Here is a 141345-nt window from a genome sequence, read left to right as displayed (position 1 = left end):
AATTCGATCCTTAAAATGTGTTTGATAATGATTTTGAGAAGTGCTTTTGGTCTTTTTAACATTTGAAAATTTTTATTTTTTAAATATTAGAAATACTTCTAAAAATCATTATCAAATGCACTCTTAAAGTGTGTTTGATAGTGATTATATGAAGTGTTTTTAGTATTTTCAATATGAAAAATTTTATCTTTTAAGTATTACAAAAATTATAAATGTTTTCTAAAATTGTTGTCAAACAAACACTTAAAATGTGTTTGATAGTGATTATAAAAAACACTTTTAACCATTTAAACACTTGAATAATAAAAAATTTCAAATATTAAAAATATTAAAAGTGTTTCCAAAAATCACTATCAAACAGGTTTTTACTCTTTTTTTTTTTTTAATCGTTCCAAATGATTATGATACTAAATAGTTTTTAAAACAAAGTTTCAAAAAATACTATTAAACTAACTCATATTTTTTTTCTATTTTTAAAAATTGATTAAAATAATTGTTACTTGTTATTTAAAAACTGTTCCCTATTTTCACTTTGTTTTTAAAAAATTATTCTTAAAAAATAATCACCGAATAATGTTAAAAAAATTTAAAAATAATTTTCTATTTCTAAAAATATAAAACTATTTTTAATTCACACTATCAAACAAGCTGTTATATTCAATTCAATGATAAACAAATTTAATTATAATAATGAATAAATGGATTTTTAAAAAGAACAGATGTCTTTCAAAGCAGAGCCACAGGGCGGAAACGCTGAAAAAGCACAAGATTTGTCAAAGCAGTACGGTAAACAAAAGAAGACAGCACCTCGGCCAAACACGTGATTTCGTTGCAAAAAATAAAAATAAAAATAAATAAATAAATCTAATTCCAGATCTTCTGCGGCCTTTTCAACGTACTTTGTCGTTTCTTGAATCCTTCCAAAAATCTAGACTTATCCTCCAGTTTTATGTAAAATTAAGCTTAATTTTTTAATAATATATATTATAGTTGATTTCAATTTAAAAACTTTTCAGTATTAATTTCAAGGTTAATGTCTATGTCACAGTAATTTACATATTTTAATATGAAGTTAGAAGCATGTTTGACAGTGATTTCAAAAAGCACTTTTAATCTAAAAAACGTTTTTGTAAAAAGAAATGATGTTTAATAAAATTAATAAAATATTTTAAAAAATCTGAAAATTTATTTATAGTGTTAAAAAAATTATTTATAATTTTTTTTAAAGAACTAATAGATGATACTTTTAAAAGTATGTTAAAAGAAAACACTTTCATTAAAAATATTTCAAATAAAAAGGTCGATAGATGTATCTTAACTTAATAAAGGAAAAAAAAAGAAAAAAAAAGAGAAATAACAATGGGTTCAAACCTAACTGAGTTTGATAGATGATATAAACTCAGTTCTTCGTAGCTTAAATATTTAGATGAATTTATTAATATGATATTAAAATCTTATTTACTATCATCTCTTAGATGAGCTTGAAAAGCTATATGTTTTTTTTTTAAATGCGTGGTAATTACCTTGTTTCTATTTTTCACAATATATAAATTAGTTATGTAAGAGAATTTGGATTTTTTGATCTTTCTCTTTCCTGCCTTGTACTCTTCTCATGATCCAAATCTATTATTAGACTTCACTTAAATCACAAAATGCACTAAGAAAAAGAAAAAAAAGAGAAAAAAAAAATCTAGATTCAATTTTTTTTATTTGATTTATCATCTCATATTGTATAAAAGAAAATCAGATGCAATAGTAATTAATTAAAAAATCATATATTTTCAAATTATTTATTCTGAGCCTAAGAAGAAAAAGGAAAAAAAATATATTTGAGAAAGCATATGAGAGAAAATTATTAATTAGTGGTAACTATTTTTTAAAACAGTTCTTTTTTTTTTTTGTTTTCCAAAAAAAAAAAAAAGGAAAACTTATTGGATAATCAAGAAATAAAAACAACATTTTATTCTTACAAACAATAAGTAGAGTATTATCATATAATATTTTTTTTAGTTGTTTTTATTTAGTTTTTTAAGGTTGTTTTAATTTATGATTAAAAACAAAGCATTTTGTATAAAAATTATTTTTGAAACATATTTTAAAATATATGAAACATGTCAAAAATATTTTCGGATTTCAATAAACTTTTGTTCTATAAAAAAAATTTTAAAAAAAATTTAAATTTATTTTCAAAAACTATTGTTTAAAAGTATTTTGGAAAACATTTTTTAAGACCAAGGATGAAAATATCGATAATCACGAATATATCTGCACTTGAATTTTACAAATATATTGGGGAATATCGACGGATATTTTGACATAAAATATTGATAAACCAAAAATTGATTAAAACTTATGAAAATATAAGAAAGATTCTTAAAAATGAAATTAAAAGTATAATATATATTTTAAAGTTGTTTTATTGAAGAAATTGATATATGTATGATATGATTTGTAATATTAAATTTAATTATATAGTGTCAATTGATAAGAAATGTGAATTTTATATATGTACATTCATTATGAAGTTAAATTATTATAAATATACTAATTATGTGATTCAAATATATTATTATATTAAGTTAATTAAATTATTACAAATATACTAATTATGTGACTAAAATATATTACTATGTTAAGTTAATTTACTTACCACAATTGAAAATATATTAATTAATTATAAAAATATACTAATTTAAATTCTATGCTATACTAATTTAAAAATGTATTAAGTTAATTTATTCTCAATATACTATTATTACATTTGAATATCAAAATAAAATAAAATTATTAATTTAAAACTAAATTATTGCAAATGTACTGTGATTTAAATATATTTATGATTTTTATTTAAAAATATTGGTACATTTTAATATAAAATAATTTTATTTAAAAATATAGATAATTTTATTTATGATTTTATATTCGTTTTATATTTAATTAGTGTACAAAATAAATTATAAGATAAATAAAATTAACTTATTTATAATAATTTAATTTTTTAACGATTTTTCACCAATATATTTCCGAAATTTATTTTTTCTCATTTAGGGTGATATTTTATTTGTATCATCGATATATTCGTGATTACCTATATATCATTGATATTTATCAATATTTCTATCAAACGATACATCTTACTTGTATATCATATCTACTTTCTTCGATACATGATATGTTTAGATATTTTCGTCTTTGTCCAAGACATAGTTGTACTTTACTCTAGTTTTTAGTTTTATTTTATTTTTCTTAGTACGTTCCTTCTCACCTACTTTCCCTCGAAATCCTTGAAGATCTAAACCAGCTTCAATGTTTTCTTGTCAAAGAAGAAATATACAAATGTTATAGCTAGATTTGGAGCAGTTTTAGAGAAAAGAGGAAAAAGAGTTCAATTATTTAATGACAAGTCACAAGCCATCCAGAGCATCCACAAAAATAAAAAACTTGGGTAACTGAGAAACCAAAACAGTTGTACTTGGATGCTTGGAATGCAAGAATCACTTCAATTATTTAAGCAACAATTTCTACAATAACGTCCATGTCATGCTTCCCACATGTTATACATACATCATCTTCTTCAAGCTCCAGCTCCAGCTCCAACTCCATCTCCTCTCCTTCACTGCCAAACAAACTTTTCCTTGTATTCTGCCTCTGACAGCAGTCTCCTCCAGAATGCTACAGTATCTTCCTCTTCCTCTTTTCCTTGTTTTCGCTCTGAAGCTGATCCCATTCTCTCAGCATCCATGGCTGAGCTCTGAGTCCTATGCTTCACTGGTACTGAATTTTTGTTTGTCTCTGATGCTATCTTCTTGCTCAAGTAAGATTTCCAGTAGTTCTTTATTTCATTTGGTGTTCTCCCTGGAATCCTTCCTGCAATCATACTCCATCTGTTCAACAGTACCCAACAACCTGTTAGAATCTTTTCACCCTATATATACCATCCCATGCAGAAGTGTATATATATATATATATATACACACACAAAAAATCTTCACAAGAAAATAAGACTTAAAAGTTGGGGAAAAAATTTTCTAATACAAAACTTCAGAAGAAAATAAGACCTACAAGTTGGGGAAAAAAATTTCTAATGCAAGTCATAACTCTATGGAAATTAAGCTCGCTTCAAGGGAACTTACAAGAAGATTAAGATATGTTGTTAACTTGTTCGCACTTATTGTTTTGTTTGTTTTTTTCCTTTAACAAATGAAAAAAAAAATAGTGAAAAAAACCAAGAACTCCAAAGCTATGGTTATGTCTTTCTCTTAGTTCTCGAAATATCAAACCCTATCTCCATTCAAAGGATTGAAAATTGTTATAGGAAAGATGAGAAATTATCAAAAATTTTATTTAGCTAATTTTTATCTCTGAATTAAACAACACCAACTGTAAAAACCATTGTTCTGGTGTCCATTCTTCTTGTCGAATTAAGCTAAAAAAATCTCAAGAAAACTTATAAGATGATTAGGATCATGTCATTATTTCACCCAAAAACAAAATTCAAGAAAGCTTGAAAATTTGTAGAAACCCTAACTTGCTCACCCTCAAGAAAGATTTTTGCTCTTCTTTAAACCAAAGATAATAAGAAAGCTTGAAAGTATGTCAAGATCTCTGTGTTAACCTGCCAGCAAACTTGGAACCTCATGAAGATATATCTCTATTTTAACTAACATGATTACCCTAAAGCACTTGGATATCTTTCATGCATGATGTTGTAGTCTAAGTTTTTACACTTCATTTTTATAGTTTGATATCATATGTTAAATCCTTTTATTACATCCTTATAAGTATTTAGCTAGAAGATAAATTTGATTAAACATATGTACAAGATTTGGATGAAAAATAAAACAATTAAGGTAGCTAGAGGAAAAAAAAAAAAAAAATCTTTTGGTGTAAAAGATTTCATTTGATCAATCTTTGCCTTTGGTCTTACTATCTATCAAGGCTATGGCTTCAAAATTGACTCTCATGTTCTTGCTTTCTTTTCAATATAATATTAGGGTTTGAGATGGATATCCTCCAAACTGCTACACCAAAACTCAGAGAAGATCATGGAAGAAGGGAGATGCTTGATCAATCTACATGCCTGTTGCCCAAGAGTCGATGTAGTCTCATGATCAGATCATCCTCATCAGCCCCAAAGTTGCCGCGCTTGATATTAGGTCGAAGATAATTCAACCATCTTAACCTGCAACTCTTGCGACACCGGCGAAGCCCTACCCAAATCAAAGGCAGTATTCATGTTGTAATATGAGAAAAAGGAGAGAAACCCTGATGATCATAATTAATGAATATTGGAAAGCCAAGATTTATAACATGTGGGTAACAATATTAACATGCCTGATTTTGCAGCGATGTGCTTCCAGTTCTCTTCTCCAAACTCCTTAACATATTTCCTGAGTAAGCTGTCTTCTTCTTGTGTCCAACACCCCTTTCTAAGTGCAGTTGGACAACCCATCGTCTTCCTTTAGGGCCTGCTCTCTCTCTCTCCCTCTCTCTCTCTCTGATCTTCAATCACAAAACAATACGGGTATCCATTACCACTACCATATATTTACAAATGCTGACTGTGACAGAGATATTTGTTTTCTTGATTGGGTGAATGTCCGGGTATTTCTCCATTGACTCTCCTCTCAGTCCCCACACTGTGAATTCGAAAAAGAAAAAGAATATATATATATATATATTAAAACAAAGCTAGAAAAAGTTAGTTGAGGAATCGAGAAATTAGCATGCAAGGACAATGCAAATCAACGGTGGGAAAGCCTCAGTTTCAGGATCTCGCAGCTATCATCATCTCTACTGTGCTCTTACCAGCAAGTCTTACCACCCAAGTCCAAATCATATTCTCCCACAATTCATCACCCTTTGACCCTATATACATATAAAATGAGAAATTAATTATTCTTTTTGCATTTTAATGCATATAATATGATTAAAAAATATTTATCGTTTTATATATGTACTTTTAATCTAAGATAATAATCCAACATATATTATCTTGTAATTTACACCATACTACTTTTAACACGATAGTATATACAATTTTAATTATCTATAAGGGATTTATGTATATTTTTTATTTTTTTAAACCCATCCACCAACATATATGTATATATATTTTTTCTCTTACCTTCTGAAGTTATAATTATCTGAAGTTATAATTATGATCAGTTTCTGTTAAGCTACAAAATGGTATATAAAATCTTAAAATCTTTTAAATGATTTAATTTTTTTATTTGACAAGAAAAAAGATTTTAATTTCAGTAGGCAAAGTTTCAAAATGGCTAGTCCACCATGTCAGGATTAAATCTCCTCCCAAAGATGCAGCAGAATCAGCAGATGACGATAGACATGGCCAGACCGGACGGCCCGGCACGGTCCGGCACGACTTTCATTATCGATCCCACGGTTCCCGCTGGCCATGTGCTACATGTGCCCTTTTTTTTTATTATCATTATTAATATTATATTTATTTTCTGTGGTATGAAGCCCACTGACTCAGAACGTACGGTGCCCGTGATGAGCCAATAGCGACACTTGAATCGGCCTTTTCAGACTCACCCTGTTCCATGCATGTGTTTTGTATTACTTTCTAGTTTCTACATTGAAAGAAACAGGGCATGTACGTGTAATTAAAACTGTTAATTTTATATAAAAATCATACTATTATAAACCGAATGTCATTATAGTCGGTTAACTATTGGTTTTCTCGTGTTTGATTTTATAATAAAAATTATCAAAACAAAATCAAATATTATTAAAATTAGATAAAAATTTATATAATTTAAAATTATTTATTTTTTAAAAATAATTTATTTATTTTAAATCTGTTTTTTATTTTCTTTATCTTAAATAAAATATCTCAAGTAAATATGGAGAGAAAACAAAACAAAAATATGGTAAAGAATAAGTGTCATGTACTGTTCTATGTTAGAAAATAACAGCTTCTATATTAATGCAGTGGTGTTACCCTTATGGTAGTACAATGAAAATGTGAAGTAAGGATAGGCCTCAAGATGGTCAGTGAAATTCTCAGAAATACCATGGAAAACAACAATAAATGATGGAGTGAGGATGAACCTACACATGGGGGGACGTTATATAAGTATGTACTTTTTTTAACCTTATAAATGTATTTTAAAGCTGTGAGGATTCCTTTGAGTAAAAAACGAACAATATCTATACGATTAGAAGTGAGTCGTTATAATTGATATCAAAACCGATCTTTGATCTCGGTGTGGGAGTTTGTTTGGTCCCGTAGGGGTGTTCGTCTGTTTGGCCTCACAATCCTATGGGACACAACGTCCTCATTGTATCTGCATGAGGATGTTTGTGACATACCCCATATTGAATAGGAAGGAAAGTTCCTGACGCTCTATAAGTATAAACTTCTCTTAATCCTGTAAACTCATTTTAAGGCCGCGAGGGTCCCTTTGGATCTAAAACGAACAATATTTATATGATTGAGAGCAAGTCGTTACATGACCATTTTGTCATTAGAGCTAGACCCACATTTTAAAAATATTAAAAACGTTCATTGAAATTACAAATGAATAATTAAATGATAAAGGGTCAAATTTATTAATTATTTTTTCCTTTTCTTAGCATTTTTTAAAACTATAATGTTAATTTTATTTGAATCATGGAAAGTTGAAGAGAAGCTATGAGAAAAAAACATTTTAAAAATTTTTAAAGAAAATTAAAACATCACTACTTAATGAAAATTTTCATACATGATTTTTCTTAATTATTTTCTTATTTCCCATTTTACAGAAAAAATAGTTAAGTATTATCATTCTTCTTATATTTGCTTCTTCTTCCCATCCCTATAATAGAATCTAATGTTTAATTTTTTATTAAATAGAAAAAAAATCAAAATATTTTATATTTTTTATTTAATTAAAAATAATTTATTGATATTAATCAATATAACTAAATTAAATCTATTGATATTGATAACAAGTTCACTTTACTTATATAAATTAATATCAATAAATTATTTTTATCCCAATAAAAAAACTAAATATTTTTATTCTTTTTATTTATTTTAAAAAACAAACTTTTTTTTTATCATTTTCCTTCCCATATAACCCTTTAACGATCAAACCTATGCTTTAGGTGACATTCTCTTTCTTTTCCCTTTTTAAGTTTCTTTAATTTTTTTATTAAATCGTATACCTCACTCTATTTCAAATCCGAATATAAAGTGATGATTCCAACTTTCAAGTTTCAACTAAGAATAAAAGTTGTAAATTAAAATTTAAAATTTTTTATTGAGATAAATATCACAAAAAAAAAAAAAAAAACCAAGATCGTACCAAAGAAAAAAATAATCATGTTCCCAATTTCCCAGGCCTAGTCTTAAAAAGGAAAGAATAATAGGAAAGAACAATAAAGAAAGAGCATACAAGGATACAACTCACACGGCAGGCCGAAGCATCCACAGACAGCACAGAATTCAAACCATTGAAAGTTTGGTGGCATCCAACTCAACACCGTTGCATTCCATTTCCCAACATTTATTATTATTATTATTATTATTGGTGTCACCATTAAAGAAATCCAGCGGATAATTTAATAATTATAATGACAATAAATATTGAACCAAAAGATAACTTTTTAAATTTTTTGTAATTTCCGACAAAGTTCATGGCCATTATTTTTTATTTTTTTATTTTACATATGGCATGGTTTAAAGCCACCAATAATGTGAATGTGTCTCTTGTTGATGGGTGATTGGACTACTCATGACGTGATGAAAAATACTAAAATATTAAATATCAACTCATATATCCCATCAAACGACGATAATTTATATATATATTAAAAATATAGCGTCGTTTGTTGTTGGACTTCTCAAGTTGCTGGTTCCAGTCTTCCAGGAAGCTTTATGGGATACTCAGGATCCTGAATGATTCATACGCCCTATTTTAAATAACAATTTTTTATTTTTCAAAACAAAAATCGAAAACATATGTTTGATCAGAAAACTTTTTTTTTTCAAAAAATAAAAATAGAGTTTTTAATTTTTTTTTAAAATTATTTTTATTTGTTTTTTAAGAATTATTTTTAAAAATAATACAAATATAAAAAATGATTTAAAATAAAATACTACCCATAAAAAATATATTTTAAAGATTAAAAATATTTTAGATTCTCCAAATAACTTTTGTTTTATAAAATAATAGAAAATAATTTTTAAAATTTGTTCTTAAAAACTGTTTTAATAAGCCATTATTAAACAAATCTTAAAATTTTTCTATTTCTCCTTGTTCTTTAAAATATTTTAAACTGATTACTGTACCTAACTGTTTTAGCTAGCATTTAATTTTCAACAATACTTCCATTTTCTTTTCTTTTAAAGCTAAATTAGATGTTAATAAAAGAATTAAGATTTTATTTAGCAACCCTTTTTTAATTAGGTTTTCTCTCTTGAGAATGAATTTTTTTTCTAATTTTAAAATCGATTTGATAATTTTGCAATAAAAATTAATTTTTTGAAAATTTATTCAGAAAATGTTTTTTTATATTATTATTTGTAGTCTTTCAAACAATAACTAAAAATATTTTTTATTATTATTCGTGTAAGCCCATAAAATTATTTTGTATATTTTATGAGGGACACTGCAGCCACATGCGTCTCGAAGTCAACAGCAGTTTTTGTCGGTGTGACACCACCGTCATTGATCACATGCAAAACCCTTGAGTTGAAGACCTCTGTCTCTTCTAAGTTCTAACTAACAAATCCAAAACCAAATTTAATAGAACTCACTCTTCGTTGATGTGACTTCTACCTAAAAAGACGAATAATAGAAAATATTAAAAATAATATTTATAATAACAATATGTACAAATGGTGAGACTTACATTAAAAAACTATCCTTGATTTGTTTCTCTTTCTGATATATGGATCGAACGTTCTCCCATCAATGATATGCAGAAGTTAGGGTTGTACTATATTATTATAATGAAGGTTAACAACTTATTTCTTGTTGGCCAATACAACTGATAATTAAAGTTTTGAAATTATTTTAATTAATTAAAAAAGTAAAATTTATTTACATAACAAATAAATTATATGATAGCCTAATAAGTGTTTATATATATACATGGAGAAAGTTTGGTGGCCACCAGCTAAGTGAATAAAGGTTGTTGCAGTTCGATACTTATCTTTTCAACATGGAAAAGAAATAAAGAATAGATCCAGCAATGGACATTTTTGAGTACCCCAAAAATTCAGGTGCTAGGCCCCCAGGGCTGCTACTAAAGCCAAGGGAAAGAGAAGCTTTTTTTTTTGGTAAATCTTTTGTGATTTCCCCGTCTTGGGAGAAGCAAAATAAATTTTGTCGTGAATCAAGAAAAGAGTCAACATATTGCAGACTAAGTTGAGATCTTGGCATTGAATATTTAAATTTAATGAAGGAGAATAATTTTTTTAAAAAAAGAAATAATTAAACTAATAAAAAGTGCACGAATTATATATACAAAGTGAAAAGCAAATGGAAGGAAAAGATAGAAAGTAAAGTTAAAGAAGACAAAAAAAACACGTACATACACACATGGGCCATAATATCAATCCTAGGTTTACTACTATTAATTTTGTAAAACTCCAAAAACTATTAGGAATTGATTAGGTTGCTTCTAATTCTGTTGATATCCTTCCTCAACCATCAATCATGTGAAAATTACTTTTCATTTTTTATACAAGTTTTTTTTTGCTTGTGAATTGGAGTTTATTTGATAATAATTTTAGAAAATAGTTTTAATTTTTCTAAGATTTGAAAACAACTCTCAATATAAATTTTCAAGTACTACAAATATTAGAAGTGTTTTTTAAGACCACTACAAAACAAATTCTTAATCATGTAATATAGTTAATATTTGACATCAAATCATGACTTAGTAACTATAATTATAATATGAAAAATATTAAGTTACAACGATAGTATCTATTAAAAATATAGAAGTATAAGCAAATGAGATTATGATATAAATTATGAACTTGAAAATGTATATATGATATCACTTAATTGGTAGTATTTTTTATAATATATGATATTAATTGGTAGTATCTTTTTTAAACCTACAAAAAAAAGAAAAAGTACCATTCAGAACCATAAATGAACCCTTGTACCATTCATTTATTAACACAATCACACACAATGAAAAAAAAGAAAAAATAGTAAGTTTTAATCAATATGATTTCTATGTCTGCAAAACTAACCAATACATAAGAATCTATTAATCAAACAAAAATAGAAAGGTTATAATGACTAAGGTTTATTTTCTCTCGTCAATTGCAGTCATACACTAAGATTGATTCACTTCAAATCCACCATCATTTTCATTTTTTCACAACCATTCATTGCATACATTTAAGCATGATCTCATCACATCAATGAGGCATATTCACCTTATTACAAGGTAGTATTTCGATATATTACATATGATGTCTTATACACCAAGTACATTTTTTTTTTGTTAAAACTTTTTTTTTTCTAATTTATTATTCACTTAAGCAATGAAGTATAGTAGAACACTTGAACCTTCATATATTGATAACCTTGATTAAATAACATTTTTTACCGGTCTTGGCTTAAGACTCCGTTCTTCATCAATTGTGTGTCTAGTGTTGCTTATTTAAACAATGCAATATTGTACTTCTACAAAAATAAATACTTTTTTTTAAAAAAAAAGAAAGGTAGATTAATAAATTTTACTTATTTATTTAAAATATATGAAAAATAATCACTTCGTAAAATGAAATATTTTGAAGTTACTTAATTATAATAAAACAATATTAGACACTATTTTTTTTTATAAAAAGAATGAAGAATATCTTAGTAAATTAATAGTTTATTAATTGCTCGATAAATTGTGAATTCATCGATTAAGTAATTTTCACTTAACTACTAGATTTTTCTTGTTCCAAGACCATTACTTTGACTGTAATTTATAATTTGTTTTGGAGGTCGACCTCCACTACCTGCACTGCTTAAGATTAAAATGGAGGCAAAGATGAATATTGGGTTCCACAAATTGGAAGATTTGGAATACAAAAAGAAGAAAAAGAGTTGAATTATTTGTCCAAAACTATCCAAAATGTCCAGATACCTGGTCAACTGAGGATGGATTCCCCCCTTAGACGTGGTAGAGAAAGCTCCCGCTCCGGTACTGGAATCTGGGCCTTATGCTTCCCTACTCAAATATGTCCGGACGGGGTGTCCGAACACACCCTCCAAAGCCTAAGTCAGACGTTAAGAAGAATGGAAATCTTTGAGGAGAGAGAGAGAGATAGAGAGTGGGTCTGAGAACTTACAGTGTCCCCAAATGTTTTCATTCTTCTTAATGTTTGACTTAGGCTTCGGAGAGTGTGTTCGGATAACCTGTTAGAACATCTTTGTACAGGGAATCATAAAGCCCAAATTCCAATACCGGAGTGGAAGCTTTCTCTGTCATGTCTAAGGGAGGAATCTATCCTCGGTTGACAAATATCAACAATCATCATCATCATCATCATCTTCAACCAGCAATATCTCCTCTCTATGGCTCTACCTTCCCCCTCTCCAGATCATGTTTTTGTTCTGAAGACAGCTCAAAGTAGTTGATCACCTCCCCATGTGTCAAAGCCATGTCTTGAAAATACACCCTCATTTTGTTGTTTGTTTAGTTGGTGTGTGATGTGCATTTTTTATTTTATTTTATGATCATACTATGATCTATGCCGACTATTCATTATTTATTTATTTTTATTAATTTCTTTAAGTCATTTTATATGGTCTTTTTGATTTAATTAATTATACAAAAATAAACTCAATGCTCCATTCGGGTTCCCTGTAAAGATAGGTTGAAGGTTACGTGAGCTTTCTATATGCATACATAGGCTGAAATTTTGGTGGCAACGAACTGAATGAGGAAAGATTGTTGCAGTCCAGTTCCTAGCTTTCCAATCATGGAAAGGAACCAATCATAACAGACTTGTTCTCTTTACCCCAACAATTTTTTTTTTTACACTTACTCAAAATAATAATGGATTCTGAAGAAAGAATTCAAAAGAAGATGAGGTGTACGTATCAGAAAATAAAAGAGATTCATACGGGTGTGAGAACTGCATGTATGGTATATATGGTAATGGAACCATGCGTCCACTGCTGATAAATTGATAATTATGAGTTTCAATTTACATATTTTCTCAAGTTAATTATTTACATCCATGCTTATATTCGTACTTTAAATTATATAATAATTCGTATGTAATATGCAATTTGCATGCAGCATTTGTTTGGTCAACTTGCATGATTTAGAAACATGTTTTATGATTCATATAATTTAGAAATATATATATATTACATTTTTTTGGTATGAAAATTATTGAAATTATTGATTTTTTTAAAAAAAAAAAATTCCTGCTTACATTTCTGTTTTTTTTTTTTTTTTTTATAAAAAAAATCCCATTTTTGAGGTCTCCAAGTTGGAGGACTTGGGAGTACAAAAGAAGAAAAGCAAGGGAATTATTCAAGCAAAAACCATTCAAAATGTCCATATCAAGATCCAAATCATCCAGCCCTTGAATCATCTCCAACCTGCTGCAGTATCTTTTTGTTCTCCGCTCTCACACTACTTTCCCAATATTCTGCCTCTGACAAAAGTCTCCGATTCTATATCTTCATCTTCCTCATCTCCTCCTCCTCTCCTTCTCATCATTATTATTTGGTTGAACAAGAAGCTTGCACCCAACACAACCATTGGTGAAAGGGTGTTCAAAAGTATTTAAGTCTTTCTAGATCATTATTGTATGTCCAAATTGTGCAGGAGAGGAAAATTACCCAAAAGGACTATTTTGAGCTTTTTACTTTAGCTATAGTAAGAAATTCTAGTTCAATGATCTTCAAACTGTGGATGATTATTCTGATTGATATTTCTTTGCCTTCTGAGATTGTTCAATCTGATTCATACTTTTTTGCAACTCAAATAAGTGAGTGAAATCAATCCTTAATTTAGATAAACTTGCAATATTAATAGATAATAGATTTTAAGCATATATATATATATATATATATGATAAAATATCTTCATTATTGGCAATATGCATCAACAGGTCTAATATGTATCCATATGTTAATTGAGAAATTTTTTACGGGAAAAAATTCAATCAATAATGAAATTATTAGGAAATTATACATGTAGCAATAATTCAAAAATAGAGTAAAAATAAAACATTAAGTAAAAATAGTTACATGGTAAAAGCCTCAGAATTACGAGGAAACCTTTATGAAATAAGATTGAAAAATTGTCCATTATAAAGATAAAATTGCAACTTTTCTTTTGATTAGAAAGAGAAAATATAAAAAAATTCCAAAAAAATAGAAGACCTTTTAGAATGAATAGTGTAGGTGTAGGGGTAGGGCTTCATTTTATAACATAAGAAAGTTCTCCTTTTGTTTCATTGTGATGTGGGATGATTTCAACCTTAATATATGCTTATTAAGTATCAAGATCCCTATTATATTTGGATAGTGGGTATATATATATATTTTACCTTGAAAATTGATTGGAGAAAATGAAAAAAGTGAAAACACTTATTTAATATTTTCAGATTTTTAGTGAATCATTTCTAAAAAGTTGAAAATAAAGAAATGAGTAAAATCATATAAAAAACCTTGTGAAACCTATGAGAAGGAATATGAACATTATAAATATAGATCAAATATTATTTTAGAATTATAATATAAGAATTATAAATTATTACAAATGGATATAGTTATATCATATGTTAATTGATTTTAGTGGATTTATTATAAGTATATTATAATATTTTATTACATGATTTTAAAATAAAAAAAATGTAATATAAATGTAATATAACAATAACAATGTGGCATAATGTGTATAATATATAGATGTAAGCTTTCTATATACATAGGCAGAAAGGTTGGTGGCAACAAACTATATATATATATATATATATATATATAGATGTAAGCTTTCTTATACATAGGTAGAAAGGTTGGTGGCAACAAACTAATGAATAGATAACGTCGTGCAGTCCTATTTCCAACTTTCCAATCATGGAAAGGAACAATTAATAACAGACTTGTTTTCTTCACGTCAATCATCTTCAACCTGCTGAATTACTCTGCCTCTGACAGAAGTCTCAGAATGTTCATAATTTTCACATGCAGTTGTGAAGTGTAACTATTTCAAACTTGTATAATTGATATTTTTCTTTGTACTTCAGTTTTTTTCTTTGTGTGTATGTTAGTATTATTATTATTAAATAAGTTTAGGGTGTAAAATGTTATATTTTAATAAATTTAAAGAGGAAAGATTAAGTTTTGAATGTGAGAGAATAAAATGTAAAACCCGTCAAAGGTTTAATAAGTTTAAGATGTAAAGTGTTATATTTTAACAAATTTAAAGAGTAAAGTATTAAGTTTTGAATGTGAGAAAGTAAAGGGTAAAACACGTCAAAGGTTAAAAGGGTAAAATATATCTGATCCTTCTTCTTCTTCTTTTTCTGTTACTTTACTCTTGCTGCCATTTTGCTTGAAAACCAATTGTATTTGATTTAAAGAAAATTTTTAGGTTTTCGGGAATAAAAATATGCATTCTATTTTTATTTTAAATACTCTTTTTGATATGAGGGTATGATATAAACCTAAAATGGAAGATGCTTTCCATTATTTTGAAATTAAAAAATGAAAACATATTTAATAAATATTAGATTTTAAATTATTGTTTTCTTTTCAAAATTTCGTCCAAAAGTCCAGGAAGAAATTGGGTTTATAAAGTGAAATAAAAGAAATTAGACCAGAAAGAAAAAATAAAAGAAATGAATTATTTAAGCAAAGCAATCTAAAATGTCCACATCATGAAGCAAATCATCCAGCCCCTGAAACAAGTCGTCATCATCTTCTTCTTCGTGTTCAACCTGCAATATCTCTTTGTTTTTCACTCTCAAATCAAGTTCCCTATATTCTCCCTCTAACAAAAGTCTCCTCCAGAATGATACTGTATCTTCTTCTTCCTCATCTCCTTGTTTTTGTTCTGAGCAGGTCTCAAACTCACTTCCCAATGTCTCAGAATGCACGGCTGAAGTACAGGTGTTATGTTTCACCAAGCCTGCACTTTTGTCGGCTTCTGATTGAATCTTCTTGCTCAAGTAAGTGTTCCAATAGTTTTTAATGTCATTGGATGTTCTTCCTGGAATCCTTCCTGCAATTAGAGTCCATCTGAACCCCAACAACCCATTCACAACCTGTTAGAAACATCCCTCTTCCCATCCTTTTATATATATAACTTTCTCTTTCTAAAAACATAAAATATATTATTTTCTTTAGAAAAGGTGATGATTACTATTTTTTACATGTAAACTAGGGTCAAGGTTCTCTTAGGAATGACAACGGGACGGATCGTCACATTCCAACCCCCTGTTTAGTTTTTTTTTTTTTTTAAATTACTTTTAAATTTTTAATTACATTAAAATAAATATAATTTATAAATAATAAAATTATTATATTTTTTATAACTTATTTTATTAAATTTTATTATTATTATCTATATATTAAAAATAGTAAAATAAAATTTTAAATTAAGTTAATTTTAAATTTTAAATTAAATTTAATTTTAAAGTTAATTTTATATATAATCGGGGTGAGGTGGGGCAATACCCGAACCTGCCCTAGGTTTAAAAAAAAAAACCTGATACCCGTCCCAAATCCATTTATTAAATTTAAACTTAGTCCCATTAGGGGTGGGGCGAGGCGGGTACCTGAAAAAACCCGTCCTGTTGTCATTCCTAATTAACCTCATTAAGTTTATGGGTGTATCATCTAACGATTTCAATTTTTTTTCTACTTGAAAACAAGGGTTAATGCTCTTATGTTATTAGTGAAATAATCAATCGAAATTTTTTGGATATCTTGCGAAGTATAAATGATGTACTAATCTCATGATATTTATGAGCATATAACTAATCTAAGGATTAAAATTTTTTTGTTGCTTTAAGAAATATATTTGAAATGGTCGATTTAAAGTGTAGAAACACTTTCCTATACCACACAAAAAATTTCACTCAATTGACATAAACTAATAGTGTGTTTAGAAGCGATTTTAAAAAACGTTTATAGTATTTTTAATATTTAAATAATAAAATTTTAAAGTATTAAAAATATTAAAAACGTTTTTTAAAATCTCTATCGAGTTCTAAGTTAACAAAATATATAAAGTGACATAATGACATTATATGACTAAAGAATTAATAAGAGAACAAAAACAGTATACATATAGGATGATTACGTGCAACATAACAAGTGCAACATAACAAATAACTCAAGTTTGCTATATGATGTATCAGTACAAGGGTTGCATTTGAAATTAAAATCATTTGAGGTTGTTTCTTTAACTCTAATGTCTAAGTCTTTTTCTATAAGTTTGGAGGCTAAAACTAGAAGCAAACTTTGCCTTAGAAATAATAATAGAATGTGGTGTTTACTGGTTTACATGCCTGTTGCCCAAGAGTCTATGGAGTCTGATAATCAGATCATCCTCATCAACTCCAAAGCTGCCGCGCTTGATGTCTGGTCGAAGATAGTTCAACCATCTTAACCTGCAACTCTTCCGGCAACGGCGAAGCCCTGCCATTATCAAGTTCAAGTCTCGTAGCTTTCTTGGTAGGATAAAATCATAAAAGCAAAAGAAAGGAAGAAAAGAAAACCCAGATGATGATGAAGGTGACCACATACCTGTTTTGGAAGTGATGTGCTTCCAGTTGCCTTGACCATACTTGTCTACATATTCTCTGAGCAAGCGATCCTCTTCTTCACTCCAAGTGCCCTTTCTAAGTGCAGTATTGCTATGGTGATGATCTTCTCTCTCTCTTCTCTTCATTGATGATTCAGTGGCACAGACAGACACTGGCGTATATTGCTAATGTATGGAGAAGGAATTAATCAAAGTTGAACGGGTATGAGACCCTGATCAATGTGTGATACATCAATTACGAGAGTTGTAAAGAGACAGGGGCATTCATTTCTTAAATAGTATTTCTGAAGATCACAGACTTGTCCCCATCAGGGAGGCAATGATTTGGGGATTTTTATTTTATTTTTAATTTTTCACGTTGAGGTTGGACAAAATAAATAATGCAACAAGCCAACAACCCTTCCGCCCGCCCTATGCCAGAAGTTGCCACCCATTCTAACCCTGGTTTGACCAACTTTAGAATAATTTTTTTCTCTCTCTTCAATTTATTCATTAATTATGTCCATCTGTCTGGCTTTGGTCAAGCTTTAATCAGGGATTTGATCATCAAAATACTATGGTAGGGATCGGACACCACACCAAATTTACAATTGAGGTCATTCAAATATATATGATTAAATCTGGATTAATAATGAATAAAGATATCAAGAAATAATACTTAAACCAAAAAAATAATACCAAGAACTGGGATTTAAGTAGCTTTTGGTCATATGGGAATTTGTGATTAGAGGGCATTTCTTGGTAGGGCACCTAGAATTATTCTTTTGATATTATGGAAAGTCTAACATTCACATCTCCCTTTTTTCTTTTTTGTTCCTTTTTTGATATAGATATGTAAGTGAAAAAAACTTATTAGAAAGAGATTTGTTTGCATTCGGTTATTAAACTCTTTAAAGAAATTATAACTTATTGAATAGTAATTTTAATTTACTCAAAATAAATAAATAAATAAAGGTTTTATTTAATAACTGTTTTTTAAAACAGTTTTTAAGAATAATTTTTGAAAATATTGTTTGACATTTTATAAAACAAAAATTTGTTTGAGAATTTGAAATATTTTTAATTTGGATTTAATATGTTTTAAAAATAATTTTTATATTTAATACTTTATTTTTAATCATTCTACGTGTTTGTATAATTATTTTTTAAATTAGCTCTCAAAAAATAAATAAAAGTAATTAAAAACAATTAAAGGATGTTATATGAAAGCAACCTATTTGCTATTTTAAAAACAAAAAATTAAAAAAATAATTTTCTAATGGTTAAACATCTTTTTACGATTTTTTATTCTAAAAAATAGAAAACTATTCTTAAAAACAATTGTCAAACAAAACCAAATAATAATATTGTTAACTTAATCACTTTTTAATTAGAAACAAAAACTCTCGTAGGCTTAATGCCTTTTCCTCGTATAGAAAAGGTGAAAATATCATAATCTTTTTTTTTCCTCGTAAATCTAAATATACAATATTTCCTATAGCAAACTATATCCACTTTCATTCTTATTCCTTTTTACATGCTCTCTCTTATGTTACATGCTCTCTCTTATGTTTTTTTTTTTGGGGCTTTGATTAAGCTTTTAAATAATCAAAGTTGATATGGGGAATGGGACCATGTCATGCATGCAGGCGGAAAGGTAAGTTTCATTGTTATAAGCTCCTGTGCCCTATCAGGCTGTCACAGCCATTGACCTCGCTTTGTTGTTATTCCTCCAAATTGGTCTAACAAAGGTGCATCTCATACTGTTGTCTAGCTATATATCTCTCCCTCTCTCACATATATCACTAAGTAGTGGCAGGAGTGGCTCCCATTTCAAAATGACTCCCTATACTTCACTAGGGATCTCAAGCAGTTAAATGTTTAGTTGTATTTAGGGTGACTAGAGACATTTATCACTACAAGCTCAATTTGTCTATCAACGTAAAAAAATTTAAAAAGAAAGAAAAAATTCTTAAGAATTACATCTCAAGAGAACCTTCACAGGTGACTCAAGATATGATAAAACTCCTATAAAATAATACTTTTGGAATCAAGAGAAATTATTATTTTAATAGAATTATTAATTTATTGATAAATTAATAGTTATTTATTAATTTAGAAAGAGTATTATTTTTCTATTGTATAATACTTGTACATATATGACTTATAAGTACTTGTACATGAATGACTTATAAATTAAAAAATAATGGAATTAGTCCCAATTTAATATATAAAAGTTTCATACACTTTAAAAATAAATAAATAATCATTAATTATAGAAGATAGAAAAACTTCTAAATAAAAGAGATATGACATATGATGTTAAACTTAACGCTATTAAAGATAAAGAAGTTTTAAGTATGTAACTATTCAAAGAAAAAGAGTTGAATTAAGAAAAAATATATAAAAGTTGTAAAAAGCTACTTAGTACTCTATTATGAATTTTTGTTTGCTATTTTTTGTGAACCACCAATTATTAATTTATATTTCCTTGGACCCTTAATTATTTCTAAAATATTTATTATCTTGTATATTTAGTGAGATTATTAATTTAATACCCTAAGTAGAAATAAAAAATTAATTAATTATTTAATTGAGATTATTAATGTATCAAATATTTGTGTATGGAGATTTTGCTAAATATAAAGTTATGGATTTTTCTTCCTTTATTGTAGTGGAATATATTAATTAATGCATGATCTGATGATACTTTTTGCAATGAAACACTCTTAAAATTATGAGACAAATGCTTACTTAAAAGGAGTCGACCTTTTTGCATGCTCGTAATAAATATTAAAACAATATTTATTTTTTAAAATGTTTTGACGATTATGTACTTAATCATGTGATTAGAAAAAAAAATAATGCATCGACATCTATTATTATAAAAGAAAAAGAGGAATTTTATGGTACTAAACCAGTTTCATACCCCCCCTCAAAATTTAAACCTTATGAAGTGTAAAAACACGAGATTCAAATATAAATAAATAAGAAAAAAAATACAAAGAAATGGAACATAAATACAAAATAATAACATCATTATGAAAATGCAAAATAAAGAATTTTTTATTTATCATATGGCACCTTGTAATGGGATGTCACTTTCCCATATCATTGGTTTACATAAAAAGGGCTAAAACATTGATTCCCGTTAGAGCTAGATTGATAAGTTGTCAGTAGAAATGTCAATATGGCTAGACAATATTGTACAACTATAACTTCTGGTAGTACAAAGGTGCATGTATTACTTCTAATGTCTGCTTTCTAGACATAACAATCCCATTGAGAATGTACAGCAGGCCAAGGAAATTGGGGAACAAATTGTTTCCGATTGAGGGTTAGATCACAAGAGATTCGGCTTTCAGTACCTGGCTAAATTACCATTCAGAGTCAAGTGAACAACAGCATGCGCAGATGCCCTCCAGACAGAATTTTGTATTTACTCTGCATGCATATGCCAACCAAATATTCCGATGCTTCCTGCTTTAATATAATTGTATGAAGCTTCTATAGCTAAAGTCCAAATAAATTCGATTTGAATTATACTTTCATTGTTTGATGAATCGACACACCTCTTCCTCTATTTTCTTGACCATGACCTAGTCCACAATTATTATGACTTCTTTTATTATCGAGGTTATCTATGTTTTCCTTTAATTTAAATTTTGTTTGAAGAATAACTTTCTTGTTTAATGCAATGTAATCACTTTTAATTTTTCACGTAAGTTGTTTGGATTTACTTGAAGCAATTTTGCTTCAAAGAGGACAAGCACCTCTCTCTCTCTCTCTCTCTCTCTCTCTCTCTCTCTCTCTCTCTCTCTCTCTCTCTCTCTCTCTCTCTCTCTCTCTCTCTCTCTCTCTCTCTCTCTCTCTCTCTCTCTCTCGTATTAATATTTAAGAATCTACTAATCAACTCTCCTCTCAATTGGGGTTATAAAAAGATTATTTGCTTCAAAGAGGACAAGCACCTCTCTCTCTCTCTCTCTCTCTCTCTCTCTCTCTCTCTCTCTCTCTCTCTCTCTCTCTCTCTCTCTCTCTCTCTCTCTCTCCTCTCTCTCTCTCTCTCTCTCTCGTATTAATATTTAAGAATCTACTAATCAACTCTCCTCTCAATTGGGGTTATAAAAAGATTAAATACATAATGAGAATGATTTTATCATTTATCAAATAAAAACAAAAATTAGGGTATTGTATCTTTAAACCCTCGAGCTTAATAGGGAGTTCATTCTCAACATCTCTTGCAAAGTACAATAAAATTGATTCAGATTTCACAATTTAACAACAAATAAATTGGTCTTTTTCTTATATTTCATGTTATTAAATTAAATAGAAGAAAATCATATCAAGAGTTTCCACTCTTCCACAAATGGAATGAACAAAAACAGGCAAAACAGACAGACAGATCAGAGAGACAAATCTGTCATGCAAGGACAAGTAAAATTTTGGAGAGCTAGCCTTACTTCCAACCCTAGAGGCTTGAGCTATAGCCTCACCATTTTCTTACCAGTGAATAAGTCATAGCCATGCAATTCCAAATCTCACATGCTTAGTCTCCTCTCTGCATTCTATCTTGTTCTTGACTGAACGATTTCCAAAATAACTTCTGCCCACCGTGGCTTTGCTAGCCTGGTACAGCTGTCTTATTGATTCTTCATGCATGCACTGCCCTTCAAGATGATGCACCACCAGTGGGGGGGACGGATCGATCTCAGTGGAATCAGCTGACCGGCCAGTTCGACTAAGTGCATCGTTCCTCTCGTCCTATTCCCGAGTTTGGTCTAAAACCAAAGAAGAAAATTGACCTCTTTCTTTATTAAAAAAAAAAAAAAAAAATCTAATTTAGATGCTTTTGAAAAGTAAAAATAAAAAAATCTCCAAATGAGTTATCCTTCTTTACGTATTCACTTATATAAAATTTTTTAAAACATTTTATGTCACTCTTTCGGAATTGGTTTTCCTCTCCTTAATGCATAGGAAAAAAGCTTTAAGTTATATCATCTTATTTTGGTGGATTTCATGGGATTGACTAGAGACTTATGTTTGAAAAATAAGGGAGGAAATAGAAAATTTTCCTATCTTATATAATTTATTTTTGATTTAAAATATTGATTAACACTAATTAAGAGGAATATTTATACTTCCATGCTGACTAATTGCCTTGGGATGGACTTTATCTTGAGGGCTACTACTTTGCTTTCATTCACAATACTTTTGGTTTAGCCTGGACTTGTACCAATGCCAAAATGTACTTTTCTGAACAACTTTCCTTTCTTTTGTAGGATTTTGTTTGGTAATTTTTTTCTATTTTTAAAAATAAAAAATAAGAAGGTAACTTTTGAGGACTAGCTTTAAAAATGATGAGAAAGCTCTTGAACCAAGTTCTGACAAGATAACACAAACTGGCAAGCAGTGATCTTCCAAGGATCCAACCGTTGTTCAAACTACTAGAGAAGCAAGCCAAGAAGTTTAGTTATAGGTTATTATTATACAGAACCTTCCAGGACCCTAGCAGAGAGACACCAACAACTTTGCCACTTGCTATGGGGCACAGAATCCATCTTCACCATTCCCAAATCCTGTGGTTCCAGATGATGACCATCTAGAATTGACCCTTCAAAACTGTTTGGTTGTTGAGAAAAATTACAGGAAAGACAATGTTACTAAAAGCACAGCAGCTTCTTTCAGATCTCTAAGTCGAGTCCGAAGCCTACCCAAAATTTAATAAGTTGGGATCAAGCTGAGAATCTTTTACATGGCCCAACCCACAGCCCAAACCAAGTTTCCCCTGCCTCGCCCACAAATCATGTTTTTAAAATCTCCTTATAACCATCGTCTTATATTTTACCTCATATACATCATAATGATGTATATGCATATACAATTTTGATGTAATTATGTGATTAAATACATTTTTATTGTTATAATTTAATTTCATGTGTATGGTTTAATATGCTATTTCATATGTATGATTAAGAAAAAAGTATTATAATTCCAATTTCTAATGAAATTAATGAGGTGTTTTAGATAATTAGACATTGAAGGTAGAGTGAAGAAAGGAATAAATAATTAGAAGTTTGAAAGAATTCAAGCTTTAATTAGATAAATTCAATTTATAATGCTTACAAGCTTTCTAGTGTAAGGGAACTCTTTACACCTTGATGTTCCACAAACCTAGGATTCTTTCCGGACTACAATATACAAACTAGGTACAAAACTTCTCAAAAAGTCTTTAGAGTGTCTTCTACGATAACTCTATAGAATTCTCTTTTAAGATCTTCCACAAGAATACTTAAGAATTTTCCACATTTCTCACAAATCTTCCATTCATTCTACAAAGATGTGTAGCTTTCTCTAAGTTTCTCCACACTCAAAAAAAAAAAAAAATTCCATTCATTTGTGGAGATATGTAGGTGTCTCTAGGTTTCTCTTATAAGTTTTTTTTTTCTCCTACAAAATCAAGTGAGGGATTATTTGAGCAATAATAGACTTACTTTGGATACTCTAATTTCTTCACGAGAACAACACCGAGGCATAACCGACCATGAGGCAACAAGTACACACAACAAGGCAAACTAGTATAGTCCATCCCACTCTGCAACCACATTCTTAATTGAAACACTTATATATACGGAGCTAAAATTACCATGACTATATCAACACCTTGAATCTTATCCTATGGATCAATATATATTTTATTGGTGTCAATATATATATATATATATATATATAACTACTTTACCATGGCTATATCAACTTATATATATGCTCTCCTAGTTATGACCTCATCCTCCTCCAAAGATGGTTCTTAAGTGATCATTCTCATTCCCCATGTAATGACCATCCTCATGGATAGCTTCTTGATGATTTGTTATGTCTTTCATCCTTAGAGCTCCGATAATGGGATGATTGGATCTTTCCAAAATGGTGATAATGTTGGTGTGGTTGGTGTTGTTAGCACTATTCTTTCTTATTTTTGCTTCCAATGACCACAGCATTCCAAATTATGATGATGGATTATAGACATTGTCAATTACAATAAAAAGAATGAATGAAAGGAACCATCCATCCTATGATATAGAGACAAATATAGAAACAATATTGGAGAAATAGGATGAGCATCTTATATTAGTTGATGCTAATAATAGTTTATTTTAACTAATTCTTTAAATTAATTGAGTTTATAATTAGCAATAACTTTTAAAGTAATTCACTTTACACAAGCGGATAAAACCAATCATTTTACAAATTTTTTAATATAATTAACTTTGTAAAACTTCATCCTTAATTTTACTATTTTTCTATTGGTGTTATATATTACTTTTAAGTTATGGTTGGTTCATGGAAAGTAACGAGGAAAGAAAAAAAATACTATTGAAAATAAATTTCTCTTATTTGATTGTACGATAGAAAATACAATATATATATATATATATATATGTATTTCAAATTATTTATTAGCGCATAGGTTCTTCTAATCAAAATTTGATAATTCTAGAACATTGTTAAATTAATTAATGACGTAAATCAAGTGAAAATTTGTGATATCCCACATCGAATAAGAGAGAAAGTTTCTGGTGTTATATAAGTATGAATTCCTTTTAACCATGTAGACACGTTTTAAAGTCGCGAGAGGCCATCGAGACCAAAACAAACAATATCTACATGGTTGGAAATGAGTCGTTACAAATGTTATCAATTCGTGAGGGGTGTTTATTTGTTTGATAATGTAATTCCTTGGAATACAATGAGGAATGCATGGGATGAGAGGGTGTTTGTTTGTTTGATGTGTTTATTTGTTTGATCATGTAATTTTTTGGAATACAACCAGGACTACATGATATGAGAGAGTGTTTGTTTGTTTGTTTGAGCCTACAATTTCTTGGAACACAACAAGGACTCGAGGGGTGTTGTTCAATATAAATATAAACTCCTCCAAACCATGTAAACAGATTAATTTTTTCTTTCACTTTTTCTCTCTATTTTCTTTCCTTGTTATTTTCCAAAATATAGCCTTAAACAAAAGGGGAAACAAAAGTTAGATTTTTTTGGTCCTTTGTTTCATATTATTCCTCAACAAGACTCAAACTTTAACATGTTTTTCACAAGTTTGTGTTAAGTAGAATTAGGTTTGAATTAAATTCATGTTAACCTATATATTTCATTTAATAAATAGATAGTTCTTGGATTATTCTGTTAGGTATTATATTTTTAACGCAATGAACATAATTTCCATTCTATTCCCAAGATTAGACAAGTGCAAATTTTCGGACATTCAAGAAAACATATGAATCAGTTGTAATAGTCCAGTAATACCTCTTCATATATAGCATTACAAGAAGCCATTTCAGCAGATTGCCAAAATCTACTGTGACATATTCCAGTTGTTCCAACGATGGTCACAATTGCTAAGATTCTCAAAAGAAATGGGGCGGTAATTGAGAAAAGTAGGAAGACATTTCCTTCTGATATAAGTCTTCATATGTCTTTTTGACAGAGATGGATTGCATATCTAATAGAAAAGTTCAAAAGTTTTCAACAGAGTTTGAAGTAGGCTTGAAGCAATTGAAACGGCGTCGTTCTAATGCAAATAAGAGTTGAACTGTTGAACCTCCCTCCCAAGTTTCTCAATTCAGTTTCTGAGGAGGAAAAGAAAAGAAAAGAAAATGCCAGTGGCGAAACCCGAATCGTCGGATGCGAGGATCATCGCTCACATCGACATGGACTGCTTCTATGTTCAAGGTTCACTCTCTTCTCTCTCCTCTCACTCCCTGTGTTCTGTTTATATAAGAATATTTCAGTAATTATCCCCTTTTGGGATAATTTTTTGGCTTGACAGACTGAATGATTTTTGCCCTAATTTAATTGTTAATCTGCATCCCAATTAAGCTATCACAACATGGAATTAGGGGAATCCGATTTCCATGGCGGGATAACACAAGCTATCGATGGTTAGGTTCTTTCTTAAACGCATTTGCTCTCTGTCATTGTAGTGGAGCAACGGAAGCAACCCGATTTGAGGGGTTTGCCTACCGCAGTGGTGCAGTACAACTCCTGGAAAGGCGGGGGCTTGATCGCTGTCAGCTATGAGGCGCGTAAATTTGGCGTCAAGCGGTAATATTGGAATTTATTTTATTTTTATTTTTATTTTTATTTTTGGGTAGGGGGCTTTTTTTAGCATAATTTGGTAATGCAGTTCAATGCGAGGTGATGAGGCAAAGCAAGTATGCCCGCAAATTCAGCTGGTTCAGGTCCCAGTTGCCCGTGGTAAAGCGGACTTGAACGTATACCGCAATGCCGGTTCAGAGGTTTATGGAATTCAAGTTATTGAATCTGAGTGGTTTTATATTTGGGTGCTCCTGTTGAAGGTGGAAGTTGTTTTGGATTTTGATTGAACTTGCAGGTGGTTTCTATTCTTGCAAGGAAGGGGCGATGTGAGCGGGCTTCAATTGATGAAGTGTATCTTGATCTTACTGATGCGGCAGAAGCAATGCTAGCAGAAATGCCTCCTGAGAGCTTGGAAGCAATTGATGAAGAAGCTCTTAAGTCACATGTTTTGGGGCTTAATGAGGTAGAGACAATGCTCTATTGGTTTTCAGTTTCTATAACTATTTACAGTTTTAATAATGGTAATGAAATAAATGACGATAATATGACAAGATGTGAACTTTTAGTATGTAAGAGTGTTGTCATTCTTATGTTGGAGATTATAGGGAAAGCTACAGAAGTTAAGGATATAGGAAGCTCTATATTGTGTTTCATCCAAGATTCTCTAAACCAAGTCCCTTGACATAGGTCATCATCAGCGATGTCAATTCTTTTCATTTTGTGTTTCCTCTCAGATAATTTTGGATTTTGGGTGGGATAATTTTCAAAGACAAACTGGATTTGGAATTTTAGGAGGAGGTTCCTTTGTTCCTGTTGCTTACACTTTGGTAGGAACATCATAGAAGATCTTTTGAAGTAGGAGATTGTTTGGATCTCTCATTTTCTATCTTTTACATTGGTCTTGTCATCATCTTCAAGTTGGTCATTCTTGATCTGTTGGGTTGTAAATAGTGGATGAGTGTCCATTGGTGTTGTTTTTTGCTTCCTCATATGCACCCTATGTACGTTGACTGCATCCCCTTTTCCTATTGAGCTATTTTTGCTTTAATCCTTTCCTTGCCTATCAAAAGAAAAGTTTTGGAGGCTTTGTTACTTTTTATTTTTATTAGAAACGCACTCATTGAAATGAATTAAAAAGTCCCCCCCTATATAAGACCTCAACTAGCTGGTTCCTTGATCAGCTAAGCGACATGATTTGCTAAGCAAGAAGTTTGAGAGAAAGAGCAATCCAAGTATTCAGCAATATCTACTGTTATTTTTTTAAGGTACCAATTTGACCTAAAAGCTGAGTTTTTAGATAGTGGACTATGTATACTATGCCAACATACATGGGTTAAAACCCTAGCACCTCGCCTCATGGGCAGTCTTCTTTTACACATGGGCTCAATAATGAGAAAAATAACCAGTGGGCTTTTCTTAGTGGCCCAAGACTCCTATGTTCTTCCATTGTGATTCTCTGGAATCTTGGCATATATGTATTATCTAGTAATTACCATATCTAGGAGTTATATTTATTAAGATCTACCAACCCAAAAGCTCTCAGCTCTATCACCATATTAAATAACCATTTTCTCTTAAAGCTTAAAGTTTCAGGATAACTGGTAACTTTAACATGGTATTAGAGCTGTAATTCCTAGAGATCTCTAGTTCAAACCTCTCTCTTTGTTCATTAATCTATGACTGGTTTTCTACCCCTCTAACACACAAATTGGAGGTACAAAGCTTGTTAGCCTGATATACATTATTGGCTCATTCTCTAACACGTTAAGCTTTTAGAGTAACTAATTATTTAACAATATTTGCTGCTATAAACTTTGAGTTCTAAGGGAGCTGAATCAGTGTCAGTTCCCAATTTGCATTTTACACAGCAATAACCATTAATATTTGATTTGTATTGGTTTAGGGTGGAAATGATATCAAAGAAAGTGTGAGGGTGTGGCTCTGCAGGAGTCAAGCAGATCACCGTGACAAGTTGTTAGCTTGTGGGGCCCTTATTGTTGCAGAACTTAGGATGCAAGTTTTTAGGGAGACTGAATTTACATGTTCTGCTGGCATTGCCCATAATAAGGTAGGAAGTATTTATTTTCTTTATTTCTATTTTTAGTTTTTTACTAGCATCACCTTACGAAAAGGTGCCCTTGAAAACTTGGTCATTGTATCATGAGCTCATTATATGACTTTGTTAGCAGATGTTGGCCAAATTGGCAAGTGCCATGAATAAACCTGCTCAACAAACCATTGTGCCCCTCTCATGTGTAAGAGGATTGCTTGGTTCTTTGCCTATAAAGAAAATGTAAGTTTTGGTTTTAGATAAGGTATTATGCTCATTTTGAAAATTTTAGTCTTGTGTTGAAATGCTATGACAGTTAAGATTCATGTGATTTCTCAAACTTACTTTTTATTCATTTATCATCTTGTACTTTGTGGTGGTGCATTTGTTCACCTGAGTACACTTGTACAATGGAATACAATGGAATGCATTTGTTTAATACGCTCTGAAGCAAAATATTCCAGGAAACAGCTTGGAGGAAAGCTTGGGAGTTCCTTACAAAGTGATCTTGGTGTGAACACCGTTGGAGATCTCTTGCAGTTCTCAGAGGAGAAGCTTCAAGAATGTTATGGCATAAATACTGGGTCATTCTCTATCATTGAACAAAATTCTCTTGATGTTTAACTTTTTTGGATTACAGACAATATTTTTTTTTTTATTAAGTGTATGTAATACAATTTTTTTCCAATATATTATGAAAGTTCAGAGTTTACCCATCCCTAAAATTTCCCTATAATTTCAAATTGCATAGCTTCAATTGCCTTGCTTATTTATTTATCTCACTGTTTGTCAAATTATTGCCAAATTCATGCCAACTATTGTTGTCACCCCCCTTTCTCTTAGACATTATCTTCCCAGTTTTTTTCTGGATCCTCGTGTATTTTAAGAACTAGAATTATTCTCCATCTTTTGTGCTATAGGATGTTTGTGTGACCTCTCTCCATAGTTGTAATACTTTCACACAATCTAATTGTCTCAAATTTTAAGATATTTTTAAAAAGTTTAGTGAATTATTATTTGAGTGAAGCATGTTGGGAAAGGGCTTCTAGCATCATTTGTTTCAGTGCATTTTCCATTTGCATTGTCATTCGACAATTGTCTAGATGTATTCTGATTCCTACTCTTATTTTGCACTCCAGTACTTGGTTATGGAATATTGCTAGAGGGATCAGTGGGGAAGAAGTTGAGAGTCGTCTGCTTTCTAAGAGCCATGGTTCTGGGAAGACATTTCCTGGCCCCAAGGCTCTGAAAACAATTGCTTCTGTAAGAATTTTTCTTACACTATGATGAATCTCCTAAAGAATTACATGTTGAAAGTGCTAGTGTTTTTGTATGTGTGTGTGTGTGTGTGTTAAGCAAGGATTCAGTCACAAAGGATATTTGGTAAAAGATGGAAGCTTTATTTGCTTTGCAATTTAAGTTCCTAGATGAATTTGGCCATAATAGATGTGCTTCTAAACTCTGACTTTGTGAGGGTTTTCTCATTGGGAATTGATTTATTTATATCTGGGGATCTGTCTGTGTTTTATCCCTACAAAATGCTTTGAAGTACTTATATTCCACTAACAAGGAAGTTTATGTCATTATTTGTCCCTTGCACCTGGTCTGTGGTTCTTCTTCCAGGTTGAAAACTGGCTCAATGAACTTTGTGAAGAACTGGATGAACGACTCCGTTCTGACTTGGAGCAAAACAAGAGGATTGCACACACCCTCACGTTGCATGCTAGAGCATACAAGGTCCCTATTTTTCTTCTGCACTGCTTTTGTGACTCTCTTATCTTAGGTATATTTCTTTCACCAAGCAATCTGGGTCTCTGCAGATCTTTCCATTTCTGATTATGTGTTAATGCTGCAGTCCAATGACTCGGATTCACATAAAAAATTCCCTTCTAAGTCATGTCCATTGAGGTATGGGATTGCCAAGATTCAAGAAGATGCCTTGAATTTATTTCAAGCTGGATTGCGTGAATATTTGGGATCGTGCAAAGTAAAGACTCGAGCAAATCAGTGCAGTGGATGGAGCATAACAGCTCTTTCTGTTTCTGCAAGTAAAATAGTTGCCATCCCAACTGTAAGTTTGAAGTTACTTGGTTTCTATTATTCTATTGCTGTGCAATGTTTTTGGATTCTATTGTTAATACTTCTTTAGTCTTTCTTGTCCTAGTTTAGCCTATGTGCGAGGCTAGGATGAGGATTTTATGACTATTCCCAAGCCTACACCCTACCGGCTTTCACCTGCTGGCTAAGTGAAAGATCCATTCAGGGCTTAATTGAATATTTGATTATATGCTGCCTTCACTTATTTCTTTTTGTACTGAAAAATATACTTTAGCATAGCCTTGTACTCCTTTATTAGTTATGCTGCATTAACTTGGCCAGGCTAGTGTAGTTCTCAATGTAGAAATGTGGCATGGATACATTGTGAAATAAAGTAGCTGCTACTGTAAAAGAGGCTCAGCAACATCTGTTTTTATGGTTTTGATAATATAGTTTTGAAATAACATCTTTAATGCCCTAGAGAAATTCTGTTACATCTGAGTGCATATTTGGAAAAATTCTTTTGCTAGGGAACATGTTCAATCATGAAATACTTCCATGGCCAAGACCTGTCATCCTCTTCATTAAAGCAACCACAGGACAGGTCCACTGAAGAAGCTGCATCATTATCACATTCAGGTAGTTTCCAGTCATAGCAGCTGTCACCTCTCCTTGTTATTCTTAGATTATCCATCTTCTCTTTCACAATTTAATCAGACTGGGGTGTTTATTCAGGAAGTGAGAGCTATCTGGGATTGAATCCCAGAGAAACACAAAAGCAGTTTCCTGGTGAAGAAACTAGGATAAATTATGATATGCCTAACCTGGATCAGCAGGAAAAGAAAAGAAAAATGTGGGAAGACCAGGTTTGGTACAAATTTAATTTATTTTCCCTTCAGTGATTAATTGCTTTCATGGATATTAGTATGTTACTTAAAGAATGTTTAGGCAGTTAGATATTTGCACTACCGGATTTACTACATACGGTAGATGATGGGATTTTAGGAAGTAAGTGTATATATGGAGTTTGGATCTCTTAATTGAATCCGTGTTCCAATAGAGAATGAGTTGGACAAAACTTTGTCCTTTTTCAGATGCATTCTGGTTCAATAAATGGACCAAGATGCACCTATCCTTTTAACCCACTTACATGGACATGAATTTGGGAAGGTACAGACATGCTGACCCAGAAAATTCCAAAAAAAGAAAAAAAAGAAAAAAAAAAGGGACAGGGGCCATGATGAGGACTTGGAAACAAGTACTTCTAAAAGTAATCTTGCGTAGTTTGGAATTGGCAAGAAATTTGGAAAAAATTGAACTTTTTAGATTAGTTAGCTTATTGTTTAGACAAAGGTTGCATAATTTGATGGATATTTGACTAGGCCAAATGAATCACATTTTGTAGAACAATCGCTATCCTAGGTTGGGTCATGATTTCATAAATGTGGACTCCATAAGATGCACCCTTTAGCTGATTAAGAAATGCGTACAAAAATGCTATGCAACAGTAATGCCCCTTCTACTCAATCTGCCCTCTCTAGATCATAATTGTGGCTTTTAGATTCCTGTCTTAGCTTGTTTCTCCATCTGCTGTGGCAGGGAACACCGTCAATCTTGAGATTCTTTAAGAGGCACAATCCCACTTCCTCTTTGTCTGAGCAAGAGCAAGTTGAACCCATCCAAGATACCAAAGTGTCATCATCCTCAGGTAACATCCAGAAGACCACCCCAACTTCTGGTTCCAGGACCTATCTCCCTTAAACCTTTCTACTCACCCAGGAGTCGATGCTTGGTTGCAGGTTTGTGGACTACAAGTGAGAGCTGTTCAGAAACAGGTCAAATTCAGCTGCCAAAAGAAATGATGGTTGCTGAAACTGAGTCCAATGCTAGACGCGATAGTTCAGCCGCCAAAAGAAATGATGGTTACAAGATTGATGACATCGACTGCTCTGTGATGGATGAGCTACCGCCAGAAATTCAAGAAGAAGTCCAAGCTCGGAGCTCAGAAGATCTAAATCAAGTTCAGCTGCCAAAAGAAATGATGGTTGCTGAAACTGAGTCCAATGCTAGACGCGATAGTTCAGCTGCCAAAAGAAATGATGGTTACAAGATTGATGACATCGACTGCTCTGTGATGGATGAGCTATCGCCAGAAATTCAAGAAGAAGTCCAAGCTTGGAGCTCAGAAGAACTAAATCAAGTTCAGCTGCCAAAAGAGACGATGGCTGCTGAGACTGGGCCTAACGATAGAAGGTGTAGTTTAGGCGGGGGTGCAGAAAGAAGGGAAACATGGAGTTACAAGATCGATGAGATTGACCCTTCTGTGATGGATGAGCTACCCCCAGAAATCCGAGCCGAAGTCCAAGCTTGGCTCCGGCCTCAGAAGCCGGCCAAGACAGGAAAACGAGGTTCTAGCATTGCCCACTATTTCTCACCTATGAAAAACAAATAGAAAACCCCAAGTAATCTCATCATCTACATAGTTGGTTATGCTGTATGATAATGGAGCCAGTCTTACAAAACCTAAAAATCTCTTGTTTTTCAGGTGATATCTAAACAAAATCTGTGTATGTGTACATAATATTTGTTTCACCCATGAATGTCATAACGGTTTAACTATTATGCTGTTTATGTGATTGTTATTGTTATTGTATGTTTGGTAGGAATGAATAGGAAGGGATGTTAAAAAAAAAAAAAATGATTTTCTCTTATTTGATTTTATTACGAAAAAAAAAGTTAAATATAATTAAAATTAATAAGAAATTTATATATTTTTATATAGAAGTGTTATATAATTAAAATAAGTTAAGAGTAGGATATAAAAATAATTTATTAATTTTAAATATATTTATTTATTTTTTTAAAAAAAGATTTCTTATATTCCCGACAAACATAGTTTTAATTATCATTACATGGAAATGTTGAAATTTTGATTCTTTTAATAAGATATTCTTGCTCCATTTTTCTTCTTATACGTGTCACGCACCCTTGATGTACGTCTTTCATCTCATATCAATGTTGGCCTTCTATTTATAAAAATTTGCTACAAGCATTTGTTTTGCAGTATAATAATTTATTCAAAAATAGAAAATATAATTAGTACATGCATTATCTATTTTTATATTTGATTTCTAAAATAAAATTTTATTTGAAAGCTATTTTTTAAAAATGCTTAATAAAAAATTAGGCATAATTGTAAAAGTATCTTTTGGGGAGTATGCCGTAAGTTCATAATCCAAGGACAAAAGAATCACTTTATTTGAACCCGGTGGGCGCCCCTAATTTTTAATGAGGAACCTCGGAACACGAGATTGACTCCCACAACCACAGTTTTGGAGTCTGGAGTCTGGACCCCACGACGTCGTTTTACATGTGGAGTTTAATCTCCACGCACAACCAACTGCGCGTGAGTGCACGTACTTTCTGTGTACTCCTATAAATCCAATTCCACGGGCAAACTTCCGCGGTTTTTCTGATACGTGGTTTTCGGTTCTTTTTATTTGCATTCATACCCTTACCTTTTCTCCTATTTACCCGGATTTTCCGTCTCTAAATATTTATTTTTAAATTTTTCTCTAAATATTTTTAATTTTTTTAATGATAAATTAGATAAATTTAGTATGTGTTTTAAATCAACTATTAAAAAAAATTAGTTTTTAAAATTATTGTTTAAAACAATTTTTTTGTTTATTTAAAACAACTTTTACTTATTTTTAGGAATAAAATTTTATTTGAATACTTAAATATCAAATTAGTTTTTTCAACTTATTTATTTTTCATTTTTATTATTACTTTAAAACAATCTTAAAAGTTAATTAAAAAATGCTTAAACTTTGTTTTCAATTTTATAGTTATCAAAATCCAAGTTAATTATTAAGGAACTTGGAGGACGAAAAAACAAAAAAAAAAAAAAGGAAAAATTATAGTTTGTTTGTGAAATACTTTTCTTATTTCTCTTTTATACAATATTTTCAGAAATTAAAAATATATAAAGTTTTAAGTAATTTTTGTGTTTTTTTTATCAATTTTCAATGACATGTCAAATAAAAAATTTAATATATTTTTTGTACAATATTTTTCGTGATGGAATGAAAATTATGAAAGGTTGGATAATGTGATATTATATAAAATTGTGGGGACTAGCGAAAAAAAAGACAAGATCCTCGAAATAAATACTTGGAGAAGACGTCTCGTCTGAGTGAATATATATGACACGAGATGGGGTCCAATTCCAAACCCACGAATGTGCTGCTGAAGCTAGCTCCAAAGTTGGCGATTTCCTCCGATTAAAATCGGATTTCTATCAATTTCAGCTTCCGGGTATGCTCATAAACACCTTTTTCTTTATGGGTCTTTGCTTTTTTTTTTTTTTATCTCTTCTTGTGTGCTTATTTCTGCAAAACCTGCATTTCTGCCTCCCTGTACCTACTGCTTTTCCCCTCTCTGATGCTGGTGCATTCACTTGGTTTCTGTTTTAATGCTTTGAATCTGAATTTCACATGTTTTTTTGAGAGTATATGTGTAAGTTTTAAGGGGGTTTTCTGGCTGAAAATTGATTATTTTCATAAGTGGAATGAAGTATCTACATTGTGCTGGCTTGTACTGAAATTTGAATCAAAGAGCTTAATCTCTTTCCTTTTTGAGGCACTGATAACTCTTTGACAGTTGTATATGTACACAACCCATGCCTGTTTCTTGATAATTTGGAATGAATTAAATTTGATGTTGAAAATGAATCCGATGGAGAGGTTTCTGGGTTGAAGGATTGGAGGTGTTGATGGTTGGTACGGGTTCATTGATTTACAGAATTGGGAATCTGGGCCAATAGGAATTGGATTGGGAAAAATCTGGAAATTGCTTATTTGTTGGATCAAGACACTTGGGGTTTCAAATCTCAATCTAGGAATGTAGTGTTGGAAAGGTGTATTTTGGTCTATAATTTGATGGTTTAGTTGCATGGTCTTGCAACATTTCGGGGTTAAAGAAGAATGCTTTCAAGGAGGGAATTAGGGTCGGCTACAGGCACATCAAGGAAATAGATATCAGTACCCGAAAGAGAGAATTAGAAAGGCTTTGTTTGAGAGATTCAAATCATCTGACAGATGAGAGTGAAGCATTTGTATTCTTTTGTTCAATTCAATAATCCATAAACACACAGAATGTCTTTTTTTCTTTTGAATAATTAATCCCTCTCGACAGTGAGATGAATTAATGCATATATACCTAAAAGATAATTAAGTTATCTCATGAGAGATGCTTGAGATATGAGAATTCAGATGTGATAGTTCAAGGGTTGCAGTATCTGAAAGAGATGCTTTGTGCATATTCTGCATCTAAAACTATTTTGAAGTGGGTGTTTTCTAATGCTTTATCTGTTAATCTTGTCTGAGATATGGATTCAACTTCAAGAAAGTCACCACCTTTATGACAAGGAAACATCATGAGGCCTAATGTTTCTTTTCTCTTAAAACACTTCTTTGAGGTTTAACATATTTCTTCCGAGAACTTGTCACTTGTAAACCATCATTGGTAATAACATGCACAACTAAGGAAAACATTCCTATATCTCTCCAAACTGTTCTTGCCTGAGATTATATATTGAACTTCACAGAGCAGGCTTCATGAGACAGACATGACTGGGTTATCTTTTCTAGATCTATCATCTGATTCCTCTTTTTTTCTTCCTTCTATATGCAAATAAGTTCCTCTTATGTCATAGTACTTTTGAAGGTTTCTGACCTTTTTCTTAATCACCACTAGTAGATGTGTGTACTGGCTCAAGTCCCTTGAGCAACATAGCAGATGTTTTACAGATTGTAATGATAGGACGACTAGTTATTATTGGACTTCATCTTATTCAGAAGTGAAATCCCCGTATCAATTCAACTCAATCAAGTCATTTTCCTTGACAACAGAAGGTGTTTCTCTTCTGTTGTTTTGTCAGGAAAAGCTGCTGTCTCATCTTTTGCTTGTAGATTGTTAATAAAACCGTCGATCTGATTGCCTTTTTTTATTGAACTATTTGACTGGTAATAACTCCTCTTTGTTGCTTGTTATGTCATCTTGGGTCAATTCTTATTTTCTATGAAGCTTCTGTTCTTCCCTTTTTCTAGGGTTAAAGTGTTGTCTCTTGATCAGTTTAAGCCACATTGTTGATCAACTTGAGCCATATGAACTAGTTAAGTCAGAACACTACCATTCTGCCATTTTCAGATTAGGATTACTATTTTTTTTTTTGCCAGTAGAGTATGTCTTAATTGTATTTTATCTTCTGGTTCAGCGTCACTTGTTCCAATGTGCTTGGTCAGATAGTTTGATCAGATAGCCTATCAGACAAGTGTCCAACTGATGAGTTGAGTCTGCATGCATTTTAATTTTTGCTTCATTCCTTTCCTTAATTCAATTTAGTAATTGCATTGTGTTTTCAATAGTGGAAATTGGTTTGCCCTTTCTGACCAATTAGTGTTTAAGAGGTAGGAGTTGAGAGTAGAAAAAGAGGAAAAATCTCTAGCTTTTCTGGGAATTATTTGATCACTTCGATTTCTCTCTTTTTAGATGCAAATGCTATTATTGATGTTGTGGAGACCCTTTTTGAAGATTTGGACCTGACTTGACTTAATTCTACTTTTATTTTATTTTATTTTCTCTCTCTCTCTCTCTCTACATATATGTATATATATATGGGAAAAACCAAACTAATTATAAGCTGAGTCTATGAAACTCTATGGATTAAGATTGGCCATATTGAAAATATGATTTCAATACATCTTGGGCCATTTGGTTGTGGAAGAAACTGGTAAGTGAGCTTAGGTATGATAAACAAAAGAACTTAGGAGGTGTTTGTTTTTTTTACTTAATTCTAAATGAACTTTAATGCTTGATAGTGTTAAGTATTAGATTGTTTGTTTTTTTAATATTTTATTTCTATTAAACATTAAAAAGTAAAGAAAAACCAACATGTTGCTTTTTCCATTTAGAAAAAGCCAAATGTTTCGGTTTTTTCTATTCAACAAAAAGTTTATAATAAGTCATGAAAAAGTAGAAAAACAAACAACCTAAAGTTTGAAAGCAAATTGCTTTAAGCAAAAAACTGAAAAAACAAGCGCCTTCTTAGTATATGCTTAAAACTTGGAATTCGAACACCACATTGGTGGAAGTTGTTGATGAGAAGGATGAGATCACAACCAATAAATAGGAACCAATGGGATTGTACGCCACTTGGAATCAAGGCCTTAGCTTGAAGTTATGATTAAACATGGGTTGCTTGTAGACTGTAATTAATTCATGGAAGCTTGTGAGGATGTATGGAAAAGTAGAATTAAAATGTCAAGAGAAGTCAAAGTCTAAAAGATAGAGGCCACATGAGCTTTGGTCATTACAAATGTAACATTAATCTATGAAAATGTATTACAGAAGTTTAAAACCATGGTTGGGATGCAATGCTACCTATCACAGCCTCTCTCTCCTTTCACTTTGTTTATCCGTTGGGAAACACCCAGCAACTTGACTGGGAGGGCCTTCTCAATTTGTAACATCATTATAATAAAATGCACTAAGATATAAATATTGTAGGCTATTTACCAGTAGTTTGCGATTTGACAGAGGTCTTTTGTTGTTTCTGTAATTATTTCTAACCCTAATGTGAAGGCAGTTATGTTGGATTTAAATTGTTAATTACTGTTAGCATACTCTGTTGTTTTTACTTAGAACACCTTGTTGCATTTGTAACCATGCTGTTAAATATTCAAACGCAGGGACTGTTGGATCTGTTGAAGAAGCTCGTTTTTCCATAGGTTCCCTCAGCACCTTGATGATCCTACCCAGTTTGCTGGAGTTTCCCTGATATTTTTGAGTTTGTTCAGTTCCCAGAACTTGCACCACTGCTATAATGTCAATGTTATCAAAATTACGCTGTATCACCTTCGATGTCACGGGTACACTCATAGCTTACAAAGGTGAGCTTGGTGATTACTATTGCATGGCAGCCAAATCTATTGGATTGCCATGTCCTGACTACAAAAGGGTCCACGAGGGCTTCAAACTTGCATACACAGAGATGGCAAAGAAGTATCCATGTTTTGGATATGCAGCAAAAATGCCTAACATTGTGTGGTGGAAAACTTGTGTTAGAGACTCTTTCGTCAGGGTAAGCTACATAACTTTTCCTTTAGATCTTTAGGCACAATTTATCATGATCACCAGCCTCTCCTAGTATTCCTTGCATGACACAAGGGTATAAGGACGTTAATTATTTCTTTTAAAATGTGAGAAACATGTTAGAAACGTACCTATTTTGGTTTTCAGTATTTGGGCAGTATTACCTGTCACTTTGTTATACTAATTGCAGTAAGTTTAAGAGCAAATATGGAAGAGCTGTGTCCAGGATTTTTTCGTTTAAATATTTTTTATTCTTAGCTTTGCCATGAAATGGAAATCTTGTTTTCCTGACAGGCAGGATATGATTACGATGAGGAGACATTTGAGAAGGTGTTCAGACGTATATACTCAACATTTGGTTCATCTGCACCATATACCATCTTCCCCGACTCCCAACCATTTCTCAGATGGGTACATGAAAAGGGTCTTAAAGTTGGGATCATTAGCAATGCAGAGTATCGGTATAAAGATGTCATCCTTCCTGCCTTGGGTTTGAACCAGGTAAATGGATTATTTAGTTCAACCATGTTCACTGCTCTTCATTAGACCCTCTTCAACTTAATTGAAAATAAATACAAAGCAATGGCCTATATCACCACCCTGTTTTATCCCAAAGTTGCATATATGCCATATCCCTCTGTATTGATTCATAAGGAATTATTACTTTCAAACAAGAGGGGAGGTAGATTTCAGGGTCTTTCTGGCTTCATTATCATTCTAATGAATGTCTATGCACTGAGCATGGTGAAATTCTGATGGTTTCATTCATGATGATTGGAAATTCAGGGAACCGAATGGGATTTTGGCGTGTTCTCTGGTCTTGAAGGTGTAGAGAAACCAAACCCCAGGATTTATGAGATTGCCCTTGAAAGGGCTGGAAACATTGCACCAGAAGAAGTGTTGCACATTGGTGACAGCATGCGCAAAGACTATTTGCCGGCGAAGGGTGTGGGGATGCATGCACTTCTGTTGGACAGATTTAAGACCCCCGACGCCATTGAGTGGTCCAAATCTGGCGCAACTGTGCTTCCTGATTTGGTGTCGGTGCAGGAATGGCTCACTTCACAGAACTAAACCTGCCTGCTAATGACTTCCCATCCTTTCCAAGAACTCACCCATCCTCTGTATTTTTTCCCCCTTGGACATGATCATATCATGGCTATTACTTACCAGTGGGTTTGCCCTTCTTAAGATTTGTGGGTTTTGATGGGAGAAACAGATACTATTACCATAATAGCCAAATGTTATGAGCTTGATCTTAAAGAAAGTTACAGATGTTCTTCATTCTGTTTTCTTTTGCTTTCTGCTCTATTATCATTTGAGTTTTAATGACTTGAAAGTTGAAACAATGGAGGTTGAGCTATGTTTGGATAAAAAATAAAATAAAATAAAATAAACCAAAAAAAGAGAAAAAAAAAATCCTGTCTGTTTGGCAAATGAATATCTATTTGGAATTAACATATGAAAATTTGTTTTTATGATTTGTTTTTCATAAGGGTATTACACATTTATCTATTATACCAAAGTTTTCAAAATATTTTGAATCTCGTCAATTGTTGTTTAAAACACTCTTCACAAAACAATCGAAAATATTTCAAATTGTTGCAAAAAATTACCTGTTTTCATTACAAATTCTGAAAAAATGTTTTCAATTATGTATTCTGAAAAAGGCCCTTTTAAATCTTGTACTTCAATTATCATAAAATATACGAGGAAAATAAAACACTAAAAATATTATTTACATTAAAAAGAAATAATGTTGGAAAATTTTTTGAAAATTTATTTAGTTCAAATTAATTCTAAAATTTCCCTTTTTTTTTTTTTTTCTAATTCTACTTATTTTTATAAAAGGAAAAAGGAAAAAATTACCAGACTTAATTTTTACTTTCTTTTCTGCAAAAAAATTTGCAACAATAAAGATTTTGAATATAAAATAATCTTTTTTATGCACTTGAATTGCCAAATTAAATGATTTTTTTTTTCTTATACCAAAAGGGAAGTATGTAGTAAATTTTAAATAAAAGAAATAGTTTTATTTTACTTGAAATAGAAAATATTTTGACCCATTCATGTAATTTCACATAATATCAAAGAAATTTGAAGCCTTTATTCAATTAAGGCTCAGTCTCGTTAAAATGTTAAAAACTAATTTCTGTATTTATCCAATCAAATCTTACCACGTGTACCCCATTGGCCACCGTAATGACTTTTTTACCCTCTCACCGCTACTCACCCAAAATAGTGATTAGACGATTCAAATGATCATAGAATTCCTAAAACCCTAAACCCTCTCCCATCCTAAAATCATGTGAGTTCTCTTCTCAACTGTAGAGGAAAAAAATTGGATTATGCTGTGTTTGGTTACTGAGAAAATGTAAATGGAAGTTTCAATCTTTCAAATTTTGCATGCCCTTAGTGGTGAGGGTTGGGGCTTCTAGTTGCAGTTCACCTGTTTGATGAAATTCCTCTCCGGAAGCTTTAACTGATAACCACATGATTTGGGCTGGCTAGATACAATTCATTCGATTGATATAAATTCTTATTCACTTTCACCTATCTTGTCTATATACCGCTGTCATTGATGATTTCTTGAATTTGAGAATCAGTTGATCATAATTTTTTAGCACATTTGAGCTCGTGTCATCTGTGTACGATCATCAGCAAGTCCCCCTTGACCTATTTTAATTGTGACTCTGTTTGGTTTCTGGGGAAATCTACAAAATGAAACTGAATTTCAGAACTGAATCTTAAATGTTCCACCCAAGTGATGTTATTGTTATTCAGATATTTAACTTAGTTAAAGTGGTGACCAGAAATGTTGTTTTTATTTCTGTCTGTCTTTTGAGCAACAAATGGAGAGCATGGTTATTGTTAATTAGTATAGATTATCTCTTTACTTTCTTTTGAATAAGCATTATATCTACTTCATGGGTTTGCTGCTATTGCTATCTTAATTATCATTAGTTGCAATTACTAGAATTTGAAATGTAAAAGATGGGTGTGTGCACACTATGTTCACATTTTGCATATGTAAACTAGGCTAATTCGTTTTCATGCAAATGTTGAAGCTACAAGATTTCGAATTTACTTGCTATTTGCTTTTTCTGACATACATGTTCGCATGTCAGTATTAAGCATGAGCATGGAGAAGGAGAAAAAAGCTGAGCTTGCAAGTCTCCTAAAATTTCTACCCCCTGTAGAGTTCTGCTGTGTTTATGGCTCAGCTCTCCATCCAAACAATTATAACAAGGTTATTTAAATATATTTTTCCTTCAATGTTTACATTTATTTTACCTTGACTATATCTTCTTTGATTGTTTGACTTTTACATTCGGTATGTGAATTTTCAGTCAACGATGGTGGATTACATTCTTGGTGTATCAGATCCCATGCAATGGCATTCTCAGGTAAGTTTGGATATGGATGTTTCTTCTCGTCTCCTGTAGAGAAAGGAGCTCTGAAATACTGATAAAACCCTAATATTGTTTAATGTACAACCAAGAATCTGAAAATGAACAGAGATCACTATGCCTCATCGATGGTGTACCTTGGAGGGGCAAAACTGGTGCGGTTCTAGTAAAACTGTTTTTGTCTCTCTTGTATTTGAATATGTTTCTTATGAACTCTAACACTTTATATCTTGGTCGGTTGTATTAGATTACTCAAGTAGCAGATGAAATTGGTGTAGGAGTACACTTCAACCCATTTGTTTCTGTGAATGATGAGGTACTGGCCATTCAATGACATGAAAGATGGTTTGTATGTGTGTGTGTGTGCATGCATGTGAGTGAGTGAGACAGCAAGAGAGCTGGCTGTCCTACTTATTGTGCATTAAGATCTTTTCTCCATATCTTAATTTACTGCATTTCTGACTGTCTCCCTAAAATCCTTCTCCTCTAAGCAATTTTTGGCAGATGTTCAAGTATGGAGTTGTTAGGATGCATGACTTGGTTGAGGACGTACTGAACTGGGAGACATTCTACTTAAGTGGTCGTTTACAAAAACCTGTATGTCTTCCTACTGCTTTTTTTGTACTTTTCTTGTTTCTTTCAGCATCTCTACCTATCAATTTCTTTCTTTCTTGACAACAGAGAAACAATCCTCTACAAAACTTGCTTCTTGTGAGAAGGTGCTGCAAGCTTCATGTGAAATTCTACATTTTAAAATATAGAATAATTTGATACTGTTGCCACCCTCTGATAGGGTTTTGAACTAGCCATTTCTTTGCCTTGTTTATGTTTGTCAACCATTAGAAGCCTTTTTCTCAGTGCATGGGAAATGGATAAAAGCAGTATAAGGGTTAAACTATGTTTCAAGATTGTGTTCCGTGCATAGTGAACTCATAAAATCATAATGTGTAAAACAGTGTTAGATGTGGGTCTTTCCCCAACCATATTTCTCGTACTACTACTACTGGAGAGCTCCTTCTAAGGTCAAGGAAATGTAGGTAACCAAATCTTGCTATCTGGAAATCCTGGTATCTTCCTAAAGGTGGAAAAAGGGTTCTCATCAGAAATTCCCTCTGTATTTTGCCTACATATTTTCTCTCTCTTTTTCTTGTTCCATGGCTACCCCAAAAATTTGAAAAATTCTGTGACAAATCATTTTCCCCATTCAAATTCATTTCATTTTTTTTTTCTGAACTTTTCTTAAATTCCTCCTATAACTTCTTAACAAAATTTTAACTTCAAAATATTCCAGAGTCAGAACTTCTGAGATCCAAATTTATCATATACGCAATAAGGTTATGCTTTTAGGCTCACAGTCATCTGTGGATATTACTTGCCAACTTATTGGTTGATATATCTTGGTCATTGGGAGATCATGGCATTCCTCCTATTCATATACTTCATTTGTCCATGTTTGATGTTCTCTTTTAAAGTTCCATCAATATCTTTCAGGTTCAAGTACTCGTGGATAATTTGGATATTGGAAATTTAAATTCTGTTAATTTGAAGGGTGCAATCTCTGCTGCTCTCCTCCTTTTGCCAGCCAAGTTCACTGAGGTTTGTTTATTGGTCACAGCCTAGTCATTTAGAATTGATAGACCATTTTTATTTATTTCATGCTCATGCAGGAACATCTGTATGCCAAAATATGTAGCCTCTCATATATGGGTGACTTGCGGATGCTGTTTGCAGAGGACAGAAACAAGGTAAGCTTCATGACAGCTTGTGTAGATCTGAGGAGGGAAACATGTAGATTTTAATAGGTTTGACAAGCCTGATATTGCTGACTCTCTGCATCTATTAGATGGGTTTCAATGAGTTATAGTTGGTTTCGTTTCTTAGAAGTTAAGATATATTTTTCAAAGTTGTGAACTACTTTTGATGAACACTATTTGCCACCAGATATAATATTATAATGTTACAACATAGATAAACCTAGCTAACTTGAGATAATTCCCATCATCAAAGATAATTTCTTAAGGTCTAGATTCCTCCTCGGCTGGGTTGCATGCTTTCAGAACATAACTGCTAATGGCATACCTCTATAGTCTTAAAGCTTTCACCTGTGGCTTATGTTAGATATTGCATTTCCTTAGCCTAAGCAGGCTGAATTGCAACATTGTTTCTTTTGTTCTCTTGAAGTAATTGTTTTTAATTTACGCAAGCTGTTTCAGGTGAAGAAGATTGTACAAGTGCAGTTTGATTTATTCCAAACAATGTACAAACCATTGCTAGAAGAGTATGGAGCCAAAGGGTTATTACGATTCTCCTCATCTGATGGTCATCAAGCAATTATATCTCAGGTCTGTCTGGAACCCTAAGTTATTCCCAAATTGAACTTTCTTCTTTGCTTTCTTTAACAATTTTTTAAGAGAGCTTGACATTCCTTGTTTATTGTTCCAATAATCAATCTCTCTTGTCTGCCCTCTGACTTCTTCATGGAGTATCTTATGTTAGTACAGTGGAGATCCTTGAAACATTAGTTCCTTTTATCTGATGATCATTAATAGAGAAGCAGTGAAGAGTATGTTACGTAATGGACTTGTTTCTTTTATTATGTAAAAGATAATGTATAAATGGCTCCTATCAAAACTTGGGGTGGACCTCAAGTACTCAGGAAGCACTGAAGGATAATGTTTCATTTGTGATAGGTTGGTAGCAGGTGGTTGAACATAAGCTAGGATGACTAATGAAATAATTTATCCAACTTTCACATAATATACAATAATCAAATGTTATACATCTCATGGATCATAATTTCATTCATCCCATTTTTTTCTTCTCTTTTTTTTTTTAAAATATATATTTTCTCATATTACCTCCTTTGATTTTGGTTTTAAAAAAATTAAAAAAAAAAAACAAATTTTGAATAGGTCATGATTAGCCAGCAAGGCAAACCAATATATTTGGATTTTAGGAGTCACCATTTTATAGGTGAACCCCACATTCACTTCAAGAATTTTCTTTCGTAGGGAAAGGGAACTGATGAAGATAAGAACTGGAATCTTCACATTTCTTAACAATTCCGTGTGGGATTTTGCTAGGACAACAGATTTGACTCCCCAAATTACCCTGCAATAATCTGCTTCCAAAGGCACTCCTATCTTTGGTAACTCTCCATAACTACTTCCCCAAAAAGGCCTTATTTAGTAAAAGAAATTTTCCTAACCCCAATTCACCATTCTCCTTACTCAAACAAGCAGTATCCCAATTAACCAAGTGATACTTCCTCTCCAAAGGACCTCCTTTCATTAAGTAGTCATGCTGAATTTTTTTCCAGCCTTGAGCACACTGCTCTAGGGATCACAATGAGATACAAGAAATAGATGATGAACTTATTATTGGCTAGCTTTTAGTTTTATGTTGCGGAAAGCTTGGTCTTTTCACTATCTAGTATGATATGATTTTTCTTAAACTTGGCTCCAAAATCCAAATGTTCTGATATGTTTTGACCTCTCAACCCCAGGATTGTGGTTTATCTGTAGCTCGTTCCCTTGTTTCTTCTCTTCCTTCAAAGGTTCGAAGCCAAATGGGGATGAAGCTAGGGGAGAAAACGAAACTCAGTGAATCAGGTAGAAACTTCAACCTGCACATAGTGGATTCATAAGCATGGTTTATAAATTACAGTCTCTATTCCTTTACCTGATCTAAAGCATCATTTACTCTGAAGCATCTTTTGAAAAAGATAATATTTGAAATTCTTGTACAAACTTCCAATTTTGCTTATACCAAGGTAAATGTTTAGATGTCACCAATATGATGCTTCCATATTTTTTTTAATGACATTTATGTTATGCTGTAATTTCAGGACGAGTACTACGTGAAGTGGTGGTTGGTTCAAGAGAAGAGGCTGCAGAATGTATGCGGGGAGTTTTGAGGCGCAAGGTTATGGTTTCGAGTGCAAGGCAGGCTGTATCTGGTCTAGTGGCTGTTGGTGGCGTTAATGCCATTAGATATCTTGCAAATAAAATGGAGAAGGCCTGGAAATCCTGGACATGATACAATTGCAGCTGTTCTTTTGAAAAAAAAAAAAAAAGTAGAATTCTAACACAGGTAAGTTAAGCACAAGCATCATAAATAAGAAAGCACACTGATAATCAACATTAGTTGTTCTATCGCATTGCCAAATGGACTTGTCTGGATTTGCTGATGAACCATTTTTTTCCCACAGAACTGAGTTGTTGTTGTTTTTTTTAATATTTTATTTTTTAATTTTTGGTTTTGTAGGAAGTGGGAAATGTAAAAGGAATGCTGAATGAGGGTTGAAAGAATAGTTTTCAACTGGAGGTACTCATGATGTATGAACATTCATATCTGTTGCTAATTCCTGCTGCATTTGTTGGTTCTTTTTCTTCAAAAGTATTTTTCTAAGACTTCCCAAGAGACAAGGTGTTAAAACACTAGTACAAATAAATTTGATATGCATTGTTGATTTAACGCCTTATAGTTTTTTTTTTTTTTTTAATTTAAATTGATGACTTTGTGGAGCCCCGAGTTAATCGCTAATCCAACATTTCAAGTCAATGCTAATCCAACATTTCAAATCAATACATCTGGAGTCAATGCTAACCTAACATTTTAAGTCAACACATTTAAATCATGTTTCCTTTGTGATGGTCGATAATGTGTGATAACAAGGGGTTGAATATAAGTTAGGATAAATGGGATAAATAATGAAATAATTTATCCAACTTTCACATAACACAATTACCCAAATATTACGGATGTCTTGGATCATAAATTGATTCATCCCATTTCTTTTTCTCCCATTTTTTTTTTTTAAAAAAAAAAATTGAATTGGTCATGATCAGCCAACAAGGCAAGTCCGTGTATCTTTGGATTTTAGGAGTCACCATTTTCTAGGTGAGTGAGCCCGAAGTGGTAGGGAAAGGGAACAGATGAAGATAAGAAATGGAATCTTCAACTCCGTGTGGGGATTTTTCTAGGAGCCAAGGGCTACACATTTTGGATTGTAGTGAGTTTTTTCCAACGCATGGGCACTCATGAATCTTTTCTGACGTGATCGCCAGAAAGTTTGAAAATCTTTATCCACTGGCCCACTCCCATTCACAACCAAGTCAACTTACATGTAAGGGTTTCTGCCAAATTGATTGAAATATTAATAACGATAAATAAATAAAGATTTGATATGAGATGGAAAATATTATAATTACTATAATGGGATGGAGCCATTGGGGCATGGGTTGTCTCTGTAATGCCACAAGGAAAGCCCAAAACTCATGCCAATTTGATATTAATAATAATAAAAAAATATAGAGAAAATTATGTTTTGGGGGTAGATGGACCCCCAAATTAACAAAAGGTCCATGTAACTCTTCAAATTGAGTCAAAGACCCAATGAAAGTATGGAAATTGAAGTGAAGGATATTATCCTTCAGTATTTCCAAAAATACCCTTGTTGATTTTGAGAAAAAAATTAATATTTTTGAAAAATACTTTTATTTAATTTAATATTTTTGATTTAATTTAATATTTTTAAAAAATACTTTTATGTAATTTAATATTTTTTAAAATACTTTTATTTAATTTAATATTTTTTAAAAATAAATTTATTTAATTTAATATTTTAAAAAAATATTTAATTTAATTTAATATTTTTGAAAAAAAATTATTTAATTTAATATTTTTGAAAACTACTTTTATTTAATTTAGTATTTTTGAAAAAAAAAATTATTGAAAAAAAATTATTTAACTTAATTTTATAAAATATTTTATATGTGTTCTTAAAGGGTATATTTGTCCGTTACTATTTCATATCCTTCAACTCAATTTGAAAAGTTATTTGGACCTTTTGTTAATTTAGGGGTTATCTATCCCCAAAAGATAATTCTCCCAAAAATATACTTGTCACAAATGTAAAAGGACTTTCCAAAAAAGAGATCTTAATTATTAAAATCGAGAAATATTTACATCAAATTAGGTTAGACTATACCTGAGTAATTTTAGAATGATTAGTAATCTTCTAAAAAGAAGAAAAAATCACTCGATTCTCTTGAATTGTAAATTTAACTTCTCAAGCTAGAAGCCAACAACCACTTTGTCCAAAATCTTGTTCTAAAAAATTATCAGACAAAAGACAAAACTGCATCCAAGCATTGCCACGGGACTCTTACCTCAGAGGATGATTTACCATATCTTATCACAATATCGCCTTCATTCTGGTGTGGAGGGGAAGGCAGGCTTGGAGAGAAACCATGGAATCTCCTCATTTTTGGTAGAAAAAGACAAATATAATGAGAAAACCAAGGGGGTATCTTCACTTTCAACTGAAAAAAAGAAATGAGATCCAGGATTTTACGATAAGATATTGCATCTCATCTGTCATCTGACTAGTCTTTGTGCCATCATCCAAGCCATGTGCCCCCACCAACCATAGAAAATAAGGCGTTTATCTTGTCTCAATCTCTAGTATCTAGCCAACTAGAAATTCACAACAATTCAAAAAGTCTCATCTTCATTGCTCAATTATTCAGAGGTAATATCTCTTACAGAAGAAACATCACATTCCTGAGTCATAAAAAGGCTTCTAGCCGCAGTGGGTCTTGCATTCATCACTTGTCTTCATTACCCATTAGAGAAGCAGTGATGGGTTCAATGGGAGAAGTGGGTGATGAGATCCAACCAAGAGGCTATTGGAGATGGAGCAAACAAGATTTCTTACCAGAGGAGTCATTCAAAAACTGGGCCAGCTACCGCTCAGCGCTTTCCCAAACATGTTTTCGGTTCAAGGACCGCCTCACAAGCAGATCTGAAGATGCCATTGAGATTGGGGAGATGCGTAAACAAAGTGAGAATGACATGAAACGTTGCCTAACGTGGTGGGATCTTACCTGGTTCGGGTTTGGCTCAGTCATTGGAGCTGGTATCTTTGTGCTTACTGGCCAAGAAGCTCATGACCATGCTGGACCAGCCATAGTCCTGTCCTATGTGGCTTCAGGTGTTTCAGCACTGCTCTCTGTTTTCTGCTACACGGAATTTGCAGTAGAAATCCCAGTAGCTGGTGGCTCATTCGCGTACCTGAGAATAGAATTGGGAGACTTTGCAGCATTCATAACAGCTGGTAATATACTTCTTGAAAGTATTGTTGGAAGTGCAGGAGTTGCCAGGGCTTGGACTTCTTACTTCACAACCCTTCTGAACCGTCCCACCAACTCATTGAGAATCCACACAAATCTCACAAAGGGATACAACCTGCTGGACCCAATTGCTGTTGCAGTTCTGGCTATTGCTGCAACGCTTGCTATGATCAGCACCAGGAAGACTTCAGTCTTCAATTGGATCGCATCTGCTATAAATACTGTAGTGATTTTGTTTGTTATCATTGCAGGGTTTGCTAATGCTGACCCTTCAAATTTGACACCCTTTTTGCCTTACGGGGCTAAAGGGATCTTCCAAGCAGCTGCAATTGTATACTTTGCTTATGGAGGATTTGACAATATCGCCACCATGGCTGAAGAAACAAAAAACCCATCAAGAGATATACCATTAGGATTGCTCGGATCAATGTCAATCATCACTGTCATATATTGCTTAATGGCGCTTGCGCTCAGTATGATGCAGGACTACAGGGACATTGACAGACAAGCAGCTTACTCTCTTGCATTTCAAAGTGTGGGTATGAAGTGGGCCAAGTACCTGGTAGCTCTGGGTGCCCTGAAGGGGATGACCACTGTTCTTCTGGTTGGGGCACTTGGACAGGCACGATATGTTACTCATATCGCACGAGCCCACATGATCCCTCCATGGTTTGCTCTGGTGCACCCAAAAACAGGAACCCCTATAAATGCTACACTCTTGATTGTCATTTCAAGTGCCCTCATCGCTTTCTTTTCAAGCTTGGATGTCTTGGCAAGCTTGTTATCTGTGAGCACACTCTTCGTCTTCATGATGATGGCAGTAGCACTTCTTGTGAGGAGATACTATGTGACAGGGGTTACTCCACGTATCAACCTCTTGAAGCTAGTAATTTTCTTGCTGATAATTGTTGCTTCCTCCATGGGGACTTCAGCTTACTGGGGATTGAATCCCAATGGTTGGGTTGGTTATGCAATCACCATTCCTCTCTGGGTCCTGGGGACTGCAGGGATCTCAGTGTTTCTGCCCCAGCAGAGGACGCCAAAGGTTTGGGGGGTTCCACTTGTTCCATGGCTTCCATCCTTGTCGATTGCAACAAATCTCTTTCTCATGGGATCTCTGGAGTCTAAGGCTTTCATAAGATTCGGTGTCTGCACCGTTTTAATGCTGGTTTACTATGTTTTCTTTGGTCTCCATGCAACTTATGATGTGGCCCATCAACAACAAAAGCCAGAATCCTTGAAGTTTAATGATGGAGACATGGGAAAAACAGGGCCTTGAATCTTTGAATTCCCTCATCTTCCACTGTTAAAGAATCCTTCTTCAGAATTCTTTCTGCATCTGTTTCAAACTAGTACACGACAAGCTCCTCAAATTAGTGATCTGGAGTAATGAAGTTATTCCAACTGTAACAGTAGTAACTGGAAAAACTCATCTATTTGTTACAATGTAATGGAAAGAGGGATCAATCCTATGAATATTGGAAGTGAGAATCTGTGCATCTTAGAAGGATATTACAACTGGCAGATAATAATGACATGAGAATGATAATAGACTGAAATTTAACATTTCAGCCTCTTTTTGAGGGTGTGTGAGATCATGGAAATTTTCTGCATTTTATTGTAAAGGAAGATTCTTTTATCCTCATGCTTTGGGTCTTATCTGATTGGAGAAGTTCTTGGCATTTTAGTTAATAGATCAACAAAATTAAGGATTAATAAGGAATATGGTGGTTTTCTATAACCAGAAGCCTACATCAACTAATGAATTTGGTGACAAGTTTAGCCAAAAAGGGAGCTCAGTCTAATGACGTTTTTTGTTGGGAATTATGTGTTCCCTTATCAAGCTTTTGGGGATTAAGATTGTTTATAATTTTGCTCTTTCTGTTTTCCTTCTTCTGAGGGCAGGACTCCAAATCTGCCCTTTTCTTATATGCTTTTGTTATTCACATCTTCCCTCTAATCAATACATTTGCAGCTTTCCTATAAAAAAGAGTAGTTAAGTTTTTCAAATTAATATCTTGACAATATTTGTTTCTAATACAATACAAGAAAACATATTTATTCCCATAGGAACTTGTTTTTTGGGAACCCCAGCCTGGAAGGAGCTGGTTCTAAGATTTAAATTCCTTCTAATCTGGATTCACATAATGATAATATTGAGGCCTCATTATTGATAGTTGATTCCACTCTTGGGAATTCTTAGCTATATAGGGGTTTTGGACAGTGAAATAGAACAATTGATCAGGAAACTGGTTCACTTTGGCATGAAAGACATAAAAACACGAGTGAAGTCATTTTCTCAGTCAAAAAAAAAAAAAAATCTTCATTGAAGATTTCATAGGTTGGCTTCCAAAAGATTACCATTGTGATTGGGATGTGGTGCAAAATAGAGCTCTCAAGAATGGAAAAGATTCATGTTCTCAATGACAACCACTCCTACCAGGCTGTACATCAATATATAAATTTTTTTCATTGGCAAACAAAAAACTATGATATAAAGCCCATAACAAAAAGGGGGTGTGCCTTATTTACATATGAGATATACAAGAGGTACCCAAAAAAAAAAGCACCCAATTCCCCACCAATGAAACCAGCAAAACTAAACTACCTATCTACAATTTAGACTTGTGCATCAGTAGTTGTGTAGCCCCTCAATAAAATATGTGCTTTATAGACATGTGCGGTAGAAATTTCACTGACATAATCAATCTACTCAACTCAAATCAGTAAAGCCTGAAACCCAACAAACTTGGTTTGGCTTCTTTCAAATAATCAACCATTCTTCCCAAATCTCATAGCCCTTTGGACTCCCTCCAGTATTTCAGATAGGAAGATAGCAAACTTACCTTTTCTCATGAGATAGCATGCTGACCTCAAAAGAATTGAGAAACAAGGACAACAATGATGACACTCTTAGTTGATGAGAAACACAATTCCAGAACATTAAGAGGCATTGTCGCACTTTTTTTCCTTGTGAGTATCATTTCATATTATGTATTAATATTTTCCTTCCTTTACATAATTAAAAATAAATATTAAAAAAATTGTGTATACTATGTGACCACATATGCATTGCAAGAATAAGTATAAAGCAATACATAACCAATTAATGAAAACCCTTGAGGCCTAGCTCAAGTGGTAAAGGGATGGGGAGGGTTTGTGGAAGGTTCCAAGTTCAAGTCCCAATGGGGACAAAATTTTGCCTATCAAAAAAAAAAAAATTACATAACCAATTCATAGAAGATAGTAAGCATACAAGAGGTAAATATTGGTCAAGATAAAAAATGTAAACACATTGAATGCTAGTGTCTCATTGAAATCAATTTAACAAAATATGACATTTTAATAAACATATTCAACATAAAATCCACAAAATAAATTTTTTGAATTTTTAACGACAATTCTTATTTCGAGATAATCTGCTGCTAATAAATGTTATTATATCAGAAGTTTCAAGTGCCTATAAGTTCCTAAGCAAATACACCAAAAAGGAAAGTGTGATCATATACAAGTATAAATATATAATTGTTAGACTGTTGATATCTGTGTGTCTATGTGTGTTTATATGTCATTTTCAAAGTTATAACTATCTAAATTCATATCATTTTGTTCCCTGAAGGAAAAGCAACATTCAAAATATAAAAAGTATAAGAAAAACATATTAAGCCAAAGCACACATTCATTGTCTCTGACTCTCCTCAAGGTTAACATTCAAATTACTCAAATAACATCTCTCTAATATTCAAAAGAATAACAATTACAAATAAACTTCAATTTTCTATGTGTCTTTACCAACACAAGTGTAGCATTTTCATGTAAGATCAGATGCAAACTTAGACTCCCCTCCCTCTTACCATCTTGGATAACCAAGTAGAATTATTCCCTCTCTTCAACTCCTTCTCACAAACTCTAAAGAATTAATATAATAAGCATTTCTAAGAAAATAATTTTCAAACTTGATTTTTAGTGAAAACTACTGAAAATAGTCAAACGTGTTTATGTTTAATATTGTGTATCAATTTTTTACAGTTGTGTATCTTATATGTACTGTAAGACACAGAGATACTTATTAATGATATGCATCATTGCCTAAGAAATATTTTATGTTACACATTCCATAATCATATCATATACATTATATCAATATAAGTTTTTAGGGGACATTTAAAAATTAAATGTAAATGAAATCATTAACATTTCATTTTATATAGCAATTGGAATGTGTCTCGTGTACAGGGTGATTATTCAGGAAAAAACATGAAATTGTTTCATTTACGGGTGCCATGTAAACAACCTCTTACAAAATGATGCATCATTCATTTCTCTAGAATGCCTAAAATTGACTTATTCACAGATAAAATATATAGGGCGGTGAAAATGCTTCTTACCTGTATTGAAATGTTATAATTCTGTCATCCCTTCAATATGATGGTAGTGACAACACAAATTGCATACCCTAATTCCCATTGTTGTGCTTACTGACAAGTGCTTCATCATCTCATCTGATTATTTTCTTCATTTTTTTCCTAAGAATGGACACCATCTCACCAAACCATAGTGTGTATGTGCAGTAAAACATCTGTCTTTCTGTTTTTAAAAAAAAAAGAGAGAAAGGAAGTCAAAAAATTAAATCCTTCTTTCTATTTGCTTAATCAAGTTTATAGTTGCATGCTTTACATGTATCTTCACATTCATATTTCTTTAAATTTAAATCAGCAGCAGTTTAGATATATTTTATTATTTTAATTTTTTATTTGCTTTGTAGCAGAAATTTAGTCGCTAGTCTTGTCTGTTAATAGTTTTAATGGTATAAGAATAAAGTCATCAGAGAGAATATTACCACAACTGAAAGTCTGGCTCATGAAATTAGAAAAATAGGCTGCTCCAACACTTATCAATGATTGCTTGAACCTTCTTAGGTTTGCAAAGTTCCGGAATAATCCTTTCCCAAGTGGAGGCGTTTGGAGGAAGAAACTTTTGCAGCATCACTTCTATAATTTTGGCAGCACCTACAATTCTCTGCCGCTTATGTAGCCGGACCACAAGCTCATCTAGGAATTCTCTCCCATCTTGAGGTGGGTTCAGCTTCTCTCTCAAAGCGTTCAAGAAAATATTACACGTAATTAAGTCAGGATTGCAACCTCGATCCAACATACTGTTTAGAAGATCAATGGCATGAGAGATGCTATTCTGCTTACACAAAGCTCTGAGAAGTATGTTATAAGTGACTACATCTGGCTGAGAATCAGACTCCTGACAGAGCATCTCATTGAAAAGCTTTAAACCCACTTCTACTGAACCAGCATTACATAGGCCATGAATCATTGAACTGTAAGCCACAACATCAGGTCTAAGTCCACGGCCCAACATGTGTGTCCACATCATCATAGCCTCCCTCAGCTTCCCATCCTCACATAGGCCATGGATGAGTACACTATAACAAATCTCATTAGGCACACAATTATTCTTGGCCATCTCTTTCCACACACGAATTGCTTTTTGGCTATTACCTGTCTTAAAGAAACCCTTTATCAAGGAACTATAGGTGAAAGCATTGGGTGTACAACCCTTATTCACCATCTCACAAAGAATTTCCTTGGCTTCATCTAATTTTCCTTCTCTACACAAACCATCTATTAGAGCACTATAAACAACAATATTGGGTTGGCATCCTTTTTCCACCATCTTCTTCCACAATCCCATAGCCTCTTCGGACTTTTCCTCCTTAAACAACCCACTAATAAGGGTTGAATATGCATATTCATTCGCATGATGCCCTCTTTCCTCCAAAGAACTCAATAAATGGACTCCATCAACAGATCTTCCTTGCTTAACGAGTCCATTGATGAGTGTTCCATAGGTAACATCATTAGGCACACATTTACTTGCGACCATTCGATCCAAAAGACTAACCGCCTTGTCCAACTTCCCCTTGAGACACAAGCCATTGATAATCGTATTGTAAGTCACTTCATTTGGAACACACCCTTTGAGGAACATATTATCCACAAGCTTTGTCACACGGACCATGTCCCCCTTCTTGCACAACCCATTAATCAACACATTAAATGTCACTGAGCTTGGGAAGCAACCTTCGATTTGCATCTCATCCAGCAGCAAAACCGCCTCATCAATCCTATCCTCCTTACACAACCCATCCATCAAAGTACAGTAAGTGAACACATCGGGTTCACATTTCTGAATGGCCATTTCTCTGAACACTTCAATGGCTCTATCAACCAATCCTAATTTACACATAGCTTTAATAACCAAATTAAAACTAAGCACATTGGGGGAAATATTCGTCTTCCCACCAACCCCACATTCATAAAACTCCAAAGCTCGGTGAAAAAGACCCTCTTGTATTATAACATTAAGAACCGAATTAAATGATCGAACAGTTCGCCTACATTGAAACTCATCCACCATTCTACCAAACAACTCGATGGCTTTCTCAGGTAAGTGGGCTTTCCCATAAGCCCTAAACACTAAAATGAAGTTCTTTTCAATAAACACCCTGCGCTCGCGCTTCATTCGATCGAAAACCTGAAACAAAGTCCCAAAGTCGCCGGAATTGGCATAGTTTTCAATGAGAGAATAGAAAGTGGAATCGCCTGATTTGTAAGAACCCATTTGGGAAGCCGATTTGAAGATCTGATCAGGAATTGGAGCGTCGCTTTCATATGGGCTTAGAGTCGTTTTGCTGCGGAAAGAAAAAAACCAACAGAAGTATGGGAACTTACATAGGTTTCGGATTGAAGAAAGCTTCTTGAGACTGAGACTACTCTTCGTGGTGGGCATTCGGAGATGCTCAATTTCAGCAGAAGAAGAAGAAGAAAAGGGATAGCTGAGGAGAACAGAGCAGCTCCGGAGGACAAACGCGTCAGTCCAAAATCAGAAGGAAAAACACCGAAGCAGCTTCTCGGCCGATCAGACATAATTTTAAGAGAAAGAAAATTGAAATAGTTACGAAAAATAAATAAATAAATAAATAAATAAATAAATAAATAATGGCGAAATTAATATTTATTTTCTCAAATAATATTCATAGTTAGCAATAAAGTATTTATATTTTTCCTTTTTCTTAGGGTAAATAATTTAAAAAAATGTAATTCAGTTATTAAACCATTTTTTTTATATCAATTTAAATTTTAAATTATATCTAAATATTAAATAAATTGAAGTGTTAAACATTTATGTGATTTCTATCCATTATTTATTTATTTAATTTATTTATATGTTTGTGCTAAGATTTTGTCCATCAATTTCAACATAAAATCTTAAAAGGAAGATTTAGAGTTAAAAGACATTTGTTATATAAGGCTCTTAGTGCAAATTTAGTGGGTAGGAATAATTGTTGTAATATAATTACATAATTTATTTTTATCGAGAAAATGAGTTCAATATTATACCTATGGATTAGATTATTGAAAAGTGTAGTCAATTAGGTTAGGTTGTAATATGCATTTAGGCCTGATTATGTCTTATTATTTTATATTTTGATTCATTAATTTATTTCTTTATCCCATGTTTTTTCTTATCATTTATATTTTTGTCCGAAAGTCTAGATTTTGTTCGTGTTTGCTCAATCATAGAGGTTGAAAGTGAAAAAAAAATTAATTTTTAAAAATTGTTACATGTCTATTAAAATTGTAAGATCACTATTATTCACGTTTAAGTTTTTTTTTTTAAATTTTGTTTCTAAAATTAATTGAAAACTGTGTCTAAAAATTATTTTCAAAAACTATATTCCAAAACATTGTCAAACACCTGAGTAAAAAAGACACCTCCTATATATATTTATATATATATGGTAATGGGCCTGGATGCTTCTGGAAAGTACCAGATCCCATAACCTAGGCCCATTTTTGACAAATGGGCTGCGGCTTGCAACTGACCTCTTATGTCAAAGTCAAAACAGATCAAACCGGGGCCTTTATCAAGAGGGTTTGAAGGAGTGATTTGATTCTCTATCAATGAACCCCGGCCAAAACAAGGGGACACGTCAGAGGACGAAGAATCCCAAAAGATATCCGGCCGGGGGCCTTTTTTCACGAATACTGTAATTTAAAAAAAAAAAATATTTCATGAAATATAACTCTAAAACTATCACACTTAAGATAAAAAATGAAAAAATAATTCCAAAATTGTGGCATTTAAGGTAAAAGTGAACTTTGCCTTTTTAAATATTAATTTTTAATATTATATATTAATTAATGTCTAAATTTAATATAATTAATATGTCATCATGTCAATTTAAGATAAATATACTAATTTAGTAAAAAGATTCTAGATCTTGATTTATGCAAGAAGGAGATTTGACTTATTTGGGTAGCTTGAGGGCCCATTCTCTGTTGTGTAGGAATAGGTTTCCTCAAAATTAGGTAGAGCCTACATTTATAGTGTGTTTGATAACGATTTTAAAAAACGTTTTTAACATTTAAATAATATATAATTTTTAAGTGTTAAAAATATTAGAAATACTTCATAAAATCACTGTTAAATAAACTCTTATTCTAATTCCATAATTACATTAAAAATGAAGTAAAAAATCAGAATGCAAAGGAAGTAGAATAACTTGCTTTCATTTCATTTATTTTGAATAAAGTAAACATGATATTATCATGTAGAGGAAATAAATATCATTCTATTATTTGAGGTACGAATACTTAGAGAAGTTGGTTTGACCTACTCGACACCTTGAGCGAATAGTATAACACTGCTCACTTGGATACAATCTAGGAAAATCCAAATGGACCTATCTTTATTGAATGCTCCTGTCTCATTCATTGCACATAAGCTTCCCTCATGACCCTTGGATAAGAAATTCAACTCATATATTATTGACTATTAAGACAAAGCTTTTTCAAGTTTGAACAATTACCATATGATATTGTTAAAGCCACCAAATAGTAGACCAAGCCCCAAAGGTCATGCAACAAGAATTCTTTTCTTCAATGACATGTTTACTAATTGAAAGTAGAATGGAAGGAGAAGATCTACTAACCATCAAGCCAATATATATAATGGTGTGTGTTTGAAGGCAATTACATCAACTTTACTTTTATAAAGAACCTTATTTTGTATTGTCATAAATTAAGGTATAAGATAGGAGTTAGCAACTTTATACCTTTCCTTGTTCTTTGGAATTGTGGTAGGCATGGAATCATGAACTTGTTTTATGTAGAAGAAGTAAATGTCATTCCATTTTGTTCCATTCTTCAACAACAGGTTTACTAATTGAAAATGGAACAAGAGAGCTTAGTAAGTATTAAGCCAACATATTTAATAACATAAGCTTATTAGGCAATTTAATGAATTGTTCAAAAAGAATTTTAATTTGTATGGTCGAAAATTAAGCAAGGTATAAAGTGGGGGTTAGTATCTTGATAACAAACATGGAATAAACTTATTTTATGTAGTAAAGTTGTTTGGTGAGATGAAGCCAATATTATTTCATTCCATTCTTTAGTAGCATGTTTATTAATTGAAATTATGATGGAAGGAGAGGGACTAGTAAGAGGGTGTTTGGTAAATCAACTTAGACTTAATATTATTGAATAACTTAATTTAAGTTATGAAGTAGATTAAACATATTTGATAAAATAATTTAATATCATAACTTAAAGTAAAAAATAACTTTAAGTATTAAGTTAAAATATTTAACTTATTTTTAATCTCAAATCTTTTTTATTTATTTTACCCATGTTTGGTAAGAATATATTTTACAAGTATAACTTTACATTCATAACTCATATTTTATAATGAATATTGTTATAGTTATCTTATATATTTATAATACTTTAAATATGAATCTTTAACAAATAAATTTATTGTTTAAGATTAATAAAAATAAAAATATTGATTAAAATTAATGAGAGTAAATATGTTAATTTAATGATTTAGAATAAATATTAAATTAATTTTACCAAACAACCTTAATACTTAAAGTAAAAAATAAGAAATATGTTTTAAGTCAACAACTTCAAAATAATTTAACTTAAAATCAATTTAAGTCATTAAATAATAAGTATTAAATTTTATTAAGCATCCATTAAGTATCAAGTTAATCCATTGAATAACATATATATATTTTCCTACAAATTCCTTAACTTCATTTTCACAAAAAAAAAATTAAATTTGTAGTACCATAAATTAAGCAAAGTATGGAGTAGGGGTTAGCACTTTTATACGTAACCTTGTGTTCCAATTGTGATAGATATGAAATGAGCTTATTTCATGGGAAGCTTTACAAATTTCATTCCATTCCATTCTTCAATGGCATATTTACCCAATTTTTTAACAAATGAAATGGAAGGAAAGAGACTAGTAAGTATCAAGATTTTTTTAAAGCAATTCCATTATTATTATTATTATTATTATTATTATTATTATTATTATTATTATTATTATTAATTTAGATTATATTTGGTTTTTGGAAAATTTAAGGAAAAATGCGGATGAAAATAAATAGATTGAAAAAATGGAAGAAAAGAAAAAGTAAAAAACTAAATATATAAAATTAATAAATTATTTTTATATGATTCTTCAAATTTATTTTACTTATATCATTTCCTACATAAACATTAAATAATCTGAAAATACATAAGTTTTTAATTAATTTTAATTATAATTTTTTTTGTTAAATTTTTCATAGTGAAACTAAATATGATAAAATTATTTTCTTTAACGTTTTCTAAGAACCAACAAACATAACCTTGATTATCTCTTGCACAAATTTTAGTAAACATGTGTTTAAGTTTTTTTATTTTTCATTGAAATAAGTAGATAATTTAAGAGGCTTATTATCGTCCTAATATATATTACATGTAAAACATAAAAATATGACTTTTTTTTATTGCAAATATGTTTCATTAAATTAAAGTTTCTTCTTCAGTTGTTTTTAAATGAGTTTAAAAAATTAATTAATTAATTAATATATATATATATATATATATATATATATATATATATATATATATATATATATATATATATATATATATATATATATCAAATTAATATGAAGATGGTAGAATAGGATAAATTTTGTTTCTTCAATGAAAGAAAAGTTTCTATGGCTTCCAAAGAAGAAAGCATTTACTCTATTTGAAGGAATGAGTAAGGATGGTGCAAGGAATAAAGAAGAATGTTAGCTGCATTCACTCCAAATCCTAAACCCTTTTCGTTGCTTTTTCAATATATACTTGAAGTCATGGTTGATTATTTCATAACTCTTCACAAGACCCTCGACCTAGTTCCACTTTCTCCTCAACTCTTTCCTATTCCTTGATCCTTCTTGATATCATAACATGGCTGAATCCTTTGCATTTAACATTGCTGATAAGCTTCTGGGGAAGGCCACCTCCCTTGTTGTCGAGCAAGTCTGCCTTGCAGGGGGTGTCTACAGCGAGCTGGAAAATATCAAGGCCACCTTATCCACTGTCAGAGCCGTGCTCTTGGATGCGGAGGAGCAGCAAGTCAACAACCATCAGCTCACTGATTGGCTCGGGAAGCTCAAGGATTGCTTTTATGATGCAGAAGATGTGCTTGATGAATTTGAGTATGACTCTTTGCAGCGGGTAGTAGTGAGTGAGGGATGCATTAAAAGAAAGGTACGCCATTTCTTTTCCAGCTTTAAGATGGGTAATAAGATGAAGGAGATTAGAGAGAGATTAGATAAGGTCGCAGCTGATGCGGATAAATTTAATCTCAAGAAAATGGGTGTCAATGTGCCTGTGCCTGTCCTGAATAGGAAGAGGGAGAACTACTCCTTTGTGCGTGCTTCCGATGTCATCGGAAGGGATGATGATAAAGAAAATATTATACAGCTTCTGATGCAATCAAGCGATGAGGAAAATGTTTCTGTTCTTCCCTTGGTTGGAATCGGTGGTCTTGGCAAGACTACTCTGGCCAAATTAGTATATAATGATGGGAGAGTAGTAGCTCATTTTCAGAAAATAATGTGGGTTTGTGTGTCAGATGAGTTTGATGTTAAAAGGTTAATAAAAGAAATCATTACTTCTGCCACTCATGGCAAATGTGATGATTTACCCATGGATGAGTTGGCACGTCTTCTTAGAAATGAATTAGATGATAAAAAATTCTTACTTATCTTAGATGACGTGTGGAGTAAGAATCGAGATAAATGGCTTGAGTTAAAAGCCTTGCTAGATGGTGGTGCTAAGGGAAGTAAAATAATTGTCACCACACGTGATAAATTGGTAGCCTTCGTCATGGGTACTTGTCCCATGTATGAATTAAAGGGTCTTTCTGATGAGGAGTGTTTGTCTCTATTTATTACATGTGCATTCAAGGATGGTCGAGATAAACAATATCCAAGACTTGTGGGGATTGGGAAGGATATTGTCAAAAAATGCAAAGGCCTCCCTCTGGCGGTAAGAACTTTGGGTGGCTTGCTTTATTTAAAGGCAGAGGAAAAAGATTGGTTGAGAGTGCGAGATAGCGAAATTTGGAAACTAGAGCAAAAGAAAGATGATGTTTTGCCCGCATTGAAACTAAGCTACGATGAATTGCCATTTGATTTAAAGCAATGTTTTGCATTTTGTTCCCTTTATCCAAAAGATTTTGAATTCCTTAACATTACTTTGATTGAAATGTGGATGGGGCAAGGCTTGATTCGACCATCAGAACAAAACGAAGAGATGGAAGATATTGGCCATCGATACATTGATGAATTATTACAAAAATCATTCTTTCAAGATGTCGAGGAAGATATTCCGGGATTCTTTTATAGTTTCAAAATGCATGATCTTGTACATGATCTTGCGTTATTGGTGGCACAACCTGAGTGTAGCATGTTAAATTTTGATAGTGAAAACATTTCTACAAAAGTTCGACATGTTTCAATTTTGGAAACTCATGAAATAAAGGAAGAAGAGACAATTTCAAGATTCTTTGGGAAGCTGAACAATGTAAGAACCATTTTATTTGGAGATAGTGATGTTGGGCCAGAATGTGAATCATTTGTCATTACTTGCCTCTTAAGATTTAAATACGTGAGTGCTGAGTGTACCAGATTTGAGCTTCGAGGAACTACCAAATTCCATTTGTAATCTCAAGCACCTCAGATGTTTGAACCTATGCGGGAATGAAAGCATCAAGAGACTCCCGAATTCTATTTGCAAATTGCACCATTTGCAAACATTGAATCTACTTGGATGTGATTCACTTTAAGAATTGCCAAGAGATGTTGGGAAGATGATGAGTTTAAGGCATTTGTTTGTAAAAACACAACAAATGGCTTTTCCCCACAAAGAAAGAGATGTAGGGGGGAGATGCTTCAACTCTCTTCAGATTTTATTCATTGGGGTATGTCCTAATTTGGAATCTCTTATGGAAGGGATGCGAAGCTTTACTGCTCTTAGAACATTGATAATTGCGGAATGTCCACGTCTATCGTCTTTGCCGAAACACCTACCTGCATTAGAGAACTTGATAATAGGAGATTGTGAAAGTCTTGATTTGGGGAATAGGAATGGGGAAAAGGAAGGCAACATTCAAGGATTTGGAAGCCTACGAAATTTGTACATTTCTGAGTTACCAAAGCTGGAGATTTTGCCCAGGTGGCTATTTCAAGTACCTACTTCTAACAATCTGCTTTACTTGTCGATTGACAATTGTGAAAACTTTAGAGCATTGTCAGAGTCACTAAGTCTCACATCCCTTGACACACTTGTGATTAAAGACTGCTCAGAACTCTTAGCTCTACCTGAGGGAATGGGTCACCTCACTGCATTAAGACAACTGCAGATTGAACGTTGCGATAACTTAGCAGCTTTGCCAGAGAAGATGCGTCGCCTTACTGCCCTAACACAGTTGAAGATTGAAGGCTGTCCTAAATTGGCTGAAAGATGCAAACCAAGAACAGGTGAAGACTGGAACAAGATTGCTCATGTAAAAGATATATATCTTAATGGCCAAAAGATTCAGGTAACATAAAAAAAATACCGTCTCTTGTACCTTTTTTGTTATAATCTTTTATTTTGTTGGGTGCATATTCTATTTCCTGCTTTTAATTTTCATGCCCTATTGCTTTTTGTATTCATCTTGTTTATTTCCTTTTTCCTAAATGAAAACCCATTTTTTGTTTGTTTGGTCAGTTCAATTTCAATTATTATTTTTTCTAGACTCAACATATATCAAAATCCCTCTCTTCGTTTTTGTGATACATAAAAACTGATGCTCTAGGTGAGGAAAAGTGGTCTTGATGATGAAGCAGCTGCTGGAACAAGTGGAGAGGTAGAGGACTAAAAGCTTTGTCTAACTCTACAAATCACACTCTTGAAGAATGGAAGCATGTACCACTTAATAACTGTCACTATTGAAGCAGCATTAAAGTTTGTTCTGATCTGAAGCAGCCACAGATGGAGTTCCCTGGTGTGGTGCTGCAGCTTTACTTCATTTCTCTGTTTGATTCCGTTTTCTAGGCTGCTTGTAGATGTTAATTTCTCTGTATCTTCAAAACTGGATTCTTCGCTGTCCATTTGTTTCTATATTTCGTTTTTCATAGATTGATTTGTGTTCAATGTATGTTTAATTTAAGATGCACAAGTGTGAAAGATCTAATTGTGTTTGTTTTATGAAGTTCAGTTGTTTTTACAAGTCATCATTTGGTATCTCACACATTATGCAATGAAGTTAACAAAAGATTATGTATGTAAATGATGATATTTTCTCTCAAAGGACTGGGTATAGCGAAGAACAGGAAGACCACAATCAAGGCTCTGGAATCCTACGGGTATGGGTGATTTGCTCCCTGTTCCAATTCTTCATATTCATTTTCAGGTTTCTCAGTTTACAGCCTCTACGTTCAAAGCTATTCTACAAACCAGAAACTACCTCGAAACCCATCACTTAAACCACATATTCTCGAACCTGAAGAAGCAAATATTAATGAAAAATATACCTCAATCTGAATGAAGTTAACGGGTGGTTATGGAGCTCAAGATTCATACCTATAGACTGATACCTTATTCATTTAAGACTCTGCTTCTAGTCAAATCAAACAGATGCTACCATGGATTAGCCAGAAAACCACTATTTATTCTATTAAAGAAGTGGTGGACACAAGAGAATATGCTGTCCATAACATAGTTTAAACACGAGTAGATCATGTTCAAAGCAAGTTTTATCATACTAAAATACATTCTGACAATAGATTGTCTGGTCCATGAGGCACTACTAGACACAAGAAGATATTGTTGAAAGTTTAAGCTGCCGCCTCTGCTGGAGAAGAGGCCTTGCTCAGGACATACACACAATCTCCCACGCTAATTGCCTTGCCCTTCCCTTGAGTAAGAGAATCTTTACATACTAAATTCTGTCCAAAGTAGACCTGCAAAATCATTCAGCATGTTAGTTTGTGTATCATTCACATGGATAATAGGGCGGAATCTTTTTGGTATTAAGTCTGACCTTTCCCTGCTGTTTTTTATTAGGGCGCAGAACTTTATCTGACCGGAATTCCTTTAGGGTTACACTTGGCTCAGAGCCTGCAATCCCATTTTCCTGATTGATTGTGGGTACCTGGAAAACATTAGAAAAAGTTATCACAGACATTGTTAGAACTTTTAATGCAATCAAATTATGTGAACAAACAATTCTAAATGATAATTCTGAAGATTTAGATATGACTAGAAACCAATCACGAAAGCTTTTACTAAATGATCAGGACTTCCAATCATTTTTCTTTTATGAATGATATTTGAATAGTAGATTTTCCTGTTGGGCTTGGCTTACAAATAAATTTTCTAAATTTTAAAAATAAATAAAACACCCAAAGTGGGAGTACCCTTGGATATCTGTTTAAATGTGAAATTTTGGAGACTTTTAAGAGCTTACTTGGTAAAATAGTTTTTTGAGAAACAATTTTATTTTTGGGATCAAAATAACGAAAATGTTTGTTTTTAGACCATTTTTAATTGCTAACGTGCTTATGTATTGTACAAATCAAATAAATAAATAAACAGGGGCAAAATTTTAATGTTGTTCAAACAATGATCAATTTTCAGGAATGTTCTTCAAAATGGTTTCACAAAACTTGTTGTCAAAAGAGTTTTTGTACCATTTTCATTTTTTCGGTTTTCAAAAACCGAAAATAGATTTTTGATTTTAAAAAAATAAAAATTTCTGGACAGTTATCAAGAATCCCACAACTATGATTATTTGGCGTTGATACTTCTCAAAATAAGGAACCTTTGGAGCGTCCTTCAAAACGTGTTCTGCTTTACAAGCATGAAAAAAAGTACTTCCATATACTAATTAGTGTAACATTAGAAAATATGAGTTCTGAAAGAAGCTGTAAGATACATTGATATTCAGATGAAAGCTTAGCAGATTGTCGCAAGACAAACACAAAATTCCAGAGGAGATTATTTCTTACCTTACACCGGGAGCATAGCTTGACACCCTGGAATTTGAACCCGTTTATCCTGAGATCCTTCCATAAGTCTTCAGAAAATGGTTCACAACCATCAACAAGAATGCTGCAACTTTCAAGCGATCAATTTAAAAAATTTGGAAAGCAAGTGGTAAAAAATTATTAAATACTAGATGTGATTGAGAATATCTGAATGCTTTTAAATAAAATGAAGTCGATATGGTTACTTGGGTCTAAAACGGTTGATTGGTACAGATTCCTTGAGAAGCTCGTTTAATGCATCCAATGATCCCTGAAAAATATATTTTCATGAAATCCAAATTAGATATTCTATCCAAAACCAAAGAATATCTAATTTAGTGTATGTATCCCATGCCCATAACCATACAGTGTCTACTTCATATTTTTATGTAACATAGCCTACATAGGACTTGACTAACCTGAGATATCAGCAGGAATGGATACTCATCAGAAAACATGATTTTGAATCCAGGAGCAAATTTGGGATCCACAGCCCTAGTTTCTGATGCTGCATAAATAGCAGTTACAAATTACTTCACATTTACTTTATATTTTGGAAACGGAGACTGGGAATTAAACTACAAGTCAGGAAGTAACTAGAAAACATAAATGAAACAGAAACATAACAAATTACTTTGTGGATTCAAAAAGAACTAACAATTAAATATGGAACTCGGATAGCCTTCACCAATATCAAAATCATTTTGTCAAGGTCAGATTGGAAAATTTGAAATTAGAAAGAAAGAATTGAGGCTCTTTTTTAGGCCATGGAAATCATTTCTTAAACAGCAAGCCTATGGTGACACCCTGAAGCATGTGCTTCTCATCAAGCTGGACAGCAATAACAGAAACAACTTGCACACCAATATTTTGAGATGATTTATTCCACTAGATAAAACAAAATGACAGAGAGCTAATAACTCATCAAACAAGTTTTAGCTTCGTTCAATGTGGATGTAAAACTAGTTATAACAAGTAATAAGAGCTGTCTGTCACGAAGTTATTTCAAATGAAAATGAAGCTTAATGAAGTTGGGTTCAGTTTAATAGACTAGAGATAACCATATCACTTTTAAGCACCATAACTTTTCATTTCAAGTTACTCGACACCCACCAAAGGATTTGCATTTTCAGGATGCATTAAGTCAAGCTCTACCTGCATTAAAGCGCACCAGTCGACTGGGTTTCCCTAGATAAGTTGAGAACCATTGCGCTGCTTCGTCTCCTTCATCCAGTGCAGAGCCAGACCACTCCCATACAGAGACCCCATCTGCCTTTGCACATTGTTTACCCAAACAAACCTTTAAAGCATCCATTCCAGGGGCTCTCACCACTGTAAGACAATGTGAATGGCAGATTATAATAAAATCACATCTGGAGATTTGTGTCAAAGTATGAAAACAAAAATTCACATGATTCATGTACCAGAAAAGATACCACTTAATTTCTTACAACATATATAATAATCCAGAACCTAAGACCAGAAAGAACTGACTAGTAAAGGTCACAACTTATCAGTGCCTATTAACAGATTTAGACACTGATATTTAAATAAGACTATGCTTCCCATAAAATACATACTTGCAAGCACAAAATCTCTAGCAAGATGCAAAACTCTAAATGCCTTGATGACTTGATTTAGGATGAGCTACCTCATTGGTGCCACATTGTGTTTGGTCAATTTTTCCACAAAAAAAGCCTATGTCCTTGCATTATTTCCATTCATATAGGCTATGTTTGTTTCCCATAAAATTTGAAGGAAAATGCAAGGGAAAGAAAATAGATAGAAAAATTGGAAGGATAGAAAAAGTGAAGGAAAATAAAAAACAGATTTAAAGTCAATAAATTATTTTCATATGCTATTTCAAACTCATTTCACTTATATTAACTCTTCAATATAAAGATTAAATGGTTTGAAAATGCATAAGTTTCTAACCAATTTTAACTATATTTAATTTTCTTTTATATTTTCCATAATACAATCAAACACGAGAAAATAATTTTTTTTTTAGCATTTTTTTCTTTCCTTAAATACTTTTTGGGAACCAAACATAACCATAAAAATTCAATAGGAAATAATCAGCATCTATAGATAGTAACATAAGCAAGTGAAAAGCATAGTTTCAAGCTAAACCCAAAACAAGGAACCCATATCCGTAAAAAGCATTTCACTTACAATAAACTAAAACACATTGAAGAAGGTTTAAATAAAAAGTAATGTTTTACCTAAATATGAGCTCTTTGTAGGTTCCCAACCCTCAGTAAATGCATCCTTTGGCAGCTCCACCTCAACTAGAGCAAGTTTTGGTTCCACTCTCTGGGTATATGCCCTTCCCTTGGAATTCACTACTAACCATTGTCTGTCCCACTGAAATCCTGTATACTCAAGCAACAAAGAAATTGAAATAATTTCAGGTATCTAGTTGTTATCCACACAAAATTTTACTTGTCCCCTTGCATGAAAATGTTGAAAAGATGTGTCACCATCTTTAAGCAGGATTTCGATGTTATATGAATATTTCAAAATGTGTGAAATACTCCGTTGTCATTAGCATGGTTATGAGTTGTTTTTCTAGCCTAAAGATATAACCAACAGCTATATTGCCCGTTTTCACTATAATTTCTTCAGATACTTCATAATCTACCAAAAAAATGATACTTTGTTAATCGGTTTCCTTATGCTGCAAGGTTATCATCATAGAGTCAAGTAACTCTTTGCAGGACATTCTGTACACACACATATCTCACTCACATCTTCATTCGATTTTTCTCTATGAAAGAAACCGAAATGGATAATTTCAGCAATGCAAACATGTTTCTGTATCGTAAGATTTGCAGATTACACGATTCTAACACCCAGGCATGGTGTGATATCCAAGTCCAATAAAAACAAGATCAGACATTTGTCATTTTTGCTATGTTCATATGACAAAACATCATATAGAGTGGTTATAAACATCAAGTGATGAGTATCATCTAGAGGCTATAGCCATTGTACATTCATTGTTCCTAAAACAAGATAAGAGATAGCATGGATTCCGAAAATTATGCAACACAGGAAGATAGAATTGAAACAATGTTTAAATCATTGGAACAACACACCTGAACCCTAAAAAAACTTGTGGTAATTTAACAAGAAAAACCAGTTAGCAGAATTCAGATTCATACATAGTTCTTGAATTCAATCAAAGAGGGAAAAATCTGCCTTCTTTTGTTCATATTCTGGTCAAATCAAGAAAAACAATATAGTTTTTTTTCTCAAGTATTACTAGATTTCAATGTCTTCAATTTTTTAGGTTAAATCATATTTTCAGTTATTTTTTGAATAAAAAAATTTAAAATTCTAAGTATCGATTTTTATTCTTCATTTCAGATTTTACACAAATTCGGACATACTCATACTTCAGAGAGAAAGAGTAAAAAGAAAAAGAAAAAAAAATACAAATGACATCCAAACGTCATGGTCTGACCAGTATGGATGAAAACCGAAAAGGAATCAGCCAGCAGTTCCCAACTAAAAGCCCATGAAACACACTCACTTGTGGTGCTTAACAATACAGAAGGGTTCAAACATTGATCAAAAGGTATCTCCCAAAAAAAACAACCCATCAAAATAAACATCATACTCACACAATTTGAGTCTTGGACCAATCAAGAAACAATTTCTACATCTGGGTGAATGAAACGAACATGAAAATTCAACATGCAAACTGATGAATGGAAAGGAAGAAAAATGAAAAACAAATAAGACCCAGAAATGAAAACTGGAATATATGGTTTAAGAAACAAGTGAGCGAGACGAAAACTCATGAAATTGACCAAAAAAAAACCATGAAAAATGGAGGAAGGAAAGGACTGGGCCGGTGAGGAGTTACCAGTAGGAGAGATGGGTGCTTGAGAAACAGAAATCCCACGACATGATTTGATGGGGTAGATGAAGATTGAAGAGATTTTCGCTGTGGGCTCTTCAGATGATGACACTCTATCCATTTTCTCCCCCTCTCTCCCTCTCTCACTCTAATTCAGGAATGTTGGTAATGATTCTCAGAGTTGATATATATTTATATACAAAAGTTTGTCCATTACCTAAGATGCTTGGCTTCCTCTTACAATATGTGTTTTTCCTTTTTTTTTTTAAGGAGAATAAAGTCAATCGTTAAAAAAATATAATATCTAGAAAAATATTTTCTTCTTTTAATAAAATTTTAAATAAAACAATTGAATTTTTTGTTTAATGAAATAATTTATTATTTTATTTATTTTCACACTATATATGGTTTGTATCAGCTTGAGAGAAGCAACAAGTTTTTTTTTTTTTCAAAGAGTTAATGTGAAAATTTTAAAAATAATAATAATCCATTTGAAAATTATTGGTTTTTTTTTTAAAAAAAAAATTGAAGTACTTTATTTAACTTAAAAAATATTCATTTGATTTAAAAAATAGTATTTTGATTATTTATTTTAAACATAAATTAACTATTAGAATAATTTAAATGTTTTTATTAAAATTCTAAGAATGTGTATGATAATAGTTAAGGAAGTGTTTTTCGTTTTTCTAATATTTTAAAAGATAAAAATTTTCAAATGCGATAAAAACTAGAAAAACTTTTTAAAATCACTATTAGACGCATTTTAAGTGTATGTAGAATGCGTTTGATAGTAGAATGCGTTTGATAGTAATTTTAAAGATCTTTCTAACACTTAAAATGTTTTCATGTAGAGTGTTTTTAGTGGAAGTGTTTTTAAGATAATTATGTATAAAAAGTTTTAATAAAAAAAAATCAATACTAAAAGCAAGTTTTTAGATATTTAAAAGTGTTTTTTAAATTTTATCAAACATCTATATTTTTTTTTTTATAAAAAAAAACACTTAAAACGGATGCAATCTTATACAAGTGTTTATGTTGATTAATTAGAATTTTTGGTCTTTTTAAAATGTCACTCCACATATATTCTAATATATATAGTGACATATATATATAGACATAGATATCATTTTTATCACATGATGATTTTAGTGGCTACAAGGATTATTTAATCAAACCGAATAAAATGTTGATATAAACAAATAAAATCATTTATATCGCATATTCATTTCCACTTGGCTACCGACATTTTTTATTTACACGCTATAGATTTTTATGATTGAAACCATATAATTGAATTTTCAAAATTTCCCAATTTGAAAGGAACTTTCATTAATATGGTGACTCACACTTTGTTATATCCTTACACACCATGGCATGTATGGCCCACAATGCTCGATTTAATGTGTTATTAGATAAAATCATTTATAATTAAACTTTATAATATCTTCTACAAAAAAATTAAAATTTTCCCTTTAGAATTAAATTTATTAATTTTCAAATGTGTTAATAAATTTATATGATATATTTTGAGTAGATAATGTTATCATATTTTACTATCAAACAAATTATGATTCCAACTTTGGGGCTAGTGGTTTCAAATTTGGCATCTATCATTGCATGTATTTCTCCATGTTTTTATGTACAATTCAAAACTCCACGTGACTTGATTTTGAAAGTGGGGCATGTAGATGATAAAGACACAACATGAATGAAATTAGTGAATTGTGGTTTAAAGCCACACTATATGTTTTCACACTTTATTCCCAATTTGTGTAAATATGAATTTTATCAAAAACCCCCCAAAAAAAAAATCAAGAATGATGTTTGGTTATGAATAAATCTATGATCTTGACAAAGCATTTCTCGATACCATATCAAAAGATGTCATCAAATTATAATATGTTAGGGAAAGAAACCTAATTATAATCTATGATCTCTTAATCAATTTAATTAATTTTAATGAAAAAATACATAGAGTGGTCCCCTTTTTTGCCCGGTTTCTTTATTTACTTGGATTTTGAACGAGAATAAATCTGGTGAATCAAATTCTTTGAATTTGAGAATCAAATTTTATATTATCCACACCGTGGGCCTCATTACTTGTGAGACCTCACCTTATAATAAGATTCAAATTTATTCGTATGCGGGCATGTGAGGAGGCGAGGTGTGGGGATTTCATTTTTTAAGCTTCAACTACTTCTTCAACTGTAATAACTACCAAATGTCCTCCTGTAACTGTCACCAGCTCCTCTCTCCTCTACCTTTGGCTCTTCCTTCTTCACACTCTCCTCCTTCCCTCCAAACTCAACCGCCACCTTCAATTCAGAAACCCACCGCTTCTCCACTCACCTCCAAAACCCCTCCAAAACCCACATCCCCATCGCGCTCCACCGCCTCATGGGTCGACGCCCTTCGCTCCAGAACGCGATCAAATGATTTCCGTGAAGCCATTTCCACTTACATCGAAATGACGGTGTCGGGTGCTCGACCCGACAACTTCGCTTTCCCGGCAGTTTTGAAGGCGGTGTCGGGCCTCCAGGACTTGAAAACCGGGGAACAGATTCATGCGGCTGCTGTGAAATTTGGGTATGGATCGTCTTCGGTGACTGTGGCGAATACACTTGTTAATATGTATGGGAAGTGCGGTGGGATTGGGGATGTGTGCAAGGTGTTTGACAGAATTACTGACAGAGATCAAGTGTCATGGAACTCTTTTATTGCCGCATTGTGTCGATTTGAGAAGTGGGAGCAGGCGTTGGAGGCGTTTCGGGCGATGCAAATGGAGAATATGGAGCTCAGCTCGTTTACTCTGGTGAGTGTGGCGCTTGCGTGTTCAAATTTGGGTGTAATGCATGGTTTGCGACTTGGAAAACAGCTTCATGGGTATAGTTTGAGGGTGGGTGATCAGAAAACGTTTACGAATAATGCATTGATGGCAATGTATGCGAAATTGGGAAGAGTTGATGACTCAAAAGCTTTGTTTGAATCATTCGTGGACCGTGATATGGTCTCGTGGAACACCATGATAAGCTCATTCTCGCAAAGTGATCGATTTTCTGAGGCGTTGGCCTTCTTCCGCCTCATGGTTCTTGAAGGGGTTGAGCTTGATGGGGTTACAATTGCGAGTGTTCTTCCTGCCTGTTCCCATTTGGAGAGGTTGGATGTTGGAAAGGAAATTCATGCGTATGTCTTGAGAAACAATGATCTGATTGAAAATTCTTTCGTGGGTAGCGCACTAGTCGACATGTACTGCAATTGCCGTCAGGTTGAGAGTGGCCGGAGGGTTTTTGACCATATCTTAGGACGGCGAATTGAGCTTTGGAATGCCATGATTTCAGGTTATGCTCGAAATGGGCTTGATGAGAAGGCCTTGATTCTCTTCATTGAGATGATAAAGGTAGCTGGGCTTCTCCCGAACACCACCACAATGGCAAGTGTTATGCCAGCTTGTGTACACTGTGAAGCATTCTCTAACAAAGAAAGCATCCATGGGTATGCGGTAAAGTTGGGTTTCAAGGAGGACCGGTATGTCCAGAATGCACTCATGGACATGTACTCAAGGATGGGGAAGATGGACATTTCAGAGACTATATTTGACAGCATGGAGGTTAGGGATAGAGTGTCTTGGAACACCATGATCACAGGTTACGTTCTTTCTGGCCGCTATAGCAATGCACTTGTTCTGCTACATGAGATGCAGAGAATGGAAAACACAAAGGACGTGAAGAAGGATGATAACGACGATGAGAAAGGAGGTCCTTATAAACCAAATGCAATCACGCTAATGACAGTCCTTCCTGGTTGTGCAGCCCTGGCAGCAATAGCAAAGGGGAAAGAAATTCATGCCTATGCCATTAGAAACATGCTGGCATCAGACATCACTGTGGGAAGCGCATTAGTTGATATGTATGCAAAATGCGGCTGCTTGAACCTATCTAGAAGGGTGTTCAATGAAATGCCCAACAAAAATGTCATCACATGGAATGTCCTCATCATGGCTTGTGGAATGCATGGAAAAGGGGAGGAAGCTTTGGAACTATTCAAAAACATGGTGGCAGAAGCAGGCAGGGGTGGGGAAGCAAAACCTAATGAAGTAACATTTATTACGGTCTTCGCAGCATGTAGTCACTCTGGGCTGATAAGTGAAGGCCTAAACTTGTTCTATAGAATGAAACATGATCATGGAGTAGAACCCACATCAGATCACTACGCTTGTGTTGTAGACTTGCTTGGTCGAGCAGGTCAACTGGAGGAAGCTTATGAACTTGTTAATACCATGCCTGCTGAGTTTGACAAAGTTGGTGCTTGGAGTAGCTTGCTTGGTGCCTGTCGAATTCACCAGAATGTGGAACTAGGGGAAGTTGCAGCCAAAAATCTGCTTCATCTAGAACCCAATGTGGCTAGCCATTATGTTCTACTCTCTAATATCTACTCATCTGCTGGGCTCTGGAACAAGGCCATGGAAGTTCGGAAGAACATGAGGCAAATGGGAGTGAAAAAAGAACCTGGGTGCAGTTGGATTGAGTTTAGAGATGAAGTACATAAGTTCATGGCCGGGGATGTATCTCATCCACAAAGTGAGCAACTCCATGGGTTCCTGGAGACATTGTCAGAGAAGATGAGAAAGGAGGGGTACGTGCCTGACACTTCTTGTGTTCTTCACAATGTTGATGAAGATGAGAAGGAAAATCTACTATGTGGGCATAGTGAGAAACTGGCAATAGCATTTGGTATCCTGAACACCCCTCCCGGCACTACCATTCGAGTAGCTAAGAACCTTAGAGTTTGTAATGACTGCCATGCTGCTACAAAGTTTATCTCAAAAATCATGGAGAGGGAGATCATTGTAAGGGATGTTAGGAGGTTCCATCATTTCAAGGAGGGAACTTGTTCCTGTGGGGATTATTGGTGAGGAAGCATTCGAACCGAGTTTTCATTTCTGATTCTTTTCAAGTCCAAATACCTAATACAACCGTATAATTCCATGTGTCTCCATAAGTTACCATTGTTGTATTAGAAAGAACTGAGAAGTAGGTGCATATTTATTTCATTGTCAAATACTTTTTGTAACTTCTCAATAATCAATACACCGAAATTCTAGGAGGCAGTCTGCTTCCTTGTCCACATGTAGCTCTCTTCTCATACCCATTGAGCTTTTTCACAGTTGCACACCAATTCAACTCATCCTCCAGAATGGTATTGCTCAGACCTTATTAGGTCAGGTAGTCTGGTCTATCAATGGTTCTCTTGAATTATCTTACATGAATACTGTGTGTATATTCCTCTTCGAGATTTTTTTTGATCAGCATGAGCCAGGCTAACCAGTAGGCTAGTGCCAAACTACAGCTGCCCTCTCCCTAACCAACTTAGGTTAATAATAAGCACCCCTTATTCTAAGAAGAGCCGTGCATGGCAGCTTAACGCACCGTCTGCATGCTGTGCATGTGAGTGAAATAAGAAGTTTCAGAGCACACTAACATGCGCTTGAAGACAGCCAAATGTGTATTGGGAAGTGTAAAATCGGCACGATTAGTGGTGCTGAACTTGTCTGAGCTGAATTTATAGTGCAAGACGTTACCATCTACATTAATTGGACTTCTTTTACGCAGAAAACCTCTCTTCTTACAAGAAAAAAAGAATCAGATGTTGCAACTTCAACAAGAGATGTTCTAAGACAAACCTAAACTGAAGGATTAAATTATATACCCCATTAACCATAAATGGAATACCCAATAATCAGTTTGCCATCCAATTCTCATTCCAACAGTTGTACATGTCAAGGAACCCAAGACTGGGAATCTAAATTTTGTAACATGCTTATCACTTCTTCAAAAGCATAATCTCAATCCCAAGGATGCACTTACCTTTCTTATAACCCATGAGGGCAAGCTCATTGTATCAGATTGTTGTAAAGGAAACAAGCTTATCATTTCTTTTCAGAAAAGCCAATCTCTGGAGATCACTAGCCATTTGAATTAGAACCAAAAACCTAACATACTGTTTTCGTCCAAAATTACTGAACACAGGAAACAAGTCTACTGTTTTCGTCCATTGAATAGCCCCATTCAGCAGGGCAGTACACGGGTCCACAATTCACATCTCAGAGAACTACCAGGAATTAGTACTGTGCCAATCCACAGAAGGCACTTCAGTGGATGAAGAATTGGAATCTTCTGAACCAAGTGCTAAGTTTAGGCATTTAAGAAATTCATATGTTTCAGACTGAGGGTAATGAGGCATTCAGCTTTTGTATCCATTCTTCATATTTGGATTAAATAAAGGATTGATTTCTGGCTCATGCTTTCTCACATCGTAACATCTTGCTTATAGTTACAATCAGGCTGCATTAGTGAAAGTTCTCCTTTCAAGACAAAATTATGTATTCCAAAGTTTGAAAGGAAAAATAAAGGAAAGTCATTCAATCACATAAAAAATGTAAACTGCTGAAAATTGTTTGCAGGAAGTACACCTGCTTAAACTCTATGATACTCAAAACATCAATCATCACCCGACTATAAAACTGCTTACCAGGATTTCCTCTACTTGTTACGCTTAGCAGCACGCTTCCCCTGCCCTTTCTTGGGAGGTCCCTTCCCACGACGCTTCAACATTTCAAGCTTGGACAAACGCCTGCCAAGTACAATTTAACAAATGTCAAAAAAATTTCCAATGCCTGTGTCCACTACATACAACAGTTTTCTCTATTAGCATGAATTTGACAATTGATCAAGCATAGTGTTGGTGAAATCTTCACCACACGAGTGTAAATACTAGACTAAACATATGTACCCAGACACGCTGTTCTAGTTCCTTCTCAATTCACGGTGTACTTCATACGGACTACCATTATAAATAAATCATTGTTGTAAACCAAGTAAGCAGTACACTGCATTATGGTTCCCAACCCACTTGCCCGACTAATCAATTTGCAATAGTAGCTCAACACTCATCAACATAATGCAAATCCCAACCAATTTCAGCGAAAAAAAAGTCACCCAAAAACAAGATTGGACCGAACTATACCGTTGAATGCTTAAATATCACAAACATAATGCAATTTCCAATCAATTTCAGTGAAAACAAGGTCACCTAAAAACAGGATTGGACCAAACTACACCCTTGAATACTTAAAACAACATGAGTTTCATTCAGAAACAAAATCAAACAGTTGGTGGGCATAAAAAATAGAGGAAAAACAAATAGCTTTTAGAAATGAGAAGGGTTTTTACTCTTGTTCCTGGCGAGCCATGACGAGAGGGTCGTCTTTCTTGATGTCATAAGGGTACCATTGAGCGACTTTCTCACCAATAAGCTTCTTGCGGAGAATCTTGTGGGGAGATCTCTGTCCAGTTGGGTTAAGTACGTGACCGAATATTCTCGCCCGTGCCTCCGTCACGCCTCCCTTCACCGCTGCCGATAGCAAGCTCTTCAAGCCCAAGCTGCTCATCCTCAGCTTTCTCTCCGCTGGAAAATTTTCTGAATCTTTCAGAGAGAATAAAAATGGGTGTGTGATTCACCCTTTCGGTTCAATTTTGGCAAATTACCCGACCCAACCCTAATTTAACCCGATACCGGTGGTATTAGGCAAATTCGCCCGACCAACCCGAACCCAATCCGAAATCAGCCGAACATGGTTGGCCTTGGGTGCGGAATAATTCATTTATATTATTTTCTATAATAATTATAATATTTATTTATTATTAAAGAAATATAAAATGTTATCATTTATTATTTTGCTTGAATACTTTTTATTATTAGTATAAAATATTATTTTATTTTCTATTTGAATATTTGTATAAATATATAAAATGGTCATAAGAAAGGTTGTGAGAGAGAGTCATCATGGTTTCAAATATATTATTTTTCCTATATAACAATATTCTTTGAAAATAATTATTTTGATTTCACTTTAACTCCTAATTGAGGCTGAAAATAAAAACTATTCCAAACAAGACCCGGAAACAAAAACATAATTTTTTTATGAAAAATATTGATATTATGAAAATACTTAATAACATGAAATAACTTCTAGCATAACCTAAAATAAAACTTATACAAAAAGTAAAAATTTCTAAATTTTTAAAAAAAATTAGCCAAACATAAGCCAAAACAAATCTCATACAAAAAGTAAAAGTTGCCTAACTTTTAATAAAATTTGCCAAATAGCTACTGAAGCTCTTATTGAGTTTACAGAAGAGCTTTTGGCTTTTTAATCCAAAGTGAGGTATTTGCAGCTTTCATGTGGGCTCATCTACAGTATTCGGAGTTGATACATGAAGCTCACACTAGGGATGAAAATGCAAATGTAACCAAATGAACAGAAGTTATCAAAACAATGGCGATTTTGGAGCATTACAACCAAACAAAACTGTCTCATTTTCCTGGAAAATCTGAAAATTCCAGGATCAAAACAATATCCGCTCTTGGTAAATGTCCAATGCCTGGATGACCTTCTCTATCAGCAACTTCCTGTGCAATCTGTACCTGCAAATACCCACATTGTTTACAGGTGAATAATGAATTATACCAAAGGTGGGTGGGTCTTGATTCTCACTGCACAACAAAGCCAGAAGCTCTGGAAAAATGTAGATGAGAGAGTGGTACATACTTGATTGCAGCTTCAAGTGTTCTCCTTTCTTCTGTCATAGAATCTGTTGGCAGTAGAAAGAAAAAAGAAAATCAGAACCAAATATCAAGAAACCAAGTTTCTGAATTTAAATCCATTCATTATCACCATGACCAGTCCTATTGCGTTTAGGGCTTACCATATCTTTTATTAGAAAGCATCCCAAACTCCTATTTAATACATATTCCGCTTGGTAAAAAATAATGCAGAGAAGGAAAAAGTTATGAAATTAAGATGAGTTTGTATAGACTATATAAAGTAGATATTTAAGTAAGAGTGAGTGACGGTCAGCAGAGAATGGCCCACGATTTAAAGTGTAGATGCTTGGGGCTGGGGCTTAAGGTTTCTTTCTATTTTCTCTTTTCTCTGTAGGTCCTCTATGGTACAATCAATTAGTTCTCTCATTCATGGATATAATCATGATTGACCGAACTGCGTTAAAACCTCGTGTACCTTTGTGTATGAATTTTTATCTTTATGCTATTGCACCAACACATGACATTAAAGCCTCTGATGTTGTAATGTGAACAAGGAAAAAACACGAAACCCCTTTTAGGCAAGCCCTTATGACTAGTGTTGGATCCTAGATATTTAGAGTTAAGGATAGTTGTGTTAGTAACTGGTGAGCCAACTCAAAGTGGTTCAAGTTTCTCCTTAATTATCGAACTGATTTCTGAATTCAGCAAAAGTTCAAGTGTCAAAACTTGAGTACATTATCATCAGAGAAATTGAGGTCCTGTTTGAAACTGTTCTTGATAGAAAATATTTTTATAACTCCAAAACTACTTTGGCAAACTTTTGACTAAAAACAGTCTTTTAGGAATTTGTTCTGAAAACAAGTTATTTTTTTATGGTACCTAGAATTTTTTGATCTTGCTCCGAAGTTGTGGGGAATTCCAAAAGCATCTGTTGACATTCTTCTTGTAACTGCTTCACAGCTTTCCGCTCCATGCTTGGCATTGGAGGCACATCCCCATCTGACCAAGTGGGCAATGTTCTTGCTGCTGCTATTACCGCTCCATCAACAAAACTATCTCCATTATTAGATAACCGACCTGCTACAAAATTTTATGGGATTCAATGAATAAAAATGCTAGGGCTTAATTACAAGAAAATGTGATATATATGAACTGCATTTATGAAGAGAAGATTCATTGACCCATACTGTTATGATAATATTCTTCAGGAAGGCCAGATATATTGAAGACTGACAAGAAGGAGTCCAAATGAATCTGTGCATTTCCAGAGAACTGGATGACATCCCAAGGATTCTGCAAAATCCAAGTCAAACAAGACATGGAATCAATTCAAAAGAAAATCAAGAATTGAATTTAAATGTCATATGAGGAATCCCTCAAGATTAGACAAGATTTTCTAGAGCTCAGTCGGTTGATATACAGTATAGGACTTGAACCAGAACTCAAGTTGATTGGCCCTAAATATATAAAATAAAAAAAAAAAAAAAAAAAAAATTATCATTTCTCATATATGCACACCACATACGAGGTAATATTTAAAACCATCAGTGTTCTTTTCATCATGTTTAATTCAACTTCAACATTATTAATTCTTCCATTTTTCTTTCAGAATCCAGCCAAAATCACAAATGACTCCCCTACCCCCCCAGGAAGAATAAAGAAAAAAAAATGGAGTCCTCTGTGAGTAGTAGGCTGACGAGATAATTTTTTCTTTAGTAAGCAAGAATGCGAAAATTGCAGGTAATGAAGATGATTGCATGAACAAAAACTCACTTAAAAGAATAAGAGCATTGACCTAATCCTTATCAAAATAATTAAATAAATATAGTGATTTGTCGATCCAAAAATCCATATATCCTGATCTGTTTTTCCACTGGACAAAACAAATTTCATGTAACTACAAACTACCTACAAGAAAACCAATTCTGCATTTAAAACTGGTAAAAAAGCAAAAAATAGTAATAGTACTACCACTACTAATAATAATAGTACTAATGATGATAATAATAATAACATATTTTGGGAAAGTGTAGAGACTTGAGCAAATTACCACAGGGGATGAAAAACCATATCTTTGCATTAACATGTCATTTTTCAGCCCACTCATGTAATTGACAGTCATCTGCAAGCACAGCCAGTTGAAAAACCGGACCAAACATTAGATTATTAAAGTTATAAGGAATTCAAACCACATTTTTCTTAGGAACCTTGTGGAACATTGAATGACGACAAAATTCAACCTAAAATACAAATACAAACACACAGAATAGCTCCAAATGTAATATGAGATTTTTGGGACTTCATCTTATGAAAAGATTTAAATTTTCCTATGTATCAGTCAAAGATTTAGAACAACCAAACTAGTCAACATAGAATCTGCAGAGGTTGGAGAGACTCAAAATAACACTTGTAAATTTCTTATATATCAGCATGGTGTCCAGCATAACCAATCAAATTTTATGATCAGAGTTTTTCACTGCTAGTGGTTTGAAATATTTGGGAGTCAACAAGAATGATAGGAATGAGAGGTGGTGGTTCCTACTTGTCTGGTTCTAGAAAAAGATACAAGGACATCAAATAGGACAAGAATTGGCAGAGGTTAAAATCAAGGTCAAATTTCAGCTTCAGTTGTGTATTTATTAAACGATTCCATTCATCCCAAATCTCTCATTGAAAGAGAAATGTCTCATAATATTTCCAAGTGCATAGGTTCCATTTTTGGAGGAACTATTGATCTTTGTATTCCAGTTAAATTAGGAACAGAAAATTGCAGGCTTGTGTGAATAACTTCTTCACCAAGTAAACAGAATGTATTATGCATAGACATACTGCACAATTTTCCCTCTTATTCACAAATTTTCATTTTCTAATTGCTATCATCCTACTATCATATTTTTTGTTTTCATAAAATTGTAGACCCGAACACTCTAACCAAATCAACAAACACAAGACATGGAATATATCTCAATTTGTGAATTAGCTGGACTTAAAACAGAAAGAATAAAAATGCCAGTATATAAGCTTTCCCCTTTGTTCATTCCGTCATCAAGTAACATGTCTGCCCTTAAATTTGCCATCATTCCCTTGTGCTAAATCATATCAAAGTTCATGCAGAGATGATATTTGAGAAAATCTAAGCCTTAGCAATGAATATTGAGTACAGAAAGATGTGAAAACACATTGGGCTAGAGAAAATATCATATCTGCATCTCTTCTTATATCCAATATCCTCTGGCCCTCTTAGGTTTTGGGTCAATTGCAGTTTTTCAGTCAGGTCAAAAACCATGAAGGTTTTTAATATGATTGGGACTTTCAAGCTGTGCTTTTCAGGTTGGACCCGAACCAGGTAGTGGACACAATGAGTGATGGGACTAATGGCTAGCATGAATATTGAGCATCATTCTGTTTTATGACTCAGCTATTGCATAAGATTTTAAATTATTTGGCACATGGATGCAATCACCAACATGATGGACAATGCTGAATTCTTGTTTTAGTCAATCATTTTGCAGTGGAAATGCACCCATCAAACTTCTGCAAATTCTTCAACAGAAGTTCTATGCATACATTCAATACATTTTCCTGTATATAGAATATTAAAAGCAAAGAATCAGCAAAAGTATGAAAAAAATTACCTCCTCCCCTTTCTTAATCCTTTGTCCAGCATTTATCATCACCTCAAGCATGCGGTCCTTGAAACGCCAATGAAAGAAACAATTTGGCTGAAAGGAATGGTTTAGCATGTCTGCGAAATATGACTAAGTTTATTTAATACATGTGCAATAAGAAACTAGTCAGGATACCTAGTATTGAAATGACTCTCTTAAGAAAATTGAGATGAAAAATGGGTTAGATACATACATAGATATGTGTATACATGTATACATACAAGATCGGCAACAATCTTCCAAAAAGGGAGGAGAAAAATATTAGCTGATTATCGTAAAATGATTCAACAGACTGCTGATTGAAAAATGGTATGGTCACTGTAATTTGCATGCATGTTTTCCATGCACACCGCCTTCTTGTCATTCACAATCATATAGGGGGATATTCACAAGAGATTTGTCTGTGTGTTTCATTGAGGCCTATTGTAAGGTAATGTGCTCTCAGCAAAATTTTTACTTTTAACTATATTTTTCCCTAGATGGTTAAAGGAGGAAGATAAAATGCACCAGGGCTCATTCTGGACACTTTATTTGACAAGTACAGTTTTGTATCATGCATTGCATACTGATAGAAACCTGTCCTAAGCCACGTTTAGTAGGAATCCAAAGGCACAAAACAATCCAATAATTCAACGCAATTACCCCATATGACCAAAAATCAAGTTAAATACAGAACTTCTATACCCATTGAGCATAAAATTCAAAGATCATAGTCCTCTCCCTTCCTCCAATGAGCAAGTGGGTGATTTTTGTGATAGAAACCCAAATAAGAGAGAATTTACATCCAACCACTCCTAGCTTGAGGAGTCCAACAGGTTTCATGCATTACTATAGGACCTAAAATTGATATACCAACTCAACATCAATCAACTTAAATAAGAAAATTAAAAAAGAATTTCACACACAACATCACATCACTTCTTGATAGGTTGCATGCCATATAAATTGAATGCTGGACAAATGCAATGAGGATAAACTTAATATTTTCTAGTAGTATATCACAAGGTGGATAAATTTACTATACTCAACTCCAGACATACACATGAGGTAATAAGGTTTTGTTTTATTGGTGATAAAATATTACTCAATGTAATAAACAAGAATTTAGGTGCGAAAAACTCACCAGCATAAGGAATTAGCATATTTGCATCTTGAACTAGTGCACCAATCCTCATTTGCATGTTTATGCATCGTGATTGTGCTATACTCACTGCCCAAATGAATCTATTGGGATCACGAGCAAGGCGCTTTATTTTAAGGGGGACACCAGAGTGCTGTATGTGGTTTAACATATAAGCATGTGTTAAAAAGGAGAGAACAATGGATCATAAAAGTAAAGTATGGAAAAGCATACAAAAATTGCTCAATACCCAATTCTTTTCCCAAAATTCTGAAGCTCGGCGTTGCTGATCTCTCATAGTTGAAGCCAATTTCGGATCCTGCAGCTCCAAAAGGTCCTCCTATAACAAATAAAAATCAATAGAGAAGCATGGTTAAACATATATAAGGTGTATAGCAAAGAGATATAAATAATAAAAAACCTAACTTGTGGCAAAAAGATCATTGAGCACAAAGCAAGTGATTACTCAAATAAAAGATCTATAAATTCAACATGACCACTCATTCAACTTCATGTTAAACTTGTCTTTTTTTTTTCTCCCTTTTTTCCCTTTCTGGATAGCCCAAAGCTCAGTTGTCAACAGTTAATATGCATAATATTCTTCTCTCTGTTCATTTGATTGATGGCAATGATGAGTGGAGTTCAAATGGCTCTGATATAAACACTTCTAAGAGGTGGAGGGATAAGACAAGGTGAAATAATCTCTAAAAGAGTGATGGACAAATAGGAGGGATAAAACAGTTTCTAAAGTACGTTGGACCAAGAAAAAAGAAAAAATATGTAAAAAGGATATGACAAACCAGAGGGATAAAAGCAACAGTTTCCAAAGTAGGTTTGGCCCCCCCAAAAAAATTATAATGAAATATAGGCCTTGTTTGATAACTATTTTTTAAAATATATTTCTGTACTCTAGAACAAAAAATTGGAAAAACATATTTAACAATCAGGAAACAGAAAACAATTTTTTGTTTTTAAAAATAGAAAACATGATGTTTTTCAAAGAATATTTTTTAGTTGTTTTCAATTGATTTATGAGAATTATTTAAAAAAAATAATTAAACAAATATGGAGAATTATTAAGAATAGACACTATATATAAAAATTATTTTTAAAACATATTTAAAAACATTGAAAATAGGTTAAAAACATTTTAAGTTCCCAAATAGATTTTTATTCAACAAAATATCAAAGAATAGTTTTTAAAAACTATTCTCAAGAACCATTTTCAAAAACACTTATCAAACAACGTTATAAAAAACAGGATAACTAAAAATTATCATAAAAAGTTTAAGAAAGATTGAAATTTCATATCTCATATGTAGACAAACCTCTTTAGCTAGAAGCAAGCTAGTGCACTCTCCTTCACTAGGTAAAAAATCACCATATAGCTGCCAGAAGTTATCCTCTTGATCAAATGCAAACAAAAGAAGGCATGCTAACCGCAGATCCCAATCTGTCTGCCACAGTCAAATACCGAAGTTAAGAACCAGTGACACAAAAAGAGCCATCAACTTCATTTCAGAATTATATTTATAACTTTGTGTACCCATCAACCAAAATGAACAAACAATTCATTAGGGAACACGGAACAAGAAAGAGATTTGTTTTCCTTTTTAACTTTTCTTGTCTTTGTTTTTTATTTTTGCAGAAAATGGACCTGCATTAAGAGAAACTGAGAGAGAAAAAAAGAAAAAAGAAAAGAAAAGAGGAAAGACAGAAAGATACCCTCTAATCAAACATTGATCAAAACTATCAGTTAGTAATAAGCATTTTTTCAGACAATAAGAAGGGCACAATTACCTCCGGATTGGTTGAGTTGATAATATCAAATATAGGATGTCCCACTGGTACGATGTCTGGGAAAAACATCCATGGGAGCTTTTTTCTTATTGTTAACATCAATTCCAGTGGAATTTCCATGATCATCTGTGGGTACAAGTGCGAAACCAGGACATTAGTGTTGTTTATATAATGAAGTTGATTTCTTGCAATGAATACAAAAATAAGAACCATTCGGAGGACATATCACAAGAAAGAACAAATACCACACAATGGAGAAACTACAATGAAAACATCAATAGAAAAAACAAATAGGTAAAAATCAATAAAGCCATCAATTGCATAATCTTTAAATGGAGAAATTCATTCACCCTTGCTCTGCGAAGTGGTTCAACATCTTTAGAGGCATAGACTCCAAATCCATCAGGCCCTTCCTTGAATTCAACACCGTATGCTCGAACACTCCGAACATACCCTATCTTGTAGAAATCAGGGTCTGCAGGCTCCAACTGTGGATAATCTCAAAAATAAAAACAAAAGAAGATTGAAAAAAAACAAAAATCAATGCCTTCAAAGGGCTATTTCCAAAACAGATAAACAAATCGTTTGGTTGCTCTGAAAACAAAAAACAAAAACAAAAACAAATTTCTGGATTCCCTTCGGCTTAACCCAACAGTCGTATTGGGCAGTCTCAGGACCCAAACAAAGAAAAACCCGGGACACAGAATTTCAAATTTTGTCATTTTCCCAAAATTCTCAGAGAAACCAAGCATAGCATAAAATAACAATTGAAGGAAAAACAAAGAGCGAAAGGAGGAGAATAATGGGCATGGCACATACCTGAGAAGGTGTGTCACTTTCAATTTGTGGAGGTTCAAAGAGTGGAAAAGGAGGCATCTCTACGGCAGCTTTGATGGGTCTAATGTTATTTCCAGAGCCGCGCATCCAAGAGTAGTTGGGTCGTGATGAAGACAACCCATTGCAGAAACCCTTCAAGAACAACTCCAAAATCCCAAATCAGATACAAGGAAAAAACAAAAAAAAATCCCAATACCATACATATATTGATAGAGAGACCTGGTTACTGGAGATGAAGCAGTGGGTTGGGTGGTGGAGAAGAGGAGAAGAGGCCATTGTAAATTTCAATTTTCCATGTAGTTTTCTCTCTTTCTGTAACACTAGGAGTAGTAGTACCAGCAGCAGCGAACGTTATCCACACTTCACTGGCTGTGAACTTATAAAACCAAACCCACTGAAGTTGTCAATGGAGTTCTGAAAATTTTGTCCCTCTTTTTTTAATGGCTTTTTTAGTCTAATGATAATGATTGAATTTTCTGGAAGGGAAAAAAATTAAGGATTGTTTATAAATCGGTTCTCACATATTAGATTTTGCAAAAGTGTAGTAAAAATAAAATTTTATTATTAATAATAAATTTTTATTGATAACATCAATATTAAAAATAGTTTTTAACCTATTTCCAGCATTTTTAATCGTTTATCAGAATATTCCATAAAAAAAAATCTTAAATCATTCTAAATAATCATCTTATTTTTACTAAAATAAATTCTTAAAAATTATTTAAAATTTAAAATTCATCCGACATTGTTTTAAACTAAAGAATATTTTTAAATAGGTTTTTAAGTATTTATTTGTTAATATTTCTTATTCCATCAATGAAGGTTTTTATAACTGATTTTTGTTTTTCAAGAAAACAAAAAGAAAAAAAATATAGGAACACGCTTTACAAAATAATTATTTTTGGAAACAAAAACAGTGCTTCCATGTTTTTAAAGTATATATTTTTAATTATTTTTAGTTATTTTTTATATTATATTTTTAAAAAAATAATTATATAAATACGAAAAATAATTAAAAATATATGAAAAATACAATGAAACCTACCCAAAACAATTCATTTCTTTGCAAATTTAAGCCTCCTCTCAAATTTTTATTAACAAAAAATAGAATTTAAATATTTGAAAAATATTGCTGCTTCAGTGCTTCTGTTCCTCTATTTTTAAATGTTAGATTTCCTGTTGTTTATTCTTATAAGCAAAAAAGAAAAAAGAAATGAAATAGAATAAAATAAAAGAATCATAAAACCAGATCACAACATCATATTATCAAGTTTGAGATCAATGCAATTGAAGATCTCAATTCAAATTGCAAGATAATCAACAGATTGTTTACAGTGCTCTCCTCTTCTTGTAAACTTTCTGCACTAACACCAGTCTGGAACACTTCCTTCTGACATATAACAGTGGTCACTTGGCTGGCTCTGCAACCTGGCATGAAGCCCTGGAACTACACACCCAGATTGAAAATAACAGCTAAATAGATGGAAGATCATTTCCCAGAAAAGTACAGACTACAGCAAATGGGCGGGCATTAAAAACCAAAATGGACTGAGGATCTTTATGATGCTCTTACTCCAGCATGCAGGGGGATGGGTCGTCTTCCATGGAGCAAGCTGAAGACAGCCATATTTGTCAAAGATACTGTAAAGATTGAATAGATCATTGTCTTGCATGTTTCTGAAGCCTTTTACTGGTTATGGTCTTTGAGAATAAGCAGGTAAAACATTTGACACAACAGCTAGAATTCAGCATGGTCTTCCTCCTGCTGTGCATATACCTTCATTTAATGTCACTTCTTATCAATAGCCCTTCATGGAGACCTTACTGCAGCCTAACATGAAGAACAGGGAATGAATAAAAACCCATTCAACAAAATTACTATTTCAGGAAACTGAGGGAAATAGAGCAAACAGATCAACAGATAGATCACATAACAGATTGAGTGAAAACTTTTATCAATGAAACATTGCTGAGATTTCACAGAGATCTCACAGGTGAGCTTAGGATTGAGTATCGGATAACCCACTAGGGCATTTGAAATTTAGTTTAGTTTTTCCCAGTCGAGATATGGTCCTGCCCAAGCAGAACTGGTTCACTCAGTCCTCCATGCATACACCCATCATTCCTTTACATGTAATGAAGCTTTGTCAATAAGTTTTTATTCTCAAGAACACCTGCTATTACTTTGCACCAATCCAAAACAATTAACCACCACTCAGTCCCACAGACCGATTAAGTAAACAGATATTTCTCTATAGACGGGTTTGGGATATCTCACATCAGATAGGGAAAAAGTTTCTAATGCAACGTATGTATGGATTGTTCTTCACTATACAAACGAGTTTTAAAACCGTGAGGACCCAAACTAACAATACCTATACAACTGGGAGAGGGTCTTTACACTGTTTCCCTTTGGAAGCAATTATACAGACACAATCATCTACTGTTTTGAAGAGACTCCAGTTCCCAATAGAATCAACTGGTACCAGGGATCCCACCAAGTGAGTGTACCACGACTACCTCCAAATGCAATGACAGCCCAAGATTAATTCCTGCAAATGGGATCACTCCTCATATGTCCAACTTTTAAGCCAATCACTAACACTTCCCATATTTCCAACTTTTAAGCCAGTCAATAAACCCTAAAATGGGAGACACTAGTCCTGAACAGCTTTAACACAAGATGTAATCACATTCATGAAGGAAGGAAATGAGTGTCTAGGGTCTCTGGCCTGCCACCAATTCTTGTTAGTTATTGCTTTGATTCTACAATCAATTCCTCAAAACGCAATTTTATTTTTTCAATCAATTAAATCACATTTGATATGACAGAATTAAACTAGAAGAGGTACGCAATCTCCTGAGAGAGTAGAATTAAAGAGAAATCAAATTATTACCAGCTCTACTCCACCCAATTCCCAATCATCCGATCAAGCAAATTCGCCACCTTCCCAAAACCCTCACCGCCATCTCCAACACATCTCAGAACCGCATCCAACTCCTTAGCTTCCCCAATCCGCGCCTCCCTCAACAAACTCCTATAAACCCGGGTCCTCAAATCCGCCGCAGGCGCCATATCCGCCCCCACCATTGCCCGGAGAACCTTCAGGGCCTCAAGAACAAACCCATTTCTACAAAACCCATGAACCAAAAGGGAGTACGCCGCCACGTGGGGGGTGCAATGAGAATCAGGTCTGGACATCCAATTGAACACTTTAAAAGCCTCTTTGGGCCTGCGTTTCTTGAAGTAGGAAGAGATAAGCAGAGTGGTGATAGGTCGGAGTGAGTAGTGGGCAAATTGGTTGTGCTTGAGGCGAGTAAGCAGCGCCATGGGTTGGGTCATATCGGGTTCCGAGGTGAGGCGGTCAATGAGAATGCGCAGAGAGAGGGATTCCAGAGGTGGGTTTGCCAGGAACGATGCGTCGACGAGGCGGATGGCGGTTGGGAGTTGGTTTGAGGAGCAGAGGCGTGGGATGAGAAGGCTGATCTTTGTGAGCTCTTCTGGGGTTAAATCGATATGTTTCTTTGCAGCAGCCGCCGCCGCCACCTCCGCAGCAGCAGAAGAAGAAGAGGAGGAAGAAGAAGAGAGGGTTGAGAACAGGAGAGAGATTGGGTTTGAGGGGAGGGAGGGAGCAGAGACGAAGAGACTACGTTGCAGTGGTTTCATCTCCGGCTCGAATGGGTATTCCGGGAACGAATCGTTATTTCACGACATATAAAATTAAATATACAAAATTTAATTTAATATTTCCCTTTTCTTTTTCTTTTATATAACGCATATAAAATAAAATTATAAATTTACTTCTCATAAAAATAATATATAAATAAAAAAATAGTTAATTCAATTTATAATTATTTCTCTATAATAAAAAATTAAATAGTAATTCAAAATTTTAAAAGAGAAGGTGTGAGTCGTGACCTATCTCAATGTAAATTGAAATTGGGTAAAGAAATAAAAAACGAAGAATTTAAAGTGTAAAATAAGTAAAACAAATTTTGTTTTTTTTGGGAATTGTTTTTTGAAAATAGGTTTTTTTTTTATAACAAATTTTATATGTTTTAAATTATTTTTTGTTATAATGCTTTGAACAAAATATGAAAAATCGATTAAAAAATTAGACTTTTTATATAAGTGCAAAATATAAAAATCTGACACAATTATTTTTGTTTTTAAGTTCTTTGATAAAATTTTAGTTCTCAAAATAAGTTTTTTTTTTTAAGAAATATTTTTGAAACTTTGTTTTCCATTTTTACTTTCATTTTTATTTAAATAAATATTTTGAAAATATTGGTGTTTAAATTATTAAAATTTTTATGTTATGTTTGGTTTTAGAATTTGAAAGAAAATATAAGTGAAAGAAAATAAAGAGTAAAACTAAAAAGAAAAAAAAATTTAAGTTAATAAAATGGTTTTATATGTTTTTTAAAATTCATTTTAGTTATGTTTCAGATTAAATAATTTTAAATTTTATAATTTTTTAAAATACTTTTAATTATATTTAATTTTTTTTTTATATTTTTAATGATGAAATCAAATATATAAAAATAATTTTTTTATAATTTTTTTAGTAGTTTTTAGAACCAAATATAACCTTAAAGATATTTTTTATTTAATAAAATGTGATTATTTAGACTTCTATTTTTCAAAATTAAGTTAAATTGAATTAGGGTTTATTTAAATTTTAAAAAATACTATAAAAAAAAATCTAACAATTTATTAATTTATGACTATGTAATTAAATTTATTATATTGATGTTTGTTTTAAAAAAATTAGAGTTTTTGTTTTATTTTTTTAATAAAGATATATGATTTAATATATTAAATTTACTCACAAATCATAAACTGCAGGAAGGGTGAGAAATTAGAGAATACAAAGAGTTCCAGTGAAGCCGAAGCGGTTTAGCAGCAGCCACTCCCCCGTCGCCGACGAAGCAGCCGTAACGCCACAGCCAACAAAGCTCCACTGTCACCGCCGCCAAATTTTTCGACCACCTCCTACACCTAGGTTTACTTTGAACCAAGGAAAGATGTAAGTGTTTTGTATCAAAGAATTTTCGATTATCTTCCGTTTGTTTGCTAAGAAACTGCAGGAAAACACAAGAAAATCGAACTTTCCGCTGTCATAATTTTGATTTATTTCGCCAAATTCTTTGCTTAGTTCATTATGATCGAAATTTATGATTATTTTTTTCTTTTTTGTGCATAAGGTCTCGGATATGTGTGAAGAATTTGCCAAAATACGTGGCTGAGGACCGCCTCAGAGATCATTTTTCTCAAAAAGGAGAAATAACCGACGCCAAGCTTATGAGAACCAAGTAATCCTGATTTGTTAACTATGTTGTTTGGGTTCGTGTTCAAAAAATTGTTTATTCTCTGATTGACAATGGAAATTTTAATTTGGGGGTATTTTTCAGAGAGGGTAAAAGTAGGCAGTTCGCATTTATTGGGTTTCGGACTGAGCAGGAAGCTGAAGAAGCTCTGAAATTCTTCAACAACTCGTACCTTGATACTTGCAGAATTACCTGTGAGGTTTGCTGTTTGAAACTCTCCTGTCTTGTGGAAATGTAAATTTGAATTTTTTTTTTGCTATTATTAGGAATAAAAGAAAAACTTCTATGGTAGTTTTTTTGTCCGAAGACATTAGGAACTCGGGAAGCGGAAATGATTAAACCCTATAAGTTGGATCTTCAAGAGTTGAAACACGTAAACTTGTTTGAAGGCAATGATTTTACATTAAACTACTTAGAAAATTAGAGCCTTCTTGTTCAGTTCTGGATTAGGTGTAACCTATGACATATTGAATACTCCAGAGCTTAAAGATATGTAATGAAAGTGGAGTGATGAACTAACAATGCGCTAAGCTTGAAATGAAACTCATTCTGAATTTCAAAATGCTTGTAGCATCTGATTGCTTGAAAGCACAAAGTGGCAGACTTGGGATGCAATACTTAAAGCTTGGAATGTGAAGAAGAGTTAATCTGCCCAAATGCATTTAGAAAGACATGCACACAAAGATGAACAAGACAATTATTTTAGCTTGGAATTTGAGAGGCAAACACTCTTTGATTACTTTAAGCACACGTTTAATATTTAGCTAAAGCCACAGGGTTATAGCTTGGTGATAGTGTTGTTTAGTAATGAATTGGAGGTACCGAGCTCTAGCCTTCCTAGTATTTAAGTAGTGTAGGGTGAAGGGGCAGGCCCATATCACCAAAGGGTTGCTTTACCTACAGTTTGAATAAATGCTCACTGTCGGTGGATTCCCCACCGAAAAAAATATACATGCCCTAAAACACACATAGAGACAATAAGAACATAATAAAATATGGTTAGAAATATAAATGGAATTTGCTCATGTTCAGAATATTGTAAACTATTGAATACCTAACTGCACATAAATTTATAAGCAGACACATAACAGAAGACAATGATTTTAGCTTGAAATGTTAGGAACAGTGAGCCCTATTCTTTTACTTCCAGATTGCTCGTAAGGTAGGGGATCCAGACATCCCTCGTCCATGGAGTCGATATTCTTTGAAGAAAGAAGATAAATCAACTGAAGTGGAGAAGAAAGATAGGGGTACTAAAAATTCGAGCCATGTGGGTTCTAAAGGAGAGAAATCGAAAAAGGGCAGTGAGAATGATGATCCTCAGCTTCAGGAGTTTCTTCAGGTTATGCAACCAAGGGTTAAGTCGAAAATGTGGGCAAATGATACATTGGGAGTTCCCCCTCTTGATCATAATGGCAAAAACAGTGACAAGCAGACTCAATCTATGAGGGAAGGCAGAGATGAGGCAGTTCAAATGCAAGCTGATTTAGATGAATCTGATGAAAGAGAAGATGAGTTATCAGACAGTCAGATGGATACGAAACCTAACAATCTAGCTCATGATGAAGTCATTTCAGACATGGATTACTTCAAGAGTAGAGTGAAGAAGAAGTGGTCAGATTCAGAAAGTGATGATGTTTCAGAAAGTGGTGATGATTCAGAAAGTGATGACGATTCAGAAAGTGGTGATGATAATGATGACAACATTGATTCTTTTAATAAGAAAAGCGTTGAGAGTCAAGATGTTCAACAAGTATGTCAGCATGGACAGCACAACACCATTAAAAACGATGTCGCCCAAGAGAAGGTTGATGATGAGGACCATTCTGAAGAATCTGATGGTGAAAGGATGGACTCAGGGAACCCATTGTTAAGTTCAAAAGATGGGAAAGATGTTCTTGAGACTGGTCGGCTTTTTGTCCGTAATCTTCCATATACTGCAACGTACTGATCCTTGCTCCCTCTTTGCTTTTTTCTTTTTTCCTTTTTCTTTTTGGGTGTATACTGCAATATATTTTTGGTAAAGTGTAAGATAAATTCATTTGTGTTGCCATTTTTTTATTCTAATTGGATTTATGTTTTTCTTATAACTTCTGAGTCCTGATTCCTTAAATGTTCTTGATGTTATTCAGTGAGGATGAACTTGAGGAGCTCTTTAGCAAATTTGGCAATGTATCACAGGTTCATCTTGTTGTGAATAAAGATACAAAACGATCAAAGGGAATTGCCTATGTTCTTTTCACACTTCCTGAATCTGCAGTGAGGTAATTGTTTGTGTTATAGCTTAACTGTTCATATTTTCATCATACTGAATTACTTCTTCATAATATTTAATAAGTAGTTTGAGGGTGTTTTGGGACGCCCACCTTGATACTCTTTCCAGTTTGAGCTTGGTAATGTGCTTTTGCTGCACATAATGTGGATACCCTGATGATCACACTTAAAAATGTGGCATTTGCTTGAGGTGGACCATGATCTGAGACTTGCTTATCTACCTGGATCAAAGATAGGATTCTCATGAAAATGGTGCATTAGTTTGTAGATTTTTTTTTTGTTTTTAAAAAAAAACTTAAATTATGAGCTACATTTCATCCTTCCTTGCTTTGATCTTAGTGTTATAGACTATTTAATATTTTTCATTTTGTTTATGTGTGTGTGTCAGATCCTGGGATGCTATACGAGCTCCTTCCCTTGCTTTTAGTTTATCATTTTCAGTCTCTAGGTTTATCCCTCTTAATATTGACAATAGTATTCAACTGTCTTGGATCTTGTCATTTGCTAACAGTATTATTTTATAAAGGCCATTAATAATTTCTTGTCTTATTCAGGGCATTGGAAGAATTAGACAATTCAATTTTCCAAGGCAGATTATTGCACGTCATGCCAGCGAGAGAAAAAAAACCTTCTGAGAAACAGGAGTAAGTAGCATGAAGACATTATCAGAGCCTTTCAAGTTCACCTTGTTCTTGATCTCTCAGTCATCTATTTGCATAACATAATGATGGAACTGTTTTGACGTCACTACCTATCTAGGGCCAATGCTTCTGCAAGCCAATCTTCAAAAACTTTAAAGCAAAAGAGGGAGGAGGAAAAGAAGGCATCGGAAGCTAGTGGTGATACACGAGCATGGAACAGTTTGTTTATGCGCACTGATACAGTATGTTTCAAGTCTTACACCACAGTACACATTACTCATAGTCCACAAAACTTCATTTCATTCAATGTTTTTTTGGTTTGTCGCAATTTGCAAGAATAAAATAATAAATTTATACAATGAGGGATGGAAACTTCCATCACAAATATAAGATGTGTCCTGAATGTCATCTCTGAGTCCAATGCAGAAGGAAATGGACATTTAAGGTAAGGAAAGAATCAATGGTTGATTCTGTATGACATTTTGCTGGGACGTGCAAAAAATCATGAGTATTCATGTCTGCCTTCCTTTAATAAGTTGTTTCTGCATTCACTTGATGGTCTATTCTAAAATTCTTTGCCCTGATTTCCATTTCTCTGTATATTAATAGGTTGTTGAAAATATCGCTAGGAAATATGGTATAAGTAAAAGTGATTTACTTGACTCACAAGCCGATGATCTCGCCGTACGTATTGCATTGGGAGAAACTCAAGTGATAGCGGAGACAAAGAAGGCTCTTATAAATGCTGGAGTAAATATAGCCTCTTTAGAGGAATTTGTTGCTGGGAAAACTGAGGGTGCAAAGAGAAGCAACCACATTCTACTAGTGAAGAACTTGCCTTATGGTTCATCTGAAGGTGAACTAGCTAAAATGTTTGGGAAATATGGGAGTTTGGACAAAATTATTCTTCCTCCGACAAAAACATTAGCCTTGGTATATGTTTATTCTTTATAATCTTGAGTTATATTGCATAAGGTTTTATATGCCATTAGGTTTTTAATGAGTTCCAATTCTTGAATCTTTTTTCTTGAACAAACTGGATATATCTTCTGCCCCTTTTACATCCTGTTTTGACACAGTTGGACTAAATCTGCTCAATATTCATGTAAAATTATCGAATGAAACAATGATTCTCCTGTTGGCGGTTTCATATTTTACAGGTGCAAAATATAAACAATCAGTGTTACCCTTACCAATATGTTCAGGGGTCATGTGTATATTATATTAACAATTAGTTGGTTACCTTCTAGAAGATCATTAACACACATTCAGTGCCCTAAATCAGCCTCTATATCTGGAAAATTGATTTTCTAGGATGAATTTTTATTTTGATCCACAGAATTTGTTTGACTAGTCTGCTACTATATATTACTGCTTTATTCGATGGACGTGTACTTGGTCCATGGAAGCTAAAATTTTCCTTAAGTTCTGCATTACTCTATGGTTATAGAATATATGATTTCTATTTTGTGAGGTTGCTAATCTGGAAAAGCAGTGTAGCTGCATTCAAAGGCCTTGGGTTAATTTATGACCCATCAGCTAAATGACAAGCCTCAACATAATCTTATAGATTAGATGCAGTTGATAGCTAGATGAAATTATATTCAATCATATTTTGACCAGGTTTTTGTAATTGTGGGGGAACCCTCATCCTTCTCATGTACTTTTTATCTATAATTAACACCTCTTTTGTTTCTGATAAAAAAAAAAAAAAAAAGAGCTAGATGAAATTGATGGTGATTTAATAATCAATTTTCTTTTTGATCTTTACTTTCCTTACTCAAGTTTTAATACTGCAAAGTAAAAGAAATATCCTGATAATCAGTTGTTGAAATTACAATACTTGATTGTTTACTAGTACATTTACATGTACTTTGTCATTGATATTTTTTTTTTCAGGTGGTTTTCCTTGAACCAGCGGAAGCTCGTGCTGCTTTCAGAGGTTTAGCATACAAGCGTTACAAGTAAGTTTTTTTGATAAGTAAGCATATAATATATTGAAAAGAGGCCAAAAAGCCACACGCATACAGGGAGTATACAATCTAGCTAGAGCCTCAAAAAACACAGAGAAAACAAAAAACAACAAAAAACCCACCAGCCCTTATATGGCGGCTATCCACTCCAGGGATCCTATAAGAGACAACGACTTCTCTCCACTATACATTCTCGCCCATCCCCATAAAATACAGACAAAAGAATTTTTTAATTTCTGGATATCTAACACCCCCCCCCCCTAAAAGCAAGCCTATTTCTTTCCTTCCAAAGAGTCCAAAAGATGTACAACGGTATAGACTTCCATATCTTTTTCCTTTTTTTCCCTACAAAAGGGCCCCTCCAGCTTAATAGGACCTCCTTTACAGTTTCTGGAAAGACCCACTTAACACCAACCAAAGCATATATCATATCCCACAGGACTCTTGCCACTATACTATGTATGAGTATGTGATTTACAGTTTCCTCTTCACATCCACACAAGAAGCACCGATTAGGGAGATGCCACCCTCTTCTCTGGAGCCTATCAAGCGTGAGCACCTTGCCCCAAGTAGCTTCCCAAGCAAAAAACAAAATTTTTGTTTGAACTTTATCCACCCAAATGTTGTTCTTCGGAAAATTGTTAGCCACAGAATTTACCACCAAGTTATAGGCTTCTTTAACTTTAAACTTTCCATTTTTCCCCCCTTTCCAAAAAACAGCATCCTCTTCTAAAGTAGGATTGAGCCCCCTCAATGTATGAAGCAAATTCCCTACCAAATCCAACTCCCAATCATTAAATCCCCTCACAAATCTTACATCCCAATCGCCTTGGCCCACATTCTGGTCCCACATATCCTCTACTGTACCATTCCTATGAGCAGCCATCCCATATAGATGAGGAAACCTTTGGGACAGCACTGTACATCCGCACCAAAGATTATTCCAAAATCTGATTCTGGTACCATTCCCCATCCTAAAAGCCATATTCTCCCAACACCAATCCTTTTCCTTCATAATTTCCTTCCACACCCCTACTCCAAAAGTCCCATTAGTCTTTTTGGTCATCCAACCAAACCCCTCTTGCCCAATTTCGCCACAAGTACTTGTCTCCACAAATTTTCCTTTTCACAAGCAAACCTCCAAATCCATTTCCCCAACAAAGCTTTATTTAACGGGACTAGCTTCCTTAAGCCAAGCCCCCCCTTTTCCTTCTCCGTACACACAATCTTCCAATTAACAATGTGCACTTTCCTTTCTAAATTTCCTCCTCCCCAAAGAAAATCCCTTTGCAATTTTTCTAATCTTCGTGCAACCAACTTGGGCATACGGAAAAGAGACATTTGGTACAAAGGTATGCTAGCCATCGTACTCTTAATGAGAATAAGTCTCCCACCTTTGGAAATATATTTCCGTTTCCAGTGCGCTAGTCTTTTTCTCATCTTCTCCTCCACCCCATCCCACACGGCTGCACTCTTGTTACGGGCCCCCAATGGCAGCCCCAAATACACAGAGGGCATAGAGCCCACTTTGCAGCCCAGTTCCGCTGCCATCTCCTCCATCTCTTCCACCTCGCCAACTGGGATTAATTCACTTTTCTCCAAATTAATACTTAATCCTGACGCGGCTTCAAACCAGAACAGAATCCAACTGAGATAAGTTAGATACTCCTTCCTAGCTTCACAAAGAACTATAGTATCATCCGCAAAGAGCAGGTGGGAAACATGCACTGGCTGCCTTCCTCCTCCTCGGATCCTACACCCTGACAAAAAACCCCCTTCAACAGCCCTTCTGATTAGATTGCTCAGCACCTCCATTCCCATCTCAAAGAGGTAGGGAGAGAGGGGATCTCCTTGCCTCAACCCCTTAGAACTTGGAAAGAAACCGGCCGACACTCCATTCACCAACACCGAAAATTTGGCTGTGGAGATACAACTCCACATCCATCCCAGCCACCTTGAACTGAACCCCATCTTTCTCATGACTTTCATCAGAAACTTCCAATTTAGGCTGTCGTAGGCTTTCTCTATGTCCAGCTTACAAATGAGACCTCTCTCTCCCATTTTTTGCCATGCATCAATTGCTTTATTTGCAATTAATGAGGCATCAAGGATCTGCCTCCCCATAACAAAAGCATTTTGATCAGTGGATACTACTCTCCCTATCACTTTTTTCAGTCTATTGGCTAAGACCTTGGCCAATAGTTTGTACAGCCCCCCTAAGAGACTGATTGGCCTGAATTCCCCAAGGTCTTCAGCCCCCCCCTTCTTGGGTATCAAGACCAAAAATGTACTGTTCATGCTCTTGATGAAGGCACTTTGCTCATAGAACTCTTTAAACATCTCCAAAACCTCTTCTTTAACTATAACCCAGCATCTTTGCCAAAAGGCCATAGTAAAGCCATCCGGTCCTGGGGCTTTGTCCCCATTCATCTCCATCAGGGCACTATGAATTTCCTCTTCAGAGAAAGGTTGTTCCAAGTTCTCTGCCTCTTGCTGATTTAGTTGCTCTAACTGCAGCCCTTCTATGTCCGCCTTCCAATCTGAATTTTCCGTAAGTAAATGCTGAAAGGCATTGGCCACCCCTTCTCTCACATCCTTTTCCTCAGTCAGCCACACCCCACCTATCTTAATTCTGTCCACATGATTGAATCTACGATGTGCATCCACCATACGATGGAAGTATCCTGTATTGTTGTCCCTTTCCCTTAGCCATAACTCTCTGGAATGCTGCCTCCAATGAGTTTCCTCCAAAGAGACCCACTTAGCATAACTATCCTTTGCTTCCTTTTTTGATACTGTTTCCTCCTCTGATAGTCTTCTCTCACATTCCACCCTGTCCCAGTGATTCACAAGCTACAGGGCAGCAACTTTATTGTCTTCCAATCTCCCAAACACTTCCCTATTCCACTCTTTAAGCTTCTGTTTCACTACTTTCAGTTTTGTAACCAGCCTAAAGCTAGCACTTCCTCTCACCTCTATTCCCTGCCACCAGCTATGGATTAGCTCTTGAAACCCTTCTACTTTAAGCCACATGTTTTCGAATCTGAACGGGGAAGGACCGCGTCTCATAATACCACCCTCCAGCACCACCGAGAAGTGGTCTGAAGCTGGCCTGGGCAGTCTTTTTTGAATCACACTGCTAAATTGATCCATCCAACTTGGGGTAACCAAAAATCTATCCAACCTGGCCCAATAACGATTATTTGGCCCCCCCACTCCACGTATAATCACCTCCTTGCAACGGGAGATCAATCAGGCCTAACTCATCTATAACCTGAGCAAATTTCCTCATTGCTGCAGAAATTCTCCCTTGCCTATTCTTCTCATTCTGAGAGCGAATGACGTTAAAGTCCCCCCCTACACACCAGGGCTCTTCCCATAGACCTCTGATAGCCCCTATCTCATCCCACATACAGTCCCTTTCATTTTTGGTGAACGGACCATACACCCCCGTGAATACCCAGACAACCCCATCTTCCACCTTCCTAAACCGGCAAGAAATAGTGAATTGCCCCTCCTCCCAATCCAACAGCTCCAGCAACCTTTTATCCCAGCAGACCAGAATACCTCCTGCCGTACCCGAAGCATCCACAGCCCTCCAGTCTAAGAATCTTCCCACTCCTATGCTTCTAACCACCCACTCGGACATCAGATTAATTTTCGTTTCCTGGATGCAAAGTAAGTCTACTTTCTGACTTCTCACAACAGCTTTAATTATTTTCCTCCTAGAGCAATCATTTGCTCCCCTCACATTCCAACATAAGATCTTAATCTTCATTAACTTCTATAAGCTGGCACCCTCTAACCTGAGAAGAACTTCTCTGCTTGCTCCCTCCCTCGTAGTTTATTGAGCATTCAAGCCTTTTCAGTTCCCTTTCAAACTTTGTCTTCTCTAAAACACCTCTACTGTATATCTTTTCTCTTCTCTTTCTGATTTTTGCCAGGAAATTCACGATTTCCTTCTCCAATCCTTCTATCGGGAAGCCTAAAAACTGGCTAAATTTGGCCAGATTGCACTCCTCCCATCCATTCTCCCTTTTCTCTCTAGCTTCTTGAGGCACTGTCAGCATTGACCCTTTCTCCCACTCCTTGTCATTATCATTCACAGTGATGTCTTCGGCCAATTCCCATTTCCCACCACCATTCACGACAGGTTTGATCGTATTCAGCGGGATTTCATTTTGAATCACCTCACATGCCACCCCAGAATGATCGTAATACTCCCCCTCCGGAGTCCGATCAAAAGAGAGAGAAGAAGAAGACAGGTACCCCGAGTCCCTACCCCCCCTTTGAATGAGAACAGACCCATACCTCGATTCCTCTGCAATTAACGCCCGATCGGTCACTGAGTAAGACGGAACCATTTGCTGCTTCCATGCGTCTTCCTTCTCCCTTATTTTGAGAAATTCAACTTCTCTATTTCTTCCCTCACTGAAATCACCCCGCTTCCAGATGGAGCCCCTCTCTGGCTTCCCTTTTCTGCTCTCAGGCTGTAACGGGCCTAACTGATCCCCCTCCCCTCCATTGCTCCTAGACAAACCTGGGCTCTCACCAACCCCAATCCACCAATCTGACTTTGAATAGGACGGCCCAATCCCATGCCCAGCCTCCTCAGCCACCACCCCTTTTAATTTTAACCCTTTTAATGGGCTCGGGCCCTTTTTCTCCCCCCTTTGGGCCTTAGGATATAACGTCCTACCTGAAGATGGGCCTGGGTGGAGAAGCCCATCCACCTGATCCAACTCCGCAGAAACCCGGGCCCCATACCCTGCTCCGACCCGCTCGCCAGTCCCCTCTCCAACTACCCCTCTGACCTGCTCATCTGTCCCGTCAGCAGTCCGCAGCAGCGCCTCGGGCCTAGCGCTTCTCTCCTCTCCTACGCGCTGGGTAGCGCGTGCCATAGCGTCACCCCTGACCTCCTCTCTGTAGTTTCCCTTCAAGCTACTTCCAGAGATCGACTTCCTCATCTCCGGCCTCACTTCCCACCATAGGTATAGTGAGTAACAAACCTCCTCCACCACTATGTCTACCCTGCTCGGCAAGCCTCCATTCTTCCTCTTAACAAGGATTCGAGCCCCTTCCAGGTCCACCATCTTCTCCGTCAGGGGATCCATGGCTACAAACCCTCCACATTTGTCCCCCACTTTCCGCAAAATGGACGGATCCCATAACGAAACTGGAAGTCCTAAAATCTTTACCCACACTTCCTTCCTGCTCCCACCTTCGTCTTCGCAACCACATCTAGGTCGCCATCGTTCCAGCCCTAACTGGACGCCTCCCACCCGCCTGCTTCCATAGGCAAGGACACGCTCGGCTTCACCCACATGCTGAAATTCCAAAAGGACTCTACCCGTTTCCATCCTTGCCAGCCCTAGATTACCCTGCAACCCCCATGTCCTCGCCATTAACCAGCCGAACCTCTTCATATCCATGCCATTTGCTAAGCTAGGGCTCCAGCTGCCTACGAGACAATACTCCAGTTTGCGCAGGTTGCCCCTGATTTCCTCTTCTCTCACTTCCACTCTTACCACTTCACCCCCCCTGCCCTCCGACCCCTTCACCATTTCTACAAACGACTTATTCATACTTGTTTCCACCATTGCCCTATCCTCCTGCTTTTTCTCTTTGACGCCATTATTTCCTGCCACCTTCTGTAGCATCTCCGCCATAAGATTCCACCCCCCTCCCTCACCTCTGCCTTTCGGGATGAAAATATTATACCTCCTCTTCTCCTTATCAATCACCCCCAATCTAATAAACATACCTGCTTTATTCTCATCCCGCACCAGAGAATAGACTCTCCCATTTTCCCTCCAACCCCTTTCCCATTTTCCCTTATCCTCTGCCTTAATACACTGAATCAGGCTATCCAGGAGAGCTTCTACGCTCCGCGGCCCCAAACGGACCCAAGATGAAACCCCTCCCTTACTCTCTTCAATAACAACTTGGAATCTGCCCTGTTTCTCCTCCACCCCGATCTTGAAGAACTTTGACTCCACCCCAAATCTCCCCTCTTTCCTTTTTTTCCTACCTCGCTTTTCTTCTCGAAAACCACCCTCGTCGTCCTCGCTCTCTCTCATGCTCCTTCTCTCACGAATTGATTGAGATACAGGAATGAACTTAAGCGTTACAAGTAAGTTCTTTCCTGTATCTCCTGTTGTTCTTCATAACTTGTCACAAGCATTTTGGAAAACCTAGTTCCGAGGTAACTATTGAAATGGTACCAGTGTTACTGTTCAATACCACCATTAAAGCTGGCAACAAGCCCAGTCAATCTCGAGAAATTCCAAAATAATAATTTTATTGATAAATAATTATAACCTTCCCCAATCTTAACCATGGGCAAGCATTTTTAAGCTTTCTAGTTCTTCAATTGATAGGAAAGGAATTGTTAGGTCTAGCTAAATAACATAAGAACAAAAATTGAACATGGATTACTAATGTTGCAAAAATTCTTCATTTCTGGACTGTGCATCACCTAGTCATTTTTCTGAGAATCAATGCCAGGCAAAACTAGAAATGATTATTTTAACAGGGACTCCCCACACCAAGCATTATAACAAAACTTTGTTGGATGAGCTTCATGTTCATTATGTTACTTTCTTATCTAAACCACTTCATAGACATCATTTTAGGAGCAATATTTTGTCATCTTATATTGTCTCTGGTTGCTATCAAAATCCTATTTTTATCTTTCCTTTTTTTTTGCAAAGAATCAACTTTTATTTTTTATTTTATAACCTCTACTCCTTTTTTTTACCTTTTGTCTCCTTACATCACTTTCTAACTTATATGTTTTCATGCATCTTTGCTTGAATGATTGTTCTCTCATTCCTTGACGTTGATGCATTCATCAGCAGAATTTACTACCAATTGCTGCATCAGAGGTCTATGCTAGTAGGCAAGTTTGATACGACATTAATGTTAAACTTTGTTTTTTCACTCTAAATAGGGATGCACCATTATATTTGGAATGGGCTCCTGGAAATATTCTCAGTCAAAATGCACCTTATGAGAATGATGCAAGTAGAAGTGTCATTGTTGGTGAACGTGATGTCAAGAGGATGTTACTAGAACAACAGGTGGAAGGAATATCAGATGTGGATATTGATCCTGATAGAGTTGAGGTCTGTCATTTTCTTTTCGTCACACATTTCTATTTCTTTTTATGCTACTTGTCAGTTATTTTCATATATTTACTTGATATGTATTTTTATTTCCTTTTTTTTCTTTGTCCATTTCATAGACTCCACCATGTAGTATTACTTGCTAGCTAATTGTTCCAAAATGCTGGAAATTTTCTTTTCTAGAGTAGCAAGCTTTTCATCCAAGACTTTGTTTCCCTTTCTCTATTCCCTCCATTTTCCTGGTTGACACAAACAGGACTTATCTTTGATCGCAGATCTTATTAGTTACGTAACTTGGGTGGGTTAGAAGGCTAACCCATGCTAAACCCATCTATCAATGTGTCAAGCTCATGCTAAACCCAACTTGAGGTCAGGCTAAGAATGCCCAACCCATACCCTGGGGTTCCCATGGGTTATCAATTTTCTTCATGGTGAACACTTAAGGTCATCAAATTTTTTCTTTCTCCCTGCTACAAAAAGCCTGTATCATAAATTAAATGGTTCCATTTTAAAATTTACAGATTGACAGTTGATACATTAGTGGGAGTGGATTGAAATGTGTGCTATGTTTTTTAGTATCATAGAAGCCTAAAACTTGTCTTTTTATGGACAAACTACTACTAAGAGAAAAAGGCTATTATGGGCGATTCCTAGTATATGGCCCAAAGGAAGCCTCAATTCTTGATTAGGAGTTGACTAAGAACTTCTACAATGCTGACTAGACACTTAACTTTACTTGAAATGATAAAGCATCTGTGATTTTATGGGGTTTGTTGTTCATTCTCAGATCATCATGAATTTTGCATAATTTCCTATTACATTTTTTTTGCATCATTAGAAGAGGGTTTTCATTTTTTATGGTGATCATTTCTTACATACTTGATGTATCTAAATATTATGATTGTTCTTCAGTGTTGAATAACTGTTTTGATAAGTCATTCTTTAATTTATTGTCTTTCATGCAACAGTCACGGTCCCTGTTTGTCAAGAACCTAAATTTTAAGACGTCTGGTGAGAGTTTGAGAAAGCATTTTAGTGAACACATGAAGGAGGGAAAAATCCGAAGTGTCAGGGTAATTCTTTTGCACTTTAGGACCTTTCCCATGTATTATTTGACCACATTATGCTCTTACGTTATGATTCTGACTTGTCCATGTGCAGGTGAAGGAGCACTTGAAAAATGGGAAGAATGTGTCAATGGGTTTTGGTTTTATAGAGTTTGATTCAGTTGAGACAGCAGTCAATGTTTGCAGCAATTTACAGGTATTATTTCATGCATCATACCAATCCATATCACTTGCTTGAAACAATGCATTTCTAATGTTCTCTCTCTCTATTTCAGGGTACTGTTCTGGATGGTCATGCTCTCATCCTGCAACTATGTCGTGCGAAGAAGGATGAACAAGTGCTGAAAAAGGTTGATAAGGATAAGAGTTCAACAAAATTAATTGTGAGAAATGTTGCTTTTGAGGCAACAGAGAAAGATCTGAGACAGTTGTTTAGTCCATTTGGCCAGGTAACTATTGGTCATTGCCATCACATTGTAAAGGTGTACTTATATCTTGAGAATGACTTAGAAAGATTGAAGGGGCAAAGATGAGAGTTGTTTAGTCCATTTCTTAGACTATTAAAAACCATTTTCCCTGATTCAATCTTCATCTGCCTCTTGCAACGATTCTCTATTGTGGTGATTCATCTTTATCACAAATTTATACAATTGATCTTTCTTGCTTTAGGGTCCAGACTCTGCTTCTCTGATTAACTCTCAAATTCTTGTTATTTGCAGATCAAGAGCTTAAGACTTCCAATGAAGTTTGGAAGCCATAGAGGCTTTGCATTTGTTGAATTTGTCACAAAGCAAGAGGCACAGAATGCTCTGCAAGCTCTTTCAAGCACTCATCTGTACGGTCGGCATCTGGTAAGTTCTCTACTTGTTTTTCTGTGGCTTGCATGCCATGAGAATACAACTATAACTTCAATTACTGTCAGGTCATGGAGAGAGCCAAGGAAGGTGAGAGCTTGGAAGAATTACGGGCTAGAACAGCTGCTCAGTTTACAGATCAGAATCCGACCAAGTTATCCAGGAAAAGGAAGCACATGGCCGCATTGGATGAAGGCACTGTTAAGTTTGAGAGGATTGCAGATTAGTGCTTCAAACAAAGTTTCATGTATTGTGAATGAGAACTGTGTTTTTTCAACCACATGTTTTATGAAATGAATATGTATCTCTTCATTAAATCATACAGGCTCCATTTTTCCTTGTTGGGAGCTTCTTTCAGTATCCTTTCATTTCATTTATTATAACTATGCTGGGCGATGGTTTGCCTTTAATAGCTGAAAAGCTTAAATTGTTAGATAACAGCGATTAACAATTTATATTAAACTGGTTTTGGATTGAAAATTAACATGCCCACTGTTGTTGGGGCTCTCAAGATTTAACGGGAAATGAGGTTTTGATATTATGTTAAACTATCAACTTAAGCTGTCAAGTAAAATTTGATTTTGGCTACAACCCTAACATCCTACATAAAAAGGGTATAACTTTAGCTGAATGATTAGGGAGATGAGTTTCTGTTGATGGGATGATATGGATGCAGAATCCACCTAGACCAAATAGCAAACATGGAGCCAGTGATGCGATGAGGACCCTGCAGTGCCCCAAAATCTCCAGCTAATCCAACTGCAACTTTAGGCTTGATAGCTGAAGCCACTCGGTTGGAACAGCAGCCAAAAATAAACCCAAAAAACTTAACATTGTAGTTCAGCCAAAGGACTCCAAACTTGAAGATTTGGACGCGCATGCATGCATGCAGCTTCTCATTTTATATATATATTTTTTATTCTTTCACTTTGTCTGTTCGTATGGATTGTCATATAAAACCTTATTATTCGCTACACTAGATTTGCATCTCAACAATTTATCTACACGAGGGAGAAGGATTCTGTAAAGTAATTCTGTGTATATGGATGACACAAAGTCCTAAGGTGGTATGGGAGAAGGAGAACTTGGCCATTTCCAGCTGCATACAGGAGTTGTAAGATTGATCTGAAAATTTACAGGCAGCACACTTCATTCCTCTCGTGGAAGCTTTCGCGGTATCCCATTTGCTTCTACTTTCTTTTCTGCAAATGCTGAATGTATATACATGAAGTCAGTTATGAAAACATTTGAATTTTGAGCATGAGGGAAATTGATCTGCCCACAGAGAGAAAGGACCATCATACCTTCCTCATACTGATGAGCCTGGTCGCAGAGCCTGGGCCTCGGTTGGGACTTCGTTGTTGTTGTTGTGGTTGTCAAGAGGCATGTACTGTGACATGATGGCCATGATCTCTGAGTCCATGTAAGACTGCAAGAAGATCGGTTAAGTTTTTGTTGTTCCAAGGCAAGGATAGAAGAGACTGGTATATGAATATGATGAATATATGATGAATGCAATTTCTTAGACATTACCCGGAGCCTGTATTTGTAGAATATATAACCAGCTATACCAGCACCCACCAGAGCAGCTAGGACCAAGAAGCCGAGGGACCATCCGAATTTAGAACCACTTCTTTCTGTACAATGGAAGGACAGGTACCAATCAAACATCTTGTATATAACTCATTGATGAAAGGGTACATCTTATTTGTTTCAGGTTTTTCCATTCTTAATTATGTTGCCAATTATGCTATCTACAATTATCCAAAAAAAAAACATGTAATGTCTTACCAATACAAGTATCTTGCTCCATTATGTACAGAAGGTTGCCCTTACACTTGCAGTCATATCCACCCCATGTGTTCTTACAAGTGCAACCGTCACATTGACAAGCGAGACGTTCCTTGCATTCATTAACATCTGTTGAACACAAAAAAGGAGAAAAATTAGGGATGCTTTTGTTTGAGATCCTGAATACCTAAAAGATGTTGCATAAGCGAGTCATGGTAAGTGAACTGTACCTTCACATTTATGGCCATCTCCTTGGAAGCCATGTGGGCACTGACAGCCAGTTACCTCAGAATCCTGTATAGTATCAACAAAGAATGTTAGTAGGATGGATAAAAAAGAAAGGGTAGCAAAAGAAATGGGATGATGACACTGAACTGAGCAAGCTGAGAAAGTTTTTCCATTTTTGGTGTCTGACCAGCAACCTCCATTGTTCATCGCGCACCTTGCAGGCCCGAAAGCTGTCAATCAAGGAGAAAAAGTAAGCATCTAATGCATAGACATGATAGTTCATCATACAAAGGTAAAAATTCAGTTGTAATCCGAGCGAACAGCATGAACAAATTGAGCATTTCTATCCTAGCAAAGGCAAGGATATAAATTTGCAATTTCAGGTACCTGGTGGAATATTGGCCAAGAAGATTAAACTATAACATTTTTTTCAAGATTATGGGTGGCTCAAATAATATATCAAGAGAACAGAGGACTTGGATTTTTTGAATTAATAGTCATTTAGATTATACTAATATCCTCAAGCTTGTATGTTTCTGTTGAAATTGACCTGTCATCTTTTATGGAAAAGATGGGAATCTTCTGGATCAGGGTAGAGTTGAAGGCCTGAAGGACAGAACAGCATGGTTGAAGTCTAGCGAATTTACCCTAACCCGACCTATTTTTTCAGCAGATTGTTCATTTAGAAGGAGGATAATCTTATGCAGAATCAAGGAAACCATTTTTGCCATATGCAGGTGGAGGTTGACTTGGTAACTTTCTTTTGTAGACACATCATATGATAAGAAAAAATACATTTTCTCTAGTATCTTGAAGGGGAGAAAGGTACCTTCACAAGAGACGTAACCATCTCCTCTGTACTGAACACCATCCACAACTGGGCATTTGCAAACTCTTCCCCGATATGTGTCCTAACCAAATTTGAGATCCCAATATTAGCAACAAATAAACAATGGGATTTTCATAAGTGTTCATTGCAAAATGTTACAGTCTCTACTATGTACCTTGCAGGCAGTTATGTTAGAACGTGAATCGTGCCAACAGCCACCATGCCTTTCAAGGCACTCATTGGTCTCAAGATCTGCAGAAACAACATAAACCCAAAAAAGAATCAGTGCATTCCCAAATTTTGAGTATTAGTCATCAGTACAGATTAGAGTATGACAGGGGTAGACTTACCTCCACTTAAACATACTTGAGGTTCAGTGGTCTCCTTAAATCCAGCGCAAATGGCCTTCAGCACAGCAGTTCTCTCCAGTTTTCCTTCAAGGTACACAAATCAAGAGCTTCAAGATTCTGATGTGGTAAAAAATTGTACTACAGTGTTGGCAAGATGGTAATATTGTATAACAAACCTCGGTATTGGATGTTATTAACAACCAGTGTTGGCAAGATGGTAACATCACCACGAGATCCTCGGCCAACCTAAGTTTCAACAAAAATGAAAAGAAAAGAAATGAGGTAACATGATGCTGCAAATCAGAAACAGCACAAGGAGAATAGGGAACAAGTATTACCTGGAGTTCTTGCTCGGTTTTCAATACCTCATTATCCACATCAGCTTCAGGATTGCCCATGCATTTTTTGATCTTGTCAATAGGCAGATCTGGTGGATCAGATTACTAAAACTATTAGCAAAACAATACCAACGTGATGCCATATTATAGCAAACACGAGAGGTAGCACTTACCAAGTGATTTCATGACATCCTCAGCGCATTCTTTGCTATACCTCTTCTCCTTCATTGAACATCTGATATGAAAATCAGTGACATAGTCCCACCAAACCCAAGACCGGTTGCTCTCATTGGCAACCCTATGCACACAAAGCTGTCTCAAGTTCTCAAACACCACATCTTTTCCTTGGTACCCTTCTCCAAAATTTTGCTCTGGATCAGGTGCACAGTACCTTCCATGGTTGATGCATTGAGACTTGCATTGGTTGCTAAGGACAAAAGCTTGAGGACAGTACCAAGTTATATAATGTGGTGTGAATTGAGTGTAGCCCAGCTTCTCGAGAATCTGGGCGTGGCCCTTGAAGTTCTGCACAAAGTTCATCTGCTCATCACAACGAGTCCCACACTCATCATTGCTGTTAGTCCAGAGCTCATACTCGACCCTCTCATCTGGGTGGGGCATTGACTCTGTCCAGTCTAATTTTACCAAAACATCTTGACCTTTCTTCAAGGCCTGCTTCAAATTTTCACCAAAAGCTCGGTCTATTAAGGCTGATGGGATCCTAAGCTTCTCCACATAGCCGTCTGAATCAGTGCTCTCCTCTGGAGAATCCATGGTTATGAGAGGCTCATCTATGCTATCAGCCACTAGAACTGCTGCAGCTCCTGCCTGTTGAGCATTCCATGCCTTCAAGGCAAAGTAGCACTCTGAGAGTGCAAGAGAAAAAGGAAATTAACATAGAATTCAACCATGGAAGTCATCTACTGATAGTAGACTGGTCTTTTAATTGATTAGTCATCAAACAAGCTAATTTAAGTTTTGTATGATGAAAATCGAAACTTTGGATTAATGTACTTTTTCCAGATGTCATCTTGTATAAATCTAGAATTGGGTAGAATCACTCCTTTTTCCAGCGTATGCATGTATTGATCTTTACAGTTCACAAACCAACACTTTCCCACCTCCAACCCCAGAAAACCGAAAAAAGCAAAAGAAAACTGAGAAAAATATTTCAAACACAAGAACTGAAGACAAAGGGGGCAAATTGCAGAGCTATCCATCAGAGAAGACTACCTTCTAGCTTAAAGAAGGTACCAACACACATAAAAGACAATAATAGGAACTAGAGCTTGAAAAACAATGAGAAGAGAGACACCCACTTGACCAACAACTTCTAAAGACTCGTGAAATTATTCAAATAAACTGATCATTCTTACAAAAAATGCACAAATCTGTATTCCACTTGACATCATTCAAACAAGAAATCCAAAAGAGTATTTGACAAAGAAAGGGAGAATTGTGAAGTTGAAGGGAAGGTCCAAATACATGTCTAATTCATAATAAATGATGGATTACAAATATCTCTGATCTATCTTCTCTATAAAAGACAGCAAATCTGTTGCCAACTTACCATTGAGAAGTGAATCAACCAAAGCTAGTAAGCTATAAAAAGGGGTCAAAATGGATTGTCCCAACTAGCACTCCTGCATAATAACTCTACCAAAGGTGATCCCATTCAGGAATGGCTTCAAACACACCTATTACAATCTTTTCTACTGAATAACCAATTTGGTCCCGAGGTTAAGAATAACCGATTATACCAAAAGATGTGATCAATACAACCAGAACCACACCCATAACCCTAGTCAATTCGCCAGTCTGCTAACTTGATTTTGCTCACAGGAGATTCAAAGGGTTAAATAAGAGGAAAAACAGAGGAGATACAAGTGAGCATACAGCAAAATTCAAATTCAAAGCATCCAAAACCCAAATCCAGAAGCCAAACAAAATACCCATTAATGTAATAACTCCATACAAATTCAGCTAATATAAGGGCAAACGAAGAAGGAGAAGGAAAAGGCAAGATCCACCCATCACTGAGAAATGGATTCTCTTATAGTAATAAATCAAATTCCCAACAAACAAACAAGAATTAAAGAAGAGGGATGAATCTGGAATACCTCCACGGTCAAGAAGAAGAATAGTGGTGGGAGAGGAGCGAGACTTGAAGGGCTTGTCACCCTCAAAAGGCACACACCCAAAAGAGCCCTTTTGAGGATAAACAACAGACCCCACCATGGATCCTCCATATTCAGGAATACCAAAGTTCCCAATCGCCCCATCATGCTTTGAACGCATATCAAGGGGAGCCAGAACACTGATGCTGTTCTTCTCCACCACGAACCTCCCCCACGCACACCTCATCACCACCATACCCACCACCAGGAACAGACCCAGCTGATGTCTGAGACCCGCCATGGAAGAAACCATGCAGATTGAAGAGAGAGAGAAACAAGAGAAGAAACTACTCACTGCCCAATGCTCACAACCAACTACCCTACAGGTGGAGAGAAGAGAAAGCTCCAAAGACTTTGATTATAAGAAATAGAGAGAGAGAAGGGAGATATAGAAAAATTCGACGTTTTCTTCAAGTCTACCTTTCCTTCCTTGTATCTCTCCATCTCTGTGACGTAAAGGAAACGACAGTTAAGGCGGGTGGTGGTGGACGGAGTCAGCGGAACTACCTTTTGAGAGAGTTCCAACTACTTTCACCTCCACTGTTTCTCTATTCTTCATGAATCATGATGATTCCATATTTATTTATTTTAAAAAAAAATTAATATACCTTCTAAACATATTTTAAAATAATTTAAGGGTAAGACTAAAAAAATAAAAATATAATATCGAAATTATAAAAAAATTTAATTTATGAATTGGCTTTATTTTGCGTGAAGAAATCAATTTGGATCACAAAATATAATCCATGAATAAAAAATTTGTTCCATAGTTATATGCTTAAAAAAAAAAAAAAGATTATAATACTGAAATCTTTAAAATATTCAATTGTCATTTTCATTGTTTTTTAATTTGTTTCTTGGAAACTTTATTTTAGGTTTTCAATAAACTAAATTAGGTAAGATATCTTATTTTTAGATATTATATCAAATATATTTTCATTGGTTCACCATCTTTGCTATGGATTAAAATTGTCCTTTCAATAAGCCCAAAGGTTTCCATATCTCTAAAATAATATTATAAATCCAAAGTTTGACAAAATTTTAAAAATATTTTTAAAAGGATAAAAATTATTTGTAATCGCTCGAAAATGATTCTTCTAAACACATCTAAGAAAATGCTTTTATTAAAAATATTGACCAACATACTCTTAAAAAATAATATCATAGGTTGGTCTTTTTTAAGTTAGGTTTCCCTCGACTCACCAAATTGATTTTTTTTTTAAGCTCATTATAGATAAAATTATTTAGTAATTTGACTTGAATATTAAAGTGAAATACTAAAGGTCTTTTTGACAACGTTTTCAAAAATATATTTCAAACATAAGTTTTTGAAAACAATTCTTATAAAAAAAATCTTTTATTAAAAACAAAATTCTACTAAAAAAACTCAAATATAAAAAGTAAAATTTTCCATTACTTTTATATATTTATATATAATATAAAAGTTTTCATTTTTTTCTTAATGCTCTATAGAAAATATATAAAAACACCTCAAACATCTTACATTCTCAAGATCTGTTTTCAACATAAAATTGACCAAACATATGTGGAACTATTTTCTTTTTAATAATAATTTCCAAATAGGCCCATTTGTCCTCCTCTGAAAAGTTAACCCCACAAGGGGGTTGGAAATGAATGAAAAAGGGGATTGACCAGTAGTTGCACTTCCCTGTGGGTCAATGGAAATTTGGGTCAATGGAAAATTAACAAGGAGTGAAGCAAAATGTATAGTAAGAATTGGTCAATTCCATCACCCCCATGATGGAAACAAAACACACTTGCATCTCCATGGAAATTTCAGCACTTATTTCGAAGTATTTCACAAGTCATTTGCCTAGACTTTTCCCTTCATAATCATCCAATGAGCTCTTAACCTTGAATTGGATTCCACACCTTTACTTTATTACAAGTCAAGCTCCATTCATGGTTCAAGCTTCACTTTCATTGCCTCACATCCACCCATCTCTTAGCCATTCCTCTTGACCAAGTCATTTTTCATAAATTATATTTATTTTGGATTTAATTATGGGCGTATGATTGTATTTTTGTTTCTTAAATCTCGAAGTGATCGTGATATCTCAATCGAATAAGAAATAAATTTTTTCACACATTACAAATATGAGATTTTTTTATATGACGTGCTTTTAAGTTATAATGACCTATTTAAATAAAGTCGTGAAAACCTATTTTTTCAAAATTAAAATTATTTTTAACAAAAGTGTAATAAAAAATAATAAAATAGCACCAATATCTTATTAATATTTTGGTCTTCTTTATCAAACAATAAGACTAGTATTTCATTCTAAACATTGAAAAATCATCAAAACTTCATGAAAAACTACAGAAAAATGATGAAAGAAGTATGCTTACTTCTTATTGTATAATTATTAAAGCTAGAAAATGAAGATTTCTCTCTTTTTAGAACCAAAATTTTGCCATTAACCCCAGCTTTTGGGGCTTATGATTTCCATGGGATGATTCCGAGTTGAATATAGTCTTGGCAAACCAAATTATGACTAGTGATAAATAAGGAGATGATAATATTATGGCGACCTTCCTAGCTTCTTCAAAATATTTTCTCCAGAAAAGCCATTCTGAAGGTTCCACGTGAGCCCTCTGATATTGACCTCAGTGTAATGTAAAATGATGTCATCCTCCATGGTGAAAACTTCCTATTTGCTCTGATTTTTGGATTATATTTGGTTTTCAGAAATAAAAAAATACTAAATAAATAATTTTATTGTGTTTGATTTTATTATAAAAAAATATAAAAGAAAGTTAAATATAATTAAAATAAATAAAAAAATTATATATTTTTAAATTATTTAATTTTTATATGAAAGAGTTAAATATAAGAAAATATAAAATAATTTATTGATTTTAAATTTATATTTTATTTTTTTAATTTTTACTCTTCCTTACATCTTCAGTGAAACTTTTCTTCGAACCAAACATAGTTAAAATTTATGTGTAGGAGACTAGCAGTGTTTGATGGATGCCATATTCCAAGTCAAGGCATTGCATTCATCAACTTCATAAATTACTTATACATTGACTTAGAAATAAAAAATAAAAAATTGCCAGATCTCTTCTTTCTGTAGACCCAAACAAAAAAAAAAAAGGAGCCTATCAGTCAACTCAAATCACATAAAGCTTGAAAATCTACTTTGGAGTCTCGGACCAGCCTTCTCCATACTGCTGTTGCTTGGAAGCTCGGCATAGGACCCTTGAAAACATTGGTTTTAACTTCTAATGGATGCCACTTGCATGTACGGTATAGAACTAATTTCATAAATGAATACCATACGAGTCAATGCTATAAACAATATGAAAGGCCCCGCATACAACCTAAGATAATCTTAGTAGAGGTGGTAATTTTGATAGAAAATGATAATTACATAAATTTTAAGGGGTTTGGATTAGGTATAATCATGTTTGTATTGAGTTCGGGTTATATATAATCATATTCTTATTGTAATCATATTAAGTCTTAAAATTCTTTTAATAAATAAGTTGTATTTGGATTTGATTGATTACTTAACTCGTTTAACCGGTTTACTTCATGTCAATTGATATGTTTATTTAATTATGCAAAAATGATCCGTTTACTTAATTGTATTAAAATGACATGATTTAATCTATTTATGATCCATTTACTAGCTAACCTTTTTATCAGTATATGTTTAACTCACATAAATTTATTAATTTGATATAATTTGGAATTGTAAAAAATTTAAAATAAATTTTTAAATGCAAATATTAAATAATTAAAAAATTATTAACTAAGTATCCGTTTGGATACGCTTTCGATTTTCTATTTTTACTATCACAAAATAACAACCTTATATAAAATACAAACACTCTTAAAGACTTACATTCAAAAGTTATTGGTTTTAAAAACAACTTAAAAAATTGGTTAATTTCACTTATCTGGACTTGAAAAAAACGAAGTATTTGATAAAATTTCAAAATAATGCAAACTAAGTATATTAAATCCAATATAAAAAATGAGAGTGAAGTTGACATTTAAAAAAAAATGAAATATAAAAAAATTATTACTATCACAAATTTAAATTTTTTTTAAAAAAATTATATATATTTTTGTAAAAGATGTTCTACTTTTTATATAAAAGTAACTATAATTTCTATTTTTAAATATTAAAGCTTCAAATCTTTTAGTACTTAGGGTGTGTTTGGTTTTGGAGGAAATTAATTTTGAGATATTTAAGTTGAAGATGATATTTGAGTGAAACATTTTCCTCCCAAATGAATTGATTGTTTCCTATTCCTACTCAGTAAAATCCGAGTGTCTTTTTACTCGACATCAAATGGAGGCTGATATCATACTTGATGATGATTCCAAATATGATTCATAAGAAGATGGTGTGAAGTTAAAGTTTAGAAAATACTTTATCGTGGATGTTACTATTATTGGAAGCTCACAGATTTTAATCTTTTCCAAAATTTTCTATGTTAAGTCTTTGTATCTTTGTCCCTTATCCATCTCTATACTCTAAACGAAAATTTTAAGTGTGATTATTAATTAGTTTGCCCTGTTTAGGATAATGAATGTAGAACTTATAAGAGTAGCATGTGGCGTACTTTTATTGCATCAATTTTGCAGTGAAGGGGTAAGTGTGGCTGCGTCATTTTTTTCATAGATTCTTTAGAAGTATCCATTCATCCCCACTTTAGGTGTTTGATACATGACCGAGATTCACTTAAAATTTGACATTCGAGTCTTAAGAGTTTACAAATCGTATAGAATTGTAAGCCTAGAATTCATATTTCTTGCAAACTTGCTAGATCTTGAGATAGAGCAATCATGACATTTCAGATAGGGTCGAATATATGCATATCAGGTAGTAAAGGAATAGCAATCCAATAGTACATTTTGAGGAATTTGAAAGAAGCAAATGATGAATTCATGTAGTTATACAGACCTGATTCTTGATCCACTGCTGCATGTCACAGAAGTAGTATATATGGTCATGAAAGATCTTCCACCAACTGGCCCTGCTTATATGAGCCAATATGCGGAATATGGCGGACCAAGTGGCGAAATTTACCCCCGTTTTTTTCCAGCACGGTCACAAATGTTTGGGGCATATCGCACAGGTGCAGCTCTTGGAGGTCCCTGCACCTTTCGACACCTATAGGGACACACGCCAGCTTACTGCAGAGCGCTATGATCATCTTTTGTAGGTGAGGCAATGTGCCTTCTTGCATTATGATATACGTCAGCTGTTCCAATTTCTGAAGGTCTAATATCTTAAGCTTCTGAAATTTTTTCGACTTGAACACCAACTGGGTTCCAGTGTATGCATCAAGCAACTGCAACTCTGTCAGATTTGGGAGGTCTTGAAGAGCTTCAATCGGGTTATCTCGTGTGAGTGAAAACCATTTTAGGCATATTCTCTCCAGGTCATGTAGAGAAGATACCCACCGTGGAAACCTTTCCAAAGGCCCTCTGAGGTACAAGCGTTGAAGAAGGGGCGGTGGATTGGTCATTGCATCAAGCTCCAAAGGCTCCTCCTTATTAAGGGAGGTTACATTCAAGGAGTGGAGATTTGGCATCTTTTCAATTGAGAGGCACAAGCTGGCCCCATGTTCTTCTACTAGTTCTACAATGCCCAGCTTCCTCAACTGCGTAAGATTATCGAGCCCTTGTATCATTTTGTGCTTCTGACTCATTCTGTGCTGCCCACTCGCCTTTACAAATGATAGCTTTTGTAGGTTCTTCAATGCATCGATCCCCTTTGGTAGCAATAAACCAGCAGATGGCGAAGTTTCTCCAATTGTAGGACTGCTTTGGGTACCTTTGTTACCAGAGTCTGCTTAAGATCCAAGGTCCCGTAGGTTCCTGAGAGATTTGAGGATGCTCCTTATATTTGTATTCCTCAAACTCAAGTACCTCAAGAGCACAAGATCTGTAATGGCACTTGGAAAGTTTCCCAAAGGAGTGCTTTGTATGTCCAAAACCTTCAATAGTTTGAAATTCGAACCAATGTTTACCCTACCTGTACTGAAACTGAAAAAAGTTTGAACACAGGTTAAGTCCTGAGACACATCAAAGTTTCTCTTCTGGATGTATAGGCGTGGGGGTTTGTCAGCCAACTTTCCTTCTGGTCCTGCACAAACAGTTCAGAAGTTCTCCTCTAGTGAATTATCCTACGCATGAGACTATGGACTCCAACAGTTATTGGCCTTTCATCAAAGTCCATTTCATTTGCCTTTATCAGACTCTTGCCAATAAGCTCATTCAGGTACTCTTCCCCCACCTTTCAAGAGTCTTGCCTCTCTCCTCTGTTACAAATCCCTCAGCTATCCATAGCCAAATCAGTCTTCTTTGCTTAACTGGATTATTCTCAGGAAAAATACTCATATATAAGAAGCAATACTTGAGATGGTAAGGTAAATCCTTGTAACTTGCAGAAAACACTCTCATAATATCTGAAAGGGCACCACCGCTTCTCAATTCAGACTCAAGGCTATCATGTAATTTTTTCCACTCATATTTTGTTTGACGAGGCTTACTCCGCAAGACCCTACCGATTTCAATAATCTCAGGTGGTAATCATCACATTTCTGTAAGATGGATTTGGAGACTTCCTCCAAACCTGAAGGACATCAGTCAACTCCTGAGAAAGCTTTCTTATAGAAGAGTTGCTCAGCCCAATGCGGTGACAGAGGCTGAACCTTGTGGATATCAATAGAATCATCATCTCTGAAAGAATTAGATATATCGCCTCTTCTTGTAGTGATAATTATTCTATTGTCGTTACCATCTGGCAAGGCAAGTCTAATGGATTCCCACACATCTTCACCTCCTCGTACACGCTGTGGCCAAGCGTTGTCTTTCCCAAGCCAGCCATTCCCACCATGAACATAACCTTGAGTTTCTGATTCGACTCCAATGCCCAAGAAACCAGCTTCCTTTTAGGCTTGTCAATGCCCACAGTGTTGTTGCCCCTGCCAGGGATCAAAGGAACTACTCTCACATTAAGGTATGTGTTGGTTTCCGCACTAATGATCGCGAGCCTTGTGTTAATATCCTGTATCAGGTTGCTAATGGAGTGCCACATTTTCAAGTGGCGCCACACTGATTCTTGATCCCAGTGGAGTCTGAACAGGTCAAGAACATCCTCAATGGCATAAGCTTCTGTGCGAACTTCTTGAATCCACACGTTGAATCGGTTATCATATCTTTCCTTGCATCAGCATCTCTCATCATGGCTTCTATTCTCCACAGCTCCCTTTGTAACTCACGGACTCCATTCCTGATATTCTCCTGCAAGTTCCATTCTCTACTTGCAAAAGCTTCCAAGTTTTTGAAGAAGAAACGACACAGCCCTGTCTGCCATCCCTCCAGCTAGATCTGGGTTCATGCTCTTTCTCTTCACCTTGATGTTGCTTGGAAGCTTGGCGTAGGAGCCCTGAAAACAATGATTTTAACTACTGATGAATGCCACATCCAAGTATACTTCCAAAAGACTTCAGGCGTCAATGCCACAAATAATACGATCACAAGCATTAGATATAAATCAAGAAAACCAGGATTGTATTGGATCCTAGAGTCTTCCCCATTGGGAAGACTTCGAATATTTCCAAGCACACGGCTATATGTTATCATTTACTGCTCCCTCCAGACAATTTATTAACCTTATTGAATGACCCCATGCACTAAGGATCAACCTTCGAATAAGAAAACTTCAAGCTTGATGGAGATTTCTTGTGGGTGCATGATCCGTTCCCAAAAATCCACCAAGGAAATATTCAATCCTTTGCTTTGGCAAAAACAAGTTGTTGGTTTTTGAAGTTCCAATATTTGATGAATTTTAGCAGAAGTTAATTTTTTTTTTTGATTCAAACATGTGGCGGCACATTCATTGACTGCAAAAATACTAAATATAACTCTTAAATCGTGGATTTGCAGGCAAAGGTTGTGTTTTTCAGCCTGGCTCAAAAATCGTGGATTTAGGGTTCGTGAAATTTTTAAATCCAATGGCACAAAAGCAAAGAGACCCCTAGAACAGATCCAGAAAACACAGGGAGCAAAGAAAAAGCAAATTTTTTGGTTTTCTTTGGGGGTTTTGCATGGATTTTCTCGGAAATCAAACGAGGATGAATTTTCCCGGAAATCGAATGGGGGATGGATTTTCTTGGGGATCAAACGGGGCTTGCAGAAAAATAATAATAATAATAATAACATGAATAGATTAGTACCTGCGAGGATTGAGAGTGGCAGAGGAAAATAGGGCCTTTGGATTCTCCCGTCTGGAGGGCAACTTCAGGAGAGAGCTTCTTGATGCCCGAGTGAGAGAAGTGGGTGGCCCTGAGAACAATTTTCCTCTCTCCATATAAATAATTATTAATTCTCTATCTTTATTTTGATTAATGTTTGAAATATCGATTATTTACTTTTATGGGAGATTTGAACCTTGACTTTGCTTCAATCCCGGCTACCACTGAACTATGATGCTCTTTGATAATATATATTCAAGTTCATCATTAAAAAAAAACTTAATTTTAATTATTTTATTTTAAATTATATTCAATTGATTAATAAAAATATAAAAATTAATATTATAATTTTTTTAATAAGTCTTTTTTATATTATTTATATGATAATTAAATATAAAAAATATAAATATTAAAAAAATCATATATGTATTATCATTTATTTCATATTATTAAATATATTTGAATTACATAAATTATAGTTTTAATATTAAATGTATCATAATCTATCTCATTAATTCTATTCTAAAAAATTACTATGACTTCACTTTTAAATTTTTTATATTTATCCTTTTAATTTTGAATGTTTTTAATATAAAATATTAAAAATATAAATTTATTTTAAAAAACTAAAATATAAATAATAATGATAATAATAAAGTTTTAATATTTTATAAATTAAAATTAATTTGATAAGTGTGGACCCCGCATTTCGTGCTCATGCATTTCCCATTCAATGGTGAGCTCGATTTTTATTTAATTTGAAGAATGATTTTTATTTGTTAAGAAAATGACTTGGAGTCGCCACTTATTTTTGTTTTATTTTTAAAGGGTAAACAAAATAAGAAAGAAAAACCCTAAGTGTGACTCCTTATTTTGAAAAAGACGGTCTGTGAAAAACCGGATCGGGTTCGGAGGTCAGGTTACTTATCGGGAAGGTACGGTAAAGACCGTAGCACTCCTTTAAGTCCCTAAAGTCGGGTCTCTACTAATAAAATGAAGCTAACATGACAATCAATGAGAAAATCAAGGAATACTCGAATCGATCATGCACATATGAGTATCAGAATATACATAGAGAATAACCAAAGTGGAAGTGAATGCGTACCTGATCAGCAAACGGCAACGCGCTATGACAAAATGGGGTTAGTGCATAGTAATGAACATAAAGTATGTCACTCATATCACCTAACCAGATAAAGAAGCACCAATATCATGCGTGACATTATTTCAATTCCATTTTTATTCTAAAGGAAATTAATTGGATGTCGGGCCCCCACCAAAGCCCATTTTATTTTGAGTGAATTAATTTCGCAAATTCCATCACTTGGAATTGCGAAAATAAATTCACACTTATTTTAAAACATTTTATAAAAATCACGGAAAATTCAAATGTGGCTCGCCGGAAAGGAAATGGTGGCCAAGTTTTATTGAAAATCGGGTTTTTGAAGCCTAAGAAAAATGATAAGGATGAAAAAGGAGGAATGGAAATTATTTGGGAGAATTAAATTTGGAAGATCATAGGCAAGATGGAGCTTAGGAAGTTATTTTGAAAACAAAGATGAAGTAATGACAGAAGAACATAAGGCCCAAAGACGGCCATGTAGGCCATGCAGAGTGGGATTCTGAACTTGGTGCACCTTGAACACCAGTTGCATGCCTTCTCTAAAATCCCAACGGAGCCGGAGTGATGAATACTGCGAGATCATCGGTATACTGAAACTGATGATGGGCGAGGACTGATCAGAGGTACCCCGGGGTGGTCATATGAATGAGAAGCCTTATAAACCAGCTATCAAAATCCAATAACTCTTCATTGGAGCCTGAAACTATTGAAGGCCCAACTTATCCTGTTGTGATCTCTACAACAGTTGATGTTTCTTCCTTGTAGGGAAGCAATAAAAATTCAGAACTTTGAATTTGCACTAGGAGTTCTTCTTCCTATGAATTAGTAGAACAGGAATCTATTTTTAGATTTGGCCCTCCCTTGTGTGGATAAACCTGACTACTAAATTCAGAGGCATTTTGCAATAAGACATCATTCTGGACATTATCCTGGTTCCCTGAATCTTGTCTCACTGGGGTTAGCCAACATTCTCACAATGCAGGCATCAATGGCATCCTGATTCTCAACCCGGGAAGCCCTAGCCGCAAGCAGAATCACCACATCACTGTCCACGTCCTTTGAAAATATCTCAATCATGCTTTTGTCCACTATAAGCTTGTTGAAGGTGAGAGTCCCAGTCTTGTCACTGCAAAGAACATCCATTCCAGCCATCTTTTCTATTGCTGTCATCCTCTTTGTGATAGCACCTTGCTTTGACAGACGGTGAGAGCCTATGGCCATTGTCACTGACAACACTGTTGGCATGGCTATTGGTATTCCTCCAATGAGAAACACCAAAAGATTATTGATCCCATCCCTGTACTTGCATCTCTGAATTGGGTACATCACCACTATTTCTACTATTATGCCAAACGCAATGGAGTATATACAGAAGTTCCCAATGGCAGTCAACACCTTTTGGAAGTGGCCCTGGTGGTTGGTGTTGTCAACAAGGTGAGCAGCCTTACCAAAGAAAGTGTGCACTTAATGGCAGAATGGATGAGTGAGGGAAGGTAATGAGGGGAGTATCGGCCATGAGCAGTGGGTTTGTGGGTATTAACAGAGTAGTGGCATGCATGGGAAGGTTTAGAGAGGAGTGGGTATGAGGAATGCAGAGAGAATGAAGGCTATGACGGGAATGGCTTTGCTTGAGTCGTGATTGATAATGGGATGTTGTTACCTTCATAAGATGCATGGATGGAGGAGCTTTTACATCAGGAAGCAACAAAGAAAGAAATTTGGGTATGGTTGGACTGGTGCTTTGATGATGGCGGAGGCGTTTCGCCGCCGGCGGCTTGAGGACAGCTTTGCTTGCTGTTTGACGATTAAGAAAATATGTAGGTGGTGGCGAGCATGTTAATGGGTCAGTTTGTGTAGGGTCCAGAATGCACAACCTGAAGCGTGTAAAATTGGGCAGTTCTTGGCTACGGTTATGAGTGCCACATTGGTCATCTGCTGGTTGAAGTATAGCAAAGAGGACATAAGAACCAATTCTGCCAGAATATGTCTTATTCAATTCTCACTGCTATAGAAGAATTTTCAAGGTCAAACACCATGGCCGAAGTGGGAACCACTTTGATATAGCATTATGAATATACTCGGCAGCTTTTAGTCCATTTTCCACATCAAAACTTATATGAATCTTTAGTGTATAATCATTGATCACATTCTCATCTGAAACAAGGATGCTATGCTCTTCAAACATGCCATACATGACATTGTTGATTCTGGGACGTTTGGGCATCTTCAGTCTGATATGTTTCCTATTCCTATCTCAGCTCTGGCCATGCATGTAGACGCTCCTTCACCAGCAGTCCCTGATCTTATTGATTTGGGCGATTGACTCATGATTGGCTTGCCTTGGTACAGTGGCGCTCAAATTTTGTTCCTTTTGTGGCCAGAGATGTGATGACAGGACCAGTCACTGTTTTTGTTTTTGTTTGTTTAATCTTGTTTTGCTTTTGACATTTAGAGACTATAACTCGTTTCTTGAGTATTGTCTTTATTATCCTTCTTTTGCATGATGTACTCATCGATTATCCCATTGGATGCATTTTCCTTTATGGACATATGCTTGTGTTTTGTGATATGATGTGTTGTACTTTTGACTTGAGGCATCTCTTCACTTGCACATTGTGGTCTTGAGGCTTGACCTGTCATGGAGGATATTGAGCCTATTAGCCTAGGATCAGAGATTTGACTTAGGGAGTTCGAGATTGTGACACATCTTCTTATGATCAGAGCAGTACCTTGCTCACTTCCCACACCTTGACTCTGTTTTGACCTACATCCATCCATTATGAGCTTTGCACAACATCACCCTTGATACCATTATATGACCTTTCCATCCTCGGCTTTTCTAGCTTTGCACATCCCCTCTCTGATCCGACCAAGTAGAGTGTGAGGAGTTTGAGCCCAGGGTTGTTCTTGCATGGCGAGGGATAGCTTATGATCTTTGGATGGTTTACGATATGAGGATTGGTCGGTTGCTTGATGAGACTGTCACTTATTTTGCCATGAGTATAGAGATTGATCTTGTATGATGAGGGTTGGCTTGTGATAGGCAGTCGTGCCTGATGAGATCACCGTTCACTTTGCTTTGAGAGGATCATCTTTGAGATTATTATGGAGCATTTGGAGTACGGTTGGTGCATGATTCTAGAGGGTTGACGTGGTTATATCAGATGGACATCGATCTTTAGTATTGATCATTTGAGGGCTTGATAGCACGATGTTTGAGACTGTGGTCGCAGGATGGGTGACCTTCATTTCGGTTAACTCACACCCTATTACCTTTATTGACATCTAGACCATTGCTAGCCCTTTGAGCCTCGCATGAGCATCATAACCTTTTATTTCTTATAGCCTTGCTCACCTTCTACACCGGGATAGGGGCCCTTCAGTGTATGCATGCATTGTTTAGGAGTTTCATGAACCTTGGACCAAGGGGCACATCTTTCTCATTATCTTTTCCTATCATTGCGTCATTGCATTTCATCACATCTCGTTGGTTCTTCATCCGCTTCTTTATTATATCTATCGTTTGTTCCACTTCATCTTCTCCCACCTCGAGTGGTGATCATCCTCAGTTCATTACATAGAGGGTAGTCATGTCATTTTCCACTATCTATCCTACGGACGTTGATCCAGGAATCCTTAGTTTGAGAAGGTCACATCATCAGAGAGAGTTTATATTACATTGACGTTTGAGAGCATGTTTGTCCATTTTTGACCTCGTCTTTGGGGCTTCTTGGTTTGCGTTCAGAGCATGTACATTTTGTATATATGTAAAAAAAAAAAAAAAAAAAAAGCACATGTGTGTATGTGCATAGTATTATCCTTCTTATTTCCTTATTCTTTGATTTTAAATAATAAATTATATATTAAAACCGATATATCATTCCATATAGATATTTTTCTTCATAACAGTATCTATGTAAATTACATTTACAAAACTAACTTTAAAATATGAATTTTTATTAGAGTTTTTTCAAATATTTTCATGAATTTTAAATAATTTTTACTTTTACCGATATTTTTGTCAAAATATCCATCGATATTTCTCTTCTACATCTGTAAAATAAAATTCAAGTATCAATATATCCGTATTTAGCAATATTTCAAACCTGGGCTATAGCTTCTTAGTACTAGTTTAGGTTCTTGGAAAGTAAAAGATAAAAAAATTAATAAAACGGATTTTCTTATGTTTAATTTCACTATAAAAAGAATATACAAAAGAAAATCAAATATAATAAAAATTAATTAGAAATTTATGTATTTTAAAATGATTTAATTTAGGAAAATAAATAGTAAAATTAATTTAAAGAAATATATAAAAATAATTTATTGATTTTAAATCTATTTTTTTTCTTTACTTTTTCTTTCTTTCATATTTTTTTCCCTATGTGTACCTGTAGACCCCCATTTTGGGACTCGGTTTCATGCACTTTTCATGCAGCTTGTTTTGCCAAGTGTCGCAACCCCAGGAGACCACATGGCGTCCTTTAATTGGCTGCTATGGAATCAGATATTGCTTTTTGAAGAGCTATCAGGAGGCGACACCTGGAGGAGGATATGCAGGGGGCGTTCAGAGTCTGTTAGAGGGGGAGCTTCTCCTGCAGGTGAAGAGGGTGCTTTTGGCTGTTTCTGCAAGGAGAGGGGAAGAGGTTTGAAGAAGTTTCCAAGAGAGGGGGAGGATCCCTGGAGCTAGGAGCAGCAAACTGTGAGAGGTAGTGGTGCTTTTTTGGACTGCTGTTTTCTGGCAGAGAGGAGGAGCGGATGAGAGAGAGAGGGGGCTTTTGGATGCAGGTCTGAGAGATATTTTCAGAGGGGGGAAGTTTGGCTGGGGAGGCAAGTTTGAGGCAAGAGAGCTGTGCGTTTGGCGAGTAGAAGAGGTGCTGCTGTCTCATTAGTTTTGTTGATTTTAAAGGGGAACTTGAGGTGTTTGTAGAAGAAGAGAGCCTCACTGGAGAAGGACATTCTCAGGTATGAAGGCAATAGGTTTATTGTTTGATTTGGATCCTTGCTATCCCTCTGCATTGCTTGTTGATATTTGGATATTTGTTGTTTTGCTTGGGGTGGATAATGAAGCCACTTGTTGCTTGTTGAGATATAATCCTGAATTCATACCTGCATTGTCAATCTTAATATGTTCTATTTCTATTTGTGACTATGAAATGCCCGAGAACCCCACCAATATTTGCATTTGATGCTGTTTTTCCTCACCTAATAGGAAGGTTCACTGATGACTCATGATGTGAATCTTCCTTTGATGACCTTTTTATTTGTTTCCCTTTGTGCTCTGTTTTCATGCATTTTTTTTTATGGTTGAGGCCACCTCTGTTACTGGATCCTGTGCCTTATATGGGTTTTGAGAGAAGAGATACCTTTGAAAGAGGAGAGAGGATACTGCAGTCTGCACTTCCCTGGAGAAATCTAGGTTGGAATTTCTGGTCCAAATCACCCCCCTGGCTATCAGGGCATGCTCTACTTCAACACTTGGCTATAATGACTCGTGAGTGAGATGCATTGAGGCCCGTTCTCTCCATCGTTCTGCTATTTCCCATCATAAAGAAGGCTTTACATTGTACGAGACTTTCATGGTCATTGGGTTCTTGTGAATGAAGATCTTGGTTCCCAAGAAGCCATTGTTTACCCTGGACTTGCACTCTACCAGGCAACTGCTGGCTATGTTGGCCCTGCGCTACACTGAACAGAGATTAGCAATATGCAGGGTGATATGTATGGATGATCATTTACCTTTTTTGGGCATAACTATCGGTGATATTGGTATGAATTTGGAAATGGAGGATATTACAACATGGACAATGGAGTTTTAAGATTTGATCATGTGCGCATTCCAAGGGATCAAATGTTGATACGGGTCTTCCGGGTTACAATGGGAAGTCCTGTTTATGGGCAGCTAGGAAATCCCCAAGCTGATGGGAAACTCCCAACCCGTGTTGACAGAAAACTTGCCAAGAGTTTTATGGAGGAGATGACTGTGATGCTGAATTTGCATCGAAAGTCATGCTGCGAGCTCTTGATCAGCTGGTCCAGAAATCTCAGATTCGGGATATGGGATTGTTAATCATTCAAGTTCATTAAGATCATGAACGTTGAGGTGGGTTTGACCCTATGTCAAGCAGCAAGGCAAAGCTGTCTGGGATGGAGTTATGTGCAGCCTTTGATGTTTCACGTGGTCCGGCTAATGCTTCCTGGAAGAATTTGATTCATGCACCCCCAAGACATGACGTGCTGTACCTAGCCTTCAAAAGATACAAAATCACTTCAGGTACATTTACCTGATGGAAGCTTAATATATAATCAAGGTGTTTACGTGGAAATGATTCTAAAGGGAAGTCATAGGATAGGATTGCACTCGCGGTTATATCTCGGTATCTTGAATGAGTATCAGCAGCTCCAATCTTTCTCTGGGTTCGATAATATCTTCAACAATATTGGAATTTTTGGCATTTATGCTAGCACTAGTTCCTTTGTGTTTAAGTTGCAAAGGCTGCTTCTCCCTGGCTCTCTCTCTCTCTAGTTCATGTCTCAAATATGCCGATCAGACGGCCATTCCTGTCCACTAAGGACTCTCATGACTCTTCCGCCCTTAGATGAAGACAATGAAATGTTTGTTTTGCACACCGACCCCGCCGACGGTCCCCAGCCCATGGAAGTGGCGCGATCAGATACTGCTAGTATAGTGGATGCGCAGACTGTAGAAGATCCCTTGTCGACCAGGTTTGCGTTGACAATTGAGAACTTTTCTGGATTGAATATCCGGAAGCTCTACTCGGACGTGTTCCATATTGGAGGCTGCAAATGGAGGGTTCTTGATTTTCTCAAGGGGAACAACGTGGATCCATCATTGGTCTGAACCATTGCTAGTATTTATGCTGCCTGCTTTGGGAGAGTATGTTCATTGGCTGCTGAAGGTTGTGGTCATGAGCTCCATGTGAGACAGGCACTTTATCTTTGCTCAACAATGACGTCTCATCAAGAACGGTGGACCCACCTGGGTTATTTCATGCCCTTTATTTTTATGTGGGATCGTCTCCTCCATCAAGTTGACTGGTTCTTCAGCAAAGAAAATCAAGCTATTCCTGCTTCTTGATCTCTGCATCCTATTACCCCCACCATTCACCTAGCTACGTCAATAAACCCACTTCTCTCTCTAGGTTTACACCCTTCAATATCCATTAAGTCCATCATTCATCCTCCACTATTCATTTTCCACTCACCCATCCCATATTCTCCCACGTGCGTGCATCCTCCAGCATTCTTCCTAAGCCTTATCATGAGGTGCATATCACCATTTCCTTAACATCCAGCCTGCACCAACTTCTTCTGTCAATGAGACTAGTTGACTTGGAAATGCTGAATGATTTTAAGCAATTCCATGGGATATAAATACATTGTTCCAGACATTGCTCCAAGCATGGAAAGGCAATTTCAGCGTGTTCTCGAGAAACAAAAGATGAAGTTCATGCTCAGAACAAAGCTGGCGTCTGAGCTATTGATGAAGTGATTCCAGGTTCCATGTTAACTCACAAGACAGAGGAGGATGAGGTGGCATGTGTAGAGGTGATAGCAGGCAAAGAAGGTCATGTGGACTATGATATGGTCTCTGGGGTTGTCTATATGCATCTCGAGGTAGTTTTTGTTAGGAAGCAAAGGAGCGGAGTCTCTCAATTTTAGACACGTGTCATATCTTCGGGATGCAGTAACTGCAGTGGGATGTCTGCATCCAGTCAAACCTCAGAGGTAAGTTTTGCATGGCCACCTTTGGCATGCTATCTTAGAGCCACGTGCCATTATCCCATTTTCTCATCTTTGTTTTTTTTAAAATAACTTTCCAACATCTTTTTCTTCAAATAATTTTCAGGTTTTTATGTTTCTTAAATAATCCCAACTCCCTCATGTTTCATCCTTAGAATTTTTAGGATCACCAAGAGTCCTATTTTTAATAAAATTTTGCTACCTTTTTTCTCTCTGGCATGCAATTTTCATATTTTCCTTAGTTTTGTTTTTAAAATGTTTTAAAAATAAGCAAGAATCAAATTTCGTAATTCCAAATTATGGAATTTATGGAATTAGTTCATGCAAAATAAAACGGGCTATGGTGGGGGCCCGACATCAAATAAATTTCCTTTAAAATAAAAATGGAATTGAATGAAATGTCATACATGATATTGGTGCTTCTTTATCTGGTTGGGTGATATGAGTGATATACTTTGTGTTCATTACTATGCACTAATCCCATTTTGTGATAGCGCGTTGCCGTTTGCTGATCAGGTACGCATCCACTTCCACTTCGGTTATCCTCTATTGCATATTCTGATACTTATATGTGCATGATTGATTCGAATATTCATTGATTTTCTCATTGATTGTCATGTCAGCTTCATCTCATTAGTAGAGACCCGACTTTAAAGACTTAGAGGGGTGCTACGGTCTTTACCGTACCTTCCCGATAAATAACCTGACCCCCGAACTCGATCCGGTTTTTCATAGACCGTCTTTTCCAAAATAAGGAGTCACACTTAGAGTTTTTCTTTCTTATTTTGTTTACTCTTTAAAAATAAAACAAAAATAAGTGGCGACTCCAAGTCATTTTCAAATAATCAATAAAAAATCAATTTTTCAAATAAAAATCGAGCTCGCCATCGAGTGAGAAACGCATTAAGCCGAAATGTGGGATCCACAGTACCCTTAAATGTTTTGGGGACCAAATATATTCAAAATATTTTCTCTCGGGAAAAAAGATATTTTGAAAGTTCTATGTAACCCTTTAGCATCGGCCTCGGAACAATATAAAATTATTCTATCTTTGAAAATTCAATGGTTGAAAATTCCAAATTGTTGTGATTTTTTAAAATTTATACGGTGGAGATTGACTGAGTTTGATGGATCTGTCATGTTCCAAGTTAAGGTGTTACATTCATCAACTTCATGTAGGCCAAACGAATAAATCGTTAGGTCTTTTGTTTTTTCTGCAAACCCAGACCCAAAAACGGATCTTAAAAATCAACATTGGACTCAGTCTTCTAGGTTATGGATGATAACAGGTAGGTTTAAGACGTTCACTCATATCCTAATCTCGTCTTATTTATTTATATATATTTCATCTCCACAAAATAGAAAAATAAATAAATAAATAACGTTTAGGAAATTTTCATATTCACTTTGTCAATTTATTTATCTTTTCTTAATTTCTTTTTTAAAACTTTTACTTTTAAATTATATTAAAAATAAATATAGTTTACAAATAAATAAATTAATATTATAAATATTTATAATTTATTTTTATAAAAAATATAATTTATATATGTTAAAAAAGTTAAAAATAAATTAAAATCATTTTTATTTAATATTACATATAAATTTTAAAACTTTTACTTTTAAATTATATTAAAAATAAATATAGTTTACAAATAAATAAATTAATATTATAAATATTTATAATTTATTTTTATAAAAAAATAAAATTTATATATGTTAAAAAAGTTAAAAATAAATTAAAATCATTTTTATTTAATATTACATATAATTTGGGATGGGACAACATCGTATCCAAACCCGCTTTGGGTTCACAAAAAATTCTCAAATTTGTCTTGAACCCATTGATATTTATTCCAAACTTGTACCATAGGAAAATTCCACCTCCATATTGCTGTTGCTCGAAAGCCCTGGAAAACAGTGGTCTTAACTTCTAATGAATGCCACTAGCATGTACAAGAGAGTCCAGGAGTCAATGCCGTAAATAACATGAAAAGAAGCATCATACACAACTCAAGAAAATCAGTATTAATGTATTGGAACCTAGGGTCATCTCAATTGGGAAGACTTCGATTATTTCCAAGCTCACAGGTATTTGTGGTACTTATAGGATCACTTGACTGCTACCTCAAGGCAATTTATGCTAACCTTTGTGTCATTTACATGCAGCATGTCAGAAAAGAAACTAGAGAAATTCCAAGTTTTCTCATAAATCTATTACTAATTTATGCCCTCCATAGAATACCAGTTTCAATTATCCTAATAATGAACAACATTAGTTAACCATACAACTAAAAACTAACATATTCAAAACGATTTCTTAGCGAAAGACACCTAGCACCAAGGTTTAACCTTCCACCGAGCACAAGCTTGATGGAGATTTCTTACGGGTGAGTTCCCAAAAAATTTACCTAGGTGGGGTGGGAAGATTAATCCTTATAAAGGGTACCCTCTTGGGTTTTTCAATATATTTCATGACCTATTTCCAATGCTTTGGCAAGTGATAATTAGAATGAAAAATTCAAAGAGGCTTTTATGGAGGACTTCAGAAAGTACTTTTAATGAGCCAGATGATGGTTTGTAAGGATGAGAAGTTTGGAGGATCCAAATTAGAAGCCAGGCCTTATTAGGAATGGTGGTTGAGGTTTGCTCATAAGCATGATAGTTTGTGGAAGAAGATCATCCAAGGTAAATTTTGGGGAGATGGATGGGGGTGGAGTACTCTAGAGGTGACAGAGACTCTTGGGGTGAGTTTATGGAAAGATATTAGGAAGAGATGAGAAAAATTTAATCTCGGAACGACTATTTGTGTAAAAATGATATGAGAACCAAATTCTGATTGGGCAAACAAGTGGAGAAGTGTCCTTTAAAAAAAAGCCTTCTCTCTTACTTTTCAAGTTAGCCTCTGCCAAAGATACTACAGTGGTACATCTATAGGATGAGGGAGAGGGTGGAACAATGGCGGAGCCAGAAATGTAAGAGGGAGGAGACAGAGTAGAGCAAATTTATTTTAAGGGTTTTTTTTTTTAATCAAGATTTAAATTTGATTTGGTGGTTAGGGTTTTTTTGCATTCTTAACTTTAACCTAGTGTTAGAACAAAACTCCCATATCCTATACATGTCACGAAATTATTATTTTTTTTAAAATGTGATTTTTAGTTTTAAGTTTAAAGAAACATTTTGTAGAGAAGTCAGATGGAAAATACTTTCGATGAGTTGCATTAGAAGCTTCAAGCATAAGGAATTAGAGCTGTTTGATAATATTTTTATCAAAAGCATTTTTACTTTAATGTTTTTTTCAAAAGAGTTTTTAGAAAAATCATCTATGAAACATTTATAAAAAAAAGTACTATAAGCAATTCTTTAATTTTTTAAAAGTGATTTCTGAATTTCGTGAAACATTTTAATTTTTTTAGAAAAACGTTTTTTATATTAAAAATACTTTCTAAAAGCATTATGAAGAATATATATATATATATATATATATATATATACTCTTGGAACTAAACCAAACTTTATTAGGAAAAGTTGTAAAATTTTCTAAAAGTCATCTTTAAGCTAAAGCGGTGTTTTAAGATTTAGAGATTTTTTTTTCAAAAATAATTCTTAAAGATATAAAAAACAAATTATTTTTTAAACTTGCAGTGTTTAATTTATCTTTTTGAAAGAATATAAAACTATTTTCAAACATGACCGGTATTCCTTGCAAATTGATGTTTGACTTGAGAGATCTTTAGATAAACCCATCATGCAATGAAGATGAAAGCGTTTTTTAAGTTAAAAAACTGTTATCTTTGTAAAGAATATAAAACTATTTTCAAACACAACCAATATTCCTTGCAAATTATCTTCATATAGACCCATCATGCTAATTTTAGATCAATATGGAATTGTATGCTGAGCATATTACTTGGAAAGCTAAAAATTAAAAATTAAAAAAACACTAAACATACTCAACTGCACCATACATAGTTTCCTAGGAAAATGCAGCAATCCTAGTAAAGAAATAGCAATCCAAGAGGACGTTTTGGGTAACCTAGAAGAAGGAAATGATGAATTCAGGTTGCTCTACAGACCTGATTCTTCCTCATAGATGTATAATGATCAAGAAAGATCTTCCAACTGGCCCTGGTTATATGAATGAATATACGGAATATGGTGAACCAAATGGCGAAATTGACCACCGTTTTTCTTCAGCTGGGCCACCAATTTCTCAGGCATATCGCAGAGGTGCAACTCATTGAGATGATGGAGCCCGTCAATACCTACGGGGACATGTTCCAGCTCATTGCATTGCCTTATGATCAGCTTTTGTAGGCAAGGCAATGTGCCATCTTCCATTATGATAAACCTCAGTTGTTTCAATTGCTCAAGGTCTAATATCTTAAGGTTCTGAAATTTTCCCGAGTTGAAGTCCAACTGGGTTCCAGTGTATGCATCAAGCAACTGCAACTCTGTCAGATTTGGGAGGTTTTGAAGAGCTCCAATCGGGTTTTCTGTGAGTGAAGACCATTTTAGGCGTATTCTCTCCAGGTCATGTAGAGAAGATACCCACCGTGGAAACCTTTCCAACGGCCCTCTGAGGTACAAGCGTTGAAGAAGGGGCGGTGGATTGGTCATTGCATCAAGCTCCAGAAGCTCCTCCTTATTAAGGGAGGTTACATTCAAGGAGTGGAGATTTGGCATCTTTTCAATTGAGAGGCACAAACTCGCCCCATGTTCTTCTGCTAGTTCTACAATGCCCAGCTTCCTCAACTGCGTAAGATTGTCGAGCCCTTGTATCATTCTGTGCTGCCCACTCGCCTTTACAAATGATAGCTTTTGTAGGTTCTTCAATGCGTCGATCCCCTTTGGTGCCTTGAACCCCTGAACAATATCAAAAGGTGCACTTTCCATATTGTAGCAATAAACCAGCAGATGGCGAAGTTTCTCCAATTGTAGGACTGCTTTGGGTACCTTTGTTACCAAAGTCTGCTTAAGATCCAAGGTCTCAAGGTGCCGTAGGTTCCTGAGGGATTTGGGGATGCTCCTTATATTTGTATTCCTCAAACTCAAGTACCTCAAGAGCACAAGATCTGTAATGGCACTTGGAAAGTTTCCCAAAGGAGTGCTTTGTATGTCCAAAACCTTCAATAGTTTGAAATTCGAACCAATGTTTATCCTACCTGTACTGAAACTGAAAAAAGTTCGAACACAGGTTAAGTCCTGAGACACATCAAAGTTTCCCGTCTGGATGGATAGGCGCCGGGGTTTGTCAGTCAAGTTTCCTTCTGGTCCTGCACAAACAGTACAGAAGTTCTCCTCTTGTGAAACTGAGAGAATTATCCTATGCATGAGACTATGGACTCCAACAGTTATTGGCCTTCCATCAAAGTCCATTTCATTTGCCTTTATCAGACTCCTGCCAATAAGCTCATTCAGGTACTCTTCCCCCACCTCTTCAAGAGTCTTGCCTCTCTCCTCTGTTACAAATCCCTCAGCTATCCATAGCCGAATCAGTCTTCTTCGCTTAACTGGATTATTCTCAGGAAAAATACTCATGTATAAGAAGCAATACTTGAGATGGTAAGGTAAATCCTTGTAACTTGCAGAAAACACTCTCATAATATCTGAAAGGGCACCACCGCTTCTCAATTCAGACTCAAGGCTATCATGTAATTTTTTCCACTCGTATTTAGTTTGACGAGGCTTACTCCGCAAGACCCTACCGATTTCAATAATCCCAAGTGGTAATCCATCACATTTCTGTAAGATGGATTTCGAGACTTCCTCCAAGCCTGAAGGACAGCTGCCATCTCCTAAGAAAGCTTTCTTATAGAAGAGTTGCTCAGCCCATTGCAGTGACAGTGGCTGAACCTTGTGGATATCAATAGAATCATCTCTGCAAGAATTAGCTATATCGCCTCTTCTTGTAGTGATAATTATTCTATTGTCGTTACCATCTGGCAAGGCAAGTCTAATGGATTCCCACACATCTTTTACCAATAAATTGTCAACAACTATAACATACCGTTTGTGCTGGAGAAAATTGTGCAGTCTCTGCATGAGAAGAACTATGCCGGACCCCTCTGTTGAAGAGCCAAGTTCCTCCAACAAGCTCCGTAAGGTTTCATCTATGGTTTGGTACTTTGAAGCAATGATCCAGGCATGGCAATCAAAGTGCTCCTTCACCTCCTCGTACACGCGGTAGGCAAGCGTTGTCTTGCCCAACCCAGCCATCCCCACTAGGAACATAACCTTGAGTTTCTGATTCGACTTTGATGCCCAAGAAACCAGCTTCCTTTTAGGCTCATCAATGCCCATGGTGTTATTGCCCCAGCCGAGGATCAAAGGAGCTGCTCTCACATTATGGTATGTGTTGGTTTCCGAACTAACTGAATTGGTGGGGACCATCATCGGATACCTCTCATTTATCTCCTTAATGATCTGGTACCTCTCCTTTGTCTGCTTAATGATCGCGAGCCTTGTGTTAATATCCTGTATCAGGTTGCTAATGGAGTGCCACATTTTCAAGTGGCGCCACACTGATTCTTGATCCCAGTGGAGTCTGAACAGGTCAAGAACATCCTCAATGGCATAAGCTTCTGTGCGAACTTCTTGAATCCACACGTTGAATTGGTTATCATAATCTTTCTTTGCATCAGCATCTCTCATCATGGCTTCTATTCTCCACAGCTCCCTTTGTAACTCACGGACTCCATTCCTGATATTTTCCTGCAAGTTCCATTCTGTACTTGCAAAAGCTTCAAGTTTTTGAAGAAGAAACGACACAGCCCCGTCTGCCATCCCTCCAGCTAGATCTGGGTTCATGCTCTTTCTCTTCACCTTGCTGTTGCTTGGGAGCTTGGCGTAGGGGCCCTGAAAACAATGATTTTAACTACTGATGAATGCCACATCCAAGTATACTTCCAAAAGACTTCAGGAGTCAATGACACAAATAATACAACCACAAGCATTAGATATAAATCAAGAAAACCAGGATTGTATTGGATCCTAGAGTCTTCCCCATTGGGAAGACTTCGAATATTTCCAAGCACACGGCTATATGTTATCATTTACTGCTCCCTCCAGACAATTTATTAACCTTATTGAATGACCCCATGCACCAAGGGTCAACCTTCGAATAAGACAACTTCATGCTTGATGGAGATTTCTTGTGGGTGCATGATCAGTTCCCAAAAATCCACCAAGGAAATATTCAATCCTTTGCTTTGGCAAAAACAAGTTACTGGTTTTTGAAGTTCCAATCATTCAAACATGTGGCGGCACATTCACTGACTGCAAAAATACTAAATATAACTCTTAAATCGTGGATTTGCAGGCAAAGGTTGTTTTTTTCAGTCTGGCTCAAAAATCGTGGATTTAGGCTTCGTGAAATTTAAATCCAATGGCACAAAAGCAAAGAGACCCCTAGAACAGATCCAGAAAACACAGGGAGCAAAGAAAAAGCAATTTTTTTGGATTTCTTTGGGGGGTTTTGCATGGATTTTCTCGGAAATCAAACGAGGATGAATTTTCCCGGAAATCGAATGGGGGATGGATTTTCTTGGGGATCAAACGGGGTTGCAAAAATAATAATAATAATAATAATAATAATAATAATAATAACATGATTAGATTAGTACCTGCGAGGATTGACAGTGGCAGAGGAAAATAGGGCCTTCCCGAGTGAGAGAATTGGGTTGATTTTTATATTTAGTAGAGATAAAAAAAAAAAAAACAAATCATGAAACAATTTTCCTCTCTCTATATAAATAATTATTAATTATCCTTCTTTATTTGGATTAAATCACTATGGGAAATATCGAATATTTACCATTATGATGCTCTTTGATAATATATATTCAATTTAAATTTGTTAAGCTTCATCATTAAAAAAACTTAATTTTAATTATTTTATTTTAAATTATATTTAATTGATTAATAAAAATATAAAATTTTAATATTATAATTTTTTAATAAGTCTTTTTTATATTATTTATATGATAATTAAATATAAAAAATATAAATATTAAAAAAATCATAATCTATTTCATTAATTCCATTCTAAAAAATTACTACTTCACTTTTAAATTTTTTATATTTATCTTTTTAATTTGAATGTTTTTATTTTAAAATATTAAAAATATAAATTTATTTAAAAATAAAATAAAATATAAATGATAATGATAATAATAAAATTTTAATATATAACCCTAATTTCAAAGATAATGAAAGTTTTATTCCCTATTCCGTGTACGTAATCTATTGAACACATTAAATCTATATGTTTTTCTTCTTCTTTTTTTCGTTTTTATTTTCTTTTATTTTTACTAAGAATCATGAAAATCAACGATTATCATATTCACCATATCTGTTTATTTATTTATTTTTTAATTTTTTACTTTTAAATTGTATTAAAAATAAATATAGTTTACAAATAAATAAATATTATAAATATTTATAATTTATTTTTATAAAAAAATAATATTTTATATATGTTAAAAAAAGTCAAAAATTAATTAAAATCATTTTTATTTAATATTAAATATAACCTTATAGAGGAAATATCGGCGATATTTCCATTAAAATCGCCATTTTTCTCGATATTTTCACGATATCGCTGCCACGTCATCATTCTCAATTCCTTTTGCCCCTAAAACTCTTAATTTTGGCCCTGGCCCAATGTTTAGGCCCAAAATGCAGCTTGGGCCCAACGTGCTCTGAACACAAGTGAGACCTCCACCACTCCAATGTTTAAATACACCTTTTTGGTGTCATGAACCGATGTGGGATTGCAAGAATTAGAATTTTTGAAAGGCAAAGGTAAATCAAGAAGAATGGAACCAAGGATATTCGAACGACCCTCAGGCTCACGCTCGCCCACCAACACCAGCCAGGCAACCATGCTGTTGTTGATTAAATTTACATATTATTTATATAGATCGCCCACCAAGGCACCAACACCTGCCGGACAACCATCTTTCAAGATTAATTTATAATATATACATATATATTATAAATTAATAAAAAAAATATTCTAAATGAATTAATTTTAGTTATTGTGACTTTTATATAATAATTACATATAAAATAAATATATATTTTTGAATAAAATTGTCAAAATTTTAAAATAAAAAATACTTATACAAATTATCATTATTTTTTTGTCATTAAATACATCCAAATTAGATTAATATACATAAAGTATGTTTTCAAGTTATAAAAATTATTATTAAATATCACAACGGTATATATATCATCATTTATTTTATATTATTTAATATAATTGAATTAAATGGATCACAATTTTAATATTAAATATATTTTAAAATTAAATATATTATAATCAAATATCATAATATTATTATGCAATAATATTTTATGCAATTTAATAATAAATGTACACTTATAAAATTCATATTTTTTTATCGACGCATATGATATTATTATCAAATATGACAAATCATATTATACATAAATTAAATTTTTCAATAAAATAATTTTAAAATGTTTGTTATACTTTTAATTATATTTATACGTGATTTTTTTTAACATTTTTATGAATTTTGATCAATTTTAAGTCTATCGATATTTTTTTTTTAAATATCCAACATATATCTTCAATATATCTATAAAATCGAAATACTAATATATCCGTTATTATCGATATTTTTATCATTTCGATGGGACAACATTGTACCCAAACCCACTTTGGGTTAAAAAAAAAATTCTCAAATTTGTTGTTGAACTCAATCATACTGTTGTTACTCAGAAGCTGGACATAGGACCTTGAAAGTAGTGGTCTTAACTTTTAATGAATGCCACTTGCGTGTGCAAGGGATTCCCGTAGTCAATGTCGTAAATAACATGAAAAGAAGCATCATATACAACTCAAAGAAATCAGTGCTAATGTATTGGAACCTAGGGTCGTCCCCATTGGGAAGACTTTGATTATTTCCAAATCACAAGTATTTGTGGTACTTAAAATGATCACTTTACTGCTACTTCAAGACAATTTATATTAACCTTTGGGTCATGTAAAAGAAAATAAAGAAATTCAAATTTTCTCATACAAATTTATGGGTCAACATGATTGCAGCTAAGAAAAACATTTCATTTATTAATAAACCTAATCTTAATTATATGCCCTATATAGAATTTTTTTTAATAAAAATTTTCAAGTAAAAAAAAAGATTAAAAGTTACTTTTGTAAAAAATTTAATACTCAAATAATCCAGAAAAAACGATAATTAAGATCATTATCGAGGTAAAAATAAATAAATAAATAAATCATGGTGACTTCAATGACCATTTTTTATTAATTGATTGGTGACTTTATAATGCCATTGAAAAATCCCAATAAAAATATTATTATCGGTTTATTTAACACTAATTTGTTTTTGTAGAGGAAATTAAGAATATTTTATTTATAAAACGCTATTAATTTGCACATTAATAAACCATTGTTCCTCTGTGAAAGAATTGATTGGGCTGAGTTGACATTAATAAATCATATTTTATTCAATTAGACCAGACTGTAGGCACAATAAACTGCTTGATTAATTAAAAAAGTATAGAATAATTTTAAAATAATAAAAATTTTAGAGAAAATATATAAATACAATTGGATGAGAATGCATTCAACAAACTAAAAATTAAAGCAAATCACTATTATATTTAGTATCATCTAAAATAATCATAAAAACATAATATTAAAAATTCACAAGTCAATTTCACGTAGGCATAGGGCCATTATTTGTTAATTAATTAAACCATACACAAATAGAAAATAAAAATAAAAATAAAAATAAAATAAAATAAAAAAGAAGGAGGAGATTTTTAGAGTGGTTTGATAATCAATTCGTTTTCTACGTCCATGGCTATCCCCACAAGCTTAACGTGGAACTTGATCCCGACATTTTAAGCCAAACACAATAAAAACAATTCAGTCCTTACAATCCAACACTATTATTAATACAAGAAGCATAAAAATCAATTGGAAGTCTCGGGGGCTTGACACCTGACCATAATCCGACTATGTCTTGTACCGAGTCTCGGGGTAGTTTCAACAATGGCAGTTTCAAATACGACTCCACAGATATTTGATGCTTGATATGTATAAATGCTAGATATCCCACCATGATTTCCTAGGAACATGCAGTAATATTGCTTGTAAAGTAATTGACAACAATGCATTTTGAGGAACCCAAAAGAAGCAAGCGATGAATCCATGTAGTTATACAAACCTGATTCTTGATCCACTGGTGCATGTCACAGATGTATCAGATATGGTCATGAAAGATCTTCCACCAACCGGCCCTGTTGATATGAGAGAATATGCAAACAACGGTGAAGCAAATGGCGAAGTTCACCGCCTCTTTTCTTCAGCTGGGCCACGAATTTCTCAGGCATATCGCAGAGGTGCAGCTCATTAAGATGATGGAGCCCGTCAATACCTACGGGGACATGTTTCAGCTCATTGCATTGCCTTATGATCAGCTTTTGTAGGCAAGGCAATGTGCCATCTTCCATTATGATAAACCTCAGCTGTTTCAATTGCTCAAGGTCTAATATCTTAAGCTTCTGAAATTTTCCCGAGTTGAAGTCCAACTGGGTTCCAGTGTATGCATCAAGTAACTGCAGCTCCATCAGGTTTGGGAGATCTTGAGGAGCTTCAATTGGGTTGTCTTGGGACAATAAGGACCATTTTAGGCGTATTCTCACCAGGTCATGAAGAGAAGATACCCACTTTGCAACCTTTGCAAGTGCCCTTTGAGATACAGGCGTTGAAGAAGACGCGGGGGTTGGCCATTGGATCAAGCTCCAGAGGCTCCCCCTTACTAAGGGAGGTAACATCCAAGGAAAGGAGATCCGGCATCTTCTCAATTGAGTGACACAAGCTGTTGCCATCTTCTTCTGCTAGTTCTACAATGCCCAGCTTCCTCAGCTTTGTCAGATTTTTGAGCTCCTGTATCATTCTGTTCTGCCTTCTCGCCTTTACAAATGATAGCTTTTGCAGGTTCTTCATTGCTCCGATCTTTCTCGGTACAGCGAACCCTTAAACGGCGTCAAAAGTTACAACACTTCCCATATTGTAGGCATAAACCAGCAAGTGGCGAAGTTTATCAAGTTGTAGACTGCTTTGGGTAGCTCTTTTACCAGAGTTTGCTTAAGATCCAAGGTCTCAAGGTGCCGTAGGTTCCTGAGGGATTTGGGGATGCTCCTTATATTTGTATTCCTCAAACTCAAGTATCTCAAGAGCAGAAGATCTATGATGGCACTTGTAAAGTTTCCTAAAGGAGTGCTTTGTATGTCCAAAACCTTCAATAGTTTGAAATAGTGGGAGAAGCCAATCTTGGATGATTGATCTACATGTTCAAGATGTGCATGAAAGGTGTGTTACGAGTGTTTTTATGGTACCGTTTACATGTCAATATAGGAGCTATCATTCTTAAACTGACTCAATTCTATTTTTTTTTTTTTTTTATAGGGGCATTATAGGTGTGGATCAAGTTTAATCAAACTATCCTTGGAATGATTTTTAGTGGAAGATAACCTCATATTTCATAACCTTGTCATTCATTGTTGACATTCAAAAGCTCTTTAGTACAACTTATGGACCTAGAGAGGGTTTGATTAAGAAAGGAAGAATGAATTCAAAATTCTTTGTGAATCTCTATTTTTGACACTTTTAGAAGCTTCAATCATGCTTCAAAGAACCATTCAGTTTATTTAAAGCTTTTGGAATCTCTTTGCATGCCATGGAAGTGCATTTAGCTTTTAAATAGAAGTAGAATTCAAATCTAGTATCAACTTTCGTTCACTACAATTATTGCTCAAATCTCCTCACAACCTTTCTAGTACTTGTTCTTTTAGGTTTCTTCAATGATAAGGTTGGCATAATTTGTTACTTTGATGGAATCATTTTGGATGAAAAATGAGTATTCTATTCTACTCCTCTAGTTTGTTGTACTTTATCGTTCTTATGTTGACGTACATACCTAAAATTATTGTGAACCACTAAATCTAGTGTTTGTTGTTCATATTTGATATTGAGATTTGTTCATAATTCTTTTTTTTTTTTTAATACTTATTTATTTTGTAATACTTGTGTTATTTTTATATGGGGCTTTTCTCAGGTTTGTGATCAAAATGAGATGCATGAAATTTTAAAATCCAAATTAGGCAAGAAAATCAGTCTCCGACAATATATATAGCAATGAGAGACTATTTTCTCTCGGGATTGTTGCTTTATGCATGGCGTGAAAATGGAGGAGATTGTTTAGAGGGAGAGATAC

The 141345-nt window shown here is 34.4% G+C and overlaps 18 protein-coding genes and 1 long non-coding RNA gene across 26 annotated transcripts; 8 read left to right on the top strand and 11 right to left on the bottom strand.

Moving 5' to 3' along the window:
- Positions 1-3472: 3472 nt before the first annotated feature.
- Positions 3473-5630, bottom strand: LOC100260989 (transcription factor MYB114). The gene is made up of 3 exons (XM_002275668.4): positions 5335-5630; positions 5081-5210; positions 3473-3884 (listed from the first exon to the last, which is right to left on the bottom strand). The coding sequence occupies exons 1-3, from the start codon at positions 5450-5452 to the stop codon at positions 3614-3616; spliced, it is 519 nt and encodes a 172-aa protein (XP_002275704.1). The 5' UTR covers positions 5453-5630; the 3' UTR covers positions 3473-3613.
- A 10208-nt stretch (positions 5631-15838) lies between these two features.
- Positions 15839-17930, bottom strand: LOC109121493 (transcription factor WER-like). Its single transcript, XM_019222960.1, has 3 exons — positions 17742-17930; positions 17504-17633; positions 15839-16229 (listed from the first exon to the last, which is right to left on the bottom strand). Exons 1-3 carry the CDS (start codon positions 17884-17886, stop codon positions 15839-15841), a joined length of 666 nt encoding a protein of 221 aa, XP_019078505.1. The 5' UTR covers positions 17887-17930.
- An 8179-nt stretch (positions 17931-26109) lies between these two features.
- LOC100266192 (DNA polymerase eta) lies at positions 26110-33550 on the top strand. Of its 2 annotated transcripts, XM_010650952.3 has the most exons (14): positions 26110-26478; positions 26730-26850; positions 26933-27044; positions 27140-27307; positions 28748-28912; positions 29034-29137; positions 29359-29478; positions 30034-30157; positions 30518-30631; positions 30750-30965; positions 31462-31570; positions 31667-31797; positions 32531-32639; positions 32731-33550. In XM_010650952.3, exons 1-14 carry the CDS (start codon positions 26403-26405, stop codon positions 33381-33383), a joined length of 2322 nt encoding a protein of 773 aa, XP_010649254.1. In that variant the 5' UTR covers positions 26110-26402; the 3' UTR covers positions 33384-33550. The 2 variants fall into 2 exon arrangements, with proteins under 2 accessions (XP_010649254.1, XP_019078047.1); XM_019222502.2 differs by lacking the exons at positions 26110-26478; positions 26933-27044 and having other exon boundaries at positions 26754-26850.
- Positions 33551-35125: 1575 nt separating this feature from the next.
- Positions 35126-40372, top strand: LOC100249255 (haloacid dehalogenase-like hydrolase domain-containing-like). The gene is made up of 4 exons (XM_002273903.5): positions 35126-35251; positions 38686-39077; positions 39383-39589; positions 39875-40372. The coding sequence occupies exons 2-4, from the start codon at positions 38820-38822 to the stop codon at positions 40160-40162; spliced, it is 753 nt and encodes a 250-aa protein (XP_002273939.1). The 5' UTR covers positions 35126-35251; positions 38686-38819; the 3' UTR covers positions 40163-40372.
- Positions 40373-41292: 920 nt separating this feature from the next.
- LOC100243868 (uncharacterized) lies at positions 41293-46974 on the top strand. Of its 3 annotated transcripts, none has more exons than XM_059737482.1 (12): positions 41293-41396; positions 42217-42338; positions 42439-42495; positions 42591-42653; positions 42746-42814; positions 43003-43095; positions 43990-44094; positions 44166-44243; positions 44712-44840; positions 46004-46109; positions 46346-46590; positions 46765-46974. In XM_059737482.1, the coding sequence occupies exons 2-11, from the start codon at positions 42225-42227 to the stop codon at positions 46534-46536; spliced, it is 1005 nt and encodes a 334-aa protein (XP_059593465.1). In that variant the 5' UTR covers positions 41293-41396; positions 42217-42224; the 3' UTR covers positions 46537-46590; positions 46765-46974. The 3 variants fall into 3 exon arrangements, with proteins under 3 accessions (XP_059593465.1, XP_059593467.1, XP_059593468.1); XM_059737485.1 differs by lacking the exon at positions 41293-41396 and adding an exon at positions 41441-41462; XM_059737484.1 differs by having other exon boundaries at positions 46346-46974.
- Positions 46975-49104: 2130 nt separating this feature from the next.
- On the bottom strand, positions 49105-56612 carry LOC100249022 (pentatricopeptide repeat-containing protein At4g20090). Of its 3 annotated transcripts, none has more exons than XM_010650995.3 (3): positions 56378-56612; positions 54475-56288; positions 49105-54221 (listed from the first exon to the last, which is right to left on the bottom strand). In XM_010650995.3, the coding sequence occupies exons 1-2, from the start codon at positions 56570-56572 to the stop codon at positions 54501-54503; spliced, it is 1983 nt and encodes a 660-aa protein (XP_010649297.1). In that variant the 5' UTR covers positions 56573-56612; the 3' UTR covers positions 49105-54221; positions 54475-54500. The 3 variants fall into 3 exon arrangements, with proteins under 3 accessions (XP_010649297.1, XP_010649304.1, XP_002275605.1); XM_010651002.3 differs by having other exon boundaries at positions 54475-56180; XM_002275569.4 differs by having other exon boundaries at positions 54475-56597.
- On the top strand, positions 49144-51125 carry LOC100254353 (cationic amino acid transporter 5). The gene has a single exon (XM_002273792.4). The coding sequence runs from the start codon at positions 49144-49146 to the stop codon at positions 50911-50913; it is 1770 nt and encodes a 589-aa protein (XP_002273828.1). The 3' UTR covers positions 50914-51125.
- A 4269-nt stretch (positions 56613-60881) lies between the features above and the next one.
- On the top strand, positions 60882-64263 carry LOC104877428 (putative disease resistance protein RGA1). The gene is made up of 2 exons (XM_010651003.1): positions 60882-63587; positions 63846-64263. Exon 1 carries the CDS (start codon positions 60947-60949, stop codon positions 62708-62710), a length of 1764 nt encoding a protein of 587 aa, XP_010649305.1. The 5' UTR covers positions 60882-60946; the 3' UTR covers positions 62711-63587; positions 63846-64263.
- On the top strand, positions 63000-64084 carry LOC100254419 (disease resistance protein RGA2-like). The gene is made up of 3 exons (XM_010652066.1): positions 63000-63587; positions 63846-63896; positions 64016-64084. Exons 1-3 carry the CDS (start codon positions 63000-63002, stop codon positions 64082-64084), a joined length of 708 nt encoding a protein of 235 aa, XP_010650368.1.
- Positions 64264-64679: 416 nt separating the features above from the next.
- On the bottom strand, positions 64680-70180 carry LOC100259464 (uncharacterized). The gene is made up of 8 exons (XM_002273521.4): positions 69932-70180; positions 68283-68432; positions 67213-67389; positions 66477-66565; positions 66264-66328; positions 66040-66142; positions 65073-65183; positions 64680-64992 (listed from the first exon to the last, which is right to left on the bottom strand). The coding sequence occupies exons 1-8, from the start codon at positions 70044-70046 to the stop codon at positions 64867-64869; spliced, it is 936 nt and encodes a 311-aa protein (XP_002273557.1). The 5' UTR covers positions 70047-70180; the 3' UTR covers positions 64680-64866.
- A 1773-nt stretch (positions 70181-71953) lies between these two features.
- Positions 71954-75049, top strand: LOC100259539 (pentatricopeptide repeat-containing protein At3g57430, chloroplastic). Its single transcript, XM_002275510.5, has one exon. The coding sequence runs from the start codon at positions 72147-72149 to the stop codon at positions 74835-74837; it is 2691 nt and encodes an 896-aa protein (XP_002275546.2). The 5' UTR covers positions 71954-72146; the 3' UTR covers positions 74838-75049.
- A 1141-nt stretch (positions 75050-76190) lies between these two features.
- Positions 76191-77568, bottom strand: LOC100264641 (uncharacterized). Its single transcript, XM_002273497.4, has 2 exons — positions 77155-77568; positions 76191-76555 (listed from the first exon to the last, which is right to left on the bottom strand). The coding sequence occupies exons 1-2, from the start codon at positions 77370-77372 to the stop codon at positions 76465-76467; spliced, it is 309 nt and encodes a 102-aa protein (XP_002273533.1). The 5' UTR covers positions 77373-77568; the 3' UTR covers positions 76191-76464.
- A 476-nt stretch (positions 77569-78044) lies between these two features.
- LOC100264713 (protein PLASTID TRANSCRIPTIONALLY ACTIVE 14) lies at positions 78045-86376 on the bottom strand. 2 transcript variants are annotated; one of them, XM_010651025.3, is made up of 13 exons: positions 86174-86376; positions 85937-86086; positions 85468-85605; positions 85118-85243; positions 84646-84774; positions 83568-83657; positions 83321-83471; positions 82165-82274; positions 80580-80651; positions 79717-79822; positions 79409-79609; positions 78534-78576; positions 78045-78409 (listed from the first exon to the last, which is right to left on the bottom strand). In XM_010651025.3, the coding sequence occupies exons 1-13, from the start codon at positions 86228-86230 to the stop codon at positions 78331-78333; spliced, it is 1452 nt and encodes a 483-aa protein (XP_010649327.1). In that variant the 5' UTR covers positions 86231-86376; the 3' UTR covers positions 78045-78330. The 2 variants fall into 2 exon arrangements, with proteins under 2 accessions (XP_010649327.1, XP_002275523.2); XM_002275487.5 differs by having other exon boundaries at positions 79409-79606.
- An 815-nt stretch (positions 86377-87191) lies between these two features.
- Positions 87192-89708, bottom strand: LOC100853109 (pentatricopeptide repeat-containing protein At4g11690). Of its 2 annotated transcripts, none has more exons than XM_019221991.2 (2): positions 88852-89708; positions 87192-87778 (listed from the first exon to the last, which is right to left on the bottom strand). In XM_019221991.2, the coding sequence occupies exon 1, from the start codon at positions 89619-89621 to the stop codon at positions 88857-88859; it is 765 nt and encodes a 254-aa protein (XP_019077536.1). In that variant the 5' UTR covers positions 89622-89708; the 3' UTR covers positions 87192-87778; positions 88852-88856. The 2 variants fall into 2 exon arrangements, with proteins under 2 accessions (XP_019077536.1, XP_003631195.2); XM_003631147.4 differs by having other exon boundaries at positions 87192-87785; positions 88852-89696.
- A 1037-nt stretch (positions 89709-90745) lies between these two features.
- On the top strand, positions 90746-105633 carry LOC100247562 (uncharacterized). Its single transcript, XM_010651042.3, has 15 exons — positions 90746-90984; positions 91163-91270; positions 91370-91484; positions 92436-93229; positions 93418-93549; positions 94114-94203; positions 94319-94442; positions 94810-95133; positions 96100-96164; positions 103126-103300; positions 104269-104373; positions 104462-104563; positions 104643-104816; positions 105087-105218; positions 105290-105633. Coding segments are annotated over exons 1-15 (2601 nt in total). The 5' UTR covers positions 90746-90982; the 3' UTR covers positions 105449-105633.
- Positions 105634-106060: 427 nt separating this feature from the next.
- LOC100252664 (vacuolar-sorting receptor 6) lies at positions 106061-111490 on the bottom strand. The gene is made up of 13 exons (XM_002275426.5): positions 110878-111490; positions 108931-109623; positions 108758-108846; positions 108596-108665; positions 108420-108503; positions 108245-108321; positions 108070-108151; positions 107388-107470; positions 107243-107306; positions 107013-107141; positions 106755-106858; positions 106526-106650; positions 106061-106432 (listed from the first exon to the last, which is right to left on the bottom strand). Exons 1-12 carry the CDS (start codon positions 111185-111187, stop codon positions 106531-106533), a joined length of 1905 nt encoding a protein of 634 aa, XP_002275462.3. The 5' UTR covers positions 111188-111490; the 3' UTR covers positions 106061-106432; positions 106526-106530.
- A 4275-nt stretch (positions 111491-115765) lies between these two features.
- Positions 115766-119390, bottom strand: LOC109123055 (disease resistance protein RPM1). Its single transcript, XM_019221916.2, has 2 exons — positions 119161-119390; positions 115766-118370 (listed from the first exon to the last, which is right to left on the bottom strand). Exon 2 carries the CDS (start codon positions 116626-116628, stop codon positions 115924-115926), a length of 705 nt encoding a protein of 234 aa, XP_019077461.1. The 5' UTR covers positions 116629-118370; positions 119161-119390; the 3' UTR covers positions 115766-115923.
- A 12581-nt stretch (positions 119391-131971) lies between these two features.
- On the bottom strand, positions 131972-135752 carry LOC100256051 (disease resistance protein RPM1). The gene is made up of 2 exons (XM_002275281.5): positions 135691-135752; positions 131972-134923 (listed from the first exon to the last, which is right to left on the bottom strand). Exon 2 carries the CDS (start codon positions 134873-134875, stop codon positions 132170-132172), a length of 2706 nt encoding a protein of 901 aa, XP_002275317.3. The 5' UTR covers positions 134876-134923; positions 135691-135752; the 3' UTR covers positions 131972-132169.
- A 3114-nt stretch (positions 135753-138866) lies between these two features.
- Positions 138867-139783, bottom strand: LOC109123061 (uncharacterized). Its single transcript, XR_002030746.2, has 2 exons — positions 139294-139783; positions 138867-139194 (listed from the first exon to the last, which is right to left on the bottom strand). It is a non-coding gene; the product is annotated as an uncharacterized LOC109123061 (long non-coding RNA).
- Positions 139784-141345: the final 1562 nt, after the last annotated feature.

This window comes from Vitis vinifera, chromosome 1 (genome assembly GCF_030704535.1).
Source record: "Vitis vinifera cultivar Pinot Noir 40024 chromosome 1, ASM3070453v1".
Lineage (NCBI taxonomy): Eukaryota > Viridiplantae > Streptophyta > Magnoliopsida > Vitales > Vitaceae > Vitis > Vitis vinifera.
This window is presented reverse-complemented; position numbering and strand designations above follow the sequence as displayed.

Bases quoted from the DNA above. Each gene is read 5' to 3' on its own strand.
- LOC100260989 (XM_002275668.4), bottom strand. From the start codon at position 5,452: ATGGGTTGTCCAACTGCACTTAGAAAGGGGTGTTGGACACAAGAAGAA. The intron at 5,211-5,334 runs GCATGTTAATAT...TGATTTGGGTAG, and splicing joins GCACATCGCTGCAAAATCAG to GGCTTCGCCGGTGTCGCAAG. The intron at 3,885-5,080 runs GCATGTAGATTG...ACTGTTGAACAG, and splicing joins CATCGACTCTTGGGCAACAG to ATGGAGTATGATTGCAGGAA.
- LOC109121493 (XM_019222960.1), bottom strand. From the start codon at position 17,886: ATGAAGAGAAGAGAGAGAGAAGATCATCACCATAGCAATACTGCACTT. The intron at 17,634-17,741 runs GTATGTGGTCAC...TGATAATGGCAG, and splicing joins GCACATCACTTCCAAAACAG to GGCTTCGCCGTTGCCGGAAG. The intron at 16,230-17,503 runs GCATGTAAACCA...GTTGGGGTTCAG, and splicing joins CATAGACTCTTGGGCAACAG to ATGGACTCTAATTGCAGGAA.
- LOC100266192 (XM_010650952.3), top strand. From the start codon at position 26,403: ATGCCAGTGGCGAAACCCGAATCGTCGGATGCGAGGATCATCGCTCAC. The intron at 28,913-29,033 runs GTAGGAAGTATT...CTTTGTTAGCAG, and splicing joins CTGGCATTGCCCATAATAAG to ATGTTGGCCAAATTGGCAAG. The intron at 32,640-32,730 runs GTAACATCCAGA...GCTTGGTTGCAG, and splicing joins CAAAGTGTCATCATCCTCAG to GTTTGTGGACTACAAGTGAG.
- LOC100249255 (XM_002273903.5), top strand. From the start codon at position 38,820: ATGTCAATGTTATCAAAATTACGCTGTATCACCTTCGATGTCACGGGT. The intron at 39,078-39,382 runs GTAAGCTACATA...TTTTCCTGACAG, and splicing joins TTAGAGACTCTTTCGTCAGG to GCAGGATATGATTACGATGA. The intron at 39,590-39,874 runs GTAAATGGATTA...TTGGAAATTCAG, and splicing joins CTGCCTTGGGTTTGAACCAG to GGAACCGAATGGGATTTTGG.
- LOC100243868 (XM_059737482.1), top strand. From the start codon at position 42,225: ATGAGCATGGAGAAGGAGAAAAAAGCTGAGCTTGCAAGTCTCCTAAAA. The intron at 42,815-43,002 runs GTACTGGCCATT...AATTTTTGGCAG, and splicing joins TTGTTTCTGTGAATGATGAG to ATGTTCAAGTATGGAGTTGT. The intron at 44,841-46,003 runs GTCTGTCTGGAA...TCTCAACCCCAG, and splicing joins ATCAAGCAATTATATCTCAG to GATTGTGGTTTATCTGTAGC.
- LOC100254353 (XM_002273792.4), top strand. From the start codon at position 49,144: ATGGGTTCAATGGGAGAAGTGGGTGATGAGATCCAACCAAGAGGCTAT.
- LOC100249022 (XM_010650995.3), bottom strand. From the start codon at position 56,572: ATGTCTGATCGGCCGAGAAGCTGCTTCGGTGTTTTTCCTTCTGATTTT. The intron at 56,289-56,377 runs GTAAGTTCCCAT...ATTCCTGATCAG, and splicing joins TTCTTCAATCCGAAACCTAT to ATCTTCAAATCGGCTTCCCA.
- LOC104877428 (XM_010651003.1), top strand. From the start codon at position 60,947: ATGGCTGAATCCTTTGCATTTAACATTGCTGATAAGCTTCTGGGGAAG.
- LOC100254419 (XM_010652066.1), top strand. From the start codon at position 63,000: ATGCGAAGCTTTACTGCTCTTAGAACATTGATAATTGCGGAATGTCCA. The intron at 63,588-63,845 runs GTAACATAAAAA...CTGATGCTCTAG, and splicing joins TTAATGGCCAAAAGATTCAG to GTGAGGAAAAGTGGTCTTGA. The intron at 63,897-64,015 runs GTAGAGGACTAA...GATCTGAAGCAG, and splicing joins CTGCTGGAACAAGTGGAGAG to CCACAGATGGAGTTCCCTGG.
- LOC100259464 (XM_002273521.4), bottom strand. From the start codon at position 70,046: ATGGATAGAGTGTCATCATCTGAAGAGCCCACAGCGAAAATCTCTTCA. The intron at 66,329-66,476 runs GTTAGTCAAGTC...TATATTTTTCAG, and splicing joins CATTCCTGCTGATATCTCAG to GGATCATTGGATGCATTAAA. The intron at 64,993-65,072 runs GTCAGACTTAAT...ATGATTTTGCAG, and splicing joins ATAAAAAACAGCAGGGAAAG to GTCTACTTTGGACAGAATTT.
- LOC100259539 (XM_002275510.5), top strand. From the start codon at position 72,147: ATGTCCTCCTGTAACTGTCACCAGCTCCTCTCTCCTCTACCTTTGGCT.
- LOC100264641 (XM_002273497.4), bottom strand. From the start codon at position 77,372: ATGAGCAGCTTGGGCTTGAAGAGCTTGCTATCGGCAGCGGTGAAGGGA. The intron at 76,556-77,154 runs GTAAAAACCCTT...TGTACTTGGCAG, and splicing joins ATGGCTCGCCAGGAACAAGA to GCGTTTGTCCAAGCTTGAAA.
- LOC100264713 (XM_010651025.3), bottom strand. From the start codon at position 86,230: ATGGCCTCTTCTCCTCTTCTCCACCACCCAACCCACTGCTTCATCTCC. The intron at 85,244-85,467 runs GTGAATGAATTT...TTGTACCCACAG, and splicing joins AACCACTTCGCAGAGCAAGG to ATGATCATGGAAATTCCACT. The intron at 78,577-79,408 runs GTACCATAAAAA...TACTGCCAACAG, and splicing joins GCAAGATCAAAAAATTCTAG to ATTCTATGACAGAAGAAAGG.
- LOC100853109 (XM_019221991.2), bottom strand. From the start codon at position 89,621: ATGAAACCACTGCAACGTAGTCTCTTCGTCTCTGCTCCCTCCCTCCCC.
- LOC100247562 (XM_010651042.3), top strand. The intron at 91,271-91,369 runs GTAATCCTGATT...GGTATTTTTCAG, and splicing joins GCCAAGCTTATGAGAACCAA to AGAGGGTAAAAGTAGGCAGT. The intron at 96,165-103,125 runs GTAAGTTTTTTT...CACTCTAAATAG, and splicing joins TTAGCATACAAGCGTTACAA to GGATGCACCATTATATTTGG.
- LOC100252664 (XM_002275426.5), bottom strand. From the start codon at position 111,187: ATGGTTTCTTCCATGGCGGGTCTCAGACATCAGCTGGGTCTGTTCCTG. The intron at 108,152-108,244 runs GTACATAGTAGA...AAATTTGGTTAG, and splicing joins CTAACATAACTGCCTGCAAG to GACACATATCGGGGAAGAGT. The intron at 107,142-107,242 runs GTACAGTTCACT...TGTGTTCAACAG, and splicing joins AGATGGCCATAAATGTGAAG to ATGTTAATGAATGCAAGGAA.
- LOC109123055 (XM_019221916.2), bottom strand. From the start codon at position 116,628: ATGAGTCAGAAGCACAAAATGATACAAGGGCTCGATAATCTTACGCAG.
- LOC100256051 (XM_002275281.5), bottom strand. From the start codon at position 134,875: ATGAACCCAGATCTAGCTGGAGGGATGGCAGACGGGGCTGTGTCGTTT.